General features: G+C 49.5%; 1 protein-coding gene across 5 annotated transcripts; it reads left to right on the top strand.

Moving 5' to 3' along the window:
- The first annotated feature begins 69,877 nt into the window (after positions 1-69,877).
- On the top strand, positions 69,878-126,367 carry CTBP1 (C-terminal binding protein 1). 5 transcript variants are annotated; one of them, XM_064286122.1, is made up of 10 exons: positions 69,933-70,060; positions 93,229-93,426; positions 96,984-97,138; positions 106,778-106,922; positions 110,834-111,040; positions 119,129-119,343; positions 122,059-122,189; positions 123,026-123,153; positions 124,091-124,208; positions 125,387-126,367. In XM_064286122.1, exons 2-10 carry the CDS (start codon positions 93,420-93,422, stop codon positions 125,571-125,573), a joined length of 1,293 nt encoding a protein of 430 aa, XP_064142192.1. In that variant the 5' UTR covers positions 69,933-70,060; positions 93,229-93,419; the 3' UTR covers positions 125,574-126,367. The 5 variants fall into 5 exon arrangements, with proteins under 5 accessions (XP_064142191.1, XP_064142190.1, XP_064142192.1 ...); XM_064286123.1 differs by lacking the exon at positions 69,933-70,060 and adding an exon at positions 81,108-81,486; XM_064286124.1 differs by lacking the exons at positions 69,933-70,060; positions 93,229-93,426 and adding exons at positions 97,474-101,752; positions 106,179-106,403 and having other exon boundaries at positions 97,024-97,138.
- Positions 126,368-142,954: the final 16,587 nt, after the last annotated feature.

Here is a 142,954-nt window from a genome sequence, read left to right as displayed (position 1 = left end):
GAACATAAAGATGGATCAGTCTGAGTTTACTGATATGGGTACACTAAGCACATTCAATGTTTCAGCTCGAGAAGTTGGGAAAGGATCTGATGGTTTATTTGGTTGAGTTGCTGAAGCATGGGTTACAAGGTGGCCTACACGAAATCAAGTTGAGGTACCAGACCTGCCTTGATATACTGTAGAAGAAGGTATCCACAGGCTCAGGGAAATTGGCATGTTAGAGTGGATTTATCTGATTAGGTCCACAGACCCACACATGGAGTGCCCAGAAAACACATCTTTTACCACAACTGTGAGGAACTAATTTGTGAAGGGAGCTCCAGCATCCTTAAAGACTGCTGTTATTGCTATTTTATGTAAATAAGATTTGACAGTGGGAGCTGCCCTAACTAAATTAAGAGGCTTATTAACTACAATGGGGCTGATTGGATCCCTTGGTAGTAGAGGCGAAGTGGCTGCACTCAGTGGACAAAGACAAGGTGGGTGTGGTTACAGTAATGGACAGCGGAGTCAAAGCAGTAATCAGAATAGTCTGACTCATGGATTTTTGGCACTGGCTACTTAGTCATGGTGTCCCTAGGAGTGAAATAGATAAGAAATCTACTAAATATTTACTTGGTCTATACAAACAGATGAATTCTAGATCAGGTGAACAGCAGTCTAACTTAAACTGCCAGAACACAGTCACGGGCCCTCAATCAATTCTCAGATTTGAGGGAGTTTAAAGAACCACAACCCTTTGAATGAAGGGGAGATGGGGGCCTCTTTTTTTTTTTTTCATTTCTATTGTGGTTTAACTGAAAGTTTACAAATCAAGTCAGTCTCTCATACAAAAGTTTATGTACACCTTGCTATATACTCCTAATTACTCTCCCCCTAATAAGACAGCACACTCCTTCCCTCCACTGTCTATTTTCATGTCCATCCTGCCAGCTTCTGACCCCCTCTGCCCTCTCATCTCCCCTCCGTACAGGAGATGCCCACATAGTCTCATGTGTCTACTTGATCCAGGAAGCTCATTCTTCGCCAGGATCATTTTCTATCCCATTGTCCAGTCCAATACCTGTCTGAAGAGTTGGCTTTGGGGATGGTTCCTTCTTGGGCTAACAGAAGGTCTGGGGGCCATACCGCCGGGGTCCTTCTAGTCTCAGTCAGACCATTAAGTCTGCTCTTTTTACGAGAATTTGAGGTCTGCATCCCACTGCTCTCCTGCTCCCTCACGGGTCCTCTCTCGTGTTCCCTCTCAGGGCAGTCATCAGTTGTACCTGGGCACCATCTAGTTCTTCTGGTCTCAGGCTGATGTAGTCTCTGGTTTATGTGGCTTTTTCTGTCTCTTAGGCTCATAATTACCTTGTGTCCTTGGTGTTCTTCACTCTCCTTTGCTCCAGGTGGTTTGAGACCAACTGATGCATCTTAGATGGCCTCTTGCTGGTGTTTAGGACCCCAGATGCCACTCTCAAAGGTGGGGTGCAGAATGTTTTCTTAATAAATTTTATTATGCCAATTGACTTAGATGCCCTCTGAGACCGTGGTCCCCAAATCCACGCCCCTGCTACGCTGGGCTTTGAAGTATTCAGTTTTTTTTTTTTTTTTGCTATTGTTAACAGTGCTGCAATGAACATGGGTGTACATATATCTGTTCATGTAAAGGCTCTTATTTCTGTAGGATATATTCCAAGGAGTGGGATTGCTGGATGGTATGGTTGTTCCATTTCTAGCTTTTTAAGGAAGTGCCAAATCGATTTCCAGAGTGTTTGCACCATTTTATGTTCCCACCAACGGTGTATAAGTGTTCCAGCCTCTCCACAGCCTTTCCACAACCTCTCCAACATTTATTATTCTGTGTTTTTTGGATTAAAGCCAGCTTTGTTGGAGTGAGATAGAATCCCATTGTAGTTGTGATTTGCATTTCTCTGATGGCTAATGATTGTGAGCATTTCCTCATGTATCTGTTAGCTGCCTGAATGTCTTCTTTAGTGAAGTGCCTGTTCATATCTTTTGCCCATTTTTTAATTGGGTTGTCTTTTTGTAGTTGATTTTTGGCAGTAACATGTAGATTTTAGAGATCAGGCACTGATTGTAAATGTCATAGCTAAAAACTTTTTCCCAGCCTGTAGGTAGTCTTTCCACTCTTCTGGTGAAGTCCTTGGATGAGCATAGGGTTTTGACTTTTAGGAGCTCCCAGTTATCTAGTTTCTCTTCTGCATCGTTAGTAATGTTTCATATACTGTTTATGCCATGTATCAGGGCTCCTAACGTTGTCCCTATTTTTTCTTCCATAATCTTTATTGTTTTAGGTTTTACATTTAGGTCTTTGATCCATTTTGAGTTCTTTTTTTTTGCAAAGTGTGAGGTATGGGTCTTGTTTCATTTTTCTGCAGTTAGATATCCAGTTTTGCCAGCACCATTTGTTAAAAAGACTGTCTTTTCCCCATTTAACTGCTTTTGGGCCTTTGTCAAATATAAACTGCTCATATGTGGATGCATTTATATCTGGGTTCTCAATTTTGTGCCATTGGTCTATGTACCTGTACCTGGCTGTTTTGACTACGGTGGTGGTATCATAGGTGCTAAAATCAGGTAGTGTGAGGCCTCTCACTTTGTTCTTCTATTTCAGTAAAGCTTTACTTATTGGGGGCCTCTTTTCCTTCCATATGAAGTTGGTGGTTTGTTTCTCCATCTCGTTAAAAAATGTTGTTGAAATTTGGATTGGAATTGCATTGTATCTATAGATGGCTTTTGGTAGAACAGACATTTTTACAATGTTAAATCTTCCTATCTGTGAGCAAGGTATGTGTTTCCACTTACATAGGTCTCTTTAGGTTTCTTGCAGAAGTGTTTTGTGGTTTTCTTTGTGTAAGTCTTTTACATCTCTGGGAAGATTTATTCCTAAGTATTTTATCTTCTTGAGGGCTACTGTAAATGGTACTGATTTGGTGATTTCCTCCTCAATGTTCTTTTTGTTGGTGTAGAAGTATCCAGCTGATTTTTGTATGTTTATCTTGTATCCTGATACTCTGATGAACTCTTTTATTAGTTTCAGTAGCTTTCTTGAGGATTGCTTAGGGTTTTCTGTGTATAAGATCATGTCATCTGCAAATAGAGACACTTTTACTTCTTCCTTGCCAATCTAGATGCCCTTTATTTCTTTATCTAGCCTAATTGCTCTGGCTAGGACCTCCAGCACTATGTTGAATAAGAGTGGTGATAAAGGGCATCCTTGCCTGGTTCCCGATCTCAAGGGGAGAGCTTTCAGACGCTCTCCATTTAGGATGATGTTGGCTGTTGGCTTTGTCTAAATGCCCTTTATTACACTGAGGAATTTTCCTTCTATTCCTGTTTTGCTGAGAGTTTTTAACATGAATAAGTGTTGAACTTTGTCAAATGCCTTTTCTGCATCAATTGATAAAATCATGCGATTCTTGTCTTTTGTTTTATTTATATGATGGATTACATTAACTGTTTTTCTAATGTTGAACCATCCCTGCATACCTGGTATGAATCCCACTCGGTCATGGTGAATTATTTTTTTGATATGTTGTTGAATTCTATTGGCTAGAATTTTGTTGAGGATTTTTGCATCTAAGTTCATGAGGGATATAGGTCTGTAATTTTCTTTTTTTGTGATGTCTTTACCTGGTTTTGGTATCAGGGATATGCTGGCTTCATAGAATGAGTTTGGGAGTATTCCGTTCTTTTCTATGCTTTGAAATACCTTTAGTAGTAGTGGTGTTAACTCTTCTCTGAAAGCTTGGTAGAACTCTGCAGTGAAGCCATCCGGGCCAGGGCTTTTTTTTGTTTGTTTGGAGTTTTTTGATTACCTTTTCAATCTCTCCTTTTGTTATGGGTCTATTTAGTTGTTCTACCTCTGTTTGTGTTAGTTTAGGTAGGTAGTGTGTTTCTAGGAATTCATCCATTTCTTCTAGATTTTCAAATTTGTTAGAGTACAATTTTTCATAGTAGTCTGATATGATTCTTTAGATTTCAGTTGGGTCTGTTGTAATACTGCCCATCTCAGTTCTTATTCAGGTTATTTGCATCCTCTCCTGTTTTTCTTTTGTCGGTTTGGCCAGTGGTTTATCAATTTTGTTAATTTTTTCTAAGAACCAGCTTTTGGTCTTGTTAATTCTTTTGTTTTTCTGTTTCATTTAATTCTGCCCTAATTTTTATTATTTGTTTTCTTCTGGTGCCTGAGGATTTCTTTTGTTGCCCTCTTTGTATTTGTTCAAGTTGTAGTGATAATTCTTTGATTTTGGCCCTTTCTTCTTTTTGTATGTATATTTTTATTGTTGTAAATTGACCTCGGAGCACTGCTTTCGCTGTGTCCCAAAGGTACTGATAGGAAGTGTTTTCATTCTCATTGGATTCTATGAATTTCTTTATTCCCTCCTTAATGTCTTCTATAACCCAGACTTTTTTGAGTAGGGTATTGTTCAGTTTCCAAGTGTCTGATTTCTTTTCCCCACTTTTTCTGTTATTGATTTCTACTTTTATGGCCTTATGGTCAGAGAAGATGCTTTGTAATATTTCAATGTTTTGTTTTATGACCTAATGTGTGGCCTATTCTACAGAATGTTCCATGTGCACTAGAAAAGAAAGTATACTTGGCTGCTGTTAGGTGGAGTGTTCTGTATATGTCTATGAGGTCAGGTTGGTTGATTGTGACATTTAGATCTTGCGTGTCTTTGTTGAGCTTCTTTCTGGATGTCCTGACCTTCAACAAAAGTGGTGTGTTGAAGTCTCCTACTATAATTGTGGAGCTGTCTATCTCACTTTTCAATGCTGTTAGAGTTTGTTTTATATATCTTGCAGCCCTTTCTTTGGGTTCCTATATATTTAATATGGTTATATCTTCCTGGCGTATTGTCCCCTTAATCCTTACATAATGTCCTTCCTTATCTTTTGTGGTGGAATTAACTTTAAAGTCTATTTTGTCAGAAATTAATATTGCCACTGCTGCTCTTTTTTGATTGTTGTTTGCTTCATATATTTTCTTCTACCCTTTGAGTTTTAGTTTGTTTGTGTCTCTAAGTCTAAGTTGTGTCTCTTGTAGGCAACATATAGATGGATCGTGTTTTTTAATCCATTCTGCCACTCTCTGTCTGTTTATTGGCGCATTTAGTCCATTTACATTCAGTGTAATTATGGATAGGTATGAATTTAGAGCTATCATTTTGATGTCTTTTTTTTTGTGTGTTGTTGACAGTTTCCTTTTCCCAGTTATTTTTTTGTTCTGAGTAGTTTATCTTTATATATTGTCTTTTCCTCATATTCGTTGTTGTTGATTTTGTTTCTGCTGAGTCTCTATTTTTTTCTTGTATTTTATTTTGATGTGTAGGAGTTTGTCTCCTTTGTGGTTACCTTAATATTTACCCCTATTTTTCTAAATATAAACCTAACCTTCATTTCATTGTAATGCCTTGTCTTCTGCTCCATATGAAAGATCTATGACTACATTTCTTAGTCTTTCTTTACTGTTTTAATGTTGTCTTCTTTTACATAATAACATCACTGTTTCCCTGTCTTGAGCTTTTTTTAAAATCTTGATTTATTTTTGTGATTTCCCTGTCTGGGTTAATATCTGATTGCTCTGTCCAGTGTTTTAGTCTTGGGTTGATACCTGATATTATTGATTTTCTGACCAAAGAACTCCCTATAGTATTTCTTGTAGTTTTGGTTTGGTTTTTACAAACTCCATAAATTTCTGTTTACCTGGAAATGTCCTAATTTCACCTTCACATTTGAGACAGTTTTGCTGGATATAAGATTCTTGGCTGGCAATTTTTTTCTTTCAATACTTGATGTAAGTCATCCCATTGCCTTCTTGCCTGCATGGTTTCTGCCAAGTAGTCCCGAGCTTATTCTTATTGACTCTCCTTTGTAGGTGACTTTTCATTTATCCCTAGCTGCTCTTAAAATTCTGTGTTTATCTTTGGTTTTGGCAAATTTTATTATAATATGTTGTGGTGACTTTCTTTTTAAAATCTACCTTATGTGGAGTTTGATGAGCATCTTGGATAGATATCTTCTCATCTTTCATGATATCAGGGAAGTTTTCTGCCAACAAATCTTCGACAATTCTCTCTGTATTTTCTGTTATCCCTCCCTGTTCTGGTACTGCAATCACTTATAGGTTATTTCTCTTGATAGAGTCCCACGTGATTCTTAGGATTTCTTCATTTTTTAAAATTATTTTATCTGATTTTTCTTCAAATATATTGGTGCAAAGTGCTTTATCTTCAAGCTCACCAATTCTGCCTTTCGTTTGCTCAATTCTGCTCCTTTGACTTTCTATTGAGTTGTCTAATTCCATAATTTTATTGTTAATCTCCAGAATTTCTGATTGCTGTCTCTCTATGGATTCTTGCAGCTTGTTAAATTTTTCACTATGTTCTTGAATAACCTTTTTAATTTCACCCACTGTTTATCTCTGTCTTCTTTGGCTTGTTGTGTGTATTGCCTGATCTTCTTCCTAATTTTGTTCCTGATGTCTTGAAGAGTTCTGTATAGTAATCTTGAATTCTGCGTCTGGTAATTCCAGGAAGTCACCTTCATCCAGAAGATTCGTTGATTCTTTATTTTGAGAGCTTGTGGACGCAATCATGGTCTGTTTCTTTATGTTACTTGATATCGACTGTTGTCTCTGAGCCATCTATAAGTTATTGTATTAGTTTATTTTTTGTTTGCTTACTGTATCCTAGCTTCTTGCTTTGTTTTCATATACCCAGATGGGTTGCTTGAGTGAGCTAACTTGATTATTTTTGCCTTTAGAGCTCTGACATCCTGTCAGCAGATGGCTAGAGCTGTTATCAGGTATATCAGTCTAGGAGTCCTTTCACTTTTCTTGCATGAATTTGGCTCAGGTGTCCAGGTAGCTGATCAAGTGTGTGGTACAGGCTTTGTCCTACAATCTTAAAGGGACAGGGGTGATTGGTGTAGGTACTGGTATCTGGTTGCAGCAGGGGGTCACACTCTGAACAAGGCAGGGGGCTGAGAATTGTCCCCCAAGTGTCTCTGAGGAAAGCACGTCACTCTTCCCTAGAGTGCACAGGTGGGTCTGTTCTGCAGACGGACCATGGACACCCAGTGTTTTTGGTTGTAAGGACTGGTAGGTATCAGTTATCCTTGGACCCCTGTTGCAGGTGGCTTGGTGACCCGAGTGGAGCCACCAGTCCTTAGGCCCCTGATGTGGGTAGGTAAGGACTGTGTTTAATAGGCAAAGCGGTGTTAAACATCAAACACCCTCCTCTCCACCACACAGGTGAAACATTTGTAGTCTGCCAATAAGGGCCTATTTTCCTGAAATAGGCCTACACAGGTCCATGCAGTGGGGAAAGGTATTCAAAGTCCACGAACGGTTTATGCCTGGACAGTAGCCGCTTCTGTCCTGTGCTCTCCAGATTAGTGGAGCTGGCAAATTATTTTTTCCCTGAATTGCAAATTTATTCCTTCTCCAAGTCTGGGAGGATGGCTCCAAGTGCTCAAAAGGGCCTATCTCAGGCCCAGGGAAATCGACAGCCACTGAAGCTGGGTAGGGGTGGCGGGGGGGGCGGGGGGGAGGAGCAGTGTGGTAAAATATACACAAGTACTTAGCTTTTGCCGAGAGCACCGTTCTTCTCTGGTTCTGGAGGTGTGAGTAGGCTGTGCAGCTGGCTGCTTCTCGCTGCGGAAACCATGGCCAAAAGCTACTATCAGCCTGCGGCAGCCACTCCCAGGAATGGTGCCTGAGGAATCCCAGTGATTCAGGTCTGGCAACTCTTCTCCACTTCTGGACCACCTCTCTCTCCCCCTGCTGCTCAGTCCATTTTCTAACTTTGCCTTTGATGTTCAGGGCTCCTAGGTTGTCATAAACATAATCGTTTCACTTGTTTCTTCGGGTCTTTGTTGTAAGAGGGTTTGCAGGAATCCTCTGGCTATTCTGCCATCTTGGCGGCTGGGGCCTCTTGAGGAAGGACTCCAATACACTGCCAAAAACTTTTACTGTTAATCTTTCTCCCAGCCTTCCACAACGAGATCTACAGCCTATTATGAAAGTGACTGTTTATTGGGGAAAAGAAGATACTCAGACTTTTTGGGGATTACTGGATACTGGCTCAATTGACGCTAATTCCAGGAGACACAAAACATCATTTTGGCCCACCAGTTGGAGTGGGGGGATATGGAGGTCAGGTTATTAATGGAGTCTTGACTCATATCCATCTCGCAGTAGGTCCAGTGGGTCCCTGGACCCATGATGTAGTGATTTCCCTGGTTCCAGAATGCATGATTGGAATAAATATACTCAGCAACTGGCAGAACCCCCATGTTGGATCTCTGACAAATAGAATAATGGCTTTTATGATAGGAAAAGCCAGGTGGAAGCCATTAGAACTGCCCTTACCTAGGAAAATAGTAAACCAAAGCAATACCACATTTGTGGAGGGATTGCACAGCTTACTGCCACCATCAAGGACTTGAAGCATGCAGGGATGGTGATTCCTACTACATCTCCATTCACCTCACCTATTTGACCTGTGCAAAATCAGATGGATCTTGGAGAATGACAATAGGTTATCAAAAACTTAACCAGGTGGTGACTCCAATTGCACCTGCTGTTCCAGTGTAGTTTCATTGCTTGAGCAAATTAATACATCTCCTGGTACCTGCTATGCAGCTATTGATCTGGCCTTTTTCTCCATACCTGTTCTGAAGGACCACCAGAAGTAGTTTGTCTTCAGCTGGCAAGGCAAGCAATACACCTTCACTTGTCTACCTCAGGGCTACACTAATGCTACAGCCCTATGTCATAATTTAGTCCAAAGGGAACTTGATCGCTTTTCCGTTCCACAAGATGTCACACTGGTCCGTTACATTAATGGTACTATGCTGATTGGACCTGCTAAGGAAGAAGTATCAATGACTCTGAAATTATTGGTAAAACATTTGAGTGCTAGATGATGGGAAATTAATCCCACAAAAATTCAGGCACCTTCCACCTCAGAGAAATTTTTAGGCGTCCAGTGGAGTGAGGAATGTTGAGATATTACTTCTAAAGTGAAGGATAAGTTATAGCATCCTGCTCTTCCCACAACTAAAAAGGGGGCACAACGTCTAGTGGGCCTCTTTGGATTTTGAAGGCAACACATTCCTCATTTGGGTGTGCTACTCCAGCCTACTTGTCAAGTGACTTGAAAATCTGCTAGTTTTGACTGGGGTCCAGAACAAGAGCAGGCTGTGCAATAGGTTCAGGCTGCTGTGCAAGCCACTCTGCCACTTGGGCCGTATGATCCAGCTGATCCGATGGTGCTTGAAGTGGCAGTGGCAGATAGAGATGTTGTTTGGAGTCTTTGGCAGGCCCCTATTGGTGAATCACAGCACAGACCCTTAGGATTTTGGAGCAAAGCCCTGCCATCCTCTGCAGATAACTACTCTCCTTTTGAGAAACAGCTTTTGGCTTGTTACTGGGCCTTAGTAGACACTGAACTCTTGACCATGGGACAGCAAGTCACCACACGGTCTGAGCTGCCCATCATGAACTGAGTGTTGTCTGACGCAGAGAGTCATAAAATTGGACATGCACAGCAGCACTCCATCGTTAAATGGAAGTGGTATATAAGAGATCAGGCCCAAGCAGGACCTGAAAGTACAAGTAAGTTGCATGAGAATGCAGCCCAAATGCCCATGGTCTCTGCTCTGCCACATTACCTTCAATCTCCCAGTCTGCACTTATGGCCTCATGGGGAGTCCCTTATGATCAGTTGTCTGAATAAGACAAAACTCGTGCCTGGTTTATAGATGATTCTGCATGATATGCAGGCACCACTTGAACGTGGGCAACCACAGCACTATAGCCTCTTCTGGAAACTCCCTGAAGGATGGGTGAAGGGAAACCGTTTCTATGGGCAGAACTTCGAGCAGTGCACCTGGTTGTTCACTTTGCTTGGAAAGAGAAATGGCCAGATGTGTGATACATACTGATTCATGGGCTGTGGCCAGTGGTTTGGCTGGATGGTCAGGGGCATGGAAGGAACATGATTGGAAAATTGGAGACAAGGATTTACGGGGAAGAGGTATGTGGATAGACCTCTCTGCATGGGCCAAGGAAGTGAACATATTCATGTCTCATGTGAATGCTCACCAAAGGGTGACCTCAACAGAGGATGATTTTAATAATCAAGTGGATAATATGACACATTCTGTGAAAACCAGTCATCCTCTTTCTCCAGCTACTCCCATCATTGCTCAATGGGATCATGAACAAAGTGACCATGGTGGCAGGGATGAAGGTTATGCATGGGCCCAGCAACATGGACTTCACCTCACCAAGCTGACTTGGCTATAGTCACTGCTGAGTGCCCAATCTGCCAGCAGCAGAGACAAACACTGAGTCCCTGATATGGCACCATCCCTCAAGGTGATTAGCCAGCAACTTGGTGGCAAGTTGATCACACCGGACCACTTCTGTCTTGGAAAGGGCAGCATTTTGTCCTTATTGGAACAGATGCTTACTCCAGATATGGATTTGTCTTCCCTGCATGCAATGCATCTGCCAAAACTATCATCCGTGGACTTACAGAATGCCTTATCCACCGTTACGGTGTCCCACACAGCATTGCCTCGGATCAAGGGACGCACCTCACAGCAAATGAAGTGTGGCAGTGGGCCCATGCTCATGGAATTCACCAGTCTTACCATATTCCCCATCATCCTGAAGGAGCTGGCTTGATAGAACAATGGAATGGCCTTCTAAAGACACAACTGTGGCACCAGCTGGGTGGCAATACCTTGCAAATTTGGGGCAATGTTCTCCAGGAGGCTATATATGCTCTAAACCAGTGTCCAACATATAGTGCTGCTTGTCCCGTAGCCAGGATTCATCAGTCCAGGAATCAAGGGGTGGAAATGAGAGTGGGACCACTCACTATTACCCCTAGTGACCTACTCACAAGATTTTTGCTTCCTGTCCCTGAGGCCTTATGCTGTTCAGGCCTAGAGGTCTTAGTTCCAAAGGGAGGAATGCGCCCACCTGGAGACACATCACTGATTCCACTGAACTGGAAGCTAAAAATGCCATTTGGCCACTTTGGGCTCTTTATGCCTCTGGATCAACAGGCAAAGGAAGGAGTTATCATACTGGGTGGTGTGATTGACCCTGATTAACAAGAGAAAATCAGATTGATATTACATAATGGAGGTAAAGAAGAATATGTCTGGAATGCAGGGGATTCCTTAGGGGGTCTCTTCGTACTATCATGCTCTGTGATTAACAGCAACCTAATTCTGACATGACTACTAATGACCCAGACCCTCAGGAATGAAGATATGGGTCACCCCACCAAGCAAAGAACCATGACCAGCTGAGGTGTTTGCTGAGAGCTAAGGGAATATGGAATGAGTGGTAGAAGAAGGTAGTTCTAAAATCCAGTTATGGCCACTTGACCAGTTGCAGAAATGAGGACTGTAATTGTTACGAGTATTTCTGCTTTGTATGTGTGCATCATATATTTTTGTTTTCTTTGTTTATAAAACATAAGCTATAAAATGGGCTAGTGTGTTTCCGGTTGTACGTGTGTTAGTTGTATCATGTTAGATACAAGTATGACTTTATAATTGTCTTAATCAGAGATTATGTATGGCTTAATGAGATGTGTACCTGTGCCAAGTTGACAAGGGGTGGGCTGTGATGGTTAAGATTGTGTATCAACTTGGCTGCGCTATGATTCTCAGTGTTTATATGTGATCACTTCGATGATTCAATCTGCTGTGAGTAGCCAATCAGCTGAAAGGGCATTTCCTTGGAGATGTGGCCTGCATCCAAATATATGCAGATGTTCTGGATCCTGTGACTGCCTCCTGTTCGTCTGACCTCCAGGTCTTGGAACTTGAGCTACCAGCTTATCTGCAGACCTTGGGTTTCGTCAATCTTCATGGCCTGAGAGTGGGAGCCCTGCTCACCGACCTGCCTATCTTGGGTTTGCCAGCCCCTGTAGCTACATGAATCGAGAGAAGTCTCTATCCTGATCCATGGACTTGGGATGTTCCACCCTCTACAATTGTGTGAACCATTTCCTTGATATAAATCTATATATATATTTATACCCTTTATAGGTTTTGCTTCTCTAGAGAGCCCAGCGTAAGACAGGGATCAAATAGAAGAACTATCTATATGGGATCAAATCAACAACACCAACTCAAAAGGTTAGATAGGAAGCTTAGGTGGCAGTGAGTTTACGTTAACTGGGGAGAAATAGCTCAGAAAGAGAGGAGAAGAATCGTTTGCACAACTTGAAGACTGTACTCACTGTCACTGAATTGCAGGTGTAGAAATTGTTGGATTGGTGTATATTCTGCTGTGTATAGTCTCAACAACAACAACAAAATAAAACAATTTATTAAAAATATATAGTAGAGCTACATGTACTGTCATGGAAAACTATGCAAAATAGTTGTCTTTGTTTGCTGGTGCTGCAGTAACAGAAATACCACACAAAAATGGCTTTAAAGAATAGAAATTTATTTTCTCACAGTTCTGGAAGGTAAAAGTCCAAATTAGGGTCTTGGCCAAGTCAGTTCCATCTGAGTCTCTCTTCTAGTTTCAGGTGACTGCTGACGTTCCTTTGCTTGTATATGATCCTCACATGGTGTCAGTCTTTCCCCAGTGTGTGTGTTTCTCTGTTTACTTTGGTCTTTTATAACTCAGAAGTGATTAAATTTAGGGCCCACCCTACACTGATGTGACCTCATCAACAGAAAAATAATCAAGTGGATAATATTATTTCCAAACAGGATCACATCCACAAAAAAACAAATAAAACCTGTTGCCGTAGAGTTGATTCTGACTCGTAATGACTCTATAGGACAGAGCAGAACTACCCCATAGGGTTTCCCACGCTGTAATCTTTATGTAAGTAGGCTGTTGTCACATTTTTCTCCTGCAGAGCGACTGATAGGTTCAAACCTCTGACCTTTCAGTTTGTAGCTGAGTGTTTAACCACTGTACCACCAGGGCTCCTATTCACAAATATACCAAACCAAAACCAAACCCAGTGCTGTCAAGTTGATTCCGACTCATAGCGACCCTGTAGGACAGAGTAGAACTGCCCCAAAGAGTTTCCAAGCAGCGCCTGGTGGATTTGAACTGCTGACCCTTTGGTTAGCAGCTGTAGCATTTAACCACTACCCCACCAGGGCTTCCATCCACAAGTATAAGGACCGGGAATTCAACACATATTTTTTGGTGAGACATAATTCAATCTACAACAAGTAAAAAAAGCAAACTACTTGACAATCTTCATAGTAGGTATGGTGGATTGAATTGTATCCCCCCAAAAGTCCTAACCCCCTGTAACTGTGAAGTGACTTTGGAAAGAGGGTCTTTGCAGATGTAATTAAGTTAAGGATCTCTCTATGAGATGGTCCTAGATTTTGAGTGGGCCTAAACCCAAAAACTGATGTCCTTATGAGAAAGAGGAAAGGGAGACTTGACATACACACAGAGCAGAAGACCATGTGACAATGGAGGCAGGGATTGGAGTGATGTGTCTGGGAGCCAAGGAACACCAAAGTCTGCCAGAATCTCTAGAAGCTAGGAGAGTGGCATGGAACAGTCCTCCTTCAAAGCCCCCAGAAGGAATCCCCCCTGCAGACACCTCGATTTCAGGCTTCAGGCCTCCAGAACTGTGAGAGAATAAAATTCTGTTGTTTTAAGCCACTCCAAAAAACAAAAGAAAACCCACTGCCATCAAGTCAATTCCAACTCATAGGGACCCTATAGGAGAGTAAAAGTGCCTCATAGGGTTTCCAAGGCTGTAAATTTTTCCTGAAGCTGACTGCCATATCTTTGTCCCATGGAGCAGCTAGTGGGTTTCAACTGCCGACCTTTCGGTTAGCAGCAGAGTGCTCAACCACTATACCATCAGGGCTCCTTTTTTTTTAAAAGCCATCCAGTGTGGGATAACTTGTTACAATGGCCCTAGGAAACTAATACAATATACTTTCATTTTTATCAAAACAAATAATGACAATAACAATATCAAGTTCTGTGAAAGAAGGAAAAAAGTTTTATCTGGGGTGAGATTTTGGGGGATCTTGTCCTTCCTATTTTGTGTATTTATGTAACGTTTGCATCTTCACTTTTACATATGTGATGCAATCAATGCTGAAAGTAATCAAGGTATCACATATTTGTAACCCACTCCTGGAATGACCTATGCATATGATGCTAGGGGCCTGACACAGGTAGTAGGCAGACTTGAGAATGGTCAGGAGCTGGGCAGGGCAGGACAAGCTGACAGGTCAGCCATGGGGACTGAGGGATGGTGGTGATGTTTGGGTTGCCAGTTTGGATGGCCAGGTGGATGGAGGAGGTCGGAGGAGAAAAGGAATTCAAATCCTGGGCACACTGGACTTGCATTTTTTGTGGCACCCAGTTGAGGCAAGTGGCTGAAAGCTGGACATTTAGCCTGGAGTCCAGGAAGCAGGGCTAGGCTATAGGGATCCCAGTGCGTAGAGGGTCCATGAAGCCACAGAGTGTAAGGAGTGTCCAGGGAGCGTGCATCTCAGAATAGAATGGATCAGCTCAGGAGTGGGAGGGACAGGGACCATTGACAAATCCTTCCAGAAGTTTGGCCATAAACCAGAGGGGTGTGACATGGTGGCAGCTGGAGGTGACATGGGACGTGAACATGTTGAGATGATACCATCAAAGGGGAAGCTAGTGACAAAGGAGTAGAAGAGGATTGGGGTCTCTGAGAAGGCAGGAGCGGGGGGACTGTGGAGCCCAGAAGGCAGGGACTGACCTCAGAGGTAGGAAAGACACCCCTTCCCTTTTAGCAGCCATCTGTAGAGGTGACCCACTTCTTCACCTGGAGTAGATATGCTCTTCTGGAGAACATTGGGGGCAGGTGTCAGGCAGCCTCAAGTGCCGTCTGGTTGATAGTTACATTGACAACCATTTGAAAGCCATCTTTCCTGGAAAATCACGAAGAAGCTCAATCTTATTAGCAGGAGCTGTGGTTATGTTATTAACTGTGGAGGCAGCAGAGGGCACCAGACGATGGAGCACATCTCAAAAGCAACATGGAGATCTCTCACAAGCCACCCTTCCATCTCCACAAAATTCTCTCAGGGTTATTCTTTGTGAATATTCATGCTTTCTAGTAGCAGGGGAAAAATCATAGCAGGAGGCAGGGAGGTAGGTAGTTAGCATCCTGTCATGGAAAAAACTTTCCATTTTCACTTTCTTTCAGGACAAATTTAATTTCTGGCTGTAAGTGCTTCCAAATCGCTCCCTGAGGATTAGCTCTCACCCATTTTAACCATCACTAATGAAAATCTCCAACACACGTCTGTCAGTTTGTTATAATGTGGTGACTTTTGTGTTGCTGTGATGCTGGAAGCTATGCTACCAGTATTTCAAATATCTGCAGGGAGACCCATGATGGGCAAGTTCCAGCAGAGCTCCCACATTAAGACAGACTAGGAAGAAAGGCCTGGAGACCTGTTTCTAAAAATTAGCCAGTGAAAACCTTATGGATCACAACAGAGTATTGTCTGATATAGTGCTAGAAGATGAGCCCCCTAGGTTGGAAGGCTCTACACAGTAGCCACAACAATGGGCTCAAACGTGCCATTGATCATGAAGGTGGTGCAGGACTGGTAACGTTTTGTTCCGTTATACGTAAGGTCACCATGAATCAGAGCCAACTCGATGGCAACTAACAACAACAATGAAGATCTTGTGGGCAGTCTGATTTTTCTTATGATGCCTCGACTTTATATTCTGTCTTCATGATGCAAACTTGCTTGATAATCCAATACCAAAAAACAACACATTGCCGCTGAGTCTATTCCAACTCGTAGTGGCCCTATAGGATGGAGTAGAACCTGCTCCAGAGGGTTCCCGAGGAGCAGGGGGTGGATTCCAACTGCTGACCTTTTGGTTAGCAGCTGAACACTTAATCACTGTGCCACCAGAGCTCACATCCAATACAACAAAGACATATTTTTCCAAGAAGCTATGGTTCTTGAGAAAAATTCTTAAAATGCTGGAACTTTCTCTTCCATCCATGATGGAGTAAGTAGACGCCAACCCCACCACTCACCTGAAACAACTAGACAATCAGATCAAGTCAATGAAACACACCCAGTCCTGGATGTACCACACCCATCTTCCAGTAGATTGCTTCTAGGGCCACCCAGCCTTGTGACTGTGATTTGTGAGCTCGGGATGGGAGGTCAACCCACTCATGCAAGGTCACTTGGTGTCTGATGGTCGAAGTTCTGTCTCTAGTGGAGCGTGGCAGCTTGCCAGCACTGATGTCTGAACAGTATAATTTTCTGTGGCCGATGCACGGCCTTGCTCCAGAACCCTAGGAGTTTACATTTTGATTTTCCTACGGGGGCTTCCCTAAACTTCACTTGGTGCAGTTCTGCAACACAGATACCTCTAGTATTGTAGACAGGGAGGGTGTACTAGATTACAAGGCTCAGCTGGAAGGACTGCTTATACCTCAGCCTGGACCGGCAACAGAGCACTTTCTTGCTCTGGGCCAACCCACACCAGGCCACTTTCTCTATTACATGGTGTCTAAGTTATCTAGTGCTGCTATAACAGAAATACCACAAGTGGATGGCTTCAAAGAATAGAAGTTTATTCTTTCACAATCTAAAAAAACCCACTGCCGTCGAGTTGATTCTGACTCATAGCGTCCCTATAGGACAGAGTAGAACTGCCCCATAGGGTTTCCAAGGAGCAGCTGGTGAATTCAAACTGCTGACCTTTTGGTTAGCAGCCGTAGTTGGCCATAGCTCTCAACCACTGTACCAGCAGGGCTCCCTCTCACAGTCTAGAAAGCTAGATGTCTGAATTTAGGGCTTCAGCTCCACAGGAAGGCTTTCTCTTTCTGTCGGCTCTGGAGGAAGGTCCTTGTCACCAATCGTCCCCTGGTCAAGAAGCTTCTCAGTGCAGGGACCCCAGGTCCAAAAGATGCACTCTGCCTCTGCACTACTTTTCTTGGTGCTATGAGGTTCCCATATCTCTGCTGGCTTCTCTCTTTTATATCTCAAAAGAGATGGACTTAAAAGATTGATTTAGAACACAACCTAATCTTGTAGATTGAGTCCTGCCCTATCAACATAACAGCCGATAATCCCATTTCATGAACATCACAGAGGTAGGATTTACAACAGGTAGGAAAGTCACATCAGATGACCAAATGGTGGACAATCACACAATACTGAGAATCATAGCCCAGCCAAGTTGACAGATATTTTTGGGGGACACAATTCAATCCATGACACACGGTAAACGGGTCAAACAGCATTCTGTAGTATGGAATATGCTGCTTCCAGAACCCAACAAGGCCTATCAGGCATTGTTCTTCTTTCCTAGTGGTAGGAGGTTCAAGACACAGTAATTTTTCCTTAATTTGAAGGGGATGACCCCGAAAAACTTCTCTGATGTGATGATGCTGTAGGGTTTATCTCGCATTCTCTGATTCTCTGTCTTACGAAGGTCTCTAATGTAATTGCCGCTTCTTGCTTATCCTGTATCATTTGTAAACCAATTGCCACCTAGTGGACTCCAACTCATGGCTACCCTACTTGTGTCAGAGTAGAGCAATGGTCCGTGAGGTTTTCAGTGGGTGATTTTTCAGAAGCAGATTGTAGACCTTTCTTCCAAGGTTCCTCTGGGTTGAGTCAAAGTGCCAATCTTTCAGTTAGCAGCTGAGCACATTAAATATTTGTACCACCCAGGGAGTCCATGTCATCTATACCCAAACCATTGCTGTCAAGTTGATTCCGACTCATAACGACCCTATAGGACAGAGTAGAACTGCTGCATTGGGTTTCCAAGACTGTAATCTTTACGGTAGCAGACTCCCACATCTTTCTTCTGTGGAACTGCTGGTGGGTTCAAATCCTTGACCTGTCAGTTAGCAGCCAAACGCTTAGCCACTGTACCACCAGGGCTCCTTATATCATCTACACAGAGGGTGATTTTGATGATCTGTGGTGTCTAGTCATATTTTGATAGATTGCAGACGAGTTAACACAGCCCTGGGGCAAGACTTCAAATGTATACCATTGTCCATCTCATGTGAATACAAATTGTTCGATTTCTTTTTGCTGATAGGGATAGCAAAGAAGGCATTTGCAAGATCAACGGCTGCATATATGCACTTGAGGTTGTGCTAAGTAGCAAATATACATATTCAGGAGAACAGCTCCGCTTGGCACTGCTGCTTGGCAAATTTTGTAGAAGTCCACTATCATCCTCCAGGATCCATCCAACTTTTGTCAAAGCGTGACCAGTGTTACATGGTAGTATAATGGGAACCACCAGTTATGCTTCCTTTAACTCTTCAAGAGTGGCATCTTCTCATCCCTACCCCTGAAAATTCCATAACATATTTTATTATGCTATCATGACTAGGGGTGGGGGGAGTTTCAATGTGTTCCACTTGGTCTTTGTCACTGTTATGGCTTGAATTGTGTGCCCCTAAAATATATGTTGTAAATCCTAACCTCTATGCCTGTGGTTATATTCCTATTTGGAAATGGATTGCCTTTCTCGTGTTAACGAGACAGTGTGAGCTTAGGGTGTGTCCCGAGTCAATCTCTCACAGGATATAAAAGGAGCAGATCAAGCAAGTCAAGAGGGGGAAAGATAGGCGCCAAACCACATGGAGATCTCCAAGGAACCAGGAAGCAGAAGCTGAAGAGACAAGGACCTTCCCCCAGAGCCGACAGAGAGAGAAAGCCTTCCCCTAAAGCCGGCACCCTGAATTTGGACTTCTAGCCTCCTGAACTGTAAGAAAATAAATTTTCTTTGTTAAAACTACCCATTTGTGGTATTTCTGTTATAGCAACACAAGACAGCTGAGATAGAATTTACTACTGAGAAGTGGGAGTGCTGTTCTAACAGATATCTAAAATGTGGAAATGATTTTGGAATTGGATATGGAATTGATGCTGGAAGAGTTTTAAAATGTCTAGATTGCCTTGAAGAGACTGTTGGGCAGAATTATGGACATCGAAGGCAATTCTGCTGAGGGCTCAGGAGGAAGTAAAGAGAACCTTAGAGAAAATCTTTATTGTCTTAGAGAATACACATTGTTGCTAGGCATGCGGACATTAAATGTGCTTCTGGTGAGGCTTTAAAAGGAAATGATAAATACGTGATTGGACAACGGGGCAGAGTGATGCTTTTTATACAGTGGTAGAGAACTTGTCTGAATTATGTTCAAATGTTTGATGGAAAGTAGAAATTGTAAGCTATGAATTTGGATATTGGGCTGAAGAGATTTCTAAGCAAGATTTTAAAGGGTTTGCATTGTTTTTCCTTGCTGCTTATAGTAAAATGTGAGAGAAAAGAGATGGATTTGAAAATGAACTGTGCAAAATGAAAGCAACACTTAAAGATTAGGAAAATTTTGTTGTACAAACTAAGGATGTGTGTCCTAGAATTTTTATAAAAGATGTGGCTACACAATCTTTTGTTAAAGACATTAAGTCTTTGACTAATGGATCTAGCCAACTACCACAGCAGAAAACCTATCAGCTTAGACTGAAGGGGTCAAAGACAGGACAAAAGGAAAGAAAAATGTCTGCCCCTTGGAATGCTACAGACGGGACACAGGCCAAAGGAACTATGTCTGTTCTCTTCCAAGAAAAGAAAAAAAAAAAAAAAAAAAACAACCCTGGAGCAGCCCGGAAATCAACAGAACTGTTGGAAGGAGCACAAGAAGCAGGGCTGCCTTGGTTTCAAAGGTAAAACGAAAGCCCGCTAAGTTTCAAAGGGTGGGGCCTATGGCCTGCTAGGTTTTAAAGAGATAGATCTTCACCACCTTGGTTCCAGAGCATAGGGCTGACATTCAAGAGTGCCAGGGGGGATGGGGCCACCACCCAAAGCTGAGGGGTGGAGCTGTTATACCCATGGGGCAGAAGAACAGAGCCTGCCAGGGCTAAGGGGGTACGGTCGCCACTCAGGTGGACTAGGAGAATAGGGCCACCCAAAGCTGAGGCATCAGGGTTACCATCCCAGTGGGCCTGGAAGGCAGAGCTGAAGCCCAGGGCTGAGGTACCTCCACCCAGAAGCCAGAGAGCATGGCCAACACCCAGAGTTTGGAGGACAGGGCCCTTGTCCAGATGGTCCCAAAGAACAGAGGATTATTTTTAAGCCTTGAAAGCTAACGTAAATTGTTCTGCTGGGTTTTGGACTTGCTTGGTGCCTGTTATCCCTTCTTTCCCTCCAATTTCTCCCATTTGTAATGGAAATGTCTACCTTGTGCCTGTTCCACTACTGAACTTTGGAAATAGGTAACTTGTAGTTAGATTTTGCAGGTTCACAGATAAAGAATTTTGCCCAGGATGGAATACACCTAGTCTAAACCATATTTGATTTTAGATGATTCAGAAGGTAAGATTTTGGACTTGGAGTTGATTTAAGACTTTTGGGATGATGTGAAAATGTTTTGCATGTGGCAAGTACATGAATTTTGGGGGTGCCAAGGTAGAATGTTATGCATTGAATTATTTCCCCCCAAAATATGTGTCATAAATCCTAACCTCTATGCCTATGGCTATAATTCTATTTGGAAATGGGTTGTTCTTGTTATGTTAATGAGACAGCATCATATAGGGTGTGTCTTAAGTCAATCTCTTTTAAGATATAAAAGAAATTAAGCAAGGAAGCAAGCAGAGATGGGGGGAGATAGATGCTAAGCAACATGTAGACCTCCAAGGAACCAGGAAACAGGCTGAGAAGGCAAGGATCTTCCCTCAGAGCTGACAGAGACAGAAAGCCTTCCCCTAGAACCAGTGCCCTGAATTCGGACTGCCAGCTACCTAAACTGTGAGAGAATGAATTCCTCTTTGTTAAAGCATACACTCGTGGTATTTCTGTGATAGCAGCAGCAGCTAACTAAGACAGTCACCGTGCCAACTCTCGTCCCACAGACCAAGGAACCGATGTGGGGTTTCTGCCAAACCGTCTCTAGGTGGATCCAAGGACACATTGGGTCCATTGTGAACTGGACCTAGGGCAGTCTCATGCACCCGCACTTTAATGGGGGGGGGGCCATAAATGCTCAGCTGCTAAACAAGTCCACCCAGAGGTACCTTAGGAGAAAGGCCTGGTGATCTACTTCTGAAAAATGTCACTGAGAACCGTATGCAGCGTAGTTCTACTCTGACACACACGGCTGCTTCATGAGTCAGGGTCAACGTGACAGCAGCTGGTTTGGGTTTTTTGTTGTTGTTTGTTTTAATGATACTTCAAGTATTTAGGTATCAACACAGATCCTGTGATCTCCTACTACAAGTGTCTTCCCCTTTCCCAGAGTACATGCCATGACTCCTTTTGGGCTAATCGTTACTGTATACACTTGCTGGGATGTTTCAGGGTCTTTCCTCAGGATCCCTTTAGGGCTGTGCTGGAGTCAGTGGGTGTCCAGTCAGAAAACCGGTTCAGATTCAGAGATTATGCCTTTTTGATTGGGGTGCTGCCTTCTGCCTCCTGTCCATCCATCCTTGATATCTGTATTGTACTGATGACACAGTCCCCTTTGTTGGCTCCCCGTCCCTTTCGCCATTCATTATGACAATTACACCCACCTTGCTTTTGAGGGTTAACCTCATCAACAGTTTCAATTGTGTCGTGTTCTATTACTCACATTGTTATCAAAGAGCCCAGTTGTACCGTCAGCCCTGGACCCCACTGAGCTTTTAGGTGATGCTGGTGCCACCATCACCAGCAAACTATTCATTCCTTTTGGAAAGAAAGTGCCCTGTCCCTCCTACAGAACAGAGCTGGCTGATGGGTAGTCCAGCCTGGTGGTCCATCCCTTCCAGCAGGCCCACACATCTGAGCCTTTGACTCCCTCTTCCATCATCTTCCATGACATCTCTATTTTTTCAATGTAGGGCATCATATTTTCCATGCTTTAAAGGGTCGTTAAATCCCAAATCCTGAGATTGTTGTTGTTAAGGCCTGTTGACTTGGTTCCGACTCACAGTGGCCCTAGGTACTGCCTGGTCCTTTGTCATCCTCACAATTGTTGCTATGGTTTGGGCCGTTGTTGCAGTCACTGAGTCAATCCATCTAGTTGAGGGCCTTCCTCTTTTTCTCTGACCCCCTACTTTACCAAGCGTGATGTCCTTCTCCAGGGACTGGTCCCTCCTAATACAACATGTTCAAAGTATGTGAGACGAAGAGTCACCGTCCTTGCTTCCAAGGAGGATTCCAGCTGTACTTCTTCCAAGACAGATTTGTTTGTTCTTCCAGCAGCTCATGGTACTTCAATATCTTTCTCCAACACAATAATTCAAAGGCATAAATTTTTCTTTGGTCTTCTTTATTCACTGTCCAGCTTTCGCATGCATTTGAGGCTGTTGAAAATACCATGGCTTAGGTCAGGTGCACCTTAGTCTTCAAACTTACATCTTTGCTATTTAACACTTTGAAGAGGTCTTTTGTAGCAGATTTGTCCAATGCAATTTGTCTTTTAGTTTCTTGACTCTTGCTTTTGTGGGAGGTGATTGAGGACCCAAATAAAAGGAAATCCTTGACAACTTCAATCTTTTCTCCATTTATCATGATGTTGCTTACTGGTCTAGTTGTAAGGATTTTTGTTTTCTTTTTGTTGAGGTGTAATCCGCATGGAGGCTGTAGTCTTTAATCTTCACCAGTAAGCGTTTCAAGTACTCTTCACTTTCAGCAAGCAAGGTTGTTTCATCTACATATCACAGGCTGTTAATGAGTCTTCCTCCAATCCTGATGCCTCCTTCTTTTCGTATAGTCAAGCTTCTCAAATTATTTGTTCAGCATACAGATTGAATAGGTATGGTGAAGGGATACAACCACGATCCACATCTTTGCTGACTTTAAACTATGCAGTATCCCCTTGTTCTGTTAGAATGACTGCCTCTTGGTCTGTGTACGGGTTCCTCGTGGGTACAATTAAATATTGTGGAATTCCCATTCTTCACAATGTCATCCATAATTTGTTATGACCCACAGAATTGAATGCCTTAGCATAGTCAATAAAACACCTTCTGGTGTTCTCTTTCAGCCAGGATCCATCTGACAGCAGCAATGATATCCCTGGTTCCATGTTCTCTTCTGAATCTAGCTTGAATTTCTGGCAGTTCCCTGTTGTTGTACTGCTATGACTGCTTTTAAATGATTTTTAAGAAAATTTTACTTGTGTGTAATATTAATGATATTCAATAATTTCTGCATTCTGTTAGATCACCTTTCTCTGAAATGGGCACAAATATGGACCTCTTCCAGTCAGTTGGCCAGGCAACTATCTTCCAGATTTCTTGACAGACCAGTGAGCACCTCTAGTGCTGCATCCATTTGTTGAAACTGGTATTCCATCATTTCCTGGAGCCTTGTTTTTTGCCAGTGCCTTCAGTGCAGCTTGAACGTCATCCTTTAGTACCATTGATTCTTGATCATATGCTGCCTCCTGAAATGGTCGGACATCGATCAATTCTTTTTGGTACAGTGACTGTTTGTATTCCTTCCACCTTCTTTTGATGTTTCCTGTGTTTCTCAATATTTTCCCCATAGAATTCTTCAATATTGCAACTTGAGCCTAGAATTTTTTCTTCAATTCTTTCAGTTTGAGAAATAAATGATAAGTTTGTTCTTCCCTTTTGGTTTTCTATCTCCAGGTCTTTGCGCATTTCATTATAATACTTACTTTGTCTTCTTAAACTGCTCTGTGAAATCTTCTGTTCAGCTCTTTTACTTCATCATTTCTTCCATTGGCTTAAGCTACTCTATGTTCAAGAATAAGTTCCAATGTCTGTTCTGACATCCATTTTGTTTTTTTCTCTCTTTCCTGTGTTTTTAATGATCTCTTGATTTCTTCATGTATGATGTCCTTGATGTCATTCCACAACTCGTCTGGTCTTCGATCACTAGCGTTCAATGTGTCAAATCTATTCTTCAGATGGTCTCTATATGCAAGTGGGATATACTCAAGGTCATATTTTGGCTCTCTTGGACTTGCTCTCATTTTCTTCAGCTTCAACTTGATCTTGCATATGAGCAATTGATGGTCTCTTCTGCAGTCGGTCCCTGGCTTTGTTCTGACTGATGATATCGAACTTTTCTATCAGTTCTTTCTGCACATGTAGTCGATTTGATTCCTGTGTATTCCACCTGGTAAACTCCACATTTATAGTTACCATTTATGTTTTTGAAAAAAGGTATTTGCAATGAAGTTGTTGGTCTTGCAAAATTCTGTTGTGTGATCTCTGGCATCATTTCTATCTCCAAGGCCATATTTTCCAACTACTGGTCCTTCTTTTTTCCAACTTTCATATTTGCCATGGATTGAATTATGTCCCCCCAAAATGTGTGTATCAATCTGGCTGGGCCATGATTCCCAGTATTGTGTGGTCATCCTCCATTTTGTGACTGTAATTTTATGTTAAAGAGGATTAGAGTGGGAGATAAAAGGAAAGGGAAGCAGAGAGTTGGGGACCTCATACCATCAAGAAAGCAGTACCAGGAGCAGAAGGTGTCCTTTGGACCTGGGGTTCCCGTATGGAGAAGCTTCTAATGCAGGGGAAGATTGATGACAAGGACTTTCCTCCAGAGACGACAGAGAGAGAAATCCTTCCCCTGCAGCTGATGCCCTGAATTTGGACTTCTGGCCTACTAGACTGTGAGAAAATAAAGTTCTCTTTGTTAAAACCAACCACTTGCAGTATTTCTGTTATGGCAGCACTAGATGACAATATTCAAATCACCAGTAATCACCAGTAATAATCAACTCATCTTGATTGCATGTTTGATCAATTTCAGACTGCAGAAATTGGTAGAAATCTTCAGTTTCTTCATTTTAGTCCTTAGTGATTGGTGCATAAATTTGAATAATAGTCCTATTAACTGGTCTTACTTGTGGGTGTATTTATATTACGCTATCACTGACAGTGTTGTACTTCAGAAGAGATCTTGAAATGTTCTTTTTGACAATGAATGTGATGCCATTCCTCTTCAATTTGTCATTTCCGGTGTATTGAGATGGGTTCTCTAGAGAAGCAAAACCAGTGAAGCATGTAAATGTATATATATATAAACCCCAAAACCAAACCGTTTTCCGTCGAGTTGATTCTGAATCACAGCAACCCTATAGAACAGAGTAGAATTGCCCCATAGCATTTCCAAACAGTGGCTGGTGGATTCAAACTGCTGATCTTTTGGTTAGCAGCTGAGCTCTTAACCACTACACCACCAAGGCTCCATGTATATATGGATTTATATCAAGGAAATGGCTCATGTGGTTGTAGAGGCTGAAACGTCCCAAGTGTGTGGGTCACCCTGGAGGCTTCTGATTCATGTAACCATAGGGGCTGGTGAACCCAAGATAAGTAGGTCATACAGCAGGTCTCTTGCTCACAGGCTGTGAAAAGAGATAAATCCCAAGATGGCAGGTAAGCTGCTAGCTCAAGTCCCAAGAACTGGAAGTCAGATGAACAGAGCTAGCTGCAGAATCCAGAGTGAGCAAAACCCCATAAACCTTGCCAGAAATTCCATCTATATTGGTTGCAGACCACACCCCCAAGGAAACCTCCTTTCAGCTGATTGGCTGCTTGCATCAGATCCCATCATGGAGGTGATCACATCATCATATGACTGCAAAAGTATATCACAACTGCCAAACCACTGAGAATCATGGCCCAGACATGTTGACACACAACCTTAAGGATCACACTTGGTGTAGTAGACCATATGATTGTTCAAGTCAAAATAGCCAGTACCAGTCCATTTGAGCTCCCTAGAGCCTAGCTGAACAGAAAGTGTCAAAGGGCAGCTCGAGAAGACAAAGTAGAGTATTATAATGACATGTGCAAAGACCGGGAGATAGAAAACCAGAAGAAAAGAACAAACTTGGCACTTATTTCTCAAGCTGAAAGAACTGAAGAACAAATTCAAGCCTCAAGTTGCAATATGGAAAGATTCTGTGGGGAAAATATTAAATGACTCAGGAAGCATCAAAAGAAGGTGGAAAGAAAACACAGAGTCACTATACCCAAAAAGAATTGGTTGACGTTCAGCCATTTCAGAAGGTAGCATATGATCAGCAACCGATGGTGCTGAAGGAAGAAGTCCAAGGTACACTGAAGGCACTGGCAAAAAACAAGGCTGCAGGAATTGATGGAATCTCAACTGAGATGTTGCAACAAACAGATGACGCTCTGGAAGCGCTTACTCACCTACGCCAAGAAATTTGGAAGACAGTTACCTGGCCAACTGACTGCAAGAGATCCATATTTATGCCTATTCCAAAGAAAGATGATACAACTGAATGTGGAAATTATTGAACAATATTATTGAAATCACATGCAAGTAAAATTTTCCTGAAGGTCATTCAAAAGCAGCTTCAGCAGTACATCAACAGAGAACTGCCAGAAATTCAAGCCGGATTCAGAAGAGAACGTGGAACCAGGGATGTCATTGCTGATGTCAGATGGATCCTGGCTGAAAAAAAGCAAAGAATACCAAAAAGGTGTTTACCTGTGATTTACTGACTATGCAAAGGCATTTGACTGTGTGGGTCATAACAAATTATGGGTAACATTTTGAAGAAAGGGAATTCCAGAGCACTTAATTGTGCTCGTGAGGAACCTGTGTGTAGAGCAAGAGACAGTCGTTCTAAAAGAACAAGGTGATACCGCATGGTTTAAAGTCAAGAAAGGTGTGGGTCAGAGTTGTATTCTTTCATCATACTTATTCAATCTGTATGCTGAGCAAAGAATCTGAGAACTGGACTATACGAAGAAGACAGGGGCAATAGGATTGGAGGGAGACTTATTAACAGCCTATATTACACAGATGACACTACGTTGCTTGCTGAAAGTGAAGAGGACTTGAACCACTTACTCATGAAGATCAAAGACCACAGCCCCAACATAAAACAAAAATCCTCACAACTGAAGCAATATCATGATAAACTGAGAAAAGGTTGAAGTTGTCAAGGATTTCATTTTACCTGGATTTACAATCAACACCCATGGAAGCAGCAGTCAAGAAATCAGAGGACAGATTGCATTGGGCAAATCTGCTGCACAAGTGTTGAAAAGCAAAGACCTCACCTGAACGACTAAGGTGTGCCTGACCCAAGCCATAGTATTTTCAGTTGCCTCATGTTCATGTGAAACCTGGACAATGGATAAGTAAGACCAAAGAAAAGCTGATGCCTTTGAATTGTGGTGTTGGCGAAGAATATTGAATATACCATGGACTGCCAAAAGAGAAGGAACAAATTTGTCTTGGAAAAAATGCAACCAGAATGCTCCTGAGAAGAAGGATGGCAAGACTATGTCTCGCATACTTTGGACATGTTATCAGAAGGGATCATTCCCTGGGGAAGGACATCATGCTGAGTAAAGTACAGGGTCAACAAAAAAGAGGAAGACCCTCACCTCAGCAAGATGAACTGAAACAGTGACTGCAACAATGGACTCAAGCCTAAGAAGTATTGTGAAGATGGTGTAAGACCGGGCGGTGTTTCTTTCTGTGGTACATAGGGTCACCATTAGTTGGCATCAACTCAACGGCACCTAACAACCACAAGAACGACAATGCCTAAGACATCAGTCTTTATGCATTGCATTTCTTTTTTGACAACTTCCCATTTTCCTAGATTCATACTTCATACATTCCACATTCGGATTATTAATTGACAAACTGACAGATGCGTGGTGGAAATCATGGGTAGGTGCACCCTTATCTATAAATTAAGCTCAGTATTTACTGAACCAACATTTACTGGCTCAGTATTACATTTCATCTTCCTTGCTCTTAGCTATTTTATTCCCCACTGTCATCCATTCTGCCTAAGTCCCTGAAGACACAAGTTGGTAGATTCTTCAACCCCTGTGACACACCCCATCTCTCCCCCTTAGCTAAGCTTACCGGCTCCCTCTGCGTTATACCGTGCTCTCACTCTCATGGGTGACCCGGAGGCGACAAAAGTCAGTGTGAAGAATTCTCGAGTGTGGGGTGAATGACAGCCTCTGTTGAGACAACTTATTAATTTGCAAACTTAGAAGACAAAAGATAAAAGTTTATTTTTTAATTTATGGCTTCCAGGGTGGTCAGAAGCATCCAGCCCACCCAAATGTCTTTGTGATCAGGATCGTCGATCTAGCAAGACCCAGCAATTCTGCTCCTAGATAGAAACCCAGGAGACTGGAAAGCAGCAGACACAAACAGACACACTTACTCCAGTGTTCATCGCAGCACTCTTCACAATAGCCAAAATGTGGAAACAACCAGAACGTCCATCGACAGACGAATGGATAAGCAATATGTGGTATATACCAACAATGAATTATTATTCAGCCACAAAGAGAAATGAAGTCCTGATACATGCTACAATGTGGATGAACCTTGAAAACGTTATGCTAAGTGAAGTTAAGTGAATCACGAAGCGCAAATATTGTGTGATCTTACTTACACGAAATAGCTACAACATGCCAGTGTACAGACAGCGAAGTTTATTACTGGTTACCAGTGGCAGGAAGGGAAGGGAAAGGGGGAGTCATTGTTTAGGAAGCACTGACTTTCTGTTTATGGTGATAAAAATTTGGCAACAAATATTGGTGACGCTTGCACAACATGATTTACTTAATTGATGTCACTAAATGGTACACGTGAAAAATGCTAAGTTGGCAGATGTTATATTTCATGTATATTTCTACAAGAATTAAAAAAAAAAAAAAAGATTGTTGATGTAGGAACTAAATGCTACAGCCTTCAGATTTCCCCATGCTTGCCCTCCCCCTGAACTCCATCCCAGGCCACCGTCATGGGTGACCGTGATGCTACCGCATGCCAGATTAGAAGGGTCCTGGCCACCCAGGTGAGGAAGACTACGGTGGCTCTTCCTGTACGTGAGCTCCCCTGGGCGCCTGGATTCCCTTTCGTGTCTGGAATCTATGACTGTATGGATCAGGGTCCCAGCACTCCACAAGTCAATGAAGAGTTACTTACAGAGGTGTGACCAAAGGGTTGGCCCCACAAGGGAACGCCCAAAGTTGTTAACACCCCAAAGCTAGAAGGGACAAGGAAGGCAGCAGCGTTTCCAGAGCCCAGGAGGGCTGGGGCAGTGGGAGAGTGACCACCTGCAGCCTGGCAGGGAGTCTGTAGCCGTAGCTAGGTAGTGCAGGTAGGAGAGGTGGGGTAATTTGAGGGAGGGGTGGGGGGTAAATCTAGAGAGTGACTTGAGCATGACTAGCACACAAACAAATTTCTTTTAAAATGCTTGGGATGACACTGCATTTTGGTACAGTTATGATAAAAAACTGAATAACTCTGATATGTTTACTGCACAGTTATTGGTATTGTTAAATGTCCCTGGGTGGCACGAATGGTTTGTGCTTGACCATTAACCTACAAGTAGGTGGTTGCAACTCACCCAGTGACACCATGGAAGAAGGACCTGGCGATCCGCTCCCATGAAGATGACAGCCAAGGGAACCCTATGGAGCAGTTCTACTTTGTAACACATGGGTCACCATGAGTCAGAATCGACTAGGTGGCAATGGGTTTGGTTTTTTTAAATTGATATTCCATGTTCAAGTATTTTCAGCATTGTGCACACTACAGAAAAAGGCAGTGAAATCCATAATGTGGTATCATCAAGAAGTCAAAATAATGATTTCATTTGTTGTGTAGTAATGCCCCATGGTAGGAGTAATAATAAAAATAATGAGGTTTATTTACTAATTTAGGGATGTTTGTGAAAATAATGTCTAACACAAGAAGATAGTTTCGAGAAAGTAATTACTTTTGGGTCTCGTGGCCGACCCCAAGAGCACCGTTTTCATCCCCAGCTGCTGCAGCAAAGTCTAATTTTGCAGTTTATCACGAAATGCCAGATTTGCTTAGCGTGTAATTTCATCTTATGCTTGGAGGCTTCCACGTTACTTGCTTATCACAAAATTGTTCTTCAGTAAAAATGTGTGGGCCGTGATCTCTATTTTATTAATCTGGCACGTCATTTCCTCGGTCATTTCAGATGCCCGGAAAGGGCAATTTGTCACAGTTACAGGCTGACTGTCAGTGTTGGCGCACAGGGAGTCGTAACTCTTAGCTCTTGGGCATCTTAGAAACATACATCTTCATCTAAAGGAAAATATTTTAAACTACCAGTTGTTAATAGTAATATAATCACTATTGTTCCAATATATAAATAAGTGTAATTACATCTTTGTAACCAAAAACCAAAACACCGAATCCATTGCCACCGAGTCGATTCTGACTCAGGTCCACCCCATTTGTTACAGAGTAGAACTTTGCTCCATAGGGCTTTCCTGTCGGTGAAAAAGATGAAGACCCTCAATGAGATGGAGTAACACAGTGGCTTCAACAATGGGCTCAAACATAACAACAATTATGAGGATGACTCGGGACCCGGCAATGTTCTGTTCTGTTGTACATGGGGTCGCTGTGAGTTGCAATCGACTCGACGGCACCTAACAACTACAGCAAAAATAATCTTTACAGAAGCTGATTAGCAAGGCTTCCTTATGTAGCACTACTGGGGGAGTTTGTACTGCCAACCTTTGGGTTAGTAGTCAAACACAAACCATTTGTGCCACCCAGGGACCTCTTTTGTAAGCAAGTACTTTAACACTCCTGGAAAAGGGAAAAGAAGTAATTATACCTATTCACCTTAGTGTCTGCATGACACAAAGACTTAGGCTAACAATAGCAAGTTTATAGGCTTTGTGCCATCCAATGCTGCCAGCAGCCCCAGGAGGGGATTTGCAGATGGAGAGCCCAGGCTAACAGGTGAGCAACATACCCACAGCAGAAAGGGTGACACCAAGGTTTGAACCTAGATCTTTGTGAACAAATTCAGCTTCTGCAGTTTGACCAACTGGAGTTGAGTCAGCATGTTTACAAGCAGAGACTGAATTCTGGAGAAGTCAAGCCAAGCATTTCTGGAAGCATAGCTTTTAATTCCTTGGCTTAAAGTAGACAAAGTATTTGATAGTGAGATTCTTTTGTTTAAATTCTTGCCTTATTTACTTAATACAATAAATGAGAGATCCCAGAATTTACGGCATCAATGAAGTAATTATTTACCCATCAAATTAACTGTAATGTTGATTTATCCAAAGTATTTCCTGCCATTTGTTTCCAAGGAAAATCGAGTGGGGAATCAACAGCAGTGCTTATCGGGCATGCTTTATTCATGCTGGTGATCAAGCTGTCCACAAAACAGCAGTGTTTCTCCTCTCGAGCTGTATTTAAACTGACCATTTTGGTAAACTTTCTGCCAAAGGTTGACCTAGTGGGGGAGGGGGGTGATGAACAGGGCTGTCCTGCTTCCTTGGCCATTGGGCAGGGTGTAGAACGGGGGATGTGGAGGCTGAAATGAGAGATTCTTAGAGGCTATGGCGAACTTGGGTGGGCAAGAACCAGGCTACCTCCCTTCTCCCCACTGGCCAGAATGATGAAATTATCCATAATTTGTTATGATCCACACAGTCAGATGCCTTTGCATAGTCAATAAAACACAAGTAAACATCTCCCTGATATTCTCTGCTTTCAGCCAAGATCCGTCTCACATCAGCAATGATATCCCTTGTCCCATATCCTTTTCTGAATCTTGCTTGAGTATCTGGCAGTTCTCTGTCAATGTACTGCTGCAACTGTTTTTGAATTACCTTCAGCAAAACTTTACTTTTGTGTGACAGTAATGATAAAACCAAAACTCGTGGCCGTTGAGTTGACTCTGACTCATAACAATCCTACAATGATACCGTTCGATAATTTCTGCATTCTGCTGTATCAACTCTCTTTGGAAATAGGCACAAATATGGGTCTCTTCCAGTTGGTTGGCCAGGTGGTTGTCTTCCAAATTTCTTGGCATAGACAAATGAGCACTTCTAGCACTGCATCCATTTGTCGAAACCAATCTCAACTGGTATTGTCAGTTCCTGGAGCCTTACTTTTCGCTAAGCCTTCAGTGCAGCTTGGACTTCTTCCTTCTTTGCCATCAGTTCTTGCTCATACGTTACCTCCTGAGATGGCTGGACGTTGACCAGTTCTTTTTGATACAGTGACTGTGTATTTCTTCCATCTTCTTTTGATGCTTGCTGTCATTCAGTATTTTTCGCATAGAATCCTTCAATATTGCAACTTGAGCCTTGAATTTTTTCTTCAGTTCTTTCAGCTTGAGAAATAAATGCCAAGTTTGTTCTTCCCTTTTGGTTTTCTATCTCCACATCTTTGCACATTTCATTATAATATTCACTTTGTCTTCTTGAACTGCCCTTTAAGATCTGTTCAGCTCTTTTACTTCATCATTTCTTCCATTGGCTTAAGCTACACTACATTCAAGGGCAAGTTTCAGAGTCTCTTCCGACATCCATTTTGGTCTTTTCTTTCTTTCTTGTCTTTTTAATGACCTTTTGCTTTCTTCATGTATGATGTCCCTTGATGTCATTCTACAACTCTTCTGGTCTTCGGTCATTAGTGTTCAATGCATCGATTATATTCTGAAGACGGTCTCCAGATTCCGGTGGGATATACTCAAGGTCCTATTTTTGCACTCACAGATTCATTTTAATTTTCTTCAGCTTTGACTTGAACTTGCTTATGAGCAATTAATGGTCTGTTCTGCAGTCGTCACCGGGCCTTGTTCTGACTGATGATATTGAGCTTTTCCATCATCTCTTTCCACAGATGTAATAAGTTGCTGATATTTATCTACCTAAAAGGGCATGCCTCTTCTGATTTCAGTTCACTTGTGTAGGATGAACCAAACTAATCTGTAGTTCAGCTGGGTTTGGGCTTGGATGCAACCTTAGTTAAATTCAACTCACTACTAGCTTCGAATATTTTGGAAGTAGAACCAGGACCTTCTGTTCAGCAGAACACGGAATCTGAACACTGTTGAGTCTCGGAAGTCTGATTTTAGGCTTTAGAAGCTAGCCACCACCTTTTGGAACTGTGGGATTTCTGTTGCTGCCTTAGAGCCTAGTTGCTCATCACTTGGATCACCGATTGCTCAACAGTTTCACCCTCAGTAGTCTGTGCCTGAGGAGGTCTCTCTGCCATTTCTACCTGCTCCAGACTTCATAAAGTGTACCATGCACCCAGCAAAGGCCCAGTGTCTGGGAGGGGTTTCTCCCAGGTCTCCTCTTCTGCCTCAACCTTCAGCAAACTGCTGTCATGCACTCGGTGAAGATCTCTGAGAAAGAGTTGAAGGAGGGTGCAGACTCAACTGTGGCCTAGAGTTCCTTGGGATTCCAACCAATCATGCCAGTCCACATGTAGCGTTAAATGTTCCTTGAAAGGTCAGCCAGTTTCTTCTTACTCCTGTCTGTGGCATATTCCTTATCCCATACATCACTCTGCAGAAGTGTAATCACCTATGGGTCTCTTTTCTTTCACAAATGACTTGTTACCTTCTGGAATTTAGCTTATTCAGTCGTCTTTTCATCCTTAGCTTTTTGACGAATTTTCTGAAACTATGATGTTGTAGCATTTCGGCGTTAGATATCTTGGAGGCAGAAGTCCTCTCCAGAGGTCCATTTTAATGAACAAAGAAGGACAGGTGGATAAAATGTTTAAAACCTGTGCTTTTCGCCTGTGGTTGCTGTGGAATCCCTTCACTGGGAATGATATTCCGCTGCTTGACTCTTTCAGATGATTTAGTTTTAAGGTATTTTCACCACAACAAAAATAGATTTATGATAACCTGCTGTTGAGAGTCCCTTTTATTCTCTAAGAATAATTATTCATTCTAGATTTTCCACACTTCACACTGTCACTCCTTGAGTTCTGATTATACTTTCATGATAAAGCACCATTGCACTCTGACAGTTTTTTTTGTTTATTTTATTCACCTAAGTTCATAGACAGAATTTTAATTAGATAATCCTTTTAGAGCGCTAGTAATTTTAAATTCTTTTGTTGAAAATGTAGTTAAAGAAAAGAAGAGTCAAGCTGACAAAACAGCCTCCCCAGATTCTCTCTTCGGTGAAGTTTTAAGCACTCAAATATTTAAGCATCCTAATAAATGAAAACCACAGTAGACCAGTTCTGTTTCCTTACAGGAGAAGCAAAAGTGTGTGATTTTGCTTTCCAGTGCGGATTGTACCTGCATTGCTAAAGAAAGTATGTCAAAGACAGGACTGCCCTTGGCCTTGACCTCAGGATAGAGGGTCCTTCCCTGGGTCATGCCTCTCCCTAAGAGACAAAGTAAATGCAGGGCAAAGGGGTCCTGCCCATCTAGCGCTCATTCACCCTACCCTGTTTCTAGGCCGTGCTTCAGATACCTACGACCTCCAAGTGTCCTCCTAACTAGCTTGGAGCCTACTTCCAGTGCCTGGGAGGGCTTTTCTACTGAGTCCATTCTCATGAGGTTGGGCTGTGCAATTGGTATACACACCCATAGGCTTGAGGAGGGGCCGAGGGGTAGCTGTTGGTCAGGAGTGTGAACGGAGCTTGAACATGAGGCTGGGGTGTCTACACCCTTGTGTGTGAAGCCCCCCACCCCTGCAAAGTGCAAGAAAGAGCAGGGGTAGGGAGATGAGAAGTAGGGCAGGCCAGGGTATGCAGTCGGACCAGATTCAAACTCTCTGGGTTTAAATCGCATTTCTCATTAGTCAGAAATGTTAACGGTTATTTAGAAGGTCATTTAGCCTTCTGTGTCTCAGGTTCCTCATCTGTAAAATGGGGATAATAACAGCACTTGATTCCTAGGTTGTGGTGATTATTGAAGGAGATCATATATGTAAAGTACGTGAGAAAGTGACACTTTATGTGTCATCGCCTCCAGTTTAGCTGGCAGAAATGTATTCACCTGCAGAACCTCAGCTGCAGCAGCACCTGGGAAATGTAGTTTTCGGCTTTCCAGCCTCTGCAGTTGGGAGGCACACTAGGAGGAGGTGGGAGGGGGCGACGTGGGCCAGTCAACCATGTCTATGTGGGATGCAACTGGGAAGAAACATAGCCTGAGTCCTCGCTTTGCTCATAGCCTTGAGGAGAGAGAGCAGGGCCAGCTACGTAATCTGTGGGGTCCAGTGCAAAATGAAAATGTGGGCCCTTTGTTCAAAAAGAGGGGCAGGGGCAAATGCTGTTGAAAGTACTAAAATGTGATGCTTTTTGCTTTCTTCCATGGTCTTTCTCTTGACTTGTCTTGGTGTGTTTTGTTATTTAGTGTCATCCCGAGCAAAGAAAAATTAAAAAATTTAAATGATTAGCATGGATTTTGCTGTACTCTTTATATTGCAGAATGCCAATTTGAAATGAAAATTTAAGAACATTTAGCTTCTATGCAGAATCTCTGAAATTACACGACATGCATTTCATCGTTCGTGCGTGCATATGTGTTTTGCTCTTACCTGAACGGTGAAGATGCTGCACGAAAGTAACTCAACAGTTATTTCATTTCTGGTATGTCTATAGTCTACCAATATGTTCTACCTTTAATTTACTGGTCAAGTGCTCAACTACTAGCTTGAAAGTTTGGCAGTTTGAACCCACCCAGAGGCACCTTGGAAGACAAACCTGGTGATCTGCTTCCAAAAGGTAATAGCCTTGAAAATCCTAAGGAGTAGTCCTGCTCTGCATGTATGGGGTCACCATGAGTCGGAAATGACTCAACAGCAACCAGCAAGAGCAAGGTAGGACTGAAAAGAAAAGAAACTATAGGCTACCCTATCTTTCCATTTCCTTCTATGCATCAGTTGTTGTGTAATATAGGGAAGTAAAATGATAAGGTTTCTGGGTCATTCATGTTTCTTAGAATTCCATTGAATGGCCATGAATCAGAGCCATCCTGATGGCAGCTGATGAAGACAACATTCTGTGTTACAGCTACAGTTTTGTGCTGATTTGGCCTTAGATCTATACTGAAATAGATATGGCTATGACCTCCAGTTCATTCATCATGGCGCCTCGGCCCCTAGAGTGTGGGCTTGGACTTCTGGGATCCCAGGCCTGGGAGGCATGCATGCAGGAGTCCAGAGGAGCACCAGAGATCTTGCCTGGTTAGGGGCCCAGCTTCCTCCTTCCAGCCAGAGTTTGAGGCTCTCCTGGGGAGGCTCCTGGGAGGAAAGGAACGTTGGGGTGCAAACCTTTGACAAAGTTGTGAGCCGCACCTGTCAGTCATGAAGCTACCCAAGATCTGCACGCAGGCATCGCCTGAGTTCCTGAAAACACTGAGCTGATGCTATGTGAAATATAAAATACAATTTTTCCTTCCATACATTTCTTAAAATATCTCCCTGGAGCTATTCCTATTTGCCTTACAAGAGGAGGCAGTAAATCGTTGCCATGGTGATGGTTTGCTTTTTGGTTCTTGGTCGTATTTTGCCCCTGCTCCAGCACCCTGGGGGCTTTCAGGCACATTGACCTCCACCCTCCAGGAGGGCCCATAGAGAGTCTGCAAAGTAGCTTTTCCAGGGCAGCAGTGCCAGGGACCCCCTTATACCCAAACTCTTATGCCCCATGGAAGGGAGGGAGGGACGGATGGAAGGAGGAGAGAGACGGGGGGAGGAAAAAAAGGAGGGAGGAATGAGGGAGGGAGGAAGAGAATACCTTGCTGAGGGAGGTGAAAATGGTTAGGTACAGGAATCGCTGTCTATCACAGGGTGAATGAATACATGCAGCAGAAATCATTTTTAGAAGAAAAGAGAGAAAAGAACTCCCAAGTCCTTTTAGGGGGCCCAGAATCACCCACAGGTACCCACAGGGGCTCCTGCTATCCATTGGGCTCAACACATCTTCCCAGGGGCACTTGTCAGAGGAGGTGGTGGCTGATCAGAATGGAGCCCCAGGTTCTGTCCCGTGTGCGGTCGCTCAGCTCTGCCAGTGTCCATGTGGCCTCCCTGGGAGAGTGGCTGGCCTCCCGACTCCACTCCAAAACACTCCTCTCCCAGTTCTGGGCTCTCTGTGCCCTCAGTGGCCTGGTGGCCTGGAGATGACCACCAAAGAACGTAGGGAGCAGGGTGGATCAGAGGCCGAGCCTCAGGATGCAGGAGGGACCTCCAGGTGGGGGAGGGGCAGGCCTGCTGCTTATCCTGCCAGCCCTCTCCCATCCTACCCCACCTCGACCACCTCTTTCTCACAGTTGGTTCCAATGACCAGCCCACAGGAGAAGCAGGAGCCCCCAGATGGGTCACTCCCAGCTTCCCACCACCAGCTGGCACCATCTGCACCCATTCATCTCAGCGGAGTGCCTTGTCCTGCAAAGGCCATGCTCCAGGGACCTGGGCTCCCAGCCTTCTCCCTCTGCTGTCTCAGCCTCCCCATCGACTGGGATGTTCAAGTCAGCTGTGCCCTGAGTGGTATTCTGTCTGTGGATTTTCTGTCAATACTGAGAGTTGTTGTTGTTGGCTGTCATCGAGTTGCCCCAGCTCACAGTGACCCCATGGAAATGGTAGGACCCTTGTGAGCCACAGGGTTTTCGCTGGTTGATTTTTGGAAGTAGATCACCAGGACTTTCTTCCTAGTGCATTTTAGTCTGGAAGCTCCACTGAAACCTGTTCAGCATCACAGCAACAGACAGGCCTCCACTGACAGACGGGTGGTGGCTGCCCACGAGGTGCGTTGACCAGGAGTCAAACTTGGGTCTTCCACATGGACGGTAAGAATTCTGCTGTTGCAGCACCGCTGTCCCCTAGTTATTGAGAAAGGAGCACTGAAGTCCCTGCCTGTAACTGGGGATTGGCCTCTTCTCCTGGGTTCAGTGATCTTTGAATGTGAGCTCATCGACGGGTCTGAACTGGAGGGTGTTGAGGGAGGGACTCACTTTGGGGCTACAGGGAAGATTTGCTTCTGGTTTGGTGGGCTCAGGCTGCACCACAGATCCAGGTGTTGCAACTCGCCTGAGGGTCTCCTCTGGGGTGGGAGCCCCAGGCTCTCTGGCTGCTTCCCTACTTGCCACATCTTGTGCTAAGTCCATCTCATACACAACCTATCTAAGCCTCAGAACAATGCTGTGTGGCAGATCCTGTGTTTGTGCCCATTTTACAGGTGCAGAAACTGTCTCAGAGAAGTGAAGTGATTTGCCTTAAGGCACAGAGCTGATGGCTTGTGAAGCTGGATGTACTCCAGGGTCCTCTCCTGCCAGGATGCACCTTCCAAGTTCATCCATCAATCAGGTGGTGCCCACATGGACCCTCAGACCCAGGGCCTCTGTCCTGCTGCTGATGCTCTGCCAGGCCATGTGAGTGGTCCAGCACCTGGCCATGTTGTTGGTTCAGCACTTGTCCAGCACCTGGCCATGTTGATGGTTCAGCTCCTGGCCGTGTCAGCAGTCTAGTGCCTGTCCAGCACCTGGCCACGTTGGTGGTCTGGCACCTGTCCACCTACCTTTATACCCAGCAAACATTTCACTACCAGGAATATACCTATAAACAAGGTGTGGAGTGGCACCCGATGTGTCCCTGTGGCTCCCGGTGTGCCCTCACCCGGCCATTTCACGGCCTCAGTTTCTACCTCACTGGTTGCTGGCAGAAATTCACACAACTTTCCCAGGGCGGGGGGTGGGGGCAGACACAGGGAGCACAGTCCCAGTAGCAGTAGAGCAGGGACAGTCAGGGTTCATCGGAAGGGGGGAAGTGCCCTAGGCTGTGGGACACTATCCATCCAGAAGTCTACATGCTGGGGGCTTTTAGTCTTTTGGTGGTGGCCTCCCTTTTGGCACTGGGCAGAGTTTGTCCTGGACTTGGGGTAAGGGCCATGCCCCTTGTGGGATAAAGATTCAGTGTCAGTAATTACAGAGGTGTGCCAGCTACTATCCCTGTCTCCCCTTTCCCACCCTGCCCTCGGGCCTAGGACAACATCAATGGGTCCTGCCCCTTCTGGCTGAGCTATGTCTACCGGGATCCCGGCAGGACACCAAGTAAAGTTAGAGCATTTAGTACTGTGGCTCCTCCCTGCTGGGCCACCTTGGGCTGGCTGCATTCTTGGAAGAGGATCACAGCTTCTGTCCAGAGGGCAACTGTCTTTCTAGACAAGATAATTGCTCTCCCCTCACCCTTCCAGCCCCCCCAATAGTCCCTCCCCTTTATGGCCCCTTAAGTTATTAATGCATTGAATGTCAACACATTTTCTGATACTAAATGATAAATAATTAGGCTAGGTTACATCCTGAGAACCAACAATATCAAAATCTTGAAACAATAAATACTTCTTGCTCATGTGAAGTGTGCAGGACCAAACCACTCTCCAGGGCTACCCTTCTCCACTGATGGGCTCAATCCCCAGGCTGTCTCTGTTGTTGTTAGGTGCCATTGAGTTGGTTCCAACTCATAGTGGCCCCATGTACAACATAATGAAACACTGCCCGGTCCCGTGCCATTCTCACAATCATTGTTATGCTTCAACCCATTGTTGTGGCCCCTGTGTCAGTCCACCTCGTCGAGGGTCTTCCTCTTTTTCACCGACCCTCTACTTTACCAACCATGATGTCCTTCTCCACGGACTGGTCCCTCCTGATAACATGTCCAAGATATGTGTGACGAAGGCTCATTATCCTGGCTTCTAAGGATCTGGCTATACTTCTTTCAAGATAGATTTGTTCGTTATTCTGGTAGTCAGTGGTATATTCAATATTCTTTGCCAACACCGTAATTGAAAAGCATCGTTTCTTCTTTGGTCTTCCTTATTCATTATTCGGCTTTCTCATGCATATGAGGTGATTGAAAATATCAAGGCTTGGGTCAGGTGCACCTTAGTCCTCAAAGTGACATCTTTGCTTTTGAACACTTTAAAGAGGTCTTTTGTAGCAGATTTGCCCAATGTCATGCATCGTTTGATTTCCTGACTGCTGCTTCCATGGGTATTGGTAGTGGATCCAAATAAAATGAAATACTCGATGTCAACCTTTTTTCCATTTATCCCGGTGTTGCTTGTTGGTGCAGCTGTGAGGATTTTTGTTTTCTTTGTGCTGAGGTGTAATCCGTACTGAAGGCTATAGTTTTTGATCTTCATCAAGCCCTCTTCACTTTCAGCAAGGAAAGTTGTGTCATCTGCGTATCTCAGGTTGTTAATGAGACTTACTCCAATCCTGATGCCCCAATCTTCTTCATATAGTCTAGTTTCTCAGATTATTTGCTTATCGTACAGATTGAATAAGCGTGCGGAAAGGATACAACCTTGATGCACAGCCTTCCTGACTTTAAACCATGAAGTACACCCTTGGTGTGTTCAAGTGACTGCCTCTTGGTTTATGTACAGGTTCCTCATGAGAACAAATAAGTGTTCTGGAATTCCCATTCTTCTCAATGTTATCCGTAATTTGTTATGACCTACACAATCAAGTGCCTTTGCGTAGTCAATAAAACACAGGTAAACATCTTTCTGTTATTCTCTGTTTTCAGCCAAGTTCCATTTGCCATCAGCAGTGATAGCCCTCGTTTCACATCCTCTTCTGAAACTGGCTTGAATTTCTGGCAGTTCCCTATCAGTGTACTGCTTCAACTGTTTTTGAATGATCTTTAGCAAAATTTAACTTGAGTATGACATTAATGATATTGTTCCATAATTTCCACATCCTGTTGGATCACCTTTCTTTGGAATGGGCATAAATATAGATCTCTTCCAGTCGGTTGGCCAGGTAGCTGTCTTTCAAATTTCTTGGACTAGACGAGTGAGCATCTCCAGCGCTGCATCCGTTTGTTGAAACATCTCAACTGATATTCCATCAATTCCTGGAGCTTGTTTTTCACCAATGCCTTCAGTGCAGCCTAGACTTCTTCCTTCAGTACTATCAGTTCTTGATCATATGCTACCTCTTGAAATGGTTGAACATTGACCAATTCTTTCTGGTACAGTGACTTTGTGTGTTCCTTCCATTTTCTTTTGATGCTTCCTGTGCCAGTCAATATTTTGCCAATAGATTCCTTCAAAATTGCAACCTGAGGCTTGGATTTTTTCTTTAGCTCTTTCAGCTTGAGAAATGCTGAGTGTATTCTTCCCTTTTGGTTTTCTAACTCCAGGTCGTGGCTGTGTAATACTATTACCACAAACCTAGTGGCTGAAATGAATACACATATGTATCATGGGGCAGTTTTTGTGGGTATCTTAGTCTGGGTTCTCTAAAGGAATGGAAACAGTGACGCATTTATAGATATATACAGAGAGAAATTTACTTCAAGGAAATGGCTCACACAATTGTGAGGAAATGGCTTACACAATTATTAATGCAAGTCCCAAGTCTGTGGGTCACACTGGCTCTGCTGGCTCACGTGGTTGCCAGGGCTAACGAACCCAAAATCTGCAGGTCAGGTAATAGGCTGGAGGTCTCTGCTGACTCATGTCCCAAGACCTGGAAGTCAGATGAAGAGAATATTTCAGGGGAGAGAGAGAGATAGAAAGAGCACTTAACCAGAACATGCATTTACATTGTGAATTCAGGCCACAACTCCGAGGAACTCCCCTTTCAACTGATCGGCAGCTCATATCAGATCATAAAATGAAGGTGATTACATAGTGTCTGCCAAACCACTGAGAATCGTAGCCTAGCCAAGTTAACACATAACATTAACCATCACAGTGGGTCAGGAGTCTGGGCACAGCTTAGCTGGGTCCTCAGCTTCAGGGTCTCACAAACCTGTTGTCTGAAGCTTGACTGGAGATGCTCTGTTTCCAAGGTCACTCAGTGGTTGTTGGTACCGTTCAGTTCCTTGAAGGATGTTGAACTGAACTCTTCAGTTTCTTCTTGGTTGTCAGCCCTCGGGTCCTTGCCATGTGAACCCTCCGAAAAACCAGTAAGAGGGAGTGTCTTCTTGACAATCTTAAGCATTGTAATCGTGGAAGTGACATCCCATCATACTTGCCGTATTCTACTGATTAAAAACATATCACAAATCCCATTCATACTCAGGGGGAGGGGTCACCCAAGGGTGTGAACATCAGAAGATGGAGATTGTGGGCGTCATTTAGAGTCTGTCCACCACAGTATGGCACCACTTTATCAAACAGGCTTCCTTGATTACCTTGGCAGAAGAGAGAGGACTGGGAGGTTTTGCATCAGTAATGCCATGTTTTGCCTAGAAGTGACATGTTACTCCCATCTACCAACCATCAACTATAAACTGTGTCTTAGCTCTACTCACATGGAACAGATCTGAGGAAGTGGGATCCTCCGTGAGCAGGAAAGGGGAGAAGGAACAGACGCAAGTGATTATAGACATTCTGGCTGTTTTATTTTTTTTTTTCAGAAGATTATACTTTCTAGTTTGTTGTCATATATTTTGATTTTTAAAAACTTTCATTAGTCCTAATGACTAATCAGCAGATGCTTGTGATTTTATTTGTAGATTTTCATATAATCTGTAATTAATTATATTTTTGTTTCTTTCTTTCCAATCTTTGTATCTTCTACTGTTATAGACCTGGAGTTAGAAAATCAAAAGGGAAGAGAACAAGCTCAGCATTTCTCAAGCTGAAAGAACTGAAGGAAAAATTCAAGCTTTGAGTTGTATTTTGAAAGACTATATGGCAAAATATTGAGCAACACAGAGAACATCAAACAAAGGTGGAAGAAATACACAGAGACACCGTACCAGAAAGAATTAGTCTGTGTTCAGCCATATCACGAGGTAACATATGATCAAGAACAGGTTACACTGAAGGAAGAAGTTCAAGCTGCACTGAAGGCACTGGCGAAAAACAAGGCTCCAGGAACTGACGGAATACCAATTAAGATGTTTCAACAAATGGATGCAGCGCTGGAGGTGCTCACTTGCCTATGCCAAGAAATTTGGAAGACAGCTACCTAACCAACTGACTGGAAGAAATTCACATTTGTGCCCATTCCAAAGACAGGTAATCCAACAAAATGCAGAAATTATAAAACAACATGATTAATACCACACACAAGTAAAATTTTGCTGAAGATCATTCAAAAGCAGTTGCAGCATTCAGTCAATTGGCATAATATAGTCCATAGAGACATTGTCCTACCCCCTAGTTTGGTGAGTAGTGTCTGGGATCTTAAAAGCTTGCGAGTGGCCATCTAAGATACAATTATTGGTCTCTACTCATTCAGAGCTAAAGAGAAAGAAGGAAACCAAAGACTCAATGAAGAAGCTAGTTTACAGAACCAATAGTCTACCCAAACAACATTATCATCTACCTTGAGACACCAGCTACCACTGCTGACCATTCCGACCAGGGACCCAATAGATGGTCCCGGATAGAATGGGAGAAAAATGTAGAACAAAACTCCAATTCCTAAAAGAAAAGACCAGACTACTAGATCGATAGAGACTAGATGAGCCACCAAGACTATCTCCTGAGATACTCCTTAAACTTGGAACTCAAACCACTCCCAGAGGTCACCTTTCAGCCAAATGACAGATTGAACCATAAAATAAATATCACCTGTGAGTATTGTGCTCTTCAACGTAACTGTCTCTGTGAAGCCAAATGGTTAACATTTACCCTAGAACAAGGAGAAAAAGACTAGGCTGGTCAGGGAAGCTAGATTAATAGAAACACAACAACCAAAATGGAAATAACAAGAATGCTGATATATTGTGAAGAATGTAACCAACGTCACTGAACAATACGTAGAGAAATTGTTAAATGAGAACCTAATTTCCTGTGTAAACTTTCACGAAAAATATAATAAAATATTAAAAAAAATAGCAGTTGTAGCAGTTCATTGACAGGGAACCGCCAGAAATTCAAGCCAGATACAGAAGAGGCCATGGAATGAGAGATATCATTGCTAATGGCAGATGGATACTGGCTGAAAGCAGAGAATACTAGGAAGATGTTGACCTGTGTTTTATCGACTCTGCAAAGGCATTCGACTCTGTGGATCATAACAAATTATGAATAACATTGGGGAGAACGGGAGTTTCAGAACACTTAATTGTGCCCATGAGGAACCTGTACATAGAATGAGAGGTGGTTGTTCAAACAGAGCAAGGGGACACTGCATGGCTTAATGTCAGGAAAGGTGTGCGTCAGGGATGTAGCATTTCACCACAGTTATTCAGTCTGTGTGCTGAGCAAATACTCTGAGAAGCTGGACTATATGAAGAAGAACGCGGCATCAGAATTGAAGGAAGATTCATTAACAACCTGTGACGTGCAGATGGCACAGCCGTGCTTGCTGAAAGCGAAAAGGACTTAAAGCCCTTACTGATAAAGATCAACTCCTCAACATAAAGAAAACAAAAAGCCTCCTGACTGAACCGATAAGCATCATCATGATAAATGGAGAAAAGATGGAAGTTGTCAAGGATTTCACTTAACTTGGACCTAAAATCACGCCTATGGAAGCAGCAGTCAAGAAATCAAAGACATATTGCATTGGGGAAATCTGCTGCAAAAGCCCTCGGTAAAGTGTTAAAAAGCAAAGATGTCACTTTGAGGACTAAGGTGTTTTCAATCACCTCATATGCATGAGAAAGCTGGTCGATGAATCAGAAAGACCAAAGAATTGATGCCTTTGAATTATGGTGCTGGTGAAGAATGCTGAATATACCATGGACTGCCAGAAGAAAGAATAAATCTGTCTTGGAAGAAGTACAGCCAGAATGCTCCTTGGAAGCAAGTAAGACTTCATCTCACATACTCTCAGCCTGGTAGCGGGGGGGGCCAGTCCCTGGGGAAGGACATCATGCTTGGTAAAGTACAGGGTTGGTGTAAAAGAGGAAGATGCTTAGTGAGGTGGGTGCAACAGTGGGTTCAGACATAACAACGATTGTGAGGATGGCACAGGACCGGGCAGTGTTTCCTTCTGTTGTACATGGGGTCACTATGAGTTGGAACTGACTTGATGGCACCTAACAACAACAACAGCAATAAGCTGTCTACAGAAGCCTTAGTTTAGAAGACACGGCCAGAAACCATTCCAAGTATCTTCTCTGACCATAATGAAATGAAATTAGAACTCAATAACGGAAGAAAACTTAGAAAATTCATAAATATGCAGAAATTGAACAACACGTGCCTAACAATAAATAGATCAAAAAAGATATCACAAGGGAAATTAGAATGTATTTAAAGATGAATGAAAATAAAAATTACAACATACCAAAACTCATGGGATGCAGGGAATGCAGTGCTTATAGAGAAATTTGTAGTTGTAAACACATCTGCATTACAAAAGAAGAAAGACCTCATATCAATTATCTAACCTTCTACCATAGGAACTAGAAAAAAAGAGCTAACTAAAACCAAAACAAGCAGAAGGAAGGAAATTACAAAGATATGAGCAGAGATAAATGAAATAGAGAACAGAAAAACAATAGCAAGAATAAACGAAACCAAATGCTGTTATTTTGAACGGTTCAAAAAAATTGACAAACCCTTAGCTAGACTGACCATGAAAGGAAAAAAAAAAGAGAGCGAGGGACAGAAAACTCAAATTACTAAAATCAGGAGTGTAAGTGGAAACATCACTACTGACCTTGCAAAAAGAAAAAGAGTTGCAAAATGATATCATGAAAAAAGTATATGCCATAATAAAATCTATTAAGAAAACATTCTGCATCCCACTTTGCAGAGTGGTGTCTGGGGTCTTAAATCCTAGCAAGCCATCCAAGATGCATCAGTTGGTCTCAACTCACCTGGAGCAAAGGAGAATGAAGAACACCAAAGACACAAGGTAATTATGAGCCCAAGAGACAGAAAAAAACCCAAAACCCATTGCCGTCTAGTGGGTTCCGACTCACAGCAACCCTATAGGACAGAGTAGAACTGCCCCCATAGAGTTTCCAAGGACCACCTGGTAGATTCCAACTGCCGACCCTTAGGTTAGCAGCCATAGCACTTAACCACTACACCATCAGGGCTTCCCAAGAGACAGAAAGGGCCACATAAAGCAGAGACTACATCAGCCTGAGACCAGAAGAACTAGATGGTGCCCGGCTACAACCGATGACTGCCCTGACAGGGAACACAACAGAGGACCCCTGAGGGAGCAGGAGAGCAGTGGGATGCAGATCTCAAAGTCTCGTAAAAGGACCAGATTTAATGATCTGACTGAGACTAGAAGGACCCCGGAGGTCATGGTCTGCAGACCTTCTGTTAGCCCAAGACAGGAATCATTCCCAAAGCTAACTCTTCAGACAGGGATTGGACTGGACTATGGGTTAGAAAATGATACTGGTGAAGGGTGAGCTTCTTGGATCAAGTAGACACATGAGACTATGTGGGCAGCTCCTGTCTGAAGAGGGGATGAGAGGGCAGAGGGGGTCAGAAGCTGGCCAAATGGACACAAAAATAGAGAGTGGAGGGAAGGAGTTTGCTATCTCATTAGCAAGAGAGCAACAAGGAGTATATACCCACTGCCATCGAGTCGATTCCGACTCATAGTGACCCTATAGGACAGAGTAGAACTGCCCCATAGAGTTTCCAAGGAGCGCCTGGTGGATTTGAATTGCCAACCTCTTGGTTAACAGCTGTAGCACTTAACCACTACACCACCAGGGTTTCCACAAGGAGTATACAGCAAGGTGTATATAAATTTTTGTATAAGAGACTGACTTGATTTGTAAACTTTCACTTAAAGCACAACAAAAATTTAAAAAATACATATGCCAATAAATTCGATAATCTAGATGAAATGGAGATATGTTGTTAGAAACACACAAACTACCAGACTTAAGAAGAAATCGAAAAATCTGAATAGACCTATAACTAGTAAAGCGATTAAATCATTAAAAAACAAAAAACCTTCCAACAAAGAAAAGCCCAGGATCAGAGAGTTATACTGGTGGATTTGATCAAACTTTTAAAGAAAGGAGCACTTCCCAACACATTCTATGAGGCCAGATAATCCTGTGTTATGCATTGAATTGTGTCTCCCCAAAAACTGTGTTGAAATCCCAGGGCTGTTGATGTAATACCTTTGGGGATAGGGGTTTTTGTGTGCGTGTGTTAATGAGGCCGTATCAGGGTGGTTTGTGTGTTTTAAACTTAGTCACTCTTGAGATCTAAAGACAGCAGGTTAGGCGGAGAGAGACTTGAGCACAAACTGGAGAAGACAGAAGCGCAAGGGAGGATGCCAAGGAACCAAGGATTTAGGGGTTACCGAAGCTGAGACGGGACCTTCCCCCAGGGCTGACAGAGAGAGAGCGCCTTCCCCTGGAGCCAGTGCCCAGCATTTAGACTTCTAGTCTCCTGAACTGTGAGAAAATATGTTTTCCTTCTTTAAAGCCACACAGTTGTGGTATTTCTGTTACAGCAGTACTAAGAAATGAAGACACCCTGACACCGAAGCCAGACAAACACATCACGAGGAAAGAATGTTACAGACCAGTATCTCTTATGAATACGAATGCAAAGAGCCTCAACAAAAATACTAGAGTACAGCAAATATAAAACAGAATCCAGCAGCATATAAAAAGGATTGTACATCATGACCAAGTGGGTTTTATCACAGGAATGCAACCTGTGAATACCAATGTAATCCAGCATAATAAAATGAAGAAAACAAACAAACAAAACGACATAGATCACTCAATAAATACAAATACAATAAAAGCGTTTGACAAAATCCAACACTCTTTCATCATAAAGACACTCACAAAATTGGAATGGAAGTGAAATTCCTCAATATGATAAAAGGGCATCTGTGAAAACCCTACGGCGAATGTCACACTTAACGTGAAAATACTGAAGGCTCTCCTTCTACGACAGGAATAAGACAAGGATGCCTGCTCTCCCCACTGCTATTAAACATTGTAATGGAGGTTCAAGTCAGGTGTCTTAGTCATCTAGTGCTGCTGTAACAGAAATACTACATGTAGAAGGCTTCAACAAAACAGAAATTTATTCTCTCACACACTAGGCGGCTAGAAGTCCAAATTCAGGGCTCCAGCTCCAAGTGAAGTCTTTCTCTCTCTGTTGGCTCTGGGAGAAGGTGCTTGTCATCAATCTTCCCCTGGGTCTAGGAGCTTCTCAGCGCAGAGACCCTGGGTCTAAAGGATGCGCTTCGCTCCTGGTGCTTCTTTCTTGGTGGCACGAGATCCGTCTCCTCTCTTTCATATCTCAAAAGAGATTGAAGCCAAACACAACCTAATCCTGTAGATTGAGTCCTGCCTCATTAACATAACTGTCTCTAATCCTGCCTCATTAACATCATAAAGGTCAGGATTTACAACACATAGGATAATCACATCAGATCACAAAATGTAGGACAACCCCACAGTACTGTGAATCACGGCCTAGCCAAGCTGACACACATTTTTGGGAGACACAATTCAGTCAATAACACAAGGGAAGTTAGGTAAGAAAGAGTAATGAAAGGCATTCATAGTGCAAAGAAAGAAGTAAAACTATATTTGCAGATAACATGATCTTACAAATTGCTGCTGGTAGGTGCCGTCTCATAGCCACCCTACGTACAATGGAATGAAACACTGCTCGGTCCTGCACTATCCTCACAATTGTTGCTGTGTTTGAACCCGTTGTTGCAGCCACTGTGTCGAACCATCTCACTGAGGGTCGTACTCTCTTTTGCTGACCATCTGCTTTACCAAGCATGATGTCCTTCTCCAGGGACTGGTGCCTCCTGATAACGTGTCCAAAGTACATGAGACAAAAACCCTTGCTTCTAATGAGCGTTCTAGCTGTACTTCTTCCAAGACAGATTTGTTCATTCTTCTGGCGGTCCATGGTACATTCAGTGTTCTTCGCCAATACCGTAGTCAAATGCGTCAATTCTTCCGTCTTGCTTATTCATTGTCCAGCTTTCACATGTATGTGAGGTGCTAGAAATACTATAGCTTTGGTCACTCGCACTGTAGTCTCAAGGTGACAACTCTGCTTTTTAACACTTTAATTCAGCAATTATTTTCTGCTTTGAATTTTTTGTTGATACCATGTGTTTTCATTAATGGATGCATGTTGAATCACTAAGTGTTGTTGAATTTTTGGTAGGTAGTATGGATTTTTTTTTTTTTTGCACCCTCCAGCAATCCTATCCTCTGAGTCAGAGTGACATACGTTGGTCCACTAATTCTACCCCAGATGCTTCCTAGAGTTCACGGGGAAATGCTATGCCCCACATGAAAATTTTCAAAACTTCTCGTTCTTCCACCAAAAACGCACACGGCTCAACCAGCACCCTGTAGAAACGGTAATTTATGGCACACGCCTGGTTTTTGGTTTCAAACAGTCATGAGGGCTCGTGCCTTGCAGCAGCATGAACTGCCAGCAGGAAAGCAGCTTCCCAGTGAGCCTGAGAGGCAGAGAAGGCAGCGATGAAAGGGCGTGAAAGGGTCTTTTGCAGCAGATTTGCCCAATGCAATACAGCACTCGGTTTCTTAACTGCTGCTTCCATGGGTGTTTGTTTGGACCCAAGATTGGACAACTTCAGTCTTTCCTGCATTTACCATGATGTTGCTCATTGCTGCAGTTGTGAGAATTTTTGTTTTCTCTATGTTGGAGTATAATCAATACTGAAGGCTGTGGTTTTGGGTCTTCATTATTGAGTGCTTCAAGTCTTCTTCACTTTCAACAAGCAATGTTGTGTCATCTGCGTATCACGGGTTGTTAATGAGTCTTCCTCCAATCCCACCTGTTGCCGTGTTCTTCTTCACAGAGTTCAACTTCTCAGATTATTTGCTCAGCATAGAGACTGAACAGGTATGGTGAAAGGATACAATCCTGATACATACATTTCCTGACTTTAAACCATGCAGTATCCCCTTGTTCTGTTCAAATGACTGCCTCTTAGTCTATGTACAAGTTCTTCACAACCATAATTAATTGTGTTCTGGAATTTCCATTCTTCCCAGCATTATCCATAATTTTTTGTGATCCACAAGGTGAAATGTCTTTGCAGAGTCAATAAAACACAAATAAATGTCTTTCTCTTATTCTCTGCTTTCAGCCAAGATCTATCTGACATCAGCAATGATATCCTTTGTTTCACATCGTCTTTTGAATCTGGCTTGAATTTCTGGTAGTTTCCTGTTGGTGTACTGCTGCAACCGCTTTTGAATTCAGCAAAATTTTACTTGTGTGTGATATTAATGATAAAAAAAAACTTTTTTTTATATATATTAATGATACTGTTCGATATTTCCTGCATTCTGTTGGATCACCTTTCTTTGGAATGGGCACAAATATGGATCTCTTCCAGTTGGTTCGCCAGGTAACTGCCTTCCAAATTTCTTGGCGTAGATGAATGAGCACTTCCAGCCCTGCGTCCGTTTGTTGAAATATCTCAATTGGTATTCTGTCGGCTCCTGGAGCCTTGTTTTTTACCAATGCCTTCAGTGCAGCTTGGACTTCTTCCTTCAGTGCCATCAGTTCTTGCTCATATGCTACCCCCTGAAATCGTGGAGCATTGACCAATTCTTTTTGGTACAGTGACTGTATATTCCTTCCACCTTCTTTGATGCTTCCTGGATTGTTTAATATTTTGCCCATAGAATCCTTCAGTATTGCAACTTGAGGCTTGAATTTTTTCTTCAGTTCTTTCGGCTTGAAAAATGCTGAGTGTGTTCTTGCCTTTTGGTTTTCCATCTCTAGATCTTTGCACATTTCATGGTAATACTTTGTCTTCTCAAGCCGACCTTCCAAATCTTCTGTTCAACTCTTTTATTTTGTCATTTCTTCCATTTCCTTTAGCTGCTCTATGTTCAAGAGCAAGTTTCAGAGTCTCTTTTGACATTCACTTTTGTCTTTTCTTTCTTTCCTATCTTTCAGTGACCTTCTGCTTATAAATAGAAAATCCTAAAGAATACATACACACACACTATTAGAGCTAATAAATGAACTCAGCAAGTTGCGGGATAGAAGGTCAACATACAAAAGTCAGTTGTGTGACAGGGAACACAACAGAGAGCCCTTGATGGAGCAAGAGAAAAGTGGGGTGCAAAATTCAAATTCTAGAAAAAGATCAAACTTAATGATCTGGTTGAAACTGGAGGGACTCCAGAAGACATGGTTCTGGAACTCTTTGTTAGCCCAAACCTAAGATGATTCCCAAAGCCAACTCTTCAGACAAAGATTACACTGAACTGTAAGACATAAAATGATATTGGTGAGGAGTGTGCTTCTTAACTCAAGTAGATACACGAGACTAAGTGGGCAGCTCCTGTCTGGAGGCGAGATGAGAAGGCAGAGGGGGACGGGAGCTGGGTGAATGGACACGGGGAATACAGTTGGAGAGGAGGAGTGTGCTCTCACATTGTAGGGAGAGCAACTAGGGTCATACAACACTGTGTGTATAGGTTTTTGTATGAGGAACTGACTTGAATTGTAAACTTTCACATAAAACACAATAAAAAATCAGAAATTAAAAAAAAATCAGTTGTGTTTCTACACACTGGTAATGAACAATTCAAAAATGAAATTAAGAAATCAATTCCATTTGCAATAGCATAGAAAAAATAAAGAATAAAACACTTAGAAATACATTTAACCAAGGAAATGTAACACTTAAAACTACAAAATATTGCTGAAAGAAATTGTGAAGACCCAAATACGCGAAGCACCACTGTCAGTTTGTATCCCTGCGGTAGCTTTCATGTTGCTGTGTTGCTGGAAGCTATGTCACTGGTATTTCAAAGAGCAACAGGGCCACCCATGGTGGACAGTTTTCAGCGGAGCTTCCAGACTAAGCCAGACTAGGAAGAAAGACCTGATGATCTACTTCCGAAAGTTAGCCCATGAAAACCTTATGGATCATAACAAAACGTTGCCTGACTTGATTGTTTTGGACATGTCATCAAGAGAGATCAATCACTGAGGCGGATATCACGTTTGGTGAAATAGAGGGCAGGATGGTAAGGGGGACGCCAGGTGAGATGGGCTGGTACAATAGCCACAGTAGTTAACTCCCACCTGCTGGTGATCATGAGGGTGATGTAGGACTAGGCAACATCTCACTCTGTTGTACCCGAGGGTGTCATGAGTCAGAGTCGATTTTATGGCAGCTATTTAATACATGGAAAGACATCTGTGTTCACGGACTAGAAGACTTAATATTGTTAAGATGACAAAAAAAAACAAAAAACGAAAACCAAACCTGTTGCTGTCAAGTCAATTCAGACTCATAGCTACCCTATAGGACAGGGTAGCACTGCTCCATACGGTTTCTAAGCAGCAGCTGGTGGATTCGAACTGCCAACCTTTTGGTCAGCAGCCGAGCTCTTAACCACTGCACCGCTAGACTATAGCTTTCAGTATGGATTACATCTCAACGTAAAGAAAACAAAAATCCTCGCAACTGAGCTGATAACCAACATTTGCATAAATTGAGAAAAAAGTGAAGTCAATAATTTTACTTTACTTGGATCAACAATATTCATGGAAGCAGTAGTCAATAAATCAAACAACATTGCATTGGGCAAATCTGCAAAAGACCTCTTTAAAGTATTAAAAAGCAAAGACATTACTTTGGTCACTAAAGTGAGCCTGACCCAAGCCATGGTATTTTCAATCTCCTCAGGCACGTGAAATCTGAACGATGAAAAAGGAAGATAGAAGAACTGATGCGTTTGAATTGTGGTGTTGGCAAATACCGACTATGCTGTGGACTACCAGAAGAACAAACAAATCAGTCTTAGGAAAAATAAAACCAGAATGCTCCTTAGAAGTGAAGATGGCAACACTTTAACTAGCTTACTTTGGGCATGTCATCAGGAAAGACCAATCGCTGGAAAAGGGCATTGCACTTGGTAAAGAGGAGACTAGGCAAAAATGAAGGAAACCTTCAATGAGATGGTTTGACAGGATAGCAGAAACAATGGACTCAAACATACCCATGATCATGAAAATGGTGCAGGACTGGGTGAGGTTTCATTCTGTTTTGCATTAAGGTCGCCATGAGTCTGGAGCTAACAGCAACTAACAACAACAGGTCAGGGAAGGAGGAGAGGGAACTGGAGAATGGGGGATGATAGCTAAAGGGTTTCCTCTTGAGGTGATGAAATTGTTCTAAAATCGGCTGTGGAGATGGTTGCACATATCTGTGTGTATAGTAAAGACCATTGAATCTTACATCTTCAATGGGCAGATTGTATGGCATGTGAGTTATATCTTAATAAAACTGTTTTTAAACAACTTCGATGAATCACAATTTCCACCTCTTTGCTAAACTCACCAAATACGAACTGTCTTGGGAAGAGCTCAGGACTGGCCAGAACCTTTTTCTCCCCCCTCCCTGTGGATATCTTAGGTCACTTCCACATGCTAACTTGGGGAATCTCCTTAGGACAGGGAGGATTACTGTGGGGCCAAGGCTCAATGCTCTTTTAAGCCCCAAAATATGGGGGAGTAAGATTTAGTCTCTGGTCACCACGGTTTATTTCACCAAATCCTACAAATTCTGTGAGACACTCTTATCCCCATCTTACAATAGAAGAAACCAGGAGTTGGAGTGGCAAAGGAACAAGCACGTCTGTCTGCACCCAGAACACCCATCTGGCCATTGCAAGCCTGCTGAGTGCCACCCTGGGCTGCATAGGATTTTACTGTTTGTAATTGCCCTGCAAGGTAGGTGATAATCTACCATCTTATGTTTGGGAAACTGAGTCTTACAGAAGTTATCTGTGCTGTGGGGTAGTTTTAGTCTTTGGATAAAAGACATTTTAGATATTTGTCCAAACTGTTTTGACTCACCTGTAGGTGGTTTGTTTTCAATGGTTTTTTACTGTATGTACAAGGCTGACAACTTGATGATTTCCCTTATTATGTTAGCATAGTATCCAACCAGCTTTATGATGTCTTAGTAGAATATGAAGTAATGGCATGGGCTTGGCTCAGACTTAAATATTGAATTAAAAAAAAAAAAAAACCAAACCAGTTGCCGATGAGTCGATCCTGATTCATGGCAACTGCATGTGTGCAGAGTAGAACTGCTCCACAGGGTTTTCAGTGGCTGACTTTTTTGAGGTAGATTGCCAGGTCTTTCTTCCAAGGGGCCTCTGGGTGTGTTCAAACCACCAAGCTTTCGGTTAGTAGCCAGGTACTGGACCATTTGCACCACCAAGGGACTCCTACATTGGACATAACTACTAAAAAAACAAAGACAAAAACCTGGTGCCGTTGACTCGATTTTGACTCATAGAGACCCTATAGGACAGAGTAGAACTGTCCCATAGAGTTTCCAAGGAGTACTTGGTGGATTCGAACTGCCGACTCTTTGGTTAGCAGCCGTAGCACTTAACCACTACTCCACCAGGGTTTCTGGACATATCTACTACTAACCTTGAAATCTTTCGTGTACATCAAAGGCACTGTCTAATGAATGATGAGGTGGCCCATCAGTCTCGGGGCCAGAATTCCCAAGTCAGGTAGGCCAGTGAGAGTCAAAAGAAAGGAGGAGAGGAGTTTTTTCCCGGTTTGTACTGGTGTAAGATAACTGGAAATGGGATTTTTTTTTTTTTGCACAATGTCTAGCTCAGAGGGGATTGTCATAGATACTTAAATTGAATTAAAGTCTATTGGTTGTCATGGATTCACATGAACTCATATTCATTCCTCCAAAACGTGAATGGTTCTCTATGGTGCTGGTTTTCCCCCAATTCTGGGTTACTGTATGTAATGGGCCGTGAGACCCCATACTGGAACTGATGGTAGCCCTGCTCAAACCCAGCACCTGGGCCTCCAGCTTCCCCACCAAGTATGACTCTCCAGCAGCTCCATGGACAGTCCCAACCTTAGGATGGCAAACAGGCCTTGAGCACTGTTATGGGTTGAATTGTATCCCCCCGCAAAAGACAGCTAAAGTCCTAACTCGTGTACCTATGAACATGACCCGGTTGGGAAATAGTTCTTTGGTGATGTTACCAGTTAGGTATACTTGAGGTCATACTGCAGTAGGGTAGGTCCTAATCCTACATGACTGGTGTCCTTACAAAACAGGAGAGACACAGAGACTGAGAGACAGAGGAAGGATGTCATGTGACACCGTACCTGCGAGCCAAAGATTGCTGGGAGCCACCGGAAGCTGGGAGAGAAGTGCACTTATATGTGGTCTTTCTAGCCATGGTCTTGTGACTTCCACTGGGACTGTGCAAATAAAGCCATTGTGCCTGTCATGGATTGAATTGTGAACCCCCCAAAATATGTGTCATTTTGGTTAGGCCATGATTCCCAGGGTTGTTATGATTGTGTACTATTTTGTCATCTGAAGTGATTTCTCTATGTGTTGTAAATTCTATCATGGATTAGTGACTGTTATATTCATGGGATCTACAAGATGAGATAGTGTCTTAAGCCAATCTCTTCTGAGATACAGAGAGAAGCAAGCAGAGAGACCAGGGAGACCTCATACCACCAAGAAAAGCAATGCTGGGAGCAGGGCAAGACCTTTTGACTCCAGGTTCCTGCACGGAGAAGCTCCTAGTCCAGGGGAAGATGGATGACGAGGACCTTCCTCCAGAGTCAACAGAGAGAGAAAGCCTTCCCCTGGAGCTGGTGCCTTGAATTTGGACTTTTAGCCTGCTTTACTTTGAGGAAATAAATTTCTCTTTGTTAAAGCCATCCACTTGTGGTATTTCTGCTATAGCAACACTACATAACTAAGATAGTGGCCCACCAAGGGAATTGGTCAGCTTTGCCATAAGAGCTACAGCTGCTAACCAAAAGGTCAGCAGTTCAAATCCACCAGGGCTCCTTGGAAACCCTATGTAGCAGTTCTACTCTGTCCTATAGTGTCGCTATGAGTCAGAATCGACTTGACGGCAGTGGGTGGGTTAGGCTTAAAAGAGAGCAACTCCTAAGAGCCTTTACATGAACAGATATATGCACACCCGTGTTCACTGCAGCGCTGTTGACAACAGCAAAAAGATGGAAGCAACCAAGGTGCCCATCGATGGATGAACCAAAAAAAAAAAAAACCAAACCCAGTGCTGTCAAGTTGATTCCAACTCATAGCGACCCTACAGGACAGAGTAGAACTGCCCCAGAGTTTTCAAGGAGCGCCTGGAGGATTTGAACTGCTGACCCTTTGGTTAGCAGCCGTAGCACTTAACCACTACGCTACCAGAGTTTCCATCAATGGATGAATGGATAAATAAACTATGGTATATTCACACAATGGCATACTACACATCGATAAAGAACAGTGAGGAATCTGTGAAACATGTCATGACATGGAGGGATCTGGAAGGCATTATGCTGAGTGAAATTAGTCAGTTGCAAAAGGACAAATACTGTATGAGACCGCTATTATAAGAACTCGAGAAATAGTTTAAACAGAGAAGAAAATATTCTTTGAGGGTTATGAGATGGGGGAGGGAGGGAGGAAAGGAAAGGAGTAGTCACTAATTAGATCGTAGACAAGAACTATTTTAGGTGAAGGGAAAGACAACACACAATACAGGAGAGGTCAGTACAACTGGACTAAACCAAAAGCAAAGAAGTTTCCCGAATAAACTCAATGCTTCGAAGGCCATCATAGCTGGAATGGGGCTTTGGGGCCCATGGTTTCAGGGGACACCTAAATCAATCGGCATAATAAATTCTATTAAGAAAACATTCTGCACCCCACTTTGGAGAGTGGCATCTGGGGTCTTAAATGGTAGCAAGCGGCCATCTAAGAAGCATCAATTGGTCTCAACCCACCTGGAGCAAAAGAGAAAGAAGAACACCAAGGACACAATGTAATTACGAGCCTAAGAGACAGAAAAGGCCACATAAACCAGAGACTACATCAGCCTGAGACCAGAAGAACTAGACGGTGCCTGACTACAACCAATGAGTACCCTAACAGGGAACACAAGAGAGGACCCGTGAGGGAGCAGGAGAGCAGTGGGATGCAGATCTCAAAGTCTCATAAAAAGACCAGATTTAATGGTCTGAGACTAGAAGGACCCCGGATGTCATGGTCCCCAGACCTTCTGTTAGCCTAAGACAGGAAGCATTCCCAAAGTCAACTCTTCAGACTGGGACTGGACTGGACTATGGGATAGAAAATGATGCTGGTGAAGAGTGAGCTTCTTGGATCAAGTAGACACATAAGACTACGTTGGCATCTCCTGTCTGGAGGGGAGATGAGAGGGCAGAGGGGGCCAGAAGCTGGCCGAATGGACATGAAAATAGAGAGTGGAGGGAAGGAGTGTGCTGTCTTCTTAGGGGGAGAGCACTTAGGAATATATAGCAAGGTGTATATAAATTTTTGTATGAGAGACTAACTTGATTTGTAGTCTTTCACTTAAAGCACAATAAAAATTTAAAAAATAAAATAAAAGAGAGCAATTCCAAAGCAGAGAAAGACTCCTACCACCACCAAGGGAGAATAGCCAGGAGCGGAGAGCGCATCCTTTGGACCCAGGATCCCTGCACTGAGAAGCTCCTGGAACCAGGAGATGGAGAGAGAGAGAGCGAGCAAGCTAGAGAAGTGGTAGCAAAGAAACGCTAGCAGGAGAGAGCATGGTGGTCTTCCCGGTCCATGGAGTGAGAAAGCTGAGTGCCTTTGGGCAGGGTGCTTGCTGGTGGAGCAGGGTAATTCTGGGCCTTTATTGGCAAAGCTAAAAGAGCTTTGTAACATTTGCCAAGCAGAGCAGAGGCTGAGGGTCAGAGAGGCATGCCTGTGAGCACAGCTGGGAAGACACTGTCGTGATGCAAGAACTGTATCCTGAGTGTTCCTGAGCCTGAACTGTATAACCTGTTACTTTCCTAATAAATCCTACAATTGTGAGTATTGTCTGTGAGTTCCGTGTGGCCACTGCAATGAATTATCGAACTCAGCAGAGAAGTAGAGAGTGCTGTGGGAGGGAGGGACGGATGGTGTCAGAATTGGTAAAGATGGCGGAGAGAGGAGTTGCCTCATAGGAATCAGCCTTGGGCTGTTGATCTTGATTCTCCTTCCCCCTTGCGAAGTTAGAGGAGGTCAGGCATCACCCCCGTGCCATTTTTTTGGGAGCATGGAACAGATCCTCACTCAGAGCCCTCAGAAGGAATCAACGCGGCTGACATCCTGATTTGGACTCTCGGCCTCCAGAACTGTGAGACAATACATTTCTGTGCTTGTAAGCTGCCCAGCTCTGTGGTATTCTGTTATAGCAGTGCTGGGTAGTTAATACAAGCACCTACTCTGTGGGTACGTGACAGGCCTCGGGGCCCTAGAAGCTTGGCAGCTGGGACACATTTGGGGAGTCTGCAGGCGGATCTATCAGCCCACCACAGGCTGGACAGTGGTGGCAGATGGGGCAGGAGATGAGAGATAGGGTTGGGGGATGTGGGGAACTGGTGAGAACCAGCCACAGGGCTGGGAGGCAGTGTCCAGAATGCTGGCCTTCTTTGTGGACCACGGGGTCACATTTAAGCTTCGGAAGTGCAGCTTCAGTTGCTGTGTGGGGGAAGGAGATAGACTCCTGTGACCACAACTCCAGCTGGGGAAGGCAGCACCTGGAATAAGGCAGGGATGAGGTGTCTCAAATAGCAAACGCTGCTGTAAGAGAAATATCACAAGTGGGTAACTGTAACAAACAGAAATTTATTTTCTCACAGCTCAGGAAGCTGGAAGTCCAAATTCAGGGCACCAGCTCAAGGGGAAGGATCTCTCTGTTGGCTGTGGGGAAAGGCCCTTCTGTGTCCTCAGCATTCCTCGTTTCTGGGCCATCTGCACATGCCATCTGTCTTCCCCTATTTGTGCTTGCTTGTCGCTGTGCCTCATCTGGGCTTTTTATATCTCAAAAGCGATTAGGTTTAGGACACACCCTACACTGATATTTTCAAGTGGGATTACATCCACAAGTACAGGATTTAGGATTCCAACACATAATTTTGGGTGATGCAATTCAATCCGTAACACAGGGAAAGGTGTGTAGGAGCAGAACATGAGCCTCGATAAAGCGGAAGTGCTGAGGAGGACTGTGGGGGAAGGCTGCAGAGAGACAGTGGATTGGTCTCCTGGAGTGGCTACAACAGAATACCATACTCCCGGTGGCTTATAAGGACAGGAATTTATTGTCTCACAGTTCTGGAGGTGGGGAGTCCAAACCAGGGTGTCAGCCATGTTAATTTCTTCTGAGGGATCTGAGGGTGAATCTGTTCCTGCCCCTCTCTTAGCTTCTGGTGGCTCCTGGCGTTCCCTGGCTCACAGCTGCAAGGTCACATGGCTTCCCTCCTCTGTCTCCCTATCTCTTCTCTTTTAAAAGGACATCAATCATATAGGATTAGGACCCACTCTACTCCAACATGAGCTCGTGTTAACCTAACTACCAAACAGGGTCCCATTCACAGGTACAGGGTCCTATTCACAGGTACAGGGTTGGGACTTCAGCCTTTCTGGGGGACACAATTCAATCCCTAACAGAGGGGCTAATGTAGATGCCCAAATCTCTGGCCCACTCTCATCTCTTTCTCATTCTCAGTTGAGCCTGTGAAATTCCTTGCAGCCCTCCTCTATCTACATGACAAAATAAAATCCTGGGTGAACTAGGTCCTAGAGAAACTTTCATTCTGGACTGGGATTGCTATTCACAGGGAGCGCCACCTGTCTGAATCCAAAGGATTATAGGTAGTCCCCGGCGACGGGGTTCCATTCCGGTGACTCCATCCTAAGTTGGTTCTGTCATAAATCGGATATTTCTTTTTTTTAAAGTTTTCATTATTATTGCCTTTTATTATCAGTATCTTTATAAGTCCAATCTTTAAACCTCTTCCAGTGAACACTTGAGGATGATAACACCAACACATTACATGCCGTAACATTGTTTGTAGGACATATTACTAATGATAAGATGTAGCCAAAAAAAAGAAACAGGTGGTCATAAGTGTGGTTTGTTGTAACTCGGATATGTCATAAGCTGGGGACTACTTGTATTTAACATTTGGAGTGATGTTTGGGTGTCTGACAGCCCTCTCAAAGTCAGCAAGTTCAAACCAGAGCTGTGGGTCCTGTGCCTCCCCTCACCCCTACTGTTACAGATTGAATTGTGTCCCCGCCAAACACCTGTTGTAAATTCTAGCCCCTATACTTGTAGTGGAAACCCTGGTGGTGTAGTGGTTAAGAGCTATGGCTGCTAACCAAAGGTCGGCAGTTCAAATCCACCAGGCGCTCCTTGGAAGCTCTATAGGGCAGTTCTACTCTGTCCTGTAGGGTTCCTGTGAGTCGGAATGGGCTCAGGTGCAACGGGTTTGGTTTGTTTTTGGTTACACCTGTGGTTATAATCCCATTTGGGAATGGGTTTTCTTTGTTATGCTATTGAGATAGTATTAGTGTAGGGTGTGTCTTAAGTCAATCTCTTTTGAGATATAAAAGACATTAAGCAAGCAAGAGAGCAAGTAGAGACGGGGGAAGACAGATGCCGACCCACATGAAGATTGCCCAGGAGCAGGAGCTCAAAGAGACAAGGACCTTCCCCCAGAGCCGACAGAGAGAAAGACTTCCCCTAGACGCAGCACCTTGAATTCGAACTTCTAGCCTCCTGAACTGGGAGAAAATAAAATTCTGTTTGTTAAAGCCACCCACATGTGATATTTCTGCTGTAGCAGCGCTGGATAACAAAAACACCCACCAAATCCATCCTGTCCTTGGTCTTCGCATTGCGGTAAATCACAGGCAGACTCCAGCTGCAGAGGACAGGCTGAAGTGACCCTTGACGTCCCCAGCCCTCCTTCAACCCGGCGGCACGACTTGCTGGCCCAGTCACACAGGCCTCCTCCTGGATCACCTGCCGCTTTCCCCACCTGGCCTGCTCTGGCTCTCTACGACACACAGGGCTCATCTCGCTGACAACACCATCCGCTCTCCACAGCCAGGACTAGAACCCAAGCCCCTGATCCTGCAAACCCACTGCAGCTCAGTCTCCTCTGGCCATACCCGCTGTCCCTCATGCCCACGCCAGGCCTTTGTCATTGTTGGCGGCATCGAGTCAGCCCCATGTACCGCAGAATCAGATCGTTGGCTCTATAGGGTTTTCATTTACTGATTTTCAGAATTTGATCACCAGGCCTTTCTTCCTAGCCTGTCTTAGTCTGGAAGCGCCTCTGAAACCTGTTCAGCATCCTTGCAACATGTAAGCCTCTGCCGACAGATGGGTGGTGGCTGCCCATGAGGTACCTTGGCCAAGAATTGAACCTGGGTCCTCCCACATGGAGGGCAAGAATTCTATCACTGAACCTCCACTGCCCTCTGTCAGGCCTTGGTTGCTCCTTTTTCTGGGATTCTCTTCTCCCAGGTCTTTGCATGGCCACCCCACCCACCACTAGGGCTCCCCACTCAAGTGTCTTCTCTTCAGCGACCCCCACTGAACCCCACGGGTGGGGCTCCAGTGGCTCCAGTGCTCATGTGATGCTCTTCTGCATCTCCTCCCTGGTGCCCTCTTGGAATGTGAGCAGCTTTCCCCACACCTGGCACAGAGTGGGGTCGAAAGCGCCTGAGTGCCTGCAGGGTCTTGGGCGAAGGTGACTGTCTTAGTCATCTAGTGCTGCTGTCGCAGAAATACCACACGTGGAAGCCTTTAACAATGAGAAATTTATTCTTCCACAGACTAGGAGGTCAGAAGTCTGAATTCAGGGTGCCAGTTTCAGGGGAAGGCTTTCTTTCTCTGTTGGCTCTGGGGGAAGGTCCTTATCATCAATCTTCTCCTGGTCTAGGAGCTTCTCAACCCAGGGACACAGGGGTCCAAAGGATACGCAACCCTCCCAGTGCTTCTTTCCTGGTAGTATGAGGTCCCCCTGTCTCTCTCTGCTCACTTCTCTCCTTTGTATCTCAAAAGAGATTGGTTTAAGATGAAATCTGATCTTATAGATTGAGTCCTGCCCCACTAACATAACTGCCGCTAATCCTACCTAATTAACATCATAGAGATAGGATTCACAACACATAGGAAAATCACATCAGATGACAAAATGGTGGATAATCACACAATACTGGGAATCATTGCCTAGCCAGGTTGACAGATGTTTTCAGGGGACACAATTCAATCCATGATAGTGACTTTGGAAGTGAGTAAGCATACTTTGACGTCGTGCCCCAGGCTCGTGAGAACCGCTGGCCACTTCCATTCAACTTCACGCAGAAGACAAATCTTGAGTGGCTCCTCTCACTGCTCACAGGATTGGGGGGTGGGGCTTGGGGCCTGTCTCCCCACCAAGCTCCCTCAGGAACCACTGAGCAAGTGTCTTACGGCAAACTCGTAGGGTCTTTATGCGTCATGGAGTTTTGACTAATCATTGTTTCTTAAATTATGCAATTACCTAACCAATGTTTCAAGGTAGTTAACAGAACTAAAAGACAAAGGATCTTTTGTTGTCTCTGCAAAGAGAAGTAAACCATAAGCGTTTGGCATTGGAAAATTCTCGTATTCCATAAAGAAGCAGGCTTGGGCCTCAGCAGACAAGGCCTCTGGTGACCAGGCTGGGTGTGTACCTGCCCTGCCCCACAACTGCCTTAAAGGTGAAGCACATTTCTGGTTTTCTTCCTGGGGCTCTAAAGGGCCTCTTCTGCAGTCAGCCAAGGTTTGGGTTGCTTTACTGGAAGGCAGAGCTGGGTTACGGGGTGTTCTGGTGTAAAGGGTTCCTCCAAGTCTGAGCCTTGCAGGCGGTGAGTGGTCCTGGGAGGATGGCTGTGATGGCTAAGGTTGTGTGACACCTTGGTTGAGCCATGATCCTCAGTGTTTGGCAGTTACACTGTAGTTTGGCAGCTTTTTAATGATGTACTCACCTCCACAATGAGATCTGATATGATGCGATCACCTCTGACCTGAGTTCTGTTGTGAGCAACCAATCAGTTGGTAGGGAGTTTCCTTGGGGGTGTGGCCTGCATCCAATATAAGCGGACTTTCTGGGAAGGCTGGCTGGCCTTTGCTTGCTCTGGATCCTGCAGCTGGCTCCTGTTCATCTAACCTCCGGCTCTTGGGACTTAAGCTAGCAGCTACCTGCCGTCTTACCTGCCGATCTTGGGATTCATTGGCCTCCAGAGAATGTGAGCCAGAGGTCTTCAGCCTGACCCACAGACTTGGGACGTTCCTGTCTCTACAGCCACACGAGCCATTTCCTTGAAGTAAACCTCTCTCTCTGTTTTTTTCCATTGCACTGGTTTTGCTTCTCTAGAGAACCCAGCCTAAGACAGAAGCTTCACCAGGAGGCCACTATGAGCTGTGCCAGGTGGGGTGGGCACACCTTGGGCAATGCCTATAGCAGAAACACCAAAAGTGGGTAGCTTTAATGAACAGAAATTTATCTTCTTCTAGGAGGCTAGAAGTCCAAATTCAAGGTGCTGGCTCTGGGGGAAGTACTTGTCTCAGCTTCTGTAACCCCAGATGTTCTTTGATGATCTCTCTTTCGCCCATCTCTGCTTGCTTTTTTTTCTGTGCCTCATCTGCCCATTTCTATCTCAAAAGTGACTGGTTTAAGACACACTCTACACTGATGTGGCCTCACTGACACAGGAAACATTGTTCCCAAACGGAATTGCACCCACAGGCACAGGGCTTAGGGTTCTAACACATATTTTGGGGAACACAATTCAATCCATTACAGGCAGGAACCAGCCAATGGGCTGGGGTGGCTACAGCCAGGCCAGAGGCAAGAATCTCCTTCTCGGGCCTTCTTGTCTGCAGCCAGTTCTCCAAAGGTAATTTGGAGTATCTTGGGCCATGAGCAAAGGCAAGGTCAGGGAATGAAGGATGTCGCGGTGACCCAACAGATTCCTGGATTCTTTCCTGAAGGCAGGAGCTTGTGGTCGTGGTGCTCCTGGCCAGTCCTGAGAAATGCGGAGGCACTCAGGGGACTGGCACACTCAGAAGGGTGCATCAATGCTTACGTCTGTATTGAGCTGGTTCCGACCTCAATCCATTGGGCTCAGGGAGCAGCAGCATCTCCTGCCCGCAGGGAGCCCACAGTACGCAGGAAGAAAGCCCAGACCCATAACTCTCATAGCGGGCATTAAGAGTAAGGAAAGGAGGTGGTGCTTATGGGAAGAGCGGGGGAGGGCAGTAGGAATAGCAAGTGCAAAGGCCCTGTGGTGGGCAGCAAGGAGGGCAATGTGGATGGAGCGTGGTGGGTGGAGGCCATGTGCTTAGAGCTGGCGGAGGGAGGGAGGAAGGTTAGATGAAAACTGAAGTGACCCCGGCTTATTCCTATCTCTGACTGTGATAAGCAGCTTGCACTTAAAAAAGTTCACTAAGGGGTTTGCTAAATACTCATATTCTAGTTTCTCATTTTCCATCTATAACTAGCTTATCCAGTTTGGAAGGTATGTGCGCATTTGAGTTCTAGGTGAAAGTTAAAGAGCATTTATTTTGCAAATAGATACCGAGTTCCCTATCATGATTTATTGAATCCCCCCCCGCCCCCAGTTTGCTGTGTTTTATGGCTTTTAAAAAAGTAGAGATAGCAGGATTGATTTCGGGATCCTCTGCTGTGTTCTAACTTGTGCTGGCCAGTGCTGTTCTGCTTTAAAAAGTTAGCTTTCGAATACAATTATTCTTCCTCCCCCAATTTTTTTTTTTTTTTTAAGGCTAGCCTTTGAAACCCTGGTGGCTTAGTGGTTAAGTGCTACAGTTTGAATCCACCAGGAGCTCCTTGGCAACTATGGGCCAGTTCCGTTCTGTCATATAGGGTTGCTAAAAGTTGGAATGGATTCGACTGCACGGGGTTTGGTTTTTTTTTTTTTAAGGCTAGCCTTCTGTCAATTTTTAAAAAATGTTTTCATCTGTTTACTCTTCCAGTTGAATAATTTAGTCACATTTAAAAGAGCTCCATTTGGACTTTTTATTGGAATTACATTCAAACACTGAGAAAAATTGATATCCCTTATAATACTTCTCACATACTTCAGGCATATTACCAGGAGGGATCAGTCCCTGGAGAAGGACATCATGCTTGGTAAAGTAGGGGGTCAGTGGAAAAGAGCAAGACCCTAGACAAGATGGAGTGACACAGTGACTGCAACAACAGGTCCAAGTATAACAACAATTGTGAGGATGGTGCAGGACTGGACAGTGTTTCGTTCTGTTGTACATGTGGTCGCTGTGAGTCAGAACTGACTCAATGGCACCTAAAAATAATAACAATACTCAGTTTCCCAATTCAAGACCAGGACGTGATTCTCTACTCATTATTCTCATAAGTTTTACCATTTTCTTTAAATAGATCCTCCACCTTTGGGATGGTTATGTAAAGGCATTTGTTTATTGGCATTGTGCGTGTGACAGATGTTCCTGGTATACCTTCTAGCTCATTAATACTGGAATGCAGCTGTTGTCGTTGGGTGCGTCAAGCCATTTTTGATCCATAGCAACCCCATAGGATAGAGTAGAACTGCCCCATAGGGTTTTCTGGGCTGTAATCTTTATAGAAGCAGATTCCCAGGTCTTTCTCCTGAGGTGCTGCTGGTGGGGTTTGAACCGTTAACCTTTCAGTTAGCAGTTGAGCACTTAACCATTGTGCCAACAGGGCTCCTTCAATACTGGAATATTGGTTAAAAAAAAGTTACCTTCTTCCCATTCATTTAAGTTGTTCTGGTGGCACAGTTGTTAAGTGCCCAGCTGCTGACCGAAAGGTTGGCGTTTCAAAGCCACCAGCTGCTCCACGGGAGAAAGATGTAGCAGTCTGCTTCCATAGAGATTCTCACCGCCCACCCCCCACCCCCCACCCCCAAAAAGTCCACCAAACCTGTTGCCATCAAGTCGATCCCAACTCAGTGACCCTATAGGACAGAGTAGAACTGCCCCATAAGGTTTCCAAGGAGCGGCTGGTGGATTCAAACTGCTGACCTTTTGGTTAGCAGCACAGCGCTTAACCACTGCACCACCAGGGCTCCCCATAAAGACTATAGCCTTGGAAACCCTATGGGCCAGTTCTACTCTTTCCTATAGGGTCTGTATGAGTTGGAATTGACTGGACAGCAGTGGGTTTTGGTCTTGGTACCAGTTCATTTAGTAAAGATATCTTTGTGTGCCCACTATGTGTCCATTCCTGTGGCGAGCGCAAGTGACGCACCGGTGAGCAGCCTGCAGAGCCTCATGGCACAGCACTGTCCGGCAGGAAGACAGTGCAGCAGACCGAGGGGCGGGGGCCAGGTGGCAGGACTAGAGGGCAGGTAGCTGGTGTGCAAGGTGGCCAGGTCACACAGGGTCTCAGTGGTGGTGACCTTTTCCCAGGTGAATGTAATTGGTTTGTATTTAGGGAGTGTTGGAGAGTGCTTAAGCTGGGCGGTGAGAGGCGGCAGTGGGGGATGGAGAGCAGCGGACGTGGGTGGAAGATGTGACCAGGTGGCCTGGGAGTTGAGTGGGCTTGGGGTGAGGGAGGGAAAGGTGTCGGAAAGCATCTCCAGGTGAGGCCACTGCGGAGGGTGTGCACAGAGAAGAGGGCCTGGCATTGAGGAGCCGGTGGTGGGAGGCGTGAGAGGAAAACCCACACAGGGCGAGTCCCAGAAACTTGGAGTTTCTTGAAGTTTGCAAAGGCTGCCAAGAAGCCATGCATGATAAGAACGTGATCTCCAAAGTAGGTGCCTAAAAGAACATATTCAAACTTATGTGTGTGTATATATATTCAATATATATATAATACTATTTTTATACATAATATATACAGTTATATACATATATATATATATAGGAAAGCCTGGTGGTGCAGTGGTTAAGTGCTACAGCTGCTAATCAAAAGGTTGGCAGTTCAAATCCACCAGGTGCTCCTTGGAAACTCTATGCGGCAGTTCTACTCTGTCCTATAGGGTCGCTATGAGTCAGAATCCACTCGATGGCAATGAGTTTGATATATATATATGTATGTATACATACATATATAAACCTGTTGCTGTGAGTCAGACAGAGTGGAACTGCACCATAGGATTTCCAAGGCTGTAAATTTTTATGGAAGCAGACTGTCACATCTTTCTCCTGTGGCGCAGCTGGTGGGTTTGAACTGCCGACCTTTCATTTAGCAGCTGAGTAGTGCTTTAACCAATGCACTACCAGGTTTCTTCTCTCTCTCTCTATATATATATCCAAACACGTATATGAGGAGCCCTGGTGGCGCACTGGTTAAAGCTAACTGAAAGGTCCACAGTTTGACACCGCCAGCAGCTCCATGGCAGAAAGATGTGGCAGTCTGCTTCTGTAGAGATTTACAGCCTTGGAAACCCTATGGGATCACTATGATTCTGAATTGACTTGATGGCAGTGGGATTTTGGTTTAAAACATGGACGTATGTGTAAAATGGTAGTGTCGTATCAGACCTCCTCGCCTAACTTTAGGAGGCGAAGAGAGAGTGACAATCAGCGTTAGCCCGAAGCTGACTCCCACGAGGTGCAGGTCAGACACACCTCCACTCTCCAGCCGTTTAGCCAGTTCTAACACCAGCCATCCCTCCCACGGCACTCTCTACTTCTCTGCTGGGTTGGATAGTTCCTTGCAACGGCCACACAGAACTCACAGACCATACTCATGATTACAGGGTTTATTATGTAAGTAACAGGTTACAATTCAGGATCTGGAACAAGTTGGAAGTAACAGGAACTCAGGACACATTTCTTCCACTAGGACAGCTTCTCAGCCATGCCCGTAGGCAGGCCTCTGCCCTGCTCGGGCAAGTGTTACAACCCTTTAGCTCCACAAATAAGTGCCCAAAGGCACCCCACTCTGACAGCAAGTCTACCCGGAGGTGCTCAGCTCTCTCACTTCACGGCTTGGCAAGCCCAGTATAGCTGCCTTGCTCTGTGGGCCAAGAAGCCCACTGCACCACCTCACGCCAGCCTCCTGGTTCTCTTGCTGTGGTGTCTCTGCTGCTGGACTCTGCTAAGCTTGCCACTGCTTCTCACCATCTCACGTCATCTCCAGTGTAAAAGCTCTCTTGAGTTACAGCTCTCCAATGCTATAGCTCTGTCTCCTTGGTCTAGCAGGTTCTCAGTGCAGGGCCCCTGGGTCTAAAGGGCGCACTTTGCTCCTGCCTCTTTTTGATGGTAGTGAGGTCCCCTCTCAACCTTGGATTGGTTTTTTTTAAGCCTAGTGGGATGACAAAACTGACCAATCCCCTACAAGGTTTCCATGCACCTTATTTGCATCAGCAGATTGTTCAATCCCCGTAGTTTACACACCTTATTTACATAGTTCCACCCAATCATTTTATGGATGTTATAAGAAAGACCATGGCTAGAAAGGTCATATAAAAGCAACTGACTGCACCTCAATATGTACATATATTAATGTTGGGTGTTGTCAATCCCAACTCGTAGAGACCCCACGTAACACAGTAGAACTGCCCCATAGGGTTTCCTAGGCTGTAATCTTTACGGGGGCAGATCGCCAGGTCTTTCTTCCGCAGATCCACTGGGTCAGTTTGAATCACCAGCCTTTCAGTTAGTGGCTGAGCGCTTAACCATTGCATCACCAGGGCTCCTATGTATATACATGTCTATTTATGCAAGTGCATGTAACATTTAAATATACACGTAAAATTTAATTTAGATACAGAAAATAAGCGTTACGGATGCTTCCATACAGACTGACATTAACGTCAGCTGCTAGGATGGGGGTTAGATGTGGGGCTTGAATGTGTTTGGATGTAGATGGGAGTGTCCAGGAGAGGTGGATGTTTATGGGGGCCATATGCTGAGCACTCTGGGGCTTAGCGGTCACCACAAGACAGGGGAATGGCTACCGGCCATGATCTCCAGGCACCTCCAGGTAGGCATGGGCTATTTTGGTAGCAGGTTGTTTGTCTCAAAGTCCTGGCTAAAGCTTTGCATTTCCTTGTCACAAGCTCCCTGTCCCTTGCTGGCTGGATGAATTACACATTCCTGTCCATCTCAGGACAGGGCCAGAGCCTGGGCTGGTGATGGGAGGAATCCCGTTCCAAGTGAACAGGTGGCTCCCCTCAGGTACCACTGGGACCTTCCTGGCAGTGGAAATGTCTCCAGGCTGCTCCTTTGACCTGTGCTCCTGGCTAAGACCTGGATCCAGCCAGGTGCTGAAAGTGCAGCAGCTGAAAAGGCACACAGGTACAGGTGTATCCAAGGCCGTGGGAAAATGGACCTTTTTTTAGAGAGAAGGAACTCCAGAAAGAACTTGGACACCTAGAATTGGTTTGTTTTGATTTCAGAGAACAATGATTCCTGTCTTCACAGCCTATTAGCCCCGGCGCAACAGAAAGCATTCCGGCTCGGCTCGAGGGACCAGGGTCTCCCGGGCTGGCTGCTGCCCTTCCTCATCAACAGGCTCACCTGCCCTTGGGGCTGGTGGACTCCCACCCACAAGCCTCAGGGGCCCAGCTCGCCTCTGCAGTCCACCCCTGTGGAGCGCAGGCCGCTCCCCGGGGTTTGGGGTCCGCTGGCGGGCCAGTTCTCTGGCACGGACCCCGCTTCAGACACACCTGGCCTCATCTCCCCGGGGTCCCGCCTAGGCCCGGGGAACCCCTGCTCCGGTCCCTGGGTCCAGGTCATCGGGGCAGCAGGCGGCTCCCGCAGCCGGCTAGGGAAGCTCGTCCCGGGGGGTTCCCAACAGCGCCAGAAACTCGCTGGGGCGTCTGCTGTGGCTTCTCCGCGGAGCGAGGCCGCGTCCAGCGCCTTCCGGGGCCTGCAGGCCTGCGCATGGCCGCCGTCTGCGCCCTGGCAGCGCCTCCGTGCAGGGGCTCGGTAACCATTCGGCCGTCGCGTCCCCGGAGCTGCCACCCGCGGCCGCGAGCCGGGTCCTACACCCGGCCGGCCCCGACGGCGCGGCGCAGGTGCCACGGGACAGGTGCGCCGGCAGGTGCGCCCGGCTCCGCCCTGCGCCGCCCGCGCCCCTCGGTGGCGCCCGGAGCTGTGGGGTGCAGGGCCGGAGCTGGCGCGGGTTCGGCCGCGGCACCGCCCAGGCCTGGGGCGGGGCCGGGCGGGCGCGCCCTGCAGCCGCCGGCGTCCGCCCGCGTCCGTCCGGCGCGGCGCTCTTTCCTGGAAACAAGAGATTAATCCGGCCGCTAAGCCCCGCCCGCCGCCCGCGCGCCGCCGCCGCCGCGCCTGTCCCCGCCCGTTCGGAGCGCGGCTGTCGGCGCGGCGCAGCGGCTCGGCACGGCGGCGCCCAGGTACAGGCGAGCGGGCGGAACAGCGGACGGCGCCGAGGCCGCCCCACGCGCCGGGCCAGCGGCGGAGCGCGCCGGACTCGTCGGGGCCCGCGGCCGCCCGCGCCTTTCAATGGGCAGCTCGCACTTGCTCAACAAGGGCCTGCCTCTCGGTAAGGCCGGGCCGCGCGCGCGCATTTCCGGCCGCGGCCGGCGGGCGGGCGGGCGGGCGAGGGGGCGGGGAACCGGCCGGCGGTGGGCGGTGGGCGCGGGGGCGGGCCGAGCGCGCGCCCGTGGGGGGCGCCGGCTTTGTGTGCAGTGCGCGTGCGCGCCGAGGGGGCGGGGCCGCGGGCGGGGCCGGGCGCGTGCGCGAGCGGGTTGCGTGTGAGTGCGCGTGCGCCATCGCCACGCCTGCCCCGCCCGCCCGCGCAGGTGACACAAAGGGGTCTGCGGGCCGGGCGGCAGCCCCCGGCCGGAGGGAACAGCTGGGCCCGGCCGGGGCTGGGACCCGCAGTCCTGCGCCCGTAGCCCCAACAGATGCCCCGATCCCAGGCCCGTGACTGCGTCCCCGGGGCCGCCGCATCCCCCTTTTCTAGGCGTATGTTTTTGCGGTCTGGCCCTACTGAATCCCCGGGTTCCGGGTCTGTGAACTTGTGGCCCGGCCCCATCAGTTCCCCGGATCCTGAGTCCACGACACTGCAGCTCTGGCCCCATCAGAACCCCGGATTCTGGGCCAGTGATCCTGCAGCCTCAGACTCCTGAATCCCGGGTCCGTGATCTTGAGGTTTTGGTCCTACCAGAACCCCAGATTCTGGACTCTTGATCCTACAGCCCCAGTCCTGCTGAATTCTCGGGATCCTGAGACCGTGGTCCTGAGGCCTGGCCCCATCGGATCCCTGGGTTCCCATTCGATACTCAGATCCTAAGCCTGTAATATCTGGTCTCAGTCCCAGCAGACACCCCAATTCTAGGCCTGTGACCGTGCATTCCATGTTCCTCCTCTGGACGCCTGCTTTTCAGGCCCGTGATCCTGCGGCTTGGCCCTACTGGATCCATGGCTTCTGGGCTTACGATCCTGTAACCCTGGTCCCCATAAATGCCAGGCTGGTGATCCTGCATCCCTGTTCCTCCAAGTCCCCAGACCTCAGGCTGGTGATTCTGTGGCCCCTGTCCCTCGTCCAGATGCCCAGATTCTATGCTGGTGATCCTGTATCCCTCATCCCTCCCCCAAGTCCCTAGATCCCAGGCTGGTAATCCTGTGGCCCCTGTTCGTCTTCCAAGTCCCCAGATCCCAGGCTGGTGATCCTGTGGCCCAGTCCCTCTTCCAAGTCCCCAGATCCCAGGCTGGTGATCCTGTGGCCCCTGTCCCTCCTCCAAGTCCCCAGATTCTATGCTGGTGATCCTGTGGCCCCTGTTCCTCTTCCAAGTCCCCAGATCCCAGGCTGGTAATCCTGTGGCCCCTGTTCCTCTTCCAAGTCCCCAGATCCCAGGCTGGTGATCCTGTGGCCCCATCCCTCCTCCAAGTCCCCAGATCCCAGGCTGGTGATCCTGTGGCCCCTGTCCCTCCTTCAAGTCCCCAGATTCTATGCTGGTGATCCTGTATCCCCCATCCCTCCCCCAAGTCCCCAGATCCCAGGCTGGTAATCCTGTGGCCTCTGTTCCTCTTCCAAGTCCCCAGATCCCAGGCTGGTGATCCTGTGGCCTCCAACCCTCCTCCACGTCCCCAGATCCCAGGCTGGTGATCCTGTGGCCTCCAACCCTCCTCCAAGTCCCCAGATCCCAGGCTGGTGATCCTTTGGCCCCATCCCTCCTCCAAGTCCCCAGATCCCAGGCTGGTGATCCTTTGGCCCCGTCCCTCCTCCAAGTCCCCGGAGCCCAGGCTGGTGATCCTGTATCCCCCGTCCCTCCTCCAAGTCCCCAGATCCCAGGCTGGTGATCCTGTGGCCCCTGTCCCTCCTCCAAGTCCCCAGATCCCAGGCTGGTGATCCTGTGGCCTCCAACCCTCCTCCAAGTCCCCAGATCCCAGGCTGGTGATCCTGTGGCCCCGTCCCTCCTCCAAGTTCCCAGATCCCAGGCTGGTGATCCTTTGGCCCCGTCCCTCCTCCAAGTCCCCGGAGCCTAGGCTGGTGATCCTGTATCCCCCGTCCCTCCTCCAAGTCCCCAGATCCCAGGCTGGTGATCCTGTGGCCCCTGTCCCTCCTCCAAGTCCCCAGATCCCAGGCTGGTGATCCTGTGGCCTCCAACCCTCCTCCAAGTCCCCAGATCCCAGGCTGGTGATCCTGTGGCCCCGTCCCTCCTCCAAGTTCCCAGATCCCAGGCTGGTGATCCTTTGGCCCCGTCCCTCCTCCAAGTCCCCGGAGCCCAGGCTGGTGATCCTGTATCCCCCGTCCCTCCTCCAAGTCCCCAGATCCCAGGCTGGTGATCCTGTGGCCCCTGTCCCTCCTCCAAGTCCCCAGATCCCAGGCTGGTGATCCTGTGGCCTCCAACCCTCCTCCAAGTCCCCAGATCCCAGGCTGGTGATCCTGTGGCCTCCAACCCTCCTCCAAGGCCCCAGATCCCAGGCTGGTGATCCTTTGGCCTCTGTCCCCTCCAAGTCCCCAGGGCCCCAGGTTCAAGGCCTGTGATCCTGTGTCCCCAGCAGACCCCCCAACAGCTGCCCCCAGCTCCACTTCGTCTTGCCGGAGCCAGTCTAGCCTCACGTGGCCCGTCGTTTGACTCCCTTACTTCATTTGTGATCTTCCCTTCACACATATTCCCTCCGAGGAAAGCTCTGGAAGCGAGTGTTTACTATGATACAGTAGGGTACAAAGACCAAGTCTCAGTAGGGTGTAAGGATGGGATTCGCTGCAAACAACTTGCTTTGAAAGAAGAAAAAACCTTGTATTTCCTAAGAACAGTTATGCATTTTGGCCAAGCGGAGGAGTCGGAAAGAAACTGTTGTGAACTTTTTACCCCTCCTCTGTGAGTCTAGCCTCGTTTCCTGTGTTGGTGGCCACAGGGCAGCCAGGGTGGGGGGACTGATTTCTCCAAGCTTCGCTTGTTGATTTGGGGCTTTTGTGGCATTACAGACTAGAAAGAAAGTAGTAACCCTCAAGCTAAAGGGTTTTCTCTGAAGAAAAACAGCCATCTCAAAATGGGGCGTATGTGGAGGGTGCTGGGGCGGGCTTCGGTGACTCCAGCGATTTTAGAGGCATTTCGTTTGGTGGCAGGCCTGCTAGTGCTGTGTGAATTTTTAAATTAAATTTCCTAAATACGTAAAATGAAAACGTGACCGACCAGCTAGTGGGGAGGGCAGCCTCTCTGTTCGTGGCTTTCAGTTGGTCACTTCAGCTCATGAGCTGTGCAGCCCGGGGGTCGTGCAGCCAGGGCATCTTTGGGTCTGTGTGAGCGGGGAGGGAGAGCTGGAATCCCAGAGTCCCTGCACATGATTTGAGGAAACTCCACGCGATGCGCTGGGTTGGCCTGTTTCCACCTTAATAATTCAGGAGGTCGGGACCTGCTTCTGTTTGCCACCAGGGTGCCGTTTTTCCTCTCGTTTTGAAAGGTGGCAGAAGCAAAGCCCCTTGTGGCGTTCTCTCGACCCTGTGGCAACACAGGGTGTCCGAGCCTTACAGACTGCACTGCCCTCCACGGCTACTCTGTAACCTTCCTTGGCTGGATGGCCCTGCTCCTGGGGCTGCAGAGGGCGGGAGGGAGGGAGGAAGGGAGTGGGCCGGGGCAGGGGGCCCACCGCTGATGGCCGCCAAGATGTGCGTTGGAGGCTTGTTATGGTCTGCTGGTTTGCGGCCTGTTGTCGTTTTAAGCATCTTATCAGACCACCTTGTAACGTGTTGTGTACAACAGTCCGTGGCCATTTTGCAATTCCTTGTCAACTTCCAGGGAGTGTGTGCTTGGGCCTCCCTCGTGGGAGGGGCAGTTCCAGGGGCAGTTCCGGGGTGCGGCCAGGAGGGGCCTGCCTAGTGAGGGGCCTCCCTTCCCTCGCCTTCCTCCCCTTCCTCCCCTTCCTGGCCTCCTGGGCTGGGCCCCTTGACGCTGCTGCCTGCCCCCTCCCCCCCACCCCCACCTCTCCTCCCACTGGCCTGGTCATGCACCCCTACCCTCACCACTGTGCCCAGCGGGGCTGCACAGTCAGGGCCCAGGAGGCCTGTGGGAGGGACCACACCTGGGCCAGCAGGGTGGCAGGGTTGGAGGCTACTAGAACTTTCTCTGGCTGGCTGCCCAACCCAGCCCTTTGCCTGGGGATTGGCTTAGCCCTCTCCTGCCTGCTGAGAAATCAGGGCACCGCCTCTGGGCATGCCCAAAGGATGGCTTTGAAGCTGGAGAAGCCTGGAACCAGGCCAGGGGCCAGGCCCTTCTTACTGTGGTAATTTTCTTGTGGCCAGTTAGGACAGAATCATCTTCTAGTTCTGGGAAAAGAGGCACTGCCTGCTATCAAGAGAGGAAACAAGACCGAAGTTCTTCTGGGTATTCTGAACCATCCCAGTAGTGAACTCCTAGCTTAGCACCTGCTTCTTGGGGTGGCCTTGACAGTCAGATGGTAAACCTGGGTGGCCCAGGCCCAGCCAGCAGCAGGGAGTGGGGTCGTGGGTACCAGACCCTCCTGGCCTCCAGGTGGCTGCTCCCTTGGGTGGGAAAGAAAAAAGACAAAAGGCTGGGGAGGCCACCCTCCAGGGAAAAAGTTGTTGGAAAGTCAGACAAGGACAGAGGGAAATGCTAAAGGCCTCGGATTTCTGCTCCTCAGGGACCTGTGAGTTTGCCCGTCAATTTGCCCACAGCCATAGCCTGTCTACCTTCCAGCCCCTTGTTCTCCTTTCAAGAGTCATGATTTTACCTTTTGTATTAAAATAAATGCAGAAGAGCATGTCCTTATAAATAAAACCCAGCGGGTAAAGAGGAGTTTCAAGGACTCTACTCCTAGCAGTCTCCATGGCGCAGGCCTGGTGCTGGTCCTTTTGTGTTGACCTGACTCCTGGATGGTGTTACTCAGGGGATCATGTCAGCAGGCTTCTGAGAGGAGTGCCCCTCGGCGGTCAAGGGCCCAGAGTCTGTCCCATGGACAGGAATCCCACTGTTCCCCCAACCAGCAGGTGGTCTCAGGACCCTCACATGACCTCTGAATGCCAGACCCCGTCTAATGTGGTGATTAGAGGGTAAACGAGTGAGCGTGTGCGAAGTGCCGAGGGTGTGTGCTGGCCTTGGCCGTGTGTGGCTCTGGGGTCCCCTAGTCCTGCCCTCACACTGCGTCGGGTGTTGGATGTTGCCTGAAGCCTCCAGAGAGTTCTTTCTGCGTTCATATGTGTGGACCAGGGCCTGTGAGCTCTGCTCTGACCCAGGGTTGGGCTGTCCTCACCCCAGGTCCCTTTATCTGCACGTGCCTCTCGTGGCCCCGCAGGCCCTGTCTCTCTGTCTGCTCTCCTGTGGCCATCTCGGCCTTTTGCTTCATGCCCCCTGTCTGCCTGCTCTTGAGAACGAACTTACTGCTGTGGAACAATTTTTGGCTTGTTTCCTGAGTTATCTGGTCTCCTTTTTTCCCTCCTGTTGCTTCCTGTTGTTCTTGCCCCTCTCTGAGGAGCATGTCTGGCTGGAGTGCCATCTGCTAGGTGTCCGGACCCCTGTGTGTTTGGGGTTCGACTGCTCTCGTGGGTTCTCCAGCGTTCCCTCTTCCTCCGCCTCAGCCCAGGTGTGTCCTTGCCTTCTGCCCTGCCTCCCTGCACCTGGGCTGTCTCTGGGTGCATCTGCCACGTCCCAGGACATCCTGCTGAGCCTTCACCTGGCTCCTGCTCCTCTTGTTCCCTCAGATTCCGTGAAATGGGTGCTGGGCGCCTGTGGCACGCCCTTATCCGGGGCCAGTTTGCCTTCCTCCCTCCCAGCTGCAGAGGGAAGGCCATGTTTTCTTTCCAGCCACTTTTCTTTAGCGTGAGGGTACAGAAGGTGAGGGAGGTGAGAGCTTGGCTGGGTGGGAGCAGGCTGTGGGGGCTGGGGACGGTAGGTCCCACTCTCTCCCCCCAGGTCCTATCTAGGATTCTGAGCAGTGGGTCCTGGGAGGTTAGAAGTGCCAGCCAGCCCTACTTCTGCCCACAGTCAGGAGCCGCTGCTTTTAGACAGTTGTAGCATACGGTTCGATTATTTGGTCACCTATCTCAAACAGACGATCTGGACATACCGGCCGAAGGGACCTCTGTGTAGAAGAAGTTGTTACCACTTTAAAGAAGTATCTTAGGCTTAGAGAGGTTAAGGCCCCTCCCTGGGCTTCTTCACTGTCCTTGTCAGAGTCAAGGGTCCCACCTGGCTCCTGGGCATTCCTGCCAACGGTTGTCCCTTGCCCTGTAGCTTGTGCAGTCAGTGCCTCTCAAGGGGGTCCCCTGCCCGAGTGTGGCTGGGGGCTGCTGTGCCGTCCTCACAGGCTTTTGCCGAGAACTCCCTTGAGTAGATCTTCGTGCCCCCACGATTTTGCCTCCCGTGGATCCTCAGAGAGTAGTGCCCAGGTCAGAGGGTCACACCCTGAGGTGTTCCATCCTGCGGCAGCTCTCCTTCTGGAAAGACTTGTCATCTTCCCTCTGCTGCTGGGAGCACTCCCAGCCCCTGCCAGTGCCAGGCACAATTTCCGAGGTGCTGTGCTCATCTGATACAGAGCCTCCTTGTCCCTCAGCTGGGCGGCTCCGAGTGGGGCATGGCGGCAGACCCCCGGCGCCTTCAGGAGGCCTGGCACAGCTACACGTGACACCTCCTGAGGAGAAACTGCAGCTTGTGCTGAGCTGGATTTAAAAATTCAGCGACAGCACCTTAAAGAGAGGGTGCTGCCCTCAGCGCACTCTGGTGTTCCCACGGGCGTTTGGTGGCTGGGTGCAGGAGTTGACACGGTCGTGAAGCCAGAACTGTCTGAGATGAGCGTGCACGTCTCCCTGCAGTCCGCATGTGTCCACTGGGGGGGCTGGAGCAGTAAGGGGCCACTGGCCCGCTCTGGTGTGGGGTGGTCTGCACAGGGCTTCCCGCCACCTCCGTGTCGTGGACAGTCTCTTCCAGGAGCCTGGTTGTGGGACCAGGGCTGCATGGCGTGGAGTCCTGCTGGCTGCGTGTACCCGGCGACTCTGGGAGCCCCCAGGGGAAGGAGAGTCAGTCCTCCCTTTTCTCGTTAGAGCCGCTGTCGGGTCGGTTGCAGATCCGTAAGGTTTTCGTTGGCTGATTTTTGGGAGTTGGTTGCCAGGCCCTTCTTCCTAGCTTGTATTAGTCTGGAAGCTCTGCTGAGACCTGTTCAGCCTCACAGCAGCCCACAAGCCTCCCTGACAAACAGACAGTGGCTGTGCAGGAAGCTCACGGGCTGGGAACGAGGAAGGTGAGAACCCTACCTCTGAGCCACGGCGGCCTCCTGCTCTTCCCTGTTAGCTGCAGTAGAGTCGATTCCGACTCACGGTGACCTCAGGTGTGTCTGAGGAGAGCTGTGCTCTGCAGGGTCTTCAAGGCTGTGGCCTCTGAGAAGCAGATCCCCAGGCCTGTCTTTCGAGGCACCTCTGTATGGGTTCGAACTGTCTACTTTTCAGCTAGTCGTGGAGTACTTAACTATTCGTGCCAGCGGAAATCTCTTGGGTGATCAGCTGCCAAGTTGAACGTCAAATGGCAGGTTGTTTTCAGTTGTGGTAAGTCGTTTGTGGCCTCTGTTGCCCTTGGGGTTGTGGTCCCACATGTCCCCCTGGCCACCCCTGGGTCCTGGCCCTGGACCACAGGCTGGGGAAGGTGAAGTTGGCATTGGTGCCAGCGGCAGAGGGTGCTGTGGCCAGCTTTGTGCTCAGCCTTGAGGGGGACTAGAACAGGGGCCACAGCTCTGTGAGATGCCTTGGGCCTGGGAGGAGAGGCCAGAGCAGGTTCTGGGATTGCTCAGAGGAAAACCAGCAGACATTGGGGGTGGTTTGGGTAGTGGGGTGTCGGCACAGGAGCCCAAAGAGAGGTGTGAACGGTGCTGGGATCCAGGGCCTTTCTGGACACCTCCCCAGGGCCCTGGTGTGGCCGGTGGTAAGGCCGGCGTGGTACCTCTGTGAGGTGCCTGTCTGAGGCATGGATGCCGGCCAAGGCCACGCTGCCTCGGGAGGCTGGCTCTTCAGTGGGCTGGTTGCTGACTCAGCAGTCTAAGTTGCAGGGTCCTATAGTGAGGCCCAGGCCCTGCAGAAGGTGTCCTGTGTTGATTTTCCCTGAACTGTCTGTAGAATGTCCCATTAGAAGGGCAGGAAGTAATGTGATGTTTTCTAAATAATCAGTTATAGATTTTAATGAGGAGTGAACTTTAACAAGAGTAAAATTCCTATTTCCACATTTTGGAATGTGGAGGGAATTCTAAAGTATCGTAAAAAACAAGAGCCAAACCTGTTGCCACTGAGTTGATTCCAACTCATGGTAACCTTGTGTGTTACAGGGTAGAACTTCTTTAGAGGGTTTGCTTGACTCTAATCTTTATGAAAGGAGATCACCAGTCTTTTCTCGTACAGCTCCACTGGGAAGGTTCAAACCACTGACCTTTAGGTTAGCAGCAACAGGATTTAGGTACACACACACACACAAACTGTTGCTGTCGAGTCGATTCTGACTCACAGTGGCCCCATAGACAGAGTAGAACTGCCTCATAGGGTTTCCAAGGAACGGATGGTGGATTTGAATTGCCGATCTTTTGGTTAGCAGTCGAGCTCTTAACTACTGAGCCACCAGGGCTACGTACACACATACATACATATACGTTGCTGTTAGGTGCTGTCAAGTGGATTTTGACTCATTAGTGACCCTGTGTGACACAGTAGAAATGCACCATAGGGTTTCCTAGGCTGTAATCTTTACAGAGGCAAATCGCCAGGTCTTTCCCGAGGAGCTGCTGGGTGGGCAGCTGTGTGCTTAACCATTGTGCCACCAGGATGAGAAGGAGCGGCCGTGGCGGTCTAGAGGGAAGCCTACTCCTTGCCATGACTTGGTTTTGAGGAGGAGGAGGAGAAGCGGGGGGCCAGCCTGGCGGGGCTCAGATTCAGGGCCAGAGTGGGGCCCATCTTGCTAAGGATCAAGGATGTCATTCTGGGGACATGGGGACACCCTTGGAGGGTTTTAATCCAAGGGGTGACATGCCTTGGTTTTTGTTTCTGAACGCTGCCTGCTATGGGGAGGGTAGGAGTGGACGCAGGTGCTGGGACCATGGTGGAGAAGAGGGGAGCCAGAGGCTCAGGGGAACTGGCTGTGGGGCTGAGACAGGGTCAGGGCAACTGCAGAGTTGGGGCCCCGAGCAGCTGGAGGGATGAGAGCATTTACTGAAACTGGGGAAGGAGCAGGGGTTGTTTGGGGTGAGTTTTGGACATGTTGGGTTTGAGAAGTACAGCAGAGGAGTGGACAGTGGAAAGAGACGAGCCAGACCAGGGGTCCCATCCTCCCGCATCTTAGAATTCTCCTGGGCTTCTGCTGACACTGGTACCGGGGTTCAGATGTGCTTGATGTGAGAGTGAGGGTAGAGGGGGCTTCAGAGCCCTCAGGTGACCCCAGTGTATGCCAGGTGCACTCCTGGCTTCTGTGAGAGATGAGGCCAAGGACTCCCCAGCCCCCTCCATGGTTAGGGCTGAGTGGGGCAGGAGTGGCCTGGAGGCGGGAAGGGCCAGGTGGTCAGCCACTTGGAGACAGTGCTAGAAGTTAGGCGGTTCCGAGCTCAAGGCTGCCAGGGGCATCTGGCCTCCCTGAGCGACAGCCCATGGGGCCTGCTGCCCTGAGGGTACGAAGCTTGTTGTCGCTTGCCCACCCTCGTCTATTTCTTGATAAATGTACGCCCCACACCCAGTGTTCCCTGTTGTTAATGTCTTATATTAGTGTAGTACAGTTGTCACGACAGATGAGCCAGCACTGGGTCATAATTAACTAGAACGTCAGTTGCCATTGACTAGATTCCAACTCATGGTGACCCAAGTGTGTCAGAACAGCACTGTGGTCCACAGGGTTTTCAGTAGCTGATTTTTTGCAAGTAGATTGCCAGGCCTTTTTTCCAAGGCACCTCTGGGTGTACTAGAACCATCAACCTTTCGGTTAGCAGTTGCCAGTTTGTTTTGGCCACCTAAGACTCTCTTACGAACTAAACAAAACAAAACAAAAACCAAACCCGTTGTGGTGGAGTAGATTCCGTCTCATAGCGACCCTGTGGGACAGAGTGGAACTGCCCAGTAGGGTTTCCAAGGAGCACCTGGTGGATGCGAATTGCTGACCTTTTGGTTAGCAATCCTAGCTCTCAACCAGTATGCCAGCAAACCAAACCTATTGCTGTCCAGTGGATTCTGACTTACAGCGACCCTACAGGACAGAGTAGAACTGCCCCATAGGGTTTCCAAGGAGCATCTGGTAAAGTGGAACTGCCGACCTTTTGGTTAGCAATCATAGCTCTTAATCGCCACGCCACTAAAGTCTACCCTTTATTCAGATTAATCTGTGTTCCCGAATATCCTTTCCTGAAGTGCAGAGCTGAAGTCGGTCCATTTTGGGTGCGTGTGGTGTTGGTTGCATGGATAGAGCAGAACACACCCCAATTTATGAAGCCTTCCCACTGCTGGGTGCATTTGGTCAGCTCCGGTGAGCCTCGGTGTGGGTTTGTGGGGAGCATGCGCGCATTTGTCTCTGGGGCACCCCGGGGTGGGTGCCGAAGGGGCTTTTCTGCGCAGTGGGTACTGCCAGCCCTCCTCTCCCGCCAGCGCTTGGTATGGCCTTCCTGCGGTGGGTGTGGGCATTTCAGCTGCGTTTTCCCTGCTGCCTTCCGCTCCGCTGCTTACGAGGACCCACGTAAGACGGCATTTGCTACAATGCGGGTGTGAACACGACTGTTGTGAGCAGGGCGCGGCACTGTGGGGAGCGCTGTCTGCCTCCGGAAGCCGTTCACGGCTGCCTGTCTGTAGGTGCCAGGAGGGGCTAGGTGCGGCCGGGCACCCTGCTTCCAGAGCCACCCTCACTCCCGGAGACCCCAGACTCAGACTGTTCATTTGGGAAGGGAAAAGGGGGCTCCGAGGTCCCCGGTGGCCCCTATCCTGAGCGTTCAAGGCCCCGCCCCGCCCCCAGCTCCCCCTCTTCCTAGCTTAGTGTCCTCCCAAGGGGCTAAGCCCCGCCCCTCGGTTCCTGGCCCCGCCCCTGACGTCCAGGCCCTCCCTGCCCACGCCCCCATGAGGCTCAGGCCCTCTTCCTCCCCTGCTCTGCACCCCTACAAGTTGCGGCCCCACCCCGGCCCCCTGTCCGACTCGGCTCCCCCTGCCGCTGTTGAGACTGGGGCTAGCGGAGGTAGTGGGGAAGGCACACCGATCGCGCAGCTGGGGCTCAAAACCAGGAGTCGCAGAGCCCCCACCTTTCCAACCCCCTCCCAGCCTCTCCCCTGCCCCCGTGCTGCCTGCGAGTGGAAAATTCACGGTTTTCACCTTTTCACGTCACGGTGATTCACACCCAGGAGAAGGCGGGTTGCCTGTTTTTCTCACTTCGGAACAAGATTTGTCGGTCAACGCCAAGGGCATGGCGCGATGGATCGTGTGAAGTGCCGGGCCTTGCGTGCTGTGCGGAAGCCCTGCGTCCTTCCCGGCTGGCGGTGCAGAGCCGGCCTCGGCCGTGGGTCCGGGTGGGCATGGGCCCCGGAGCGTGCGGGGTGGGGTGGGCGCAGAGTGGTCATGGGGTGGGGTGGGTGCAGGGTCGGGTGGGTGCGGGCCCCCGAGCGTACAGGGCAGGGTGGGCGCGGAGTGGGCGCGGGGCGGGGCGGGGCGGGGCGGGCTGGGCGCAGGGCGGGGCGGGCTGGGCGCAGGGCGGGCGCGGGGCAGGGAGGGCAGTGGCCCCGGTGGGCGCGGCCTGGAGTGCACAGGGTAGGGTAGGCGTGGGGTTGGGTGGGACGAACCCCTGGGTTGTACGGGGCGGGGTGGGTGCAGGATGAGGCGCGCACGCGATCTGGGGTGGGCACTGGCTGGCGGGTTTCTTGGCGGCGCCTAGCTTTCTCCCTGTTCTTCCCTGGTCTCGGGTCTGTGCTCCACTGGGGTGCCTGGGCCTTCGCACTGCATCCACAGGCCCCCAGGGCGGGATGACCTGCTCCCTAGGTGACCCCTCGGCTCCCTTTGTAAGCACCTGGGGTCCGAAGAGGAATGTACACGCCTGCGAATTCTCTGGTGGGCTGCCTCCTGGGTGACCCCTTGGGCACATGCAGCCTCTGACATTGGTGCAGCGATGTTGGGGGTGGCTGCTGACTGTAGGGACGTTGCTGGTAGAAATGCCTGATGGTTGTGTGGTTTCAGGCACAAACTCTTGGCGGTTGTGTGGCTTATGGGGCAAAGGCCATGGTGTGGGCTGACCTTGCCAACTCGAGTGCAGGACCCATGCACCAGCTTGCTGGTTTCCCAGACAGGTTTCCAGAGTACTCTGAAAAGCGCTTGCCTACTGTGCCAAGTCTTGGTGAAAATCTCTTCTGCTCTAACCAAATCCCTCAAGAGGGAGCCCCGACACCCCAGGTCGATTCCTTTCAGCATGACCATGCTTTTCAAAGGCCGATAGATGGGGTGGGGGGTGCTGTGGGGTGCCCCCCTCCCCAATTTCACTTCTCTGTAACTGGCTAGGGCAGGCTGTGCACCAGCCGGTGTAGGCCATGGGGGTCAGTGTGGGCTGAGTGCTGCCTGACTGCTGTCCGGGAGGTCCACCCTGTTGTCCTGCTGGGATTCGCCTGTGACTGCTAGCACCGCCAGCAGCTTCCTCTCAGCCTCAGCTCTGGCTTCTCCTTGGACTCTCCCGGCAGGGGAGAAAACTCAGAAGCCAGAGTCACGCAGGTGGCCAACGCTGGGCCAGACCCCCGTTGCTGTCACACTGGCACAAGTGGCTGGCCTTTGCCGGTGCTGGCTGTTTGTAGGCACTGCTTGGCAGTGGTCCCGGGCTGTGAACCCCCTGTGGCCGGAGTCTTGTCCACGCTGTGTCCTATGCTTCCGAGAAGTCCCACCCTTCTTATCAGCACCCCATTTGACAGGGTTCCTAAGCAAGGAGGCCACAGGGCCGCGATGGGAAGCCCGCCCTCAGAGAGTAGGGTGGGGCTTCCTGAGTGTGGTGGGGCCCTGGAAAGTGACACCTTGGGAGTGTCCCCAAGGGTGGATGGAGATCTGTCTCACACAGCAGGGCGGGTACCTAGAGGGCATGGGTGTTCTCCCCGCCCCTCCTCTGTTGCAGCTGCAGCCCCCCCCCCCCAGCCAGGTTGAGTCAGCAACCCTTGCTGCCCCATGCTAGAGAGGTTCCTTTTCTCTCTGCCCTTTTATCCCCACTCGTCCGTCAACAGCGATTTTGTGTTCCTGTGGCTCTTGGGTTATTCTGGGGAAAGAAATCATCCACCGGGGCTTCTCTTTACCAAACCCAACCCATTGCCATCGAGCCAATTCCAACTCATGGCGACCCTACAGGACAGAGTGGAACTGCCCCGTAGGGTTTCCAAGACTAAATTTTTATGAAGGTAGACAGTCACATCCTTTCTCGCGGAGCATCTGGTGGATTTGAACCACAGACCTCTCAGTTAGCAGCTGAGCGCTGAGCCACCTTGCCTCCTGGGCCCCTCTGCTTCCTTTTACCCATCTCAGAAGCCACGGTGGCACCTTCTGGGTTTGCATCCTGAACACTCCGTGTAGCACTAGAGTAGATGCTTTGCGTGGTTTTACGGTCTCATTGCTCTTCCTCCTCAGAGCTCCCCACAGCCTGGCAGACATTGGCAGCTCTGTTTACAGGTCCCAAGGGCCTGCGGGACACCATGGGCCAGCGGAGACGGGGGCCAGATCCCACCGACCTGTCTGCAGCACAGGCTCTGGGCTCTGCCCCTCCTGCTCTTGGGTCGGAGGGATGGTGCAGGTCCCTGGGCTACTTTCAGGATGAAGGTGGTAGCATGTTCATACTGTGAGGGCCACACAGACATGCCTTGGGGGCTGAGACAAGACCGTGGACACCTTGCAGGGTGGGCACCAGCTCCACTTCCCTGAAGCCAGGTCCTCTTTGGGCAGGGCCAGTGGGATGCTTCCGGAGACCCGCTTTACCCTGCTGGGGCTCATTTCACTCACACCACTGCCCCAGCAAGCCTGGCTTCTCCCTGCCAGGTTTCTGCGGAGCTCAGATGTGTTGGCCTGTCTGCAGGTGTCCCACAGGTCAGCATGTCCCCACTGAAGCCTGCTGTATCCCTGGGAACCTGCTTGTTCCCTGCTTTAGTGCTTCTCCATGGATGTGCCACCCACCCACCAGTGACCCATGTGGCAGCTGGCTAGCCCCTGGCCTCCTCCCATCATCCCAAAGTCCCTCCTTCACCCGCCAGGCCACCTCTGCCGCCCTGGTGCTCTCTGAGTACAAGCATCAGCTGCCCCAACAGTGTCCTCGCGGCCTCTGCGGCCTCCCTCAGGGTGCCACTCTCTCTGATTCCTCCTGTCTTCGTGTTGTGCCTAATGAGCCTTTCTAGAATCCTGGTCTGCTCCTAAGACCTGCTTGGCCCCTAGTGTCCTCAGCGTGAAGACCGGGCTGACATTCAAGCCCCCCCAAGCCCACCCACACAGCTGTGACTGTCTCCTGAGGCACCCTTGGCAGACACAACATCTGCATCTGCTGCCCCCCAGTCAGGCAGCATGGAAGCGTACCACTGACCGCGTTAGACCACCCGTGGGCCTAGGCGTTGGCCAAGCAGCCCATTCCATTTTGGAACCATTTTCACAAAAAACTAGTAGCGTGAACAAGCGCACACGGGGTGAGGTGTGCAGATTGGCCATGGGGACACAGCTGGCTGGCCAGCATGCATGTGGTGCCTGTGTCACCTCTCACTGCCTGTGTCGCCCCTCCGTGTGAGCGGGAGTCTGAGCCACAGCTTCCCAATGTGTCTGGTGGTTCTCGGGGGCCGGCCTCAGCCCTGGGGCCATAGTGGGTGCGCATTGACACTGTGAACCATTAGGGCCATGTGGGGCGTGGGTGGGAGCAGCAGGACAGGACCACAGGAGCAGACACCCTGGTCACCTCCTGGCCACCTAATGCTGTGTCACTAGGTTGTAAGGAGGAAGACCAAGGAAAACCCCAGAACAGCATGGCAGATACCACGTCCACTTCTAGATACATCTGAAAGTGTGCAAACTTAACTTGATGGTGTAGCTCACTCGGGGATGCAGGGCCCAGCTCGGCCCATTGCACGGTGACCAGTGTGGTTCTTACCACAGGATGCCTTCCTCGCCTCTGCTCTTGGGCGCGCCGTTTGTAATTTTAGGCCAGCTCATGATGAGTAGAGAAATGTGAAGAGAGAACGGAACGAATCCGACCTGTGGGGTTTTGAGTCCTATGGGCTCTGTGGCGCTCTTTGTCTGCTGAGTCAGCCATGCAGTGGGAGCAGCAGGCTCTTCCAGAAGCTGGTGGGTGCTGGCCGAGCCCCCATGGCTGACGCCCCACCTGCCAGCTGACACCCCTCCCCCTCACGGCCGGCAGAAGGTTCCAGCACAGGCTTCCTGGCAGTGAGGCCCTGGGGACGCTATGATTTCTGGCTTTCATTTCCCTGTTTGTGACACTTTGCCAACACCTCTTGCCTCCTTGGTGGCATGAGTTTGAGTGAGTTGGTGCCTGCTGCAGGGCAGGTGTGTTGGGTATCCCTTACTGTGTGCCAAGCATGTTGGGCCAGGCACATGGGGGGCTGCCCTTGGGGGACTTGCAGCGCTATGGTCCTGGGGCCGGACTGGTCGGCCCCCAGAAGCCCTGCCCCAGCCAGCTGAGACCCAAGGGGCTCTATTCCAGCGTGATCAGCCAAAATTTGATCCACAGGCAGCCTGCCTGGAGCGGCCTGTTTTCCTTGGCAGCAGGCTTGTTGCTCCTGGCCCAGGTACCTTGCACACTCACGTTAGACACCCTGTTTGCTCACGCTCGTGACGCACACCTTGTAGAGGGCTGGTGAGGGGAAGGTTTGCCCCAGAGCCTGCAGGTGTGGAGCCTCTGGGCCTGGACAAGATGGCTGGCCACGGGATGGACTGGGAGCTTCTGTAGGCCAGGCTCACCAGCCCCTCAGCCCTGCGCCTCGTCTCACCCCCAGCCCTGCCCCGTTGTTCCAGCTTGATGCTCTTAGAACTCAGCAGGCAGGGATCCAGGAGACCCACCAGAGCCTGGTGAGTCCACGTGGACAGATACGCACAGCCTGCAGTGCACTGTAGTTCCAGTACCCAGAAGAGAGGGTCCTGGGAGCCTGAAATGTTCTCTGACATGGTGCCTCATCACAACACAGCCCTCAGCAGGCTTTGGACCCTGGTTTATGGGGGTCCCAAGTGATGTCTTTGTGTTATTGTTTGTCAGGTGTGATTTTTCTGGAATGAAGTTAACTCAATGTCAGTGGTCTGCGATGTAAGGATACTTGATACAGTTTTTCCTGTGTTTTGTGTGTTTTCTTCAGATACACGTAGGTTATGAAACTGAAAAGTATGTGTGACTGTAAGGCTTCACCTACAGGGTGGTTGTGCTGCAGGGACAATGGGTATGACATCCTGTAGGCTCAGAGTCTTAGCTCTCCCTCCCTGACTTGGCCAGTGGGGAGAGAGCCGTGGCTGAGAGCCGTTGAGCCTGGATGCCAGCCTGGTGCCCACAAGCTGGGCCAAGCATTGGCCTAGGTCCTTGGAGCCTTGTGGTCTCCCCATAGCCCAGTGAGGCTTAGCCCCCGCTGCCACCAGACCACCAAAGACCCCAGCCTCAATCAGAGAGCACAGCTCTCTGGCCATTAGGCTGGGAAGGCCCAGGACCGGTGTTAAGGCTGTCGTGGGTCTGGGCCTCATCCTGGCCAGATTCAGGAGTGGCCTGAGGGCAGGGCAGGCAGAGGCCAGGCCTCCACCCACTGCTCTCTCGTGTGGCAAGGACACTGCCACCCAGAGCCCATCTGGCCAGTTCTGTCTATGAGGTGGAGGACATGCCCCCCAGAGCCCACCCCTCCAGTTCTATGAGGTGGAAGACATGCATGCCCCCTGGAGCCCACCCCGCCTGTTCTGTCTATGAGGTGGAGGACATGCCCCCAGAGCCCACCCCACCTGTTCTGTCTCAGAGTGAGGACTCTGTCCCCTAGAGCCCACCGTGTCTGCTCTGTCTTCGGGGTAGAAGACATGTCTCCCTGGAGCCCACCCTGCCTGCTCTATTTCTAGGTGGAGGACATATCTCTGGAGCCCACCGCTGGAGGGCTGTTTCAAGGATACAGGCCTCTGAACGAGGGGATGCTGGGCTGGGCTGTACTTGTCTGTTGGAGCACATGGACAGCCAGTGGCTCCAGGCTCCTGTGCCACAGGGACCGGCTTCTCAAGTCTGGGGCTGCCTTGTCATGCGTGGTTTTTTTTTTTTAACTTTTGTGCTTTAAGTGAAAGTTTACAAACCAAGTCAGTCTCTCATACAAAAACTTACATATATCTTGCCATATACTCCTAGTTGTTCTTGTTATAGAGAGACTATGTACCCCTTCCTTCCACTCTATTTTCATGTCCATTCGGCCAGCTTCTGACCCCCTCTACCCTCTAATCTCCTCTCCAGACAGGAGCTACCCACATAGTCTCATGAATCTACTTGATCCAAGAAGCTCACTCTTCACCAATACCATTTTTATCCTACAGTCCCGCTGAATCCCTGTCTAAAGAGTTGGCTTTGGGAATGGTTCCTGTCCCGGGCTAACAGAAGGTGTAGGGACCATGTTTTCTGGGGTCCTCCTAGTCTCATTCAGACCATTAAGCCTGGTCTTTTGACAAGAATTTGAGGTCTGCATCCCACTGCTCTCCTGCTCCCTCAGGGGTTCTCCGTTGTGTTCCCTGTCAGGGCAGTCGTTGGTTGTAGCTGGGCACCATCTGGTTTTTCCAGTCTCAGGCTAATGTAGTCTCTGGTTCATGTGGCCCTTTTTGTCTCTGGGCTCATATTTACCTTGTTTTTTTGGTGGCCTTCATTCTCCTTTTCTCCGAGTGGGTTGAGAACAATTGATGCGTCTTAGATGGCCACTTGCTATCATTTAAGACTCCAGACTCCATTCTCCAAAGTGGGATGCAGAATGTTTTCTTAATAGATTTTATTATGCCAGTTGACTTAGATGTCCCCAGAAATCATGGTCCCCAAACCCTGCTACACTGGCCTTCAAAGTGCTCAGTTTATTCAGGAAACTTCTTTGCTTTTGACGTAGTCCGGTTGTACTGACCTTTCCTGTGTTGTGTGTTGTCTTTCCCTTCTTCTAAAATAGTTCTTATCTACTAATTAGTGAAAACCCCTCCCTCCTTACCTCCCTCCCTCCCCACTCTAGTAACCATCAAAGAATATTTTCTTTTCTGTTTCAACAGTTTTTTGAGTTCTTATCACAGTGGCCTCATACAGTATTTGTCCTTTTGCAGCTAACTAATTTCACTCAGCATAATGCCTCCTAGATTCCTCCATGTTATGAAATGTTTCATGTGTTTATCACTGCTCTTTATTGGCGTGTCGTATTCCATTGTGTGAATATACCAAGTTGATGGGCACCTTGGTTGCTTGTCACACGTGTTTTTAATTCACCGTCACGTGGAGCGTCCTGGGTTGACCTGGCGTTACAGAGTGGCTCTCGTGACTTCATGTGAGTCTGTGTGCTCCGGGCAGGATTGGGTGTTTCCATGTGCCCCTCTATCCTCTGTCTCCTGTCACTGCCTCTCTGGGGGGGCGGGGCATTGGGCACACTTGTTCTGGAGGGTTTTTTTGCATGTTGTTGGTGTCTGCTGTCCCTGTATGGCTGCAGACCTGTGCATTGGGGATAACTGACATTGGCCAGTGGGGACAGTGCTCAGGGCATCACTGAGAGGAGGACACTAGGCAGGAGGAAGAAATCATTCAGGACGTCAGACAGGGCACGTGTAACGTAAAGTTAATAACTGCGGTGCAAGAGTACCTGAGATACAAGGAGCTCTAAGGTCCCCTTGGGCTGAGGTGAGTCCCTAGAAGGGAGGACTTGGAAGGGCCAACACCTCTCTGTAGGTGTGGTTCAGCCTCCAGACAGCAGAGACGTCCGCAGGTTTGGTCCAGCTGGAGCTGTCTGTGTATGGGCTAGAGCTGTCTGCAGACCCTGAGCAAGCAGGTGGCTTCCCTGAGGCATGCAGGTGGGGAGTGGGATCAGGGTGCGGGAGGGTGTGTGTAGGGCACCGGTGGGGCAGGAGGCCTGATCCCGTGACAGGCTGTGGAGGAGCTGCCGCTCAGGGTGTCCCCGTGCAGGGCTCTGGATTCTGGTGGATTCCTAGTGGGGAGGGCTGCAGACAGGTCCAGGCTGCCAGGTGGCAGAGGGACCTCATGCTGGGCCCTTCTTCCAGCATGCCCCCTAGCACCCCCTGCTGACAAGGCCGAGCCTTATGCTGATTCCACAGGAGAGTGGCATACCACTGTATCATCCTGAAGTCGCTAGTGAAGATGGGTTGGTAGCTGCTTGCAGTGGCAGGGGTGGCTTCATCGGATGATTCCAGTGTGTTTCTCTGTGTCCCTCTGTACTGGCTAGCAGGGCGGAGCCTGCAGCGAGGACAGGAGTCTGTGCTGGTGCCTGCTGCAGGGGCAGCTGCGCGGTGGGTACAAAGGACTTGAGGGTTAGAATGCCCGGACCTTCTGGGAAACGGCACTGCCAGGAGCCCGGAGGCGACTCAAGGGTCCCAAGGGAAGAAGCAGGTGACTGTGGACCAAGGCTGTTGTAGACTCGCAGCTGCAGAACTTTTTCACGCATGGCTTCGGCTGGCTTCGGGCTGCCCTGCTGCCCCTCCAGGCTGGCTCATTGGCTGCCCTGCCGCCCCTCCAGGCTGGCTCATTGGCTGCCCTGCCGCCCCTCCAGGCTGGCTTCGGGCTGCCCTGCCGCCCCTCCAGGCTGGCTCATTGGCTGCCCTGCCGCCCCTCCAGGCTGGCTCATTGGCTGCCCTGCCGCCCCTCCAGGCTGGCTCATTGGCTGCCCTGCCGCCCCTCCAGGCTGGCTCATTGGCTGCCCTGCCGCCCCTCCAGGCTGGCTCATTGGCTGCCCTGCCGCCCCTCCAGGCTGGCTTCGGGCTGCCCTGCCGCCCCTCCAGGCTGGCTCATTGGCTGCCCTGCCGCCCCTCCAGGCTGGCTTCGGGCTGCCCTGCCGCCCCTCCGGGCTGGCTCATTGGCTGCCCTGCCGCCCCTCCAGGCTGGCTCATTGGCTGCCCTGCCGCCCCTCCAGGCTGGCTTCGGGCTGCCCTGCCGCCCCTCCAGGCTGGCTCATTGTCCCGCACACGGCCTCCAGAGGCGCCTGGGCTGGGCTCTGCTGGCCTCCTCGCTCAGCGGAGGCTTCTTGAGATGGGGGCTTAGTGGGAATCCATTCATGAAGAAACAGCATGTGCCGGGCTTCCGGCTATAGGACCCGTGTGGCTCTTCCCTGTAGGAACGGCGGGATCAGCCCAAAACAGTACCCACTCAGACTTGGAAAGGGAGTTAGCTGAGAAGGTGCTGTGGATATTTGAGTCACAAGGGCTCTCTAGCCCCCGTGGTGGGTGGTATCTCCTGTCTATGTCCTCCTCTGGCTACTGTGGAAACTGCCTGGTGTGGGATAGAGGGGGACACAGGCCGTTACGTGCTGAGCACCTGCTGTTTCTCTGGTACTGGGAAGGGGGCTTCGCATAGTTTCTCTGCAGGCCTCCCAAGAAGCCCGACATGGCCCGGGCCCTCAAGGGCACCCTGTGCTATGCAGGAGGAGGCAGCTTCTCTCTGTGCCTGGGGGGCCAGCATCAGTGTGTGTCCCGGAACGAGCTGTTGTGGCCTGGGGGGGTTCCCATGCAGTAATTGGGTGGGATCAGGTGAGGGCGGGCTTGTCCCTGTGCCCAGCAGTGGGGCTGGGTGGAGTGGATGCGCATAACCGCATCCGTTTCCCATCCCTTTCATATTGGGCATCTGCTCGGGGCACCGAGGGGCGGGCAGTCTCCTTGCACTCAGGCGCACATCCTGTAGGGTGTCAGGAGTGAAGGTGGCCTGGCCGTGGCTGGTAGGCAGGTCCATGTCCCGGGCAGCCTGGCGTCCAGCCACGTGTCAGTGTCAACCCCTGTATAGTGTCCTTGTGTAAAACGGTGACTAGCGCACTCAGGACCGGTCACGAACTCTCCTGGGGGCTGGGTGGTCCTTGTCTGCCCCCAGCCTCTCCCAGCCTACCTGGATCCTATGTCCTCCCTGACGGGCTTGGTCCCTGCAGGACAGTAAGGCCCAGCCCAGGTGCTTCCCAGTGGGCTGGGCATGCATGTGAGAGATGGTGTAGGCCTGTGTCTGTGTGTGCACACACATGTGCATGGGTGTAATCTAGCGTCAGACCTCGTCTCTATCCTTGGGGAACGAAGAGGATCAGGACCAGCACCAAGCTGGTCCCTGTGAGATGGTGACATACCACCACTCTCCAGCTTCTTCATCACTCCTCACCCCAGCCCTCCTACCTACCCACAGCACCCTCTACTTCTCTGTTGGGTTTAATAATTTGTTGCAGTGGCCACATAGAACTCACAGACCATACTCACAGTTATGTGGCTTGTTAGGGAAGTAACAGGCTACAGCTGAGAATCATGATCAACTAGGAAGTAACAGGATCTAACTCAGGAGACAGGATCAACTTTGTCAATCAGGACAGTTTCCAACCAGGACAGCTCTCACCTCCTCATCTGTGCCCAGAGGCTGACAGCCCTCCTCTCGCCCACGGCCCCCTTTAGCCTCTGTCCTGCTCAGACAAGTGTTAACTATTGGCTCCGCTGACAAGTGCCTGGAGGCACCCCGCTCTGCCAGCAAACCGCCTGCCCGAAAGCGCTCAGCTTTCTCTCTGTAGGCTGGCAAGGCCACCTCACAGCCTTGTGCCATTGGTCAGCAAGCACCACTGCAGCCGTCTGCTGGTCCCATGGTTCTCGCACTGCTGCCGCCGTTTCTTTGCCACTGGGCTCTGCTGTGCTTGCCGCCGTCTCGTGCCATCTCCGGTGTTACAGCTCATGACCCATATTACAGCTCTTCTAGGAGGTTCCCTTGCTCCCCTGTTGCCTCTCTGAAAAACCTCTTTTGGGTTGGTTGGCTGCTTATGTAAGCAAACTCCTTATCAGTTTCAAGGCATGGCCCTCCCAACCAGGTGACAAACAGACTAATCCCTGCAGGGCCACTTAATCTTATTGGGTGGTTTTGTGTACCCTGTTTGCATAGTGGGATCCCTGGTGGTGCAATGATTAAGAGCTCGGCTGCTAAGCAGGAGGTCTGCAGTTTGAATCTACCAGCCGCCCCTTGAAAACCTTATGGGGCAGTTCTCCTGTGTCCTACAGGGTTGCTGTGAGTTGGAATTGACTCAGTGGCAGCGGGATTGGTTTGAGTTTTTATTTGCATAGTAAATTGACCAATCCCTGCCAGGTACATAAAGTGGATCAATCACAGGGCAGGTTGCGCCTGACCAATCATTTTTGCAGAATAATAAGCCCAAGGCCAGAAAAGCCATATATAAGGAGAAACCCACTGCAGTGTGTTTTTACTGCAATGGGCAGCACAGAGCCCTTGACATCAGCCCCCGGCCAGGTCCCCAGAGGCCAGTGTCGGTGGGGCGGGCTGCACTGGGGGAGCTGAACAGCGTTTTTGGGAAGGATTGTGTCTAAGTCAGCTGATGGTCAGCTGGGACACTTCCTGCAGGGGCATGGGACCAGCTGCAGAGGGCCTTGGGTGTGTGCCCCCCTGGGGCAGAACCCCTCACTGGCAGCCCTCAGTACCTGAGGTTTGGATGCTAGAAGTCTGTGGCGTCAGGGTCTGCCCCCCACAGCCCTCTCCCCTTGGCGGCCTTGTTAGAACATCCACTCTCCCTGCCAGGCCACAGAGGGGCTCAGGAACCATGTCAGTGATGTCAGATAGAAGCCTCCAGAACCGGTGGTGGGCATGCATGCTCACGGTGTCCTCCTTGGCCCAGGCACAGTGCCAGCCATGTGCCTCATGTCCTCTACCTCTCGGTTCTTGGACACCAGTGGTGTCTGGGTGGGTGGGGCTGAGAGGCTCATGGCTGGCAGGCAGCTGCCAGCCAGGGACCTGTGGGTGGTCATGGCCTCAAAGGGCAGACGGCAGCCCAGAGGGGCCATTTGTGTTTACATTTATGTGACATTAGGGGCCTCTGAGACTGTGAATCTCGGGTGAGCTTCCCACTCTGTGTGTCACACTGGCCAAGTGCCTGCCGGTCGCTCTGTGCTGTGGCAGAGCCCTGTGTGCCAGGTAGGTCTGCCACCAGGCAGCCTCAGTCGGTGTGCAGCTGGGGCAGCTGGTGCACGGTGGGAGCAGCCGCGCGCTGGGCAGGGTTGAGGACACACGTCCTGGCGTTTGTTAGTTTTCTTCAGAACCCCAATGGTATTTTAATGTGTCTCTTGTGCTTAATTTTTAGTCAAAGTTTGAACCCGACCCAGGCGTCACTGGTTGCAGCGGATCAGAAGCTTAAGAGCTTTGGTTCGAGACAAATTAAGGACATGGAGATAAGGATCCAGTGACAGGACGCTATTCTGCCTGGGAATTCTGAAGATATAAAGCTTTGGAAAGTCGAATTCATGGTCGTGGAAACCGAGCTCATTTTAGGAAATGTCAGGTTGGTCGGGGCTCCTGGAGTTTGAAATCAGCTTAAGACCAGTCTCTGTGCAAATGCATGAAAGGGAACTGCTTCAGGGAACATGTGCGTTTATTTGTCCTTTGTAGTCCAGACCCTGGGTGGCACAGTTAAGTGCTGGACAACAAGCTGGAAGGTTGGCAGTTCAAACCCACCCAGAGGCACCTTGGAAGACAGGCCTGGTGATCTGCTTCCAAAGGTCACAGCCTTGAAAACCTATGGAGCAGTTGCACACTGCACACATGGGGTCGCTGTGAGTCGAAATCAACTCGATAGCAACTAACAACAAAGTCCAAACGACCCAAACCTTCTCGGAAGAGGCCCTGAGGAGGCGTCCTCCCCTGTCCAGCCACCCTGGTGCGGGGCCTGGGCATGTGGCTCTCTGTTCACTCTCTTTGTGGTCAGCTGGTCAGTAGGTTCCTCTTGTCCTTCCCACCAGTACGTGTGCAGAGGTGTTTGAGTAGATGACTTCCGACAGAGTGACCGTCTCCGGTGTCCCTGCACAGGAAGCTCTGGCCCCTGGCGGGCTGCTCAGCGTCGGCCCATCTGGCTCAGCCCTCAGGCCCCACGGTGCCTTGGTCAGGTGTCTGTGTGATGCTGTCTGCGGTGGGTGTGTTTCTGTCGAGGGCGTCCCGAGAGGGGTGCCGGGCCGGGGTTAGGCCAGGCTGCAAGTGCAGTCAGGTGAGGGTGGGTCCCGGGGGCCACACCGGGCCCCAGGGGAAACCCCCAAATCCACGGCCAGCTGTGCAAGAGGGACCAGACTGCAGGCCAGCGCCATGGTTGTTTTCTTTTCCGTCTGTCAGTGCTCGTAGGTGCTGAGTCCACTGAGTTTGTAAGAACAGCCTGGGTTGTGGTGTGACAGCTGGGACTAACTCCCATGCTGGGCAGTGCTGTCGGGAGGCCTGGCACCTTGCCCAGTATGACCCAGAAGCCCAAGAGGGTGACTCCAAGCCCGCCTGGCACAGCAGAGGCCAGGAGAAGCCTTGGGCGGCTGTTTGGGGACAGGTCTGAGGGGTGGACAAGAGGAGATGGTGGGGGTTTGGCACTAGGCAGCGTGTTCTGGGGCTCCCTCTCCAGTTTAGGCGAGAAGCCGACTTGGGGAGGTTACTGCCAGGCTGCTCTACTGGGACCTCCCAGCCCAGAGCCTGTCCTCCTCCAGGCGTTCTGGTGCCCCGGCATCTGCCCACCCTCTAGCCAGGCCGCTGGACCTGGTTTGCCGCATCCTCACCTGGGCAGTGGTTTTGAACTGTTTGGTCTCAGGGCCTCCTTTCCACGCTTAACAGTGATTGAGGACCTCAAAGAGCTTTTGCTAATGCGTATTATATCTGTTGATATTTATCTCGTTAGCCTTTAAGACAGGGAGGCTTAAAATACGTATTTATCGCTTCACTGAAAATAGCGAGAATAAACCCCATTCCATGCTAAAATAAAGAACGTTCCTTAATGAAAAATAACTGTTTTCCACATGACAGTCAGTGAGAAGCGTGGCATTGCTTGGCCTGTTTGTAAACCTTCTTACTGCATGGTTTACTAGATGGCGGCTGGGTTCCGTCTGCGGTCAGCTCATCTGCTGTCACCCCCGGTGGGCTCTGGGGCGCGAGAGGGAAGACCAGCCGTGCAAGTCTTGATCTTGCAGGCCCCCGGGGCAGTCCCGCCTTCGCTGCCCTTCGTGGAGGCAGTGGAGGGCCCGGAACGCGTGGCCCCGCAGTAGGCCCCAGAGCCTCCTTGACTCCCGACCCCGCAGCCTCCAGGGTCTTAGAGCAGCTTCCTACCTGCTGGGACTCGAAGTGCATCAGAGTGACAGGCAGGCTTCCCTGCAGTTGCGTGTGCAGCAACCACGTCCTGCACAGCACCCACCTGGCCCTCCTTGCCTTTGACGTGAGGTTTCAGTGAGGTGCGTCCCTGCATTCCTGCACTGAAAAAGGCAGTTGCTTCTCTCCACGGACCCAGCTGGTGGTACCCGTTGCCTTCGAGTCAATTCCAACTCATATCGAGCCTATAGCACAGAGTAGAACTGGCCCATAGAGTTTTTAAGGAACACCTGGTAGATTTGAACTGCTGACCTTTTGCTTAGCAGCTATAGCGCTTAACCGGTGCGCCACCAGGGTGCTAGAGGAGTTAATTCCCTTGGGCTGCCCCCACCATCCATTCTCCTTTCTGGCCCTGTGCCGCGCCTTCGACGCACCCCAGGTCAGGATGGGCCCCGGGAGCTGGCACGTCACCCAGGCTCTGTTTCTATCCTGTGCCCCCACTGCCAGGTCCTCCCAGAGTCTTGACGAGCCTCCGGTCTCAGCGCTGCCACTGACCCGCTGAAGTTGTGACCGTGCCTGGCGCCCTCTGCACCCAGCACGTGTTGAGGCTGCAGAAGCCTCCTTTCTCCAGGCAGGCCTGTAAATGAGGGTTAGTTGCCGTCAGCTGCCGTCGAGTTGGTCCCCAACTCTTGGTGACCCCACGCACAGTGAAATGAAATGCTGCTCGGGCCTGCGCCATCCCTGTGATCGGTTGTGGTTCAAACCGTTGTGATCCGTAGGCTTTTCATTGGCTGATTTTCAGGAGTAGATTGCCAGGCCTTTCTTCCTAGTCTGTCTTAGTCTGGAAGCTCCACTGAAACCTGTTCCACATCACAGCAACACGCAAGGCTCCGCTGATAGACGGGTGGTGGCTGCACGTGAGGTGCACAAACCAAAAACCCAAACCCATTGCCGTTGGGTCTGTTCTGACTCATAGCAACCCTATAGGAGAGAGTAGAACTACCTCATGGGGTTTCCAGGGAGCAGCTGGTGGGTTTGAACTGGCGACCTTTTGGCTAGCAGCTGAGTGCCTAGCCGCTGTTCCACTATGAGGTGCATAGCTGAGTACTGTTGGAAAGGAGGGGATTTTCATCCTCCTTCCTCACCCTGTTGTAGGATGGTGAGAGGTTCTGCCTGTATTTTAGTGTGCCTTAACCTTTTCCTACCTCGTCATTGTCTCTTGTACTTTCTAATCTACATGTGGAAGTGGTGCCAGGCATGTGGAAGATGCTAGAACATGCTTGTTGGTCACTGTCAGGGACTTGGGCAGCTGTGCTGTAGCTAGAGAAGTAACAGGATGTTTTCCTAAAGCCCATCACATTACAGTCCCATCTTTCAGCACCAGTAAGCATGAAGAGCCTACTGCTAGAATAGAGCGAGGGACCACAGCACAGCCCCCTTGCCCGACCCTGCCTGTCTGTGGGCTGCATGGCCTCCTCGCGCTGTCCACATCACCGAGCTGCCTCGTGGTCCCCACAGCCCCATGCCCGGTGGGGGTGGCAGTGGTCACCCTCGATCTGTTCCCACTCAGGTGACAGGAAGCTGTAGTATACCTACCAGCTTGCCTTTCCTGCTGATTTGTAATTCACTTTGTGAAATACCCACCTGAGTGGGCGTTTAGAGCAGAATGTCCTCAGGAGGCCAGCTATTGTTAGCCCATGTGGACAGTGGGTGCTAGGTGTAGGTGAGGGTTTAGCTGGGGGAGCAGACTGCTACAGGAGAGCTGAGTGTCCCCTCCTGTCGTTTCAGGCGTCCGACCTCCGATCATGAACGGGCCCCTGCACCCCCGGCCCCTGGTGGCACTGCTCGATGGCCGGGACTGCACGGTGGAGATGCCTATCCTGAAGGACGTTGCCACCGTGGCGTTTTGTGATGCACAGTCCACACAAGAGATTCACGAGAAGGTAACGATGTGGCGCCCCGTGTCCTGGTCGCTTGGACGTTCGTGTGGGGGTGAGGAGGGCTGGACAGGCTGGGAGGGCATGCAGGGCGTGTGAAGCGCCGCACCCCTCTTCAGCCTGGGTGTGCAGATGCTTGGAAGTAGGGGCTCAGCCAGCTTCTTGGCCTCTGGCCACAGTCTGCACACCTTTCGGTTCCTGCACTGCAAAGTGCTGCCTGGGAACAAGGACGGGTTCTGTCACCATCACCCTGGCCCCATCAGGAGGCAGAGACTTGGTTTACTTGTCTTCTGTAGCTTCTTGAATCATTTTTCATTATAACAAATTATTTTTTTCCCCAGAAACTGCAACCCTGGGGTATTGGATTATTTCCCTGGATGCCGCAGAGAGCACCGTAGGCTGGCTGTGATGAGCCTGGTCCTCCTTGTTCCCCGTCAGCACTTAAACACCACACGGGGAAGCCTGACACCCTGCCTCCTGGAGCTTGGAGTCAAGTGGTTTGCAGCTTTTGGGCAGCTTTCATGATTTATGAGTTTGCTTAGGAGATTTATAGGGTTTTCCCGTCGATGCAAACTATGTTAACCTGGTTTTCTACTTCCCGTAATGGCAGACGAAGTAGTTCAGAACAATTTTCCCACTGAACAGCCAAGAAAAGTGGTTGAAATTTTTTTTTTTAAAGTCTAAAAAGCAACCAAGAGCTAACAGGATCTAGCTGAGATCAGGAGAGGCTCAGAATCCAGAGGAGTGGAGTGGCCTTGCCTGTTTTGGTCTGGAGGTGTTCATTGTTCTGGAAGAGGTAGCTGAGAGGCTGAGTTGTGCTTTTGGTGGCCTCATGGGGCTGGAGGTTCAAAAGGTGGCGTTTGGGGCCATAGCTGGCTCAGGGTTGAGATCCAGAAGGATGCACCTTGAGAGTGAGGATGAACTGAAACGAAACATGCTCTCACAGGGCATACTACACAGCTAGTTAACATCTGTGTCAAGCCTTGAACTTGGGTTGTAGGTGACCTTGGATCCCTGTGCCTAGGCAGCTGGCAAAAGCAAATGGAGAGTCCTTTTTGCAGGAAGATAGCATTGGCTTAGGCCTCAAATTCCTTCTGCAAATCATTTTCAAGTACGCTGTCCATCACACAGTTAAGATAATCAGGCAGTCAAGGGGCTATGACGAGTGAAAACGAGCAGAAACAGAAGATGACAGAAGGAGACCCACAGGAACTCAGGTGTTAGAATTGCCAGGCACGGACTGTGGAGCAGTTACTACCATAACCTAAGTTACTGTCATAAGCGAAGAAATCAAAGCCCAACTTGGAAATGTAGACAAGGAACTGATAGCTGCATAAAAGTGACATATCAGATTCGGGAAAAATAGAAAACTTAGAGCTGAGAAATACTAAAGCCAACATTAAGGAAGACTGGATCACAGGGCTTGAAGATGACGTGGTGGTTGGTGAGTTTCCTGGGCTTTCTTTTTGCCTCATGTCCTGGTCCTGAGCTGGAAACCTGGAAATGCCAATAAGTACAGAAAAAAGTCCCAACAAAGCCTGCTCTTTAGCCAGAGGACCAGGAAAGGGCAGCTTAGCAAGACAAAAACTTCCGGACATTTAACTACTCTACTGCAGCCAAACACCACTGGAAACACTGTGAACCCATCCCCACCCTTGACAGCACAGGGCAGAGCGGGGAACCCAGACTTCCACCATCATGAGAGGTGCCCCATCTCCCCACCGGTGTTGTGTCACAGGAGGCCTGGTGGAGACCCCAGAGCTTTCATCGCTGCTGTCCTCTAATGAGGCCCTTCCATGGTGTCAGTGGAGGCCCCATGGGGAGCCTGGACTTTATCCCCACCCAGCAGTACTGCTGGGGTCCTGTCAGAGGAGGCCTGGTGGATAGTCAGGACTTTCACCACTGCCTAGGGGCTATGAGGCCACCTGCTCTGCAGCGTCAGTGGAGACCTCATGGGGAACCAGGACTCCTGTTGCCGCAGACCACTGACAAGGACCACCTGCTCCTCAGATGTTATTGGAGGCCAACGGGGAAACCTAGACTTCTATTTCCACTTGGCAATAATGAGGCGGCATTCCTGCTCTGTGTTTTATTGGCTGTGCAAAGGTATTCTGCTGTGTGGATCATAACAAATCGTGGATAACATTGAGAAGAATGGGAATTCCAGAACGCTAATTGTGCTCATAAGGAACCTGTACTTAAACCAAGAGGCAGTTGTTTGGACAGAGCAAGGGGATACTGTGTGATTTAAAGTCAGGAGAAGTGTGCATCAGGGTTGTATCCTTTCAGCATACTTACCATTCTGTATGTGGAGCAAATAATCTGAGTAACTGGACTATATGAAGAAGAATGTGGTGTTAGGCTTGGAAGAAGACTCATTAACAACCCGTTATGCAGATGACACAACCTTGCTTGCTGAAAGTGAAGAGGACTTGAAGCACTTACTGATGAAGATCAAAGACCACAGCCTTCAGTATGGATTACACCTCAACATAAAGAAAACAGAAATCCTCACAGCTGGACCAATGAGCCACATCATGATAAACAGAGAAAAGATTGAAGTTGTCAAGGATTTCATTTTACTTGGATCCACAATCAACAGCCACGGACGCAGCAGTCAAGAAATCAAAAGACGCGTTGCATTGGACAAATCTGCTGCAAAGGACCTCTTTAAAGTGTTAAAAAGCAAAGTTGTCACTTTGAGGACTAGGTGCGCCTGACCCAAGCCATGGTATTTTCAGTCTCCTCAAATGCATGGGAAAGCTGGACAATGGATAAGGAAGCCTTAAGAAGAACTGAAGCCTTTGAATTATGGTGTTGGCGAAGAGTATTGAACATACCATGGACCACCAGAAGAACGAACAAGTCCGTCTTGGCAGAAGTACAACCAGAATGCTCCTTTAAAGAGAGAATGGCAACACTTCTTCTCACATACTTTGGACATGTTGTTAGAAGGACTAGTCCCTGGAGAAGGACATCATGCTTGGTAAAGTAGAGGGCCGGTGAAAAGAGGAAGACCCTCAATGAGACAGATTGACAGTAGTGGCTGCACCAATGGGCTCAAGCATAATGATTGTGAGGGTGGTGGAGGACTGAGCAGTGTTTCGTTCTGTTGTACATAGAGTCACTGTGAGTTGGAACCAACTCAGTGGAACCTGACAACAACAACAACAACATAATCAAGACAAAAGGAACCCTGGTGATACAATGGTTAAGAGCTTGGCTGCAAACCAAAAGGTTGGCAGTTCAGATCCACCAGATGCTCCTTGGAAACCCTGTGGGGCAGTTCTGCTCAGTCCTATGAGTGAGAATCAACTCAATGGCATTGGATTTGGTTTTTTGATTTTGGTTTATAATCAAGACAGGAGGAGCCCCGGTGGTGCAGTAGTTAAGTGGTTGGGCACGCACCAAGAAGTCAGTGGCTTGAACCCACCAGCCACTCTGCAGGAGAAAGACGTGGCAGCCTGCTTTCATAAAGATTACACCCTTGGAAACTCTGTGAGTTGGAATCAACTCGACAGCAAGGGGTTTATAATCAAGACTGTGGTATTAGCAGAAGGATAGATGCACAGATCAAAGAAGAGAACAGAGAACCCAGAAACAGGTGCACTTAAGTATGCCCAGCTGGGTTTTGACAGATGTTTACAAAAACAATTCAGTGGAGGAAAGGTAGGCTTTTCAAGAAATGGTTCTGGATCAGTTGGGCAGGCAGCTAAAAACCAAACCTTAACCTTATACGAAAGTTACTTCAAAATGGGCTGTTGACTTAAGTGTAAAAAGAAAACCGTAGAGTCTTTAGCATAAAACACAGTAGAAAACCTTTGGATCTAAAGCTAGGCAAAGAGTTCTTAGACATGATTCTAGAAGCACAATTCATAAAAGGAAAAAATCGTTAAATTGGACTTTATCAAAATCAAAAATGTTTGCTCTGCGAAAGACCCCATTAAGAGGGTGAAGAGACGAGCTGTTGATTGGGAGAAAATATCTGGAAACCACATGTCTGACAAAGCACTAGTGTATAGAATCTATAAAGAAGTCTCAAAACTCAACAGGAAAAAGAAGAATGATCCAATTAGAAAATGGGCAAAAGAAGTGAAACATTTCACCAAAGAGAATATACAGATAGCAGATAAGCACATAAAGTGATGTTCAGCATCGTTAGCTATTAGGGAAATGCAGATGAAAACCACAATGAGATATCACCATCCCGTCAGAATGACTCACGAAACAGCAACAACAGCAAGGGTGAGGAGGATGTGGAGAGATGGTCACCCGTGCATTGCGGGGGGGAATGCAAAACGGTGCAGCCACCCTGGAAAAGTTTGTCACTGCTTACAAAATGAAACAGACGACTACCATACGGCCCAGAAATGGCCGTTGTGGACGTTTACCCCAGAGCATGAAAGACACATTTTCACACAAAAAACATACATGAATGTTTATAGCGGCTTTATTTTATGATAGCCCAAACTGGAAACCACCCAGTTGTTCTTCAGCGGGTGAATGGTGAAACAAATTGTCATACATCCGTAACGTGGAATACTCTTCAGCACTAAAAAGGGCTGTCGATACATGGGAATTACGCTGAGTAAAGAAACCAATCTCAAAAGGACATGTAAGGTACGATTCCATTTATATAATGTTCTTGAAACGACAGAGTTACAGAGATGGAGAACAGGGTAGTGGTTCCTGGGGTGCAGGAGGGAAGTGGGTGTGGCTGTGAGAGGGCAACATGCAGACCCTTGTGAAGGATGTCCCACCCCTTGATTTTATCAGTGTCAGTCTCCTGGTTGTGATATCCTGCTACAGTTTTGCAAGATGTTACCATTGGGGGAAGCTGGGTAAAGAGCACATCAGATCTCTGTATTGTTTGCAACAACGTGTGAATCTACAATGATCTCAATGCGAAAAGTTTAATTAAAATAATCACAAATAAGGCAAATATCCTTCATCCCCAGAAGAGCAACGTAACACCATCTCCCCCCCCCCCGCCCCCCAAAAAAGGCAGTGAAATTTGCCAAGAAAACATAGGATAAAAAAGAAGATAACCAGAAACAGGAAAAAGGAAACAAAAGGAGAAAGTCAATTGTCAGAAAAGGAAGCATAAAGGAAACACGTTTTTAGGTATGATTGTTGTTGTTAGGTGCTGTCGAGTCAGTTCCCACCCACAGCAACCCAGTGTACAACAGAACGAAACACTGCCCAGTCCTGTGCCATTCTTGCAGTTGTTGCTGCGTTTGAGCCCGTTGTTGCAGCCACTGTGTCAATCCATCTTGTTGAGAGCCTTCCTCTTTTTTGCTGACTCTCTGCTTAGCAAGCATGATGCCCTTCTCCAGGGACTGCTCCTTCCTGATAATATGTTCAAAGTATATGACACCCCGCGTGACCATGTCTCGGTTCATACCTGCACTCTGTGACCATATTGGTTCATATCTGTGTTCTGTGACACCTTATGTGACCATGTCTCGGTTCATACCTCTGCACTGTGACACCCTGTGTGACCATGCCTTGGTTCCTACCTGCGCTCTGTGATGCCCCGTGTGACAGTGTCTCAGTTCATACCCGCCTGCACTCTGACACCCCTTGTGACCATGTCTCAGTTCATACCTGCGCTCTCTGACACCCTGTGACCATGTCTTAGTTCATACCTGTGCACTCTGATACCCTGTGTGACCATGCCTCGGTTTGTACCTGCACTCTGTGATGTCCTGTGTGACTATGCCACGGTTCATACCTGCAACCTGTGACACCCCGTGTGACCATCTCAGTTCATACCTGTGCTCTGTGATGCCCTGTGTGACCATGTCTTGGTTCATACCTGCGCTCTGTGACCATGCCTTGGTTCATACCTGTGATCTCTGACACCCCGTGTGACCACGCCTCGGTTCATAGCTGCACTCTGCGACGTCCCATGTGACCATGTCTCAGTTCACACCTGCACTCTGTGACACCTTGTGTGACTGTGTCTTGGTTCAAGTATTCCAGCATGAGCTATCATGAGCAGCCCCCCTGTGAACCTTCCAGGACGTGTCTTTGGGGCACATGTGAATTTGCATTCGACATCTGTTCCTATCTCAGAAAAGGGTATTGCTGGGTCACAGGGTGACTTATGGTTCACTTCAAAAGGTGAGTCAGCTTTTCAAAGTGGTTGCACCACTTTGTACCGTCCCCCCGCCCTCAGCAAGGTTCGGAGTTCCGGGTGCTCCACATCTTCACCAACACTTGGTGTTTCCTGTCTCTAGCCATTCTGGTGGGTATGGAGCAGAGTCTCTTTATGGTTTTCATTTGCGTTTCTCTGATGGCTAATGAAATGAACACCTTTTTACCTAGGATTTGGCCACTTGGATATTGTGTTTTGCGAAGTGTCTGTTCATGTTTCTGTCCTTTTTCCTAGTGAAACTTAAGCGTTTTTTTAATGTGTTTTTGTATATGGGTTTTTTGGTCCAACACACATACTGCGGATATCTTCTCCCACTCTGAGTAGTTTTGTGACTTCTAGAAATTGTATGTATTATGATCGTGGCCTTTAATTTCACATTCCTCCACAGTGTCATTTTTGATAGCTGTCTTAGTCACCTAGTGCTGCTATAACAGAAATACCACAAGTGGATGGCTTTAACAAAGAGAAATTTATTCTCTCACAGTCTAGGAGGCTGCAAGCCCAAATTCAGGGTGTCAGCTCTCGGGGAAGGCTTTCTCTCTCTGTCGGCTCTGGAGGAGGGTCCTTGTCATCAGTCTTCCCTTGGTCTGGGAGCATCTCAGGGCAGAAACCTCAGGTCCAAAAGACGCACTTTGCTCCCGGTGCTTCTTTCTTGGTGGTCTGAGGTCCCCATGTCTGTCTACTCACTTTTTTATATCTCAAAAGAGATTGGCTTAAGACACTACCTAATCTTGTAGCCCTGATCAACATAACTGCTGCTAATTCATCTTATTACATCATAGTGATAGGATTTACAACATGTAGGGAAATCACATCAGAAGATAAAACGGTAGACAATCACACAGTCACACAAGGGAATCATGACCTAGCCAGGCTGGTAGATATTTTGGGGGGACACAATTCAATCCATGACATTCTACCCTTTGGCCCCTAAAAACTCACGCCCTTGCCACAAGTAAAGCATATTCACCCCATGGTATCATAGCAAAGGTCTGAACTCAATTCCGGGTCCAGAATCCAAAAACTCCTCTTCGTCTGTGAAATCCGGAATACAGGTTACCGGCTTCCAAGGTACGATGGCAGAACAGGCACGAGCTAGAGGTTTTCGATGGGAGAAATTGGAGAGAAAGAAGGCATAACAGGCACCAAGGAAGCTAGCAGAACCCATTCCATTAGCCCTCAAGGCTTGAAAATGTCTTCTGTCCTCTGAGACAATTTACACGATAGCCCTCCCCTCCAGACTCTAGGTGTTAGCCACACTTTCTGGATTCTAAGTAGAGGCCCCTCAGCCCTGGGCTTCAGCTCCGCCTTCCAGGCCCACTGGGACGGCAGCTCTGCTCCCTCGACTTTAGGGAGAATGCGCACCATTCTCCTAGTGCATCGGAGTGGCAACTCCACTCTTAGAAACACCAGAGGCCATGTGTCCACCCTTTGAAACCCCAGAGGTCACGGCCATACCTTTTGAGACTGAGGCAGCTTGGATTCCTGTGTTCCTTGTCTTTTTAGCTTCTGCTTCCTGGTTTCTTGGCCTCTCGGTTCTTGGGCCTCACACCCACATCTGCCCTGCTGGGGCAAGCATTCCAAAGCTCTGTAGCTCTACCGATCAGTGCCTGGAGGCATCCCACTCTGTCAGTAAACTTCGGCCGGAAGGCACTCAGCTGTCTTGCTCCATGGGTTGGCAAGCCTAGCTCTACTGATAAGTGCCCGGAGACACCCCACTCTGCCAGGAAGCCTCCTGCGCACAGGCACGCAGCTCTCTCTCTCTCTGGGTCATCTCCAGCGCTGTCTGATGCTGGTCTTTTGGTTCTGCTGCTGCTTGTCCTCTGCTGCTGTTTCTCACTGTCTGTGCCTTCTCCAGCTTTAAATAAATGGTTCTCACTTCCTTCTGAGTCTTCTATCCATTCACAGTTTCAAAACCACCTCCACATTTTAGGTATCTGTTAGAGCAGCACCCCACTCTTGGTACCAAACTCTGCCTTAGTCATCTAGTGCTGCTATAACAGAAATACCACAAGTGGGTGGCTTTAACAAAGAGACATTTATTCTCTCACAGTCTAGTAGGCTGCAAGTCCAAATTCAGGGCATCAACTCCAGGGGAAGGCTTTCTCTCTCTGTCAGCTCTGGAGGAAGGTCCTTTTCATCAACCTTCCCTTGGTCTGGGAGCATCTCAGCGCAGGAACCTCAGGTCCAAAGGGTGTGCTCTGCTCCCGGTGCTTCTTTCTTGGTGGTATGAGGTCCCCATGTCTCTCTGCTCACTTCTTTCTTTTATATCTCAAAAGAGATTGGCTTAAGACATTAATCTTGTAGACGTGATCAGTATAACTGCCAGTAATCCATCATGTTACATCATAGTGATAGGATTTACAACATACAGGGAAATCATATCAGAAGATAAAATGGTTGACCATCATACAATCACACAAGGGAATCATGACCTAGCCAGGTTGACAGATATTTTGGGGACACACAATTCAAACCATGACAGTAGTCATGTAGAATTGCACCATATACATGGACTACAACTTATTTATTATACATGGTCCTCAATATTGGACTTGTAAGTTGTACCCAGTATCTTTTGCTGTTTATAGGTGGCACAGTAATGAACATTTTTTAAGCAAGATCTTGGGGCTTTTTGACAGAGGATAAGCCTCTTCACTGTACAGTTGCTGGGCCAGGGAACGTAAGGCAGTGAGGGGTCCTAGTGTTATTAAAACACCTCCACAAGGTTGCCCTCTTTCCACCAGCTCAGTCTGAGAACTCTAGCTAGCTCGGTGTATTGGCATTGAAAAGCACCGGCCAGTTGGCAGCAAGAAAACAAATCTGGCCTCCGTGTGTGGTTGCATTTCTATGGTTCCTAGTTGGGTAACCTTTTCCTTCCAACAGGTGGATGCATGCTGCCTCCTCTGTGGGCACGTTGATAAGGTGGGAGCCGCAGGGGCAAGAGGTGACAAGGCCTGGGCTGAGAGTCCAGAGCTGGGTGCGTGCTCCAGCTGCCAGTGCGGTGAGGTGTCGGCATCTTCAGACATCACTTCTTGTTAGAAAGTCCTGCACACATGCCTGTACCCTCATTACCGTAGGATCCCCCGTGCGCACGCGGAAACGAGGCTGGTGAGGAAGCAGCTATGAACCTTGTGACTGCCCCCCGTCGGATTAGACCTGACGGCCTCTCCCCGGTCCGGGGGTTCTCATGGCTTCACTCTCCCATCTACCTGGCCTCTTCCTAGGATCCGTGTGGCCTCTCCCTGGGATCCTGCGGCCTCTTTCAGGCATCCATGTGGCCTCTCTCCAGTGTCTGGGCTGGTTCTTGGGGAGCCAGAGGCTGAGGGCAACAGGCCATTCTCCACAAAGTCAGCAGGTCCTGTGCACATACCCTAAGCCAAGAGAGCTTCAGGGCTAAAAGCCATGCCCCTGTGACTTTCCGGCACCTTCTGCAGGCTGGTGCTGCATGCTGACAGCTGTGTGTTCTTTCCTCTTGACTCCAGGTCCTGAATGAAGCCGTGGGGGCCCTGATGTACCACACCATCACTTTAACCAGGGAGGACCTGGAGAAGTTCAAAGCCCTCCGGATCATCGTCCGTATCGGCAGTGGCTTTGATAACATCGACATCAAGTCGGCTGGGGATTTAGGTAGGAAGGATGTCCCAGATTCGTCTCGGCTTTGAACGTCTTGTATTCTGTTTCCTGGGCGTAATCTTTGCCACGTCGTTTTGTCTGTTGAGCTTTTACTTTGCAGCAGTGAGAATCCCACTGCAGGCCCCCGATTTGGGCCGAAGGTGACATTGCAAGCCTGGGTGTCAGCCAAGCTCGCGGTGTGTCTGGGACCCTGTGCTGCTTCCCCATTAGGACAGGTGGACAGCATGACTTTGCTATGGTGGCCTGTTCCTCTGTCGTAAACAGAATGCCTGCCAACCACAGCTCCATTCGTGTCCCTTTACTGTGACACGGTCACGTCCACTTGACAGCCAGCCCTGAGCAGGGATATGGAGGCACGTGGGGTGGGGAGTGTGCCCAGGCAGGGGGTCAGGGCCTCCGGATCAGAGTATTCCACAAACACAGTAGGAAATAGAGTGCGCTGGGACTCGGTGTGCACGCATACGCAGGTGCATACATGAATATTTGCACAAGTGTGCTAAGACAAATGTTTGGCAAAGGACTGCCTCCCCACGTTGTATTCAGTGCGGTCTGCTGCTACTTGTGACATTCTGTTCCATTGCATTTATTTTTTAATGCTGATCACAACTCAATAAATGGTATCACACTTCATTCATGCCTCAACCCACAGTTGGAAAATGTTGTCTCTGGCGTCTGGCTTTGCTTCTTTTTCCTCCAGGACATGGCTTTAAAATCAGAAGGACTGTGCATGTCAGTGGGGATGCCAGGTGGTGCCCCTGAAATGAGCGGCTGGTGCCCATTGCCGAACCCCTGGCCTCGGCTCTTCCGATGGCCGTCTGCCCCCCCTTACTCTTTGCCAGCGGCCCCCTCATTGTCTGTCTGACCTCAGGCAGGTTCTGGGCGCTGGGATGCAGTCATGTCCCCAGGGAGGCACCTGCAGGCATGGGGCCAGGGCCTGGGGTGTCTCCACTCACTGAGTTGGGGTGTCCATGGAGGGTGCTGTCATCCTTGTGATTTACCAGATCAGGGCTCTGTCCTTCAGCCCAAGGGCAGTCTGGAGCTGTTTGTTCCCGGACGCGGCAGGTGGGGAGATGGGCCTGCCTCACACACGGGCAGTTTCTGTTCTACACTCCCATAAAATGCACCGCTTGGTTTCCATTCCATCTCCCGCCCTGGTTTTGCTTTTTGTGATGAATCAAGTCGTTTCTGGGAGGGAGTGCAGGATCTGGTCCCAGTACACTCATGCACCCTTGCCCCCGACCAGACCTTTCCCCCCCATGTCAGGCCCCACCCCTCCATGTCAGAATCCACCCCCATATCAGACCCTTCCCCTCCATGTCAGACCCCCATGCCTCCATGTCAGACCCCACCCCTCCATGTCAGACCCTGCCCTTCTATGTCAGACTCCACCCCCATGTCAGACCCCCGTGCGTCCATGTCAGACCCTGCCCCTCCATGTCAGACCCTGCCCTTCTATGTCAGACTCCACCCCATGTCAGACCCTGCCCCTCTTAGTCAGACTCCGCCCCCAGGTCAGACCCCTCACACCTCCATGTCAGACCCCACCCTTCCATGTCAGACTCCACCCCCATATCAGACCCCAGACCCTGCCCCTCCATATCAGACCCTGCCCTTCTATGTCAGACTCCATCCCCGTGTCAGACCTGCCCCTCCAGGTCTGACTCCACCCACCATGTCAGACCCCATCCCCATGTCAGACCCGGCCCCTCCATGTCAGGCCCCACCCTTCCATGTCAAACTCCACCCCCATGTCAGACCCCACTTCTCCATGTCTGGCCCCACCCCTCCATGTAAGACCTGGCCCTTCTATGTCAGACTCCACCCACGTGTCAGACCCTGCCCCTCCATGTCAGACTCCACCTACCATGTCAGACCCCACCTCCATGTCAGACCCCACCCTTTCATGTCAGACTTCACACCCATGTCAGACCCCATCCCTCCATGTCAGACCCACATGCCTCCATCTCAGACCCCGCCCTTCTATGTCAGACTCTTTCCAAGTCAGACTCCACCCCCATGTCAGACCCCCACGCCTCCATGTTAGACCCCACCCTTCCATGTCAGACCCCACTCCTCCATGTCAGACCCCGCCCTTCTATGTCAGACTCCACCCACCATGTCAGACCCCCCAGCCTTCCATGTCAGACCCTACCCTTTCATGTCAGACTCCACCCCAATGTCAGACCCCACCCCTCCATGTCAGACCCCACTCCTCCATGTCAGATCCACCCCCCATGTCAGCACCCATCCTCTGTCAGACCCCCCCCATGTGAGACACTGCCCTTTACATGTCAGACTCGGCCCCTCCGTGTCAGACCCTACTCCTCCATGTCCGACCCCACACCCCTTGTCAGCACACACCCTTCCATGTCAGACCCTGACCCTCCAGTCAGACCCCACCCATCCACGGCAGACCCTGCCCCTCCCTAGCAGACCCCACCCCCCATCTCAGACTCACCCAGCATGACAAACCCTCCTATTGCTCCATGCCAGACTTCATCCCCCGCCCATGTTAGACCCTCTCCAGGCACCTAGGACATGTCAAGTTACAAAGCAGCTTTTCTGGCCCCCTGGCACCCTTTTCTCATTAGGGAGACAGTCAGCAGGAAGCATAAGTGAAATGGTCCAGACTGTTAGAGGATGAGACGTAGGTGGGGAACTAAAGAAACACCCTGGGGGGTTTCCAGAACAGAAGGGGGACTCGGGGGAGGAGGAGGGAGTTACGGCAGGAGCAGGCAGGGCATACACACTGGGTGGTTGCACATGGCTGGGCTGCCCCAAGTGGAGCAGGACATTAGGGCTGGAGATGGAGGAGAAATACAACAGGCTCTGTGGCCACACTGAGCCCAACCACTGAGGCGGAGAGGCCGAGGGAGGGGCCGGTGGCGAGCCAGGCAGGGCAGCGCTGCGGATGCTGAGCCGGACCCCTGCAGGTACTTCCAAGGCTGGTACCATTCCCGGGTATAAACCATGGTCCAGCAGATAGAGAACTACACCTGAGAGCTGCGCGATGCAGCCTGATTGCAGCCACGCCGACTCTCCCACCTACACTGGGGGAGGACCAGTTCCTGGTGACCCAGCAGGGCCTTGCTCGCCCTGGTGCAGATGGAGGTGCTTGTGTGGGGTGGGCAGGTATGGGGCAAGCACCCAGATTCTGACCTGGATGGAACTCTGGCCAGACTCCCTAACCTTGCCCCTGCGTGGTACTGCCAAGGCTTCTTGGGGAAGTGTCAAGAGGCAGGTGGTCTGGGTGAGAGCGTCAGCACAGGACAAAGACTCAGGTGGGATGGTGTTGGCGTTTGCCCGGCCCTGCCCACCCAGAGTCTCTGGGGACACCTAGGGGAGGGGCCAGCAGGGCGGACACTCTTCCTGTTTCCCCTCTACACCCTTGTCTGCTCTTGGAGTGGCTGGGCGGGTTACCATACATGTATGCTGGGGTGCTGCTCAGAGCAGGCTCTGGGATGCTGTTGGCACGCGCAGGAGCGAAGTGTGTCTTGAAGGACACTGAATGTGTGTAGGTGAAATGGTCTCAAAGCAGCAGTAGCACCTGTGCCTTGGCGCACCGGGGCTGGGGTACGAATATGGGCAGGGGAGGAATGCTGAGTGCTGGCATGGCCACTTGGTCCCCTGCACTGCAACAGCGTCAGGATTGGAGGCCCGGGTGGCCTCAGCGGCACTCTTCTAAGTGGCTCATGTGTGGTTTAATGCACGTTTGTTTGTAGTCCCCGCCAGGTCTGCCCCAGGGTTGTTTACTCTGGCTTTTTACGTGGAAAGCGTTGTACTCCCGCAGACTCGGGCCTGACCATCACACGCCCTGGAACTGACGACCCACACACCCGGCTCTGTGGTGTCTGTCCTGCGAGGTGTGATGGTCATCCATGTGCATGTTCCTTGTGTCCCCACAGGCATTGCTGTCTGCAACGTGCCAGCAGCCTCTGTGGAGGAGACCGCAGACTCCACCCTGTGCCACATCCTCAACCTGTACCGGCGGACCACATGGCTGCACCAGGCGCTGAGGGAAGGCACCCGGGTCCAGAGTGTTGAACAGATCCGGGAAGTGGCTTCCGGAGCTGCCAGGATCCGTGGGGAGACCTTGGGTATCATCGGACTAGGTGCGTTAGTCAGACCTGGGCCCCTCTGTCTACTGGTCACTGCATTTCAGCACACACTCAGGGCAGAGGGTGAGGCTGTGGTCTCAGGGTGTGACTGCTTGGAGCCGGTCAGCCATGCGGACAGGACACAGGAGGAATAGTATCGGGTGGTGGGGCAGCTGACCTGGCCTCTGCCACACAGGGGCTGCGCCTACCTCCTGCCCTCAGGAACACCAGGCTGTGTGTGCCCCATCACACAGACATTCAGCCAAGCACTCATATGCATGGTCATGCACTGCCCGCCGCCTGGCCCCCACCAGAGCCAGGTCCAAAGCCTGGGACTGGCTCCTTCTTGGGGAGGAGCTTGGCACGGGATCTGTGCCCACCCTGCCTGCTGAGGCTCATTTCCAGCAGCTGCCTGCTGCACGTGCAGCCCCTGCTTCTGGCTGGGGGTGGTGTTTGTTCACTCCCTTCTGTACTCATTCATTCATTCACTCACTCTGCAAGTGCCTGTTCCATGCTGGGCATCATCCCAGGTCCAAAGATACAGCCATGAACACACCTGAGACGTGCCCGGGCCCCGACAGGGTGTAAACCCATACACCCGAATATGATAACAACCTAGTTTGAGTAATACCAACTTAGTTTCAGTCGTAAACAAACCTTCTACTCCTATACATCTTCATTCCTCCCTCTCTATCTGTTACTGTCACAGAGTACATCTTTACATGTTATATGCTCACTAAAACACAGGCTTATGGTTTTTTTATGTATTTGCCTTTTAAATCATTAGGAAAAAGAGAACTGACAAACGAAATCAGAAGTACAGTAGTGCTGGCTTTTGTATTTGCCTACGAAGTTGTTGTTACTGCTGTTCTGGATTTTTCTTACAGCTTCTAGTTACCGTCTGTCATCTTCTTCAACCTGAAGATCTCTCTCTAGCATTTCTTGAAGGGTATGCCCACTGGTAATGAATTTCCTCAGCTTTTGTTTGTCTGAAAGTGTGTTCATTTCACCTTCCTTCTTGAAGAAGAGTTTTGTGGGGTGTAGAATGTCCTGTATGTTTCCCATTGCTTTGAATATGACATTCCACTGCCTTCTGGCCTAGCTGGTCTATGAGGGTGAATCAGCCGTTCATCCTGTGGAGGAGCCTTTGTGCGCAAGTCGTTTCTCTTGCTGCTTTCAGAATTCTGTTTGTCTTCAGGTTGTGACAGTTTGATTATAACGTGTCTTGGTGTGGGTTTCTTTGGACTTCCCTGCTTGGAGTTTGTTGGTTTCTTGGATGTAATATATTCATGTCTTCGTCAGGTTTGGGAAGTTTTCAGCCATTATTTCTTCAAATGTCTTTGCTGTCAATTTTTTCTTGTCCTTCTGAAACTCTGATGGCTTTCTTTGATGGTGTTCTTCAGATGCCTCAGGCTCTGTTCGTTTTTCTTCATTCCGTTTTCTTTCTGCTCCTCAGACTGGATAATTTCAGGGACCTTACGTTTAAGTCTGATCTTTCTTCTGGGGCTCACATCTGCTCTTGAACTCTTGTAGTAAGTTCTTCATTTCAATTTTTTTACTTTTCAGCTCCAGAATTTCTTTCTGGTTCCTTTTTATAATATCTGTCTCTTTATTAATATTCTCACTTTGTTCAGACGTCATTTTCCAGGTTTCCTTTAGCTCATTGAACATGTTTAAGACAGTTGATTTAACATCGTTGACTAATAATTTCAATGCTTGAGCTTCCACAGGGATGGTTTCTGTCATAATTTTTTTCATCCCCGTGAATGGGCCTTACTTTTCTGTTTCTTTGTATGTTTTGTAAATTTCTGTTGAGAATTGGGTATTTTGAGTGTTATGGTACTTCTAGAAATCTAATTCTTGCACTCCCCGGGCATTGCTGGGTGTTGCTTATTTTGTTCTGGAGCTCTCCTTTTGTAACTTTTTCAGTCTGTTTTCCAAAGTGTGTATCCCCTATTGTGTGATGTCACTGAAGTTTCTGTGCTGACCGCTTAGTGATCACAATTAGTGATCAGTCAAAACACACGGGCTCAATTTTTGGAGAATAATGCCCTTATTGCCCACCCTGACACACCAGTAAGCCACACCTGAAGCACTGGCTGTGTTCCTCATGACTGCCTGCCACGTGGCTGGGGATGGTCGCTGCTACCTGAAATGCGGAAATTTGCCAGAATTTATCAGCCTCTTCATCAGGCTCTTCCCTGGAGACTGCAGGTGTCCCACTACACTCCAGGACTCCGAAGCAATTGACTCAGGTAGTTCCGGACAGCTCAGCCGTTTTCTCAGTGGAGGGACTGATTACTGGATTTTCCTATTCTGCCCTCTTAGTTTAATTATTTTTAGTGTAGTTACTGATATGTTTAAGTCTATTACCTTGCTATTTGCTTTCTATTCATTTGATTATTTTGCCCTTCTTTCTCCTTATTGCCCTTCTTTTTAGATTCATCAAATGTTTGTATTACGCCATTCTACGAGTCGGAATCGACTCGACAGTAGTGGGTTTGGTTATGTGTTCTACTGCTTTTTGGTCTATTCCTCTTAGCGTTATTTCTTAGTGTTTACTTCAGAGATTACAGTATGCATTCTTAACTTTTTACAGTCTACCTTCAGTTAATACTATTAAAAAAAACCTGTTGCCATCAAGTCAGTTCCGACTCATAGCCACCCTCTAGGACAGAGTAGAACTGCCCCGTAGGGTTTCTAAGGAACAGCTGGTGGATTCAAACTATGGGCCTTTTGGTTAGCAGCCAGGCTCTTAACCACTGTGCCACCAGGGCTCCAAGGAATCCTGTAAGACTTCAGTAACAGTGGAAAAACCTTACAATGGCATGATTCATTTTGTTTTTTGTATGAATTATATATCTTCTATCTATATATGCTGTTATTTGTATGACACATTTAAAAAAAATTTTTTTTTTTTTCTTCTAAGGAAGTTTTTCAGTATTTTTTTAATTTACTTTTTCAGTGCTTTTTTAAAAATTTTATATTTACCTACATGTTTAACCTTTCCAGTACTCATTTTTTCTTCCTCCAGATCCATTTTCCCACCTGGCTTCGTTTCTCTTTTGCTTGAAGATTTTTTTTTTTTTTGGGGGAAATGTGGGCCTTTAGTGACATTCCCTTAGGCTTTGTTTATTTGAAAGTACATTTATTTTGTCTTCAGTTTTGAAGGATGTTTCTCTAGGTATAGGATTCTAGGTTGACTTTGTCTTTCAGTACTTGAAAAATGTCATTTCATTGTCCTTTGACTATCATTGTTTCCCATGAGAAGTCGTTCTTGTTGTTGTTATTGTGAACGTATTATACACATATATATATATATTTTTTTTTTCTGGCTGTTTTAAAGGTTATTTCATTATGTTTGATTTTCAGCAGTTTGCTTATGACATGCCTGGGTGTGATTTTGTTTGTATTTACCCTGCTTGTGGTTTTTGAGCTTCTTGGGATCTATGGTTTGACGTCTTCCATCAGTTTGGAAAGATTCTCAGCTATTAGCTTTTTGCATATTTATTTTTTCCCATTTTACTTGTCTCGTCTTTTCTGGGACTCCAGTTACACATATTTTTAGAGCATTTATTATTACCTCGTAAGCCTCTGATACTTGTTTTTGTTCTTTTTTTGTTGTTGTTTAGTAATTCTTTTTTTTTCTATGCTTTAGCTTGGATAATTTCTACTAACTCTCTGAGTTCACTGACGCTTTTTTTCTGTTAGGCGTATGCAATGGATTCTTTGTTTCAGATTGTGATGTTTTTTACTTCCAGGGTTTCTGTTTGGCTCTCTTAGCATTGCGTGTCTTTGCTGGAGTTCCCCATCTTTTCCCCTGTTGTCCTATCATGTCTTTGCCTGTGATCTCTTGAACATATTTACAACTTACTTTAAGGTTGTCAGTTAATTCTACCATCTGGGTCATCTGAGGCTCTGCTTCTGTTGATTTTTTTGTTTTTTAGAGGTTACATTTTCTGCCCTTTCATAGATGTCATAATTTTTTTTTATCGTGCATATTATTAAATACAAATATGGTATGCCAGACGTTGTATATGAAAGAACCAAACCAAAAAAACCTGTTGCCATCAATTTGATTCCAACGCATAGCGACCCTACATATATAAAATCACAGTAGAAACTAAATAATAACAGTCTCTAAAAGGCCACTTCTGTCCTCTGTCAGGTAGCTAAGGTGAGATGGGTTGAGTTGGGTTGTGCTGGCCTATAGTTTTATTTTGTTTGGATTCACCACTAATGACAGATAGCACCAGGACTTCAGATTTAAGCACCAAGAGAAAACAAGATCTCTTTCAACTTTCTTGCCCAGCCCCTAGCTTTCTACGCAACGAGAGCACTCAATCTATTTCTCATTCTCTCTCTCCTTTTCAGCTCTTCCTCCAGCTTTTGATTGAATACTCAGTAAAAGCCTTATGAAGGAGAGTTTACAGGCATTGAGTGCTGGCTCTGTGCCGGGGTCTTCTCTGGATTTCAGATCATACCCCCACCTCAGAGTGGTTAAAAGATCGGCTGGCCTCTTTGCTTCTGTAAATTCCTCCCACCTGTGACTGGTTTGCTCTTCCACCCAGTAACTGCGACGCTGCTCCTAGAAAGGGCTCATTCCTCTCTGGAATTTAGTTGAGACTTCTCTGAGTCCTCAGCTATCTGGTGGGTTTTAAAAAATATATGGTTTTATAGTTTATCCAGTACTCTCTCCTTTCCAAGACGTCTTCATCCTCCTTTATACTGACTTCACACAGATTTTTGCAGACCCCGCTATGAAATACCCTTGACCTTCCTGAATCCAGTGGCTGCTTCTTACCTCTCATGTGACCCATGGCATCACCTGGCCCAGCTGACACATGGAAACACTTTGTTCCTGTGGCTTCTGGAGACTTTCCTGACCACGCTCCCCCACCCTGGCCACTCCTTCTTGGTCCTGCGCTGACTCCTCCACCTCCAGGTGACCTCTAAGGATTGGCCCTCCCCAGGGGTTGGACTTGACTTCCTAATCCTCATCTGTTCTGTGGCTTTCAGTGCTCCCTGAGCACCGATAACTCCCAGATGTACCCCTCTGGCCGGGCCTCTTCTGGACTCACTCGTATGCCCAGCTGCCTGCTCAGTGTTGCTAACAGACTCTCCAAGCCCAGCACATCTGGAACTGAGCCCCAGCCCCCTCCCCAAACCTTCTCTGCCCACAGCCTACCTGTCTGGCTCACATCACGTGAACTGAGGCTTGAGCAGAGACTTTGGGCCACCCTGACTCTCTGACACCCCAGCCAGTCTCGTCTTCCAGGCCTCTCCCACTACATGACACAATTTCCTCCTAACTAGTCTCCCAGCAGAGTGACCAGATGATCTTTTCACATTCAGGGTCAGATCGTGCCCTCCTCTGCCTCCTGGCCTCCCTCAGTCTTGCAGATTGGCCTCCTCACTCTTTTTAACCTGGGCTATTGCTGCCTTGGGGCCTTTGCACTTGCTGTTCCCTTTTTCTGACGCCCTCTTCTGTTACCATCAAGTCTTCGACCAATGTGACCCCCACAGGGAGGCCTGCCCTGGCTGCCCTATTTAAAATTGCAGGCTACCCCAGCTCTCTTGACCCTTCCGCCATGCTTGGATTCTTTCCGTAGCAGTCATTCCTTATACAGTACACTGCGTCAGGCTCCTCCCACCAGGCTGCAGTGTGCGTGGGCAGGCCTTGTTGCCTGCCTTATTCTCGGCTGCGTCTGGCTCCTGAAGTGGTGCCTGGTGTAGGTGTGTGCAGTCAGGGCATCCTGGGTGTGTACACATGGGAGGCCCCTTCCCCAGGGCAGGAGCCATCCCCTAGCCCCTCCTTCCTCCAGCTCCCTTGGGAGCTCTCCTGCTCCTGGGCCCCGTGTGTGATGAGCCTCGTGTGCCTGCCAGCCTGCAGTGTAAGGACAGTTCTAGCCAGATGCGATGCCTGCTGGGTGTCTCCCACTTTGGGCTTCAGAGAGGCTGTTGTGTCCCCCTCCTGTGCTGTGGTTGGCACCCACTGATTGTGACCAGAAATCAGATGCTTGTTGGGAGGGCCTGAAAGTAGAGCCAGAGCAAAGGGGAGCCTGGGGTCAAGCTCACCCTCACCACAGCCGGCTCTCAGGTTGGGTCCCCCAGGACCCTGAGCCCAGGCGTGTCAGGGCCCTGTGGGCTCTGACGGTACCCTTCAGAGCGTGGGTCTGGGAGGACTTGCGAGCAGTAGGGGGTGATCTCACACCTGCCCAAAGCACATAGTTGATCTGGCCATACTGTTCTCCGGGAGGGGCATGGGGCAGGGCTGAGGTCAGACAGGTGGTGTAAGCTGAGCACTGAGGAGGTGCTGCTGCCCATCCTGCTCCTGGTCTGCTCTGAACCAGGTGCTGCTCCTGGTCTGTCCTTAGCTGAGCACTGAGGAGGTGCTGCCACCCCCTTCCCCCTCCCCCAGTCCTGCTCCTGGTCTGCTCTGAGCTGGGTGCTACACCTGGTCTGCTCTGATGCGGGCGCTGAGGAGGTGCTGCTTCTGGTCTGCTCTGATATGAGTGCTGAGGAGGTGCTGCTCCTGGGTCTTGCTCCTGGTGTGCTCTGAGCTGGGTGCTGGTCCCAGTCTGCTCTGAGCTGGATGCTGCTCCTGGTCTGCTGTGAGCTGGGTGCTGGTCCCGGTCTGCTGTGAGCTGGATGCTGCTCCTGGTCTGCTCTGAGCTGGGTGATGCTTCTGGTCTGCACTGAGCTGAGCACTGAGGAGGTGCTGCCTCTGGTCTGCTCTGAGCTGGGTGCTGCTCCTGGCCTGCTGTGAGCTGGGTGCTGCTCCCGGTCTGCTGTGAGCTGGGTGCTGCTCCCGGTCTGCTGTGAGCTGGGTGCTGCTCCCGGTCTGCTCTGAGCTGGGTGCTGTTCCCGGTCTGCTGTGAGCTGGGTGCTGCTCCCGGTCTGCTGTGAGCTGGGTGCTGCTCCCGGTCTGCTGTGAGCTGGGTGCTGCTCCTGGCCTGCTGTGAGCTGGGTGATGCTTCTGGTCTGCACTGAGCTGAGCACTGAGGAGGTGCTGCCTCTGGTCTGCTCTGAGCTGGGTGCTGCTCCTGGCCTGCTGTGAGCTGGGTGCTGGTCCCGGTCTGCTGTGAGCTGGGTGCTGCTCCCGGTCTGCTGTGAGCTGGGTGCTGCTCCTGGTCTGCTCTGAGCTGGGTGCTGTTCCCGGTCTGCTGTGAGCTGGGTGCTGCTCCCGGTCTGCTGTGAGCTGGGTGCTGTTCCCGGTCTGCTGTGAGCTGGGTGCTGCTCCTGGTCTGCTCTGAGCTGGGTGCTGGTCCCGGTCTGCTGTGAGCTGGATGCTGCTCCCGGTCTGCTGTGAGCTGGGTGCTGCTCCCGGTCTGCTGTGAGCTGGGTGCTGCTCCTGGTCTGCTCTGAGCTGGGTGCTGGTCCCGGTCTGCTGTGAGCTGGATGCTGCTCCCGGTCTGCTGTGAGCTGGATGCTGCTCCCGGTCTGCTGTGAGCTGGGTGCTGCTCCCGGTCTGCTGTGAGCTGGGTGCTGGTCCCGGTCTGCTGTGAGCTGGGTGCTGCTCCCGGCCTGCTGTGAGCTGGGTGCTGCTTCTGGTCTGTTCTGAGCTGGATGCTGCTCCTGGTCTGCTGTGAGCTGGGTGCTGCTCCTGGTCTGCTCTGAGCTGGGTGCTGGTCCCGGTCTGCTGTGAGCTGGATGCTGCTCCTGGTCTGCTGTGAGCTGGGTGCTGCTCCCGGTCTGCTCTGAACTGGGTGCTGCTCCTGGTCTGCTCTGAGCTGAGTACTGAGGAGGTGCTGCCTCCCAGGTCCTGCTCCTGGTCAGCTCAGGTGCCCCCAGCACAGCTGAGGTGTGGGCAGGATGGCTGCTTTCTGGGGTCAGGCAGCTCTTAGGCTTCAGGTCCTCGACCGGCCTGTTCGGGAGGACAGTGCTCTTCAGCATCTCAGAACAGGCTCCCGAAGGGCCGAGAGGCATTCCCTGTGTGCCAGCTGCCTGCATGCACCGTCACCTGTGACCACAGTGCTGCTAGGGGCACGTTGTCACCCCTTTAGCAGACAGGGAAACTGAGGCACAGAGGAGGCCATGGGGACCCTGGCTGTGTGGAGTGCGGGCTCAGGCAGACGTGTGACCATGTCTGGGCCTCCACAGGTCGCGTGGGGCAGGCGGTGGCCCTGCGGGCCAAGGCCTTCGGCTTCAACGTGCTCTTCTACGACCCATACCTCTCGGACGGCATCGAACGGGCCCTCGGGCTGCAGCGGGTGAGCACCCTGCAAGACCTGCTCTTCCACAGTGACTGTGTGACCCTGCACTGCGGCCTCAATGAGCACAACCACCACCTCATCAACGACTTCACCGTCAAGCAGGTGGGTGTGGGTGGGGAGGGCCACCCCCGCTGCCCCAGGAGCTGATGCCTGGGCTTCGCTTCCTCAGTGGGTCAGTGTGCCCGCCCTGCAGAGCCCATGACAGGAGAGTGACACACAGGGTCATTGGTGGGGATGAAGGACTTGGGCCTGGGCAGTGGGGCTGTCCCACCCCGAGGAGGCACAGCAGGCTTCCCACTGCTAGCTCCTGCTAGAGCCGTGGCAGGAGGAGGGCCCTGTAGAAGTTGGTGGGGTGGGGGTGGGTCCCCTTCCAGAGCCCAGGGCTGCATCTAGGGGACAAAGGTCCTGATTTAACTTTCCAACCAAACCCTAGTCAGCCCAGAGCTGCATCAAGGCCAGGGAGCTGGTGCCACGTCTCTGCTGCCCCCTTGTGTCCAGACCTGCTAATGACAGCTGAGGACCTGCACGGCCCCTTTTTCGGGAAGGCCTGCAGAGACGCCGGTTTTTGTTTTCTGAGTTCTACTGCGGACCCCAAATGCTCTTCTGGTGGTCGTGTTGTTGCTAGGTGCTGTCAAGTCAGTTCCAACTTAGAGTGACCCCGGACACAGCGGAATGAAACACTACCCGGCCCTGCGCCGTCCTCACGGTTGTTAGGCTGGGGACTGTGGTTTCAGGCACTGTGGCAGTCCATCTCGTTGAGGGTCTTCCTCTCTTTCGCTGACCCTCTGCTTTACCAGGCGTCATGTCCTTCTCCAGGGACTGGTCCTTCGTGATAATGTGTCCAAAGTACGTGAGACAAAGTCTCACTGTCCTCGTTTCTAAGGAGCGTTCTGGCTGTACTTCTTCCAAGACAGATCTGTGCGTTCTCTTGGCAGTCCGTGACATAGTCAGCATTCTTTGCCAACACAATTCAAAGGCATCAAATACCAAGTTCTCGCCAAGGCCTTGTTTTCCAAGCAGAGCACTTGTGAATGGTAAAAAGGAGAACCATGGGTGGGAGTGTTTCATTCAGTAGCTGCGTCCACCCTTAAATGTCTACACTGTCAGGGCTAAGATTGGAAGCCCGCAGCTGGAGACGTTGCATGGTAAGGCTGACCAGGGCCTGAGCGCCGGGGGCTTGAGGCGCAAGAGCTCAGCCCCATGCCGCCTCTCCAGAGTCGGCAGTCAGGGCAGGAGCTGGAACTAGGATGGCCTCTCCGGCTGGTTCTGGTCTTTCACATGTGTGCATGCACACTTGTGTGTGTGATTGTATACACATACATATGCGAGCATGTGTGAGTGTGCACTTTCGTATGCATAGGCATGCTTGTGCACGTTTGCGTGTATGCGTGTACATTTGTGGACAGGCTTGTGTGTGCTCACTTGTATTTGTGTACATGTGTGCACCCGTGTGCACACCTGTGTGCTTGTATGTGTGAGCATGTGCATGCATGTTGCCACGTGCACCCTATATACGTGTGTTTGTGCATGTGTGCAAGCGTTCATATCTGCATATGTACTCATGTGCGTGTCGTGTATGTTTGCGTGCATATGTATATGTGCACAAGTGTGCTCTCTTGCTTCTTGTGCAGTTGTGTGATGTGCGTGTTTGGGTTTGTGTGTGTGTGCACATGCCCGTTCTGTTTGCCCCAGGCCCTTGCATGCTGCACAGAAGACAGGCAGGACGCCCACCGCTACCGCCCCCCCCTTTATTCAGCAGACGGTGGGCTCGGGGCCTCATAGTAGACAGTGCCATGTGAGACAGTGCTCAGGCAGTGCCACCCCAGGGCCGTGGGCGTACCTGGCAGGTGGATGGTGCTCAGGCAGTGCTGCCCCGGGGCCGTGGGCATGCGGCCACTGCGGGCGAGTGTTGATGAGGACACGCTGTCCTCCCCAGACAGTGTGGCTGGCAGCCCTGCCGGTGGCGTTCCTAGGAATGGAAGGGGGATACAGAAACCCCTCCTGTGCCGTGGGGGCATCTGGCATCAGGCCAACTCTGGGAACCTTAAATAAAAGCAAAGCAAACTAACAGAAGAATCTGTGTTGGAATACAGTGGTTTTAGCCCCAGCCCATCATCAGAAACAGGTTTTCTGCTTGAGTCACTACTTGGAAGACCACCCCGACTGAACACCTGCTTGCCTCTCCTGGCCTGTTTGGCATTGGGGCGTGCTGTGAGGTTCGGATCCACCTAATGGGCAGCCTGCTGGAGAGAAGCTGAGAGCGAGCGGCCCCAGAGCAAGCAGGACCCACCCCTCACCGTAGTCCCCGGGCAGCCAGGAGCCTGGATGTCTGTGGGAGGGGACTCAGGCCACAGTGGCCAAGCTCTCAGCGCTGGTCCTAGGTGCCCCAGTTCCTTTCCAGGCACCACATGCAAAAATGGGGGGCTGGGTGAGGGGCCCTGGGAGCAGGAGACAGCGAGCGGCATTGTCACGCCTGTGCCAGCTGCCACCCTCCAGCCATGGCTGTGGTGGGGCCTGTAGCCCTAGGGCCCTGGGGCATTCAGCCCTGGAGTTCCCATAAGCCAGCAGGGAACTGGGCATTTTCCCCATGGGGTGTGGACCAGGTGTCACTGTCCCCACAGCTGGCCCGGTCCCTGCTCTGTGTCCCTGACCCTGTCAAACCAGCCCCTCCTATGCAGCCCTGTGCCTCTTGGGGGTGACTGCTGCCATGAGCCAGGGCTGGCCCTGGCGGGTGGGTGGGCTCAGGGTTGAGGAAGTCCCCCCAAGTGAGTGCAGGCCTCATTTGAATCTGTTTTTGACGCTGATGGTGTTTTCCAGATGCGACAGGGGGCTTTCCTGGTGAACACGGCCCGGGGCGGCCTGGTGGATGAGAAGGCGCTAGCACAGGCCCTGAAGGAGGGGAGGATACGTGGCGCGGCCCTGGACGTGCATGAGTCAGAGCCCTTCAGGTGTGGCCCTCGGCGCCACCTCCAGGGAGGGGGGCCTTGGGGCAGCATGGGGTGGCAGCTCGGCAGGCCTTGTTCCCCAGCCCCTCCTGCCAGGGTCTCCGGGACCCCTGCCTCCAGCAGCTCAGAGCACACCCCCTTCGCCAGCTTCCTCTCCCGCCTGCTGCCCTGCTCCACGCCGACTCCCTCCCAGAACCCACCAGGTTTCAGTGGTGGCGGGAGCCATGGGCGAGGACAGCTCTAAGCCGCCTGCACTGTGATGGGGTGGGGGATACGATCCAGAGCCCCTGGGGAACCAAATGAATGGGCCTCCCTGGGGTAGCCCTGGTCATCATGGCCGCACCCCTTCTCAGGTGCCTGCCCAGTGCAGGCCACTCTGAGTAGCCCCCAAATGGTGGATGAGTGACAGGTGTCCTGGGGCTCCCCCCTTGTTACCTTGCCTCTGGAGAAATCTGTGCTCTCACCTACCCCCTCACGTGGGCACTGGCCCAGGGCTTGAGAAGGCCCCAGCGGCTGAGAGGCTCCTCAGGGCAACCAGGGAAGAGCTGGCAATGCGTGGAGCAGTGCGCAGCCTGTTGGAGGCTGCCCTGGCCGACCGCCACAGGTCTCGGAGGCCCCATGACTCTTCTAGGGGAGAGGCCCAGGCCCACATCTTCCCCTGATGGCCCCATGTGGGCATGAGCATCACAGGACTCTGACCTTGAAGTCACCTTCCCAGGCCGATGGCCGTGTACAGTGCCCAGGCAGAGGAGGGGGTGCTGGGAGCGGGCAGAGCCAGACTCGCCCACTCCTGGGCCACGGTGTCTGGCTACTCTGACCGTGTCATACACTGTCCTTAGCTTTAGCCAGGGCCCCTTGAAGGATGCGCCAAACCTGATATGCACGCCCCATGCTGCGTGGTACAGCGAGCAGGCCTCCATTGAGATGCGCGAGGAGGCAGCCCGGGAGATCCGGAGGGCCATCACAGGTGGGCCGAGGGGCGGGCAGGAGACCTGGGGGGCCATCACAGGTGGGCCGAGGGGTGGGTGGGAGATCCGGGGGGACCGTCAGAGGTGGGCCGAGGGGTGGGTGGGAGATCTGGGGACCCATCACAGGTGGGCCGAGCAAGGGGTGGGCTGGGGAGCCAGGGGCCCATCACAGATGGGCCGAGGGGTGGGTGGGAGATCTGGAGGGCCATCACAGGTGGGCCGAGGGGTGGGTGGGAGATCTGCGGGCCCATCACAGGTGGGCTGAACGAGGGGTGGGCTGGGGAGCCAGGGGCCCATCACAGATGGGCCGAGGGGTGGGTGGGAGATCTGGAGGGCCATCACAAGTGGGCCGAGGGGCAGATAGGAGAGCCTGGGGGCCATTACAGGTGAGCCGAGGGTCGGGGGGGAGCCAGGGGGCCATCACAGGTGGGCCGAGGGGCAGGTGGGAGATCTAAGGGGCTGTCACAGGTGTGCAGGTTGGCCTTGGGAGGGACCATGTCCCATCAGCCACCTTGCTGACTCTGGGGACACAGCTAAGACCAGGCCCCTGCCCCAGGTCCAGAGTCATGCACACACCCTGCCTGATGTCTTGCTGGTGTCTACTCGGGGGACAAACCCCACATGCAGGAAAGGTTGGGAGCAGGCCCCTGTTTATGGCTGCAGGAAGCTTGCTGAGGAGCTGCAGGGGGTGTCCCCCGCTGGCGAGTGACTATGGCCAGGTGGGCAGGGCTCCGCTCTCCCAATGGAGGTGTGGTGAGCCCAGGGTGCTGGGGGGAGGAAGGCACAGCTCTGTGTTCTCAATCAAGCTGGCCATGCTTCCAGGGTCCCGTTGGGGGGCTATGGGCCTCGTCCGGAGGGCAGGCACGGCAGCAGCTGAGGCCAGGCTGCAGGCAGTGGCCCTAACCTGGAGCTGTGTTCTGCCTTCATTTTGTCCAGGCCGGATCCCCGACAGCCTGAAAAACTGCGTGAACAAAGACCACCTGACAGCCGCCACCCACTGGGCCAGCATGGACCCAGCTGTGGTGCACCCCGAACTCAATGGGGCGGCCTATAGGTGAGCAGGCGGCTCCTGGGAAGAAGGTGGGTGGGTGGACAGCGGGTGGCTGGCTGAGGCCCCCATGGAGGACAGCAGGCAGGGTGGGTGGACGGCGGGTGGCTGGCCAAGGCCCCCACTTAGGACAGCAGGCAGGGCGGGGACAGACTGGGCTGGGTGTCTGCCCTCAGTGAGAAATGTGGCCTCCCTCCCTGTGAAACCTGCCCTCATTGGGTACCTAGAGCCGCACGGAGGTGGATTTAAGAAATACTGCTGCCTGTTCCGAGCGTTGAACAGACCCTCTGTTGCCAGACCACAGTCTCTTTTGGCGAACTTGCTCAAACCTGGCTGCCACTAGCTAAGTGTGCCAGGTTTAGTCCCCACAAGGAGCTCTGGCAGCCCCTGTGGGGTGCATAGGGGCCTGCGAGCCAGGGTTGGGGTGAGAGGGTGGCCCCAGGTCTGGGTGATTGACTGGGGGACGGGAGGATGTCCAGGGAACCCTGGCCGCTCTGTAGACCCCTGCCCTTCCTGGGTGTCCTTGGTGCCTGACCCACAGCTGGGAGAGCATCTGTGACCCCAGGAGCTCAGAGGCCCTGCCGGGATCCTGCCGGAGTTAATGGCTTTGTGTTCTCCATGGGGCCAGGCTGGCCTCCTTTGGTGCTTGGGATGGCAGAGCCTTCCTGAGGGACCACGGGTCACTCCTCCAGCCTGGGAGGGAGCAGGCGGTGGGGCAGGGCTGGCCAGCAGGAAGTGCAGCAGCTCCCATGGGGGGCCTGGCGTAGCTGAGGAGGGTGTGACCAGGGCCTAGTGGAGCCCAGCAGGGTTGGGCAGAACATGACCCGGTCCCCGTACACTGACAGCCTCATGAACAGTGGGGGTGCTGCCTTCAGGCCTTGTGGACACAAGACCACTTGGGCAGGTGGGTGAAGGGCTCTGGGAGAGAAAGGCGGCCATCTGCCTGGACTCCTTGGCCTTGGCTTCAGGCCAGGACTTATTGACAGGTGATTTGGGCGTCACCTGGAGATGCTGGGCAGAGATGCCACCTCCCCTGACTCCGCCTACCCCAACGAGGGGCTTATAGACCGCCAATACAGCGTCCTCGCACTCCCCATCGAGGTCTCAGTGAGCAGTCAGAGAGGCCCCCACCAGCCAGGCCTCACCTGTGGCTGGGCCTCACCTGCATCTCTCTCCTCTCCCAGCAGGTACCCCCCGGGCGTGGTGGGTGTGGCACCCACGGGCATCCCAGCTGCCGTTGAAGGCATCGTCCCCAGCGCCATGTCCTTGTCCCACGGCCTGCCCCCGGTGGCCCACCCGCCCCACGCCCCTTCTCCTGGCCAAACTGTCAAGCCCGAGGCAGATAGAGACCACACTAGTGACCAGTTGTAGCCCGGGCAGAGCTGTCCACTCCGCGCCCTGGTGGAGGGGCCACGTGGCCCTTGGACCGGCGTGTGCAGAGGCGGCGGTGCCACCGTGCGGAGGCCCCGGCGCCCAGAGACTGGCCTGGCACGCGGGCAGGAGCAGCAGAGAGTGTGGCGCCGGGCCTCCTCCTCGTCCCCATTGTAGTCGTCCCGTCCCTGGACTGGCTCATGTCCTGTGTCCTGCGCGTCCTTCGTAAAGCAAAAGAAGTTAGTAGTTAATTATATCATGAATGTACTTGTCTGTGTACAGTTTTTAGAACATGAAAAAGGATTTGTTTGCTTAGCTGTCAACAAAACAAAACCCCGGGCGAGCGTTCGGCAAGTTGATTCCAAGATTATTTTTCCTTTTCTATGTTGAAGCGTGCCCCGGAGCGAGGCAGTTGGCAAACTTCTCAGGACAATGAATATTTCCCGTTTTCTTTCCACGCCACACAGTGCATTGTTTTTTCTACCTGCTTGTCTTATTTTTAGAATAATTTAGAAAAACAAAACAGAGGCTGTTTTCCCCCAATTTTGGCATGAGTCCCCCATTCTCCGTGAAGTCAGCGCCGCAAAGCAACTCTGAGGAGGGAGCAGTTTGCACCGACGCCCACCCAGCTCGCTGTGCCGCGATGCTGACCCGCGGGTGGCGGGCCGCGGCAGCTCCGCCTGGCCGAGGCCGTCCTGCTGATGTGGTAGGCTAGCAATATTTTGGTTAAAATCATGTTTGTGACTGTAACCATTTGTATGAATTATTTTAAAGAAATAAAAATCCCAGAAAGAGCTGGTGAGCCCCAAGTCTGCTTCAGCGGCTCCGTCTCACTGGAACCCTGGCACGTCTCATCCGGCTGTGTTTTTCCCCACCTGGAGGGTGTTGGAGGCCCGGGTCATGGGGCTGAGGTTTCTGTGTGCTCTGCCTCCACCCTGTGGGATCTCTAAGGGCAGACCCAGGGCCCCTGGCTTGAAAGTTGTGCCTGAAATGGTACCGCAGGGGAACGTGGCTTTCCAGGTGGGGCACTTCCCAGCACTGTCCTTTGTCAGGACGGTGGCCTGACTGACCACCAGGGCCTGGCTGGTGCAAGTGGGAACCATTTCTCTCCTGAGCACGCCTCCCTCGGATAGCCTGTGACCTGGGCCAAAAGTGGGCTACAGAAGGACGAAGAAAAGCAGTTGTCTGAGGCTCCACCAATTGAATTTAGGAAAGGAACTGCCAAGAGCATCCTGGCCAGAGGCAGGCAAATGAGGGAACGAGGGGAGGTTTGTTCCATAGCACAGCTCAAGGTCATCGTGGAATCACAGCTGTCCTGATCTTCATGGCATCCTCCTGGGAGCAATGTCTGTCACATCAGCAAAGACTTGGGCACCTCCCATCAGACGATCACCGGGATGCCTCACTTCCCTGTTCAAAGCCCCTTCGTACACCCACCGAGGCCCCATGCCTTTGTCTGTGGTCTGAGATGGGGTGTCAGGTCCTAACTTTTCTGCTCACCGCTGACCACTCCCACCGCTCTCAGTGCTGTCTCTGTTTTCTTTCCACCCACCCTCTTCTTCTCAGTGCAGTTTTGTTCCTCCTGAAGTTCACCCTTTAGTAGTCTTTTCAACGTGGTTCTGTTAGGGGTACACCTACCTACTTGTGGCAAACGCTTCTGGAGATGGTACCTTCATCTTGCCCACACACTTGAGTAATTGCTTGGCTAGACACAGACTCAGGTTAGGAATTTTTTCCCCCCACTTTGCACGTTTCTCTCTTGTTTTCCAGCTTCTATCCTTGAGAAGCCAACTGCTTGCCAGATTATCCTCCCTCTGGGAGGATAATCTCTGTGGTTGTTTTAATTTTTAAAAAAATAATATTGTGTTTTTGGTCAAAGTTTACACAGTAAGTTAGGTTCCTGTTTGACAGTTTCCACACAAATTGATCAATGACATTAGTTACATTTTCCATGTTGTGTCAGCATTCTCATTAATTGTGTTCTGATTGTCCCATTTCTAGCACTCTAGTTTCCCAGCCCTCTTATCGCTCATCTTTGCCTTGGATTAAACGTTGACCTTTTGGACTCATGCAGATGTTTTTTTTAGTAGAGCACCGATCTAATGAGCACTGTCCTTTATTACATGTATCACTGTGCTTTTCTGTTAGAAGGTGATCTCGGGATAGTTTTAGTTCAAGGTTTAAAGAGCATCTCAGGGTGATAGTCTCAGGGAGTCCTCTGGTCTCAGGTGGTCCAGTTAGTCTGGCCTTTTTTAAGAGTTTGAGTTTCGATGTGCATTTTTCTCCTGTTCTAACTGGGATCATCTATGGTGCACCCAGTCAGATGAGTCAATGGTGGTAGCTGGGCACCATCTAGTTCTGTTCTCGGGGTAGTGGCTCATGTAGGCTGTCATCCTTTTAGGCTTGTGTCTTCTCTGTGATTTTGGTTACCTTCATACTCTTTTGCTCCTGACGAGTAGAGACCAGTAGTTGTATCTTAGATGGCCACTGGTGAGCTTTTAGGACCCCAGACACTACTCACTTCACTAGAACGCAGAACATGAGCATTGTGAGCTATGCTATGCCAGTTGACCGAGTTGTCCCATCAGACTATGGTCCTAAACTTTCAAACCTACAAAGCCGATCTTGGAAGGTGTTTGATTGTCTAATGACTATCTGTAGTTGTCTTCAGTGAATATATGTGCCTGCTCTGTGGTTGCCTTTATGATCCTCTCTTTGCTTTGCTGTTCTGCTCCTTCGCTGTGACACTATCCATGTGTGATTTTATTTTTATTTATCCTGCCCAGTACTCATTATGCTTCCTGAATTGGCAAATTCATATCTAATCAGTTCTGGAAAGTTCTCAGCCATTCTGTCTTCAGCTCTTATCCCCCTTTATTCTCTGTTTGCTCCTTAGGAATCCTGTTTGAGGCCTGCCCCAGACTCATCTACATCTGCCTGCCATGTTCCTAACGTCTCGTGTTTTCCGCCTCTCGGTCCCTGGTGCCGCTCTCTGATCCCCTCAGGTGTGTCCTCCACACCCCAGCTCCCTTCGTCTCCATGTGCTCTCTCTTGTGAACACCTCGGTGGTTAGAGTTTTCATTTCGAAGAGCTGTGCTTGATTCCTTCCTCAATCAGTGTGCTTTCGTCCTAGGTTTTTTCCTTATGATTTTGAGTTCTTTAGTTTTATCTGTGCTCAGGAATCCACAGGTCTAAACCTGTGCTTTCTCTCAGCTGACTGTCACAGAGAATCATTTTCCTGTGTTTTGAAATTTTTGATCGTCAGGGTTTTGCCTGTGGGAATGCTGAGCTGCCTGGGCTGAGGGTATTCTGTCCACAGAGGTTTGGGTTTGCTTCTGGTGGGCCTCTTGGGCCTAGGCTACTTGTCCTGTGAGGTTTCTCTGTGGGGTTTCTAGCCTGCAGGCAGGTGGAGCAGGGAACCCTGTCGCTTCCTCGTGGGGCTGGTTTTCCTCTTCTCCCAGGGAGGAACCTCCCAGTGTCTCCACTCTGTGCAGACCTTGGGTTTGCGCCTCCCCACAACCATACTCTCAGCTCTCTGCCCACACCCCTGTAAACCCCAGGTCACCAGGAATGACTCTCCTTCGCACACACAAAAACGCACAACCTCGGCTAAAGGACGCCCTGCTCATTCCCCTAAATGAGCCACTTCAGCCCCACTGGGTCGCCGCCCCCTGGAAGCATCCCTGCTGGGCAGCAGCTGGGTCAGCTCCCTTTTGACATTTGAGTCCTGGGTCTGTGAGACGCTGAGGTGGACATACTGCAGGCTGTGCTGCTCAGCTGGGCAGAGGGTCTGTTCTGTAAGGGCCTGTGATGGACTCAGGACGGCCACTTCTCTTTGTCGAATTGCAGCCCAACAGCTTCAGACCACATTTAGGCCCCAGAGGTGGGGCAGCATCTCCCTGGTTATCGAGGTAGCAGGAGCCCTGGGTCCTGGCCTGAGTAGAAGGTGCTGAGGCCTGGGGGCTTCACTGCACTCAGACCTAGCTTGGAGTTGGCCTGAGGGTAGGCTGGCCCCCATCTCCACCTCTGGAAGATGGGGGCCAGGAGAACGTGGCATTGAGGCTGGGGGCCAAGAGGGCCGCTCCCACCTGACTGTGCCTCTCCACAGGGCAGAGCAGACGTCCTGTGGTCGCTCCCACCTGACTGCGCCTCTCCGCAGGGCTGGGCAGAGGTCCTGGCGTCGCTCCCTCCTGTCTGTGCCTCTCCATGGGGCCGGGCAGACATCGTGGGGCCGTTCCCACCTGGACTGTGCCTCTCCATGGGGCTGGGCAGACATCGTGGGCTGGGGCTTAGTCTCTGAGTGCTGCTGTAACAAACACCACAAGTAGGGGCTTTAAAGAACAGAAGTTTATTTTCTCACGATTCAGGGGCTGGGAAGTATGAACTCAGGGTGTCGGCTCTAGGGGAAGGCTTTCTCTCTTGGCTCAGGGAGAAGGTCCTTCAGCTCCTTGGCGGTCTACATGTGGCCTTGCGTCCATCTTCCCCCATTTGTGCTTCCTGCTTCTCCTTTTAGACCTCGAAAGTGATTGGTTTAAGACACACCCTACAGTGATACCGCCTCGTGAACATAACAGAGAGAAATCTGTTTCCAAATGGGATTACATCCACAGGTATGGACTAAGATTTATAACATATTTTGGGGGACATAATTCCGTCCATAACAGGTGGTCAGGGGAAGGGAGGCCAGAGGTTCCTGGCGGAAGGTTGAGTGGGCCTTCCAGGAGCGGGGCCAGGTGTGGAGGAAGAGCCAGGGAGGAGCCCGCCAGCAAGGAGTGTCCAACAGGTGTGGTCCCCACTGCAGTCCCAGCTCGTCTTGGGGCACCTGGGCATAGCTGGCAGAGGATGGGTCCAGGCAGGTCCCAGCAGGAGGACCAGGCAGGCAGAGGTGGTGGGCTCGGGGTGGGCCACCCCTGCAGCCCATGGCAGTGTAGAGCAACACGGTGTGACCCTCCCAGTCTGCCCCCTGCCAGCCCGTCATGCCCCGCACAGCACCCTGTCGCCCTCCCCTCTCCTGGTCTCCCGGTCTTACAAACAAGGAGGCGGAGGCGAGTGCCTTGCCAAGGCACAGAGCCAGGGTCAGGGCCCCACTGATGCAGGCTGAGGGATGGGGACAATAGGCACTGAGGTTTGTGCTGGAGCTCGGTGTGGACAGGTGGGGAGGGGGGCGGTGTCTACAGACAGGAAGGCCTGGAGCGATTCAGGCAGGAGCCCGAGGTGGGCGGGGTATGTGTGTGTGGTGAAGATAGAATTGCCCAGTGAGCTCCTTGCAGGTAAGTCCATGTGGGGCCCCTCAACAGCCCCTCGAGGCAGGTGCTGTGTCAGCTCCTTCTAGGCGGTGACTCAGGCCCCACCCAGCTCCCACCCAGCTAAGTCTGATTGTAGGACATACTCTACCCACTTTGTCACACTGCCCTGTGGGTGGTTCTGGGAGACTTTGAGTGTCAGAACCCAGAGAGGTCTCCTTCCAGCCAGCCTTGGCTGCAGACATGCCCTCAGAGAAATAACTAATCCATGTTTTTTTTTTAAAAAGCCTCGAAAAGTCACTTGAGACCATTGGATCAAGATGACAGGCTGAACACCCACCTTTAGCTCCCTCTCCCAAACCAAATCCCTAGAAATCACAAAAAACAAAACTATTTTAAAATGAAGATGCACGATAATCTAGAAAACAAGAAGGGCTGCCTCTTAACCAGCTGCTGTCGAGTTGACTCCTATTCATGGCTTGCCAGCGTGTGTCAGAGTAGGACGGTGGTTAATGGTGGTGGACCGTTTGGGACGAGAACAGTTAGAATGTGGCACAGCCTGGGAAATGTCATCCATGTGGCTGAGTTGTCAATGTGGAAATTGTTGTGTTGGTGGGTGTTTTCACCACAATACAAAGAGAGAGGAAAAAAAAAAACAAAACAGGCCTACGTGACTCCAATGGTGAATTCTATCAAATATTTAAAGAAGAAATAACTAGTAAAGAATGTCTGCCTTAAGCATTGTGCTCTTTTAAGAACTATCTTTTACGGGATCGAATTGACAACAGCAACTCCGAGAGGAGATAGGAACCTCAGGGGCAATGAGTTTATGTTAATGAGGGAGGAACACTCAGAAAGGAGGGTGAGAATGGTTGTCAACTCGAAGAGTATAGTCAGTGTCGCTGAATGGTACCTGTAGAAACTTTTGAATTGGTGTGTTGTATTCTCAACAACAACAAAATAAATAAAATTAGCAACAACAACAAAAAAAAATAATTCCAATTCTACACACATTCTTTCAGAAAATGAAAGAAGGGACACTTGCCATTCATTCTACGAGGCCAGAGTCAACCTGTGCCAAAGCCAGACAAATAGCAGAGCTCCTACACACCTGCTCTGGCCCAGCCGTTCCCTCTTCTGTTAACATTTTGCATTTCTGTGGTATATTTGTTACAGCTGATGAACAGATATTGATACGTTCTTATTAACCAAGGAGCCCTGGTGGCACAGTGGTTAAGAGCTCGGCTGCTAACCCCAGGCTCGGGCCTAGGGTCCTCTGGGCTTGCTGACCTGCGGGCCTCACAGCCTGGCAGTTACACTCAGTGTCGCCGTCTGTGCAACAGGTGACAAGGGTAGATGCTGAAACATCGGCTTTGTGAGAACCTCTTCCCCCGCAGCAGGCTTATTTCTCTCCCCACACTCCCCAGCTGGCCAGTCCCCGTAGGAGGCTGCGTTCTGCCCATGTCTGAGGAGGGACTTTCCAAGCAGAGGGAAAAGCAGTGCAAAGGCCCTGGGGCAGGAGCTGGTGGGAGAGTTGTGAATGAGCTGGGAAGAGAGGAGGGCAGCAGGAGAATGGGGGCTTCTCATGGAGGGCTCTGCAGGGGCTCTGCCTTCTCTGCATGCGTGGGAGCGTTGGGTGCCGGGTGGAGAGAAGCACACCTGCCTTAGGCGTCTAGGGACTCTTGCTGCTGTGTTGAGGGTGGACTGTGGGAGGCTGCCCAGTGACCCAGCCAGAGTGGTAGCTGGTAAGGACTGGGGAAGGGGTGAGTGCTGACATCTAAGAGCACAGCCCACAAGCTCAGGGATGGGTCGTGGGTGTGAAAGAAACAGGGCCACTGGGGACAACTTGATTAGCATCTTGGCCTGAGCAGTGTAAGGATGGGGAGACGTTTACTGAGGTGGGGGCTGCAAGAAGGGCTGGGGAGTGCCCAGAAGTTCTGTTTTGCCCATATGGGCTTTCAGCTGCCCCTCACAGCTTAGCACACAGTGGCCAAGGTAGGGTCAGCCCCCGGGGTCCCTCATCTCTGCCAGCCTATTCAGGCAGAGCCCTGGGTCAGCCCTAGGACAGTGGGATGGGCCTGGCAGCCCGGGAGTCACCTGTAGGGCTGGTCTCGGGCTGCCGGGAGGACTGGGCAGCCTCCAGCCCTAACTAGAAACAGGCCACCGGCCCTCCTGCCGAGGCTGGATTGGGGCCCGAGGATATGCTCCGGAGACTGCCTGGAAGGCCACACTCAGCAGACCTCAGCCAAGGCATTGCCTCAGTATTTCCAGGTTGGAAGGCTCATTTTCCCTTAGCGAAGGCTTCTCCACACTCACCTCATTTTCCCTTCACAAAGGCTTCTCCACACTCACTTCATCATGGTGAGTGCCAGGGCTGGATGTTAAAGTACGACCTGAAATTGGCAGTGTTGTGAGTGAGTCATATAATGAATCTTCCGTGGAAGCTTCGGAGAAAAGGCCCCGGGAGGGAGCCCTGCCCCGTAGAAGGTTCCTGTGCAGAGGGAGGGGTGGTGGGAAGCAGAGCCCCCCGCTGGGAGCCAGGAAGCCTGCCTCAGTCCACCTTTATTCTTTATTCCCATTGTGACCTAGGGCAAGTCATAGCCCTCTCTCAGCCTCAGTCTCCTCATCTGTAAAATGGGAATCATGATTTCTCTCCCTAGAGTTTAACATTATACTAAGATCACGGCCAAAGCTATAAGACAAGAACACAAAATAAGAGGTTTGACTATCAGAAGGGGAAAGAGAACTCTGTCAATATTTCCCAACAATCATCCGTATAGAAAACCCATCAGCAAACTAACAGAATGAATCAGAGGCCTGGGCAAGGCAGCTGCACACAGTTGACTGTCGGTAGCTCTCTGACTTTTTCGGCCAGCCCCTGCACTGAAGAAGTACGAGCGGGGGGATTATTAAACAGTAAGTGCCTCCACGACATGCAAAGCGCTCAGAGAATTTCTGTTTTCTGTTCTCTCCTACTGCCTTCTAGTTCAAGACCTAGGTTAACCAACCAGTTGCCATCGAGCCGATTCCGAATTACGGTGACCCCATTCGTGTCAGGGTAGAACTGCTCCATAGGGCTTTCAAAGGCTGGTTTTTTGAAAGTAGGTCCCTAGGCCTTTCTTCCGAGGCACTTCTGGGTGGACTTGAACCTCCAGCCTTTGGGTTAGCAGCTGAATGTGTTAATCGTTTGCACCATCCCGAGACTCCTAAGATACAGGTTACAACCCACTAAACCAATTCCACAATGAATAAAGTGAGTCTGACCTGGTGTCACCCGGCCTAGCAACAAGCTTTATGAATGGCCCAGGAATTAGCAGAGGGTGCACCTGGCCTCCGTAGCAAACACCGTAAAACACTATTAAAGACATCGAAAGACCTGAATCCCTAGAGAGATGATCTATGTGGGCAGGAGGGCTCCACACCAAAGATGCTCATTCTTTCCAGGTTATCTACGAGCTCATTGGAACCCCAGTCAGAAGTCTAGCTGTTTATTTTTAACAAATCCAACAATTTTATCTGAAAGTTTATATGCGATAACAAATGTTATGGGTTGAATTTTGTCCGCCCAAAAGATATGCTCAAGTCCTAACCCTCGTGCCTATGAATGTGACCTTGACTGAAAATAGGGTCTTTGCAGATGTAATTAGTTACGTTAGCATGAGGTCATACTGGAACATGACTGGCCCTAACTATGTGAGTGCTGTCATTATAAAAAGAGGAGAGACACAGAGGGAGGTGGCCATATGAAGATGGAGGCAGAGATTGGAGTGACGTGGCCACAAGCCCAGGAAGCTGGCAGCTACCAGGAGCTGGGAGAGGCCAGGGGGAATCTTCCCCAGAGCCTCAGGAGGGCATGCGGGCCTGCCGACATCTTGGTTTTGGACTTCTGGCCTCCAGGACCGTGAGAGAATACGTTTCTGTTGTTTTAAGGTACCCAGTTTGTGGACCTTTGTTACGGTGGCATTGGGGAAGGAACAGAGCTAGGATTCATAAATTTGGTCTTGCAATATCTGAAGACACATAATAAAGCAAACATAAAAACGGTCTGTTTGGACGCAGAGACACATAAAGGTACCAACAGGCTAAACAGAAGAGACAACCCAGAGGGCAGGGGTGTGTGTGTGTGTGTTTACATGTGAGAATGTGTGCCTGCGTATGTGTGTGCATGTTCACAGGTGTGTATATGTATGTGCACACACGTGTGAGTGCATGCGTGTTGGTGTGTGTGAATGTATGTGCGTGTGTATGTAAACGTGAGACAGTATCCAGGGCCACAAATCAGTGAGGGAGGAATGGACTCTTCCTGGGTTGTGCCAGGAAAGGGCTCCCATTTCTGTCACGACGATTTTGACTCAGAGTGACCCTGTAGAACAGAGTGGAGCTGCCCCACAGGGTTTCCAGGGAACTGTGGCCCAGTTCCAGGGAACTGCCAACCCTTTGGTAAGTGGAGAAAGGGGAAGCCGATTCCCATGGCCCTGTAGCCCCGCGACCACAGATGAGTCAGGGGCCCAAGCTGAGAAGTAAGGCCATAGAGTGAGCAGGAGGCACAGGACACTGTGATGGCCGGGGTGGATGGGGAACGGCTTATTAAACAAGTCTGCAGAAGTGCAAACTGTAGGCAAAAACCAGCTGATCTGAGTGTATCGCAAAGGCGGATTTCAGATCAAGGGTGCTGCTGTGCGTTAACAGGTGACAGCCGAGCTGAGGATAGGCTCCCGTGGCGTCTGGACAACAGGCGCACACCCCAGCCACGCAGGGGCTCCTGTGACTCGGCAAGAACAGAGCTGAATCACGGAAGGGGATTCCAGCTCAGGGACAGCAAGCCCTCAGGGACGAGCCGTGCATCTGCTCCAGGCCCTGAGAGGCGCCCGAGCTGGCTGGGCCAAGGGCTGGGCGGGGGGACAGTCGCCCTGTCTTGAGGCATCAGGACAGGGTGGGGGTCTGACATGGAGCAGGAGGTCACCCAGAGGTGGTGCTGGCAGGGGTGAGGTCAGACAGCAAAGCCAGCTCCGGGTGACTGGGCACTCAGCCTGGTCTCCGCCTATTCCATGTGCATCAAAGCTTTCTCCCCTTTGGTCATCCAGCAAACACCCCAAGCTGTGCCTGCCCTTAGCTTCTACCCTCAGTCCTGGGGAGGGAGAGTGAGAGGAAGGGGACACCAGGTGCTGCTCCTGGGGCCTGGGGACCATGGGGGAAGTAAGTGGGCTTCCAGCCTGGGTCTGGGGATGCCAGCTGGGCCCTGGGTAGGAAGTTGGGAGGGGGTGGGCCTGTCACGTGGGGCAGCTGAACAGGGGGCAGGGACCACCGAGCCCCCCTGGGCTGGCTCCTCCTGCTCCTGCCCACCCATCCTCACTCCTGGCCCATTGCAGGCTCCAAGGAGGCAGGAAGGGGATGTCAGGTTCGCTTTTGCCAATGACCTGCTGAACCTCCCCCTACTCCAGCTGCTCTGGGCCAGAGCCCAGCAGGGATTTGCGGAATTAATTTTCCAGCACAAACAACAGCGATGGGGAAGAATGGAGATAAAGGCCAGCTGCAGCCTCCGCTCCTTCTGTGGCCTTGCCATTCTTCTCGGCTGCCAGCACTCTGCACACTAAAGAAAACCATCTGGGCCCTGGCCTGCATCCGGCGCCCGGAGAAGGACCTCTGGCCCCTCTGACCCGCTAGCTCCCACCTCTGCTCCGCATTTCCGAGCATCGCCCCCACCCCTGTCTGAGCCCCTCTGACCGCTTACCTCGATGACCGTGGCTACCTCCTGCCCAGGACAGTACACCCTTGGATTTAAAACAAGCCCTGGTGTCCCTGGGTTGCGTAAATGGTTTGCACTCAAATAGTAACCGAAAGTTTGGCAGATCAAACCCACGCAGGGGCACCTTGAAAGACAGGTCTGGCAATCTGCTTCTGAAAGTTCACAGACTTGAAAACTCTATGGACGTTGTGGAAAACAGTGGGACAGTTCCTCAAAAAACTAAAAATAGGACTACCATATGACCCAGCAATTCCACTCCTAGGTATATGCCCAAAAGACTTGAGAGCAGAGGCTCAAACAGAGACTTGTACACCAAAGTTCACTGTAGCACTATTCACAACAGCCAAAAAGTGGAGACAACCTAAATGTCCATCAAGAGAAGAATGGATAAACAAAATGGTACATACACACAATGGAATACCACTCAGTCAGTAGGAGAAATGAAGTCTTGATACATGCTACAGTATGGATGAAAGCTTGAAGACATGCTGAGTGAAATAAACCGATCACAAAAGGAAAAATGTTGTATGACCTCACTCATATAAAAAGACATTGTAGGGTAATGCTATTCAGCTCTAGGCATCCCCTCCCTAATGGAATCAGCTTTGCTCTTCCCCGAAGCATGCTGGGGATGAATTCGGAATGGACTCAGGCTAAGGTACTACGCTGGGAGTGGCGTGACTGGGCCAGTGGCCAAGGCCGAGGAATGCCTTAGCAACAGGAAGGAAAACATCTGGGCCTAGACGTGAAGTCCCTAGGAACACTGACTGCCCAAGGACGTGGGAGAAAAACAATGGCCCTTGGTCCCAGCTGGAATGGTATATAAGCTTGTGTCCCTTGCTAGGTGGTTGCGGAGCGCTAAACTGGTCTGGCCGCTGTCCTGGGCCACAGTCCTGTAAGTAAGCTTCCCAGATAAACCGTATGTCATGATCACTGGTTCCGGAGTCCTTCTTCGGTCCCTTGGAGATGCAGCTGACCTTGCGTTTAGGTGCTGCTGGGTTGTTCCCGAACAGCCATGAAAAGGCAAATGTACAGAGACCAAAGTTTATTAGCAGTTACCAGGGACGGGGGAAAAGGTGGAAAAGGGGAATTAACGGTGATGGAAAAATGGCATTGATTAAGGATAGGTTTGCACAGCTGATTATTGTAATTGCTGTCAATAACTTGTACACCTGTAAGAAGTTGAATTGGCAAAAGGTGTGTGATAGATATATTTACTGAAACAACAAACAAACAAACAAACAAAAACAGTAGCTGCTGAGGCTGCTCCTGTACAACCAAACAGTTCATGGAATTTGGTTCCTTGGTTTGGAGGTTTCGGTCATGGTTTCATGGGACATCCCGGTTAATAGGCCTAATGACATGTTTCGTGCTTCTGCTCTATCTCCTAGTTCGTCGTGTAGTGTCTGGGGTCTTAAATCTTGCAAGCGGCCATCCAAGGCACAACGATAGATCTCTATTCGCCCGGGGCAACAGCGGAAGGAGGACAGTCAGGAATAGGAGGAGGATGTGGAATGTGTGGCTAATTGTCTCCATGAACAACTGCCTCCTTCTATGGAAACTGCTGAGACCAGAAGAACTGGATGGTGCCCGGCTACCATTACTGAACATTTTGATCAAAGATTCCATAGAAGAATCCTGATCAAAAGGGAAAAATGCGAAACAGAATTTCAAATTCTTGTGGATCTAGACTTTCTGGAGCCATGGAGGGTGGATGAACACCTAAACTATTGCCCTGAGTTAATCTTTAAATCTTAAACCAAAAATATCCCCTAAAGTCCTCTTAAAACCGAACAATAGTTTATTTTAACTAGTGAAAAAGGCCTGCCTTGAGCATTATGCTCTTTTAAGAACTATCTATATGGGATCAAAGTGACAACAGCAACTTGAAAGCTTACATAGGAACCTTAGGGGGCAGTGAGTTTGTGTTAATGGGGGAGGAACAACTCAGAAATGGAGGGTGAGAAGGGTTGCACAACTCGGAGACTGTAATCAATGTCACTAAATTATACATGTACAAATTGTTGAATTGGTGTATATTTGGCTATGTATATTCTTAACGACAACAAAATAAACAAAATTTAGGAAAAAAAGAAAACCCTATGGGTCGCTATGAGTCAGAACCGACTCGACGACACCTAACAACAACAGTGGGGCAGTTCTACTCTGCACACATGGGGTTGCTATGAGTCGGAACTGACTCGGCAGCAACCAACAATGACAACAATAGGTAGTGCATGGACAGGTTGGAACACTACTGAAGAGGTACAAAAATACAGAAGGTGAAAAAATATGACTCCTGCCACCCCCTCTGCCCCAGTGCCCAGCCTGTCCCCCAGAGGCAGCCGGCGCTGGTTTCTCTATCTCCTTTACAACACCAGCGTACACGAGCATCCCATTTTTATCTTTCCCACCAGTGCAGCATGCTCTACTCCTTTTCGTTTTCTTTTTAAAACTCACTGATCACCTTGTTGATATCAGCACTGGGATATCCATTGTGGAGACCAATCACTATTTATTTAACTATTCCCCTCCTAGTGATTCCGGTCTTTTGCTGTGTTAACCTGACTGTACTAGGCCCAAGATGGAGGAGGCATTTATGCCAAGCCCTGCCAAGCCCCGTGTCACTGAACTGAAACCTAACTATATTTCTATTTCCTGGAAATGCCTGACCTTCCTAGAAGCCAAAACCTGAGTCAACCAACCCATGCTTGCTGCCCCAGCTGTAGTATATGACCTGCCCACCAAAATTCCCAACGTGCCATACAAGAAAAGTAACTGTTATAGATTGACTTGTGTTCCCTAAATATATGTGTTGTAAATCTTAACTTCTATGCCTCTTATGGAGCCCTGGTGGCATGGTAGTTAAGCGCTACGGCTACTAACCAAAAACGTTGGCAGTTCAAATCCACCAGGTGCTCCCTGGAAACCCCATGAGGCAGTTCTACTCTGTCCTATAGGGTCACTATGAGTCAGAATTTACTCTATAGCAATGGGTTTGGTTTTTTGGTTTTGATATGCCTGTTATAATCCCATTTGGGAATGGGTTGTCTTTGTTATGTTAATGAGACAGGATTAGTGTAGGGTGTGTCTTAAATCAATCTCTTTTGAGATATAAAAGAGATTAAACAAGCAAGCAAGAGAAGCAGAGATGGGGAAGAGAGATGCCAAGCTACATGAAGATTATACAGGAGCGAAGCTCAGAAGAGACAAGGGCCTTCTTCCTGATCCAGCAGAGACAGAAAGCCTTCCCCTAGAGCTGGCGCTCTGAATTCAGACTTCTAGCTTCCTAAACTGTGAGAAAATAGATTTCTGTTAAAGCCATCCACTTGCGGTATTTCTGTTATAGCAGCACTAGATAACTAAGACACTAAGAGCTAACCAATCACTTTTTGCCCCATATAGCTTCCTTGTTCCTGCGTGTCTGTTGCCTATAAAAACCTTTCCATTTTGCACTGCTCCTTCAAACTAGATGTTGCCCAATTCATGAACTGCTAAATAAAGCCAATGAGTTCAAACAAAAATTAATGTTGCCCAATTCATGAACTGCTAAATAAAGCCAATGAGTTCGAACAAAAATTAATGTTTTGTTGAAAATTTCTTTCAACAGCTGTTATAATCAGAGCTTCAGTGTGTGGCTGGTCCTTGTGTCATTGTCATGGATGAACAGCTTTGCGAGTGAATTCCTAGAGTTGAAATTGCTAATTGGGGATATATACTTGCGTAATTTGGGGAGATAGTTCCAAATTGTGTGCTGCCAGGGTTGACCAATTTAGACTCCCAACAGCATGCGAAAGGGCCCATTTCCTCACAGCTACCCAGACACCATGAGTTATCAAACTTCATGACCTTCCTCAATGTAGAAGGTTCGGAACGGCACCTCTAGATGGTTTTAATTTATTTTTCTCCTATTACTAGTGAAATTGCGCATGATCCACAGCTCCCCGCCTAAGAATTTTCTTTTTCTTATTGATTTGAACTCTTTATATATTAAGGAAATTAAACTTTTGCCCATAATATGATTTGTACATACAGTTTCCTTGTTTGTTGTTTATTTAATTGTGACAAGCACATTTATTGTCTTCTTCTTCAAGGGAATGGCCAGCCCCGGCAGGCAATGGTGTGTCTGCTCATATGCAACTGTCTAGCTCACGGTAGATTCTCCACGGATATTGGTGAATGTGGAATAAATGGCGCTGTCGGTCAGGCTGGAGTCTCGGATAGCCAGGCCTCTGTCTCCACAACCTCTGGCCTCAGGAGAGGAATGTGTTCAATGCAACCACTCATGTCTCAGAAGCCGGCTGAGTTCGAGCCACAGTTTCCCCTTCACCAGGAAGGAGCTGTCTCCAGGCTCTTTGTCCCCACCGTGCTGCCTCCCGGAGCCCATCCCACACCAGAACGTGGGCATGCTCGGACTGCCGAAATGGACGAAGCCCAGGCTCAGATGAGACCTTGCCTCGCCCAGTGTCCCATGGGGATACCAGAGTCTGTCAGGGGTGGACGTGAGGACAGGGTCCAGATGGAGGAGCTGGGTGCCCCTAGGTTGTTGGGAGCAAAGAACCTCCCCTAGGAGGCCCCTGGATTAGAGACCGCTGGAATAGCCAGTAGGCCAGGGAGGGCAGGCTCCCTCCTCGCTCTGTTGAGGAACAAGAGTCCTCGGTCCAAGGCAGTTAATGCTAATGCCCAGTGGACCTTAATTGGGTCCAGAATTGAAGATTTCCTGTGGAGAATAGTCCAAAATCAACAGAGTCGAGGCTGTTCAGGGCTTAGTATTTGGCACTGACAAGGCCATCCTTCCTGGATCCTAGAGACTACATGGCCTTGGAAGTGGGGCTGGGAGGGGGGTTGGACTGAGGGGGCCAGTCTGAGGATCCCTGGGGGGGGACCTGTTCCCAGGGGCCCCTCAATGTGCTCAGCCTCCGGCAGAGGCCGCCTTTGGGGGCTCTGCGTAAGGACACAGAGGCTTCCCTGGTCCCTCCTCCGCATGCTAAAGCTGGGGTCCACGCTCACGGCCCCCACAGCTCCAGAATGGGGGGTGTCCCCTCACCCCTCCCCGGGAGTCCCTGAACGAGGCCTTCATGCTCAGACCGAGTGCTGGGCTGGTCAGGTCTGTCAAGGCTCCACAGCAGTCACCCCTGTCACCCTGGGGAAGGGGCTGGCACCCGGCCTGGGAAGGGACCGCTCACCTGTGCGGCCTCCAGAGACTTCAGGGCTGAGGGCAGCTGCCCTGGAGGGGTGGCAGTTGCTCTCCTGACTGGAGCTGGGCCTGTAGGGGTACCAGAGGTCCCACACCTGACACCCACAGGCACCCCTGGCCTCTGTCCCTCGTTTTGGGCCAGAGTGAGTTGCACCTGGGGCTTCATTGCCATCCTCGTCAAAGCTGTCTGGCTGGTGACTGTACCCACACTGCACCCCACATCTCCCCACACTCCTGTTTCCCAGGGTGGGATGCAGGGTGGCAAGGGGAAGAGGAAGGGCTGGGGCAGATGCAAGGGACCTGGAGACCTCTAACACTCCCACCCCCAACCAGGGCAGCTTCATGGGGGAGTTCTGGAGGCCCTCATTTCAGGTGATTTTATTTTTAAGGTCCCCGTATGGTGCAAATGGTTTGTGCTCGACTACTAACCTAAAGGTTGGCATTTTGAACCCACCCAGCAGCAGCACAGAAGAAAGACCTGGCAATCTGCTTCTGTAAAGATTGTAGTTGTGCGCCGTCAATTCTGACTCATAGCGACCCTATACGACAGCCTAGAACTGCGCCACAGGGTTTCCTCGGCTGTAAATTCTTACGGAAGCAGATCGACAGGTGTTTTCTCCCATGGGGTCGCTGGGTGGGTTTGAACCTCCAAACTTTAGATTAGCAGCTGAGTGCTTAACCGCTACCAGGTCTCCTTCTGTGCAGATTACGGCCAAGAAAGCGCTATGGGGCGGTCCTACTCGGTAACACATGCGGTTGCCATGAGTCAGAATTGACCCCAAGGCAACAGGTTTGTTTTTTTTGTGTTTTTGTTTTTAAATCCTTTTTAACCACAGTGAATTGTTAAAAAGACAACTGAGTAAAAGTTAACTTCTTACGCTTCTCATACTTGTATGGCACAGCAGTTCCTAGAAATTCCTTCATTCAACACCGTCTGGACCCTGCTTTGTGCCACCCTGGGGAGCGGTCATGACCCAGAGGAGGGAGGACCCCCAACCACACAACAGTACAGCTGCTCCGGGGCGGGGCGGGGGAGGGCTGCAGTTTCTCTCTCTGGGGGTGACCAAATGGGGGCCAAGAATGGACCTCAAAGAAGACCTGGGTTGGGTGCAGCCCTGGCGTGAGGGGACTTGTCTATGTGAGCAATTTGACTTTAAAATGTAATATAAGTGAGTCCCAGGGTGGGGCAAACAGT

The sequence above is a fragment of the Loxodonta africana genome, chromosome 5 (genome assembly GCF_030014295.1).
Source record: "Loxodonta africana isolate mLoxAfr1 chromosome 5, mLoxAfr1.hap2, whole genome shotgun sequence".
Classification (NCBI taxonomy): domain Eukaryota; kingdom Metazoa; phylum Chordata; class Mammalia; order Proboscidea; family Elephantidae; genus Loxodonta; species Loxodonta africana.
Note: the sequence above shows the minus strand (reverse complement) of the source record. Positions and strands in the feature narration are given on the sequence as shown.

Bases quoted from the DNA above. Each gene is read 5' to 3' on its own strand.
- CTBP1 (XM_064286120.1), top strand. From the start codon at position 70,021: ATGGGCAGCTCGCACTTGCTCAACAAGGGCCTGCCTCTCG. The intron at 106,923-110,833 runs GTAGGAAGGATG...GTGTCCCCACAG, and splicing joins CAAGTCGGCTGGGGATTTAG to GCATTGCTGTCTGCAACGTG. The intron at 124,209-125,386 runs GTGAGCAGGCGG...CTCCTCTCCCAG, and splicing joins CTCAATGGGGCGGCCTATAG to CAGGTACCCCCCGGGCGTGG.